The 144,179-nt window shown below is 42.6% G+C and overlaps 1 protein-coding gene across 1 annotated transcript; it reads left to right on the top strand.

Annotated features, from left to right (window-relative positions):
• Nucleotides 1-30,307: 30,307 nt before the first annotated feature.
• cdh2 (cadherin 2, type 1, N-cadherin (neuronal)) lies at nt 30,308-124,564 on the top strand (the record flags this gene model as incomplete). The annotated part of the gene is made up of 16 exons (XM_079569146.1): nt 30,308-30,623; nt 32,321-32,423; nt 85,221-85,426; nt 93,689-93,850; nt 96,424-96,579; nt 99,067-99,211; nt 100,287-100,459; nt 101,402-101,539; nt 102,007-102,192; nt 102,448-102,701; nt 104,069-104,211; nt 106,089-106,322; nt 108,131-108,364; nt 110,110-110,249; nt 118,390-118,554; nt 124,358-124,564. Exons 1-16 carry the CDS (start codon nt 30,561-30,563, stop codon nt 124,562-124,564), a joined length of 2,709 nt encoding a protein of 902 aa, XP_079425272.1. The 5' UTR covers nt 30,308-30,560.
• Between the last annotated feature and the right edge of the window lie 19,615 nt (nt 124,565-144,179).

Here is a 144,179-nt window from a genome sequence, read left to right as displayed (position 1 = left end):
TTCTCCTCTCAGACCACAGCCGTGCCAACAGAAAGGCTTTGTCAGCAGCTTGATTGCATTTACATGGTAGAATGAAGCCAGAGCTGGGGCAAATTATTGAGGTAAACCACAGATGGCAAACTTCAACAGGCAGCCTGCACCAAGAAGCACCTGAATTAGGTGCATCTTATTTGTCATCATTCTGGCTTTCGGAGACTATACAAAGGAAAAGAAATAACACAAATGATTATATTCAGTATTTGGTCTCGCTACAATGCTGGCAGCCACTCTTTTACTGGGGTGCTTTTGAAAGGGATATTTTTGGAAAGTTGAATTGGGTATTCTATCCCCGCTGTTTTGCAAACACCCGTGGTCAAATTTTTGTATCCACGTTGCACACTGTGTTGAATTGCAATGTGTTGCAAACGTATTTAAACATGAGGATGTTTTTGTTTTGTGTGTCCCTTCATTGAAACAATAAAAAACAGGAAATAGAGATCAGAGTGTGCCGAAAATGGATGGAAAAATATCCAAAGCCTAAATACTATCCATGTTTGCTTTTGATGAACGAAGGCTGTGACATGGTTGAAAACTCAAAAGTCGATTGATATACTGTATACTTACTTTACCTACTTACTTATTTTGATGTAACTCTTGAAATAAGTAAGTCCTGACCCCCAATGTTCTTAGGCAAAACCGTTTACCCTCTTAAACGGTGTTTAACAGGGACAAACCCTCCTGAGTTTGTCCCTGTTTCAGAGCGTGGTGTCAGCTGGTCAGCTCCACCTCCTCCTGCGCAGCTCCCTCCGCACCACAACAGTCCTTCACCATCTTCTCCTTGTTTGTTCATACCTACTTACGTGAAAACGTATTTGCCCCCTTCCTGATTGCTCACATTTGTTTACAATTACCACCCTTAAATGTTTCCATTTGCAGTTTCAAAAATGATTATCACATTTATTAAGGGAAAGAACAATCCAAACCTCTCAATAACTGAAGTCAAGTGTTTGCGATAACTGGTGATGAGTTTGTCATATCGCTCAGGGTGGATTTTAGCCCACTGTTCTTTGCAGAATTAGTTTAGCGCAGCCATATTGGAGGGTTTTTGTGCGTGAACTGCCCTTTTGAGGTCACACAACAGCATCTCAAACGGATTTAAGTCTGGACGTTGACCTGGCTACTCCAAAACGTTTTTGTTTTTTTTTGAATCATTTGGAAGGGGATTTGTTGGTATGTTTGGGATCTTTGTCCTGCTGCATGGCCAAAGAGCACTTGAGCTGGAGGGCCAGGAGTTCCTGGTGACATTCATTATTCCATCATGAATTCTGACAGCAGGTTATCCAGGTCCTGAAACAGAGAAGCAGCCCCAGACCGTCACACTGCCACATCCATGTTTTACTTTTGTCAAAGTCTTTGTTGTTTTTATGCCAGATGTAATGAGTTGCAGAGATGACAAAAAGTTCAACTTTGGTCTCATCAGCCCACAGATCATTTATTTTATTTTATTGACCTTTATTTAACCAGGATAGTCCCACCGAGATGAAGAATTTCTCTAAAAGTCTTGGGAATCATCCACATGTTTTTTTGGCAAATGAGAGACGAGCTGTTGCGTTCTTATTTGTCAGCAGTAGTTTTCGCCTCAGAACTCTTCGTGGATGCCATTTTTGCTCTTATAGTTGTGCCATGAACCCTGACTTTGACTGAGCCCAGTGAAGCTACAGATTGAAGCTACAGACTGGTCTAATTGTGATATTTTCTAGATTCAACAAACCTGGTTGTTATTCCGGGCTAGTCACAGAGGGGGCATTTACTTTTCCACACAGGACCAGAGAGGTGGTTAATATATACAAATGTAAGAAATATATAAGAAATATGGCAATTACTTTTTCACAGCACTGTATATGTCACAAAAGGAAGCTACAGAAGCATACTGCGTTTTTTTCTCCCCTTATATGCTTATGCAACAGGCTCTCAGAGTGATTTGGCAGGTGATGAAAGAGAAGTGATCTTGTCCAAGGACATAGCGACAGTACAGTATATAGACAACATAGCATCTTTGTATTTGTGGTTAATAGAAACAAAGCAGAATCACACTTCTGCTGCGTTTCCGGAAACAAAGTCCTGGAAAACAACAACTGTTCACGGTAGCGTTGGGCAAGTTTTATTCCAGCGTAGTTCCATAATCTGATAAACAACCACTGACATGTCGAGGTGAAATGAGCCGCATTTTCACATTACTGGAGCTAATTTGTGTTGTTCTTATTGAAAATGCCGCCGCCCCCGAGAAGCCCCCCAGGACCCTGCCTCTCTACAGTCTGCTCCTCTCATGTCTGTCAGAAGGTATTATTAGAAATGGAAATGAAACATCTTTCTGAGGTGAAAAAGTAACTCACAGACGGGATATAAGAGGCCACCGCTGTATCAAATCTATACAGATAATGTATAGGCAGCATACAATCGCAGCTAAAGAAAGGTTGCAAAGGTCGATGCATCTGTGATATAGCTGTTGCACTGAGAAATAAACTATATATGATGGAAGAATAATGCCTGACTACTGTACATTTGAATTGAGATGCTTGAACAGTGAGTTTTGAACTTTAGAAAGAGAAAGGATGGTTAAATAATTACTGTACATGCAACAGCTATTTCCCGGTAACTTGAGTAGGATTTGAGAATAAAGGGGTTCATTCATTCTGTCCATCCATCCATCCATCCATCCATCCATCCATCCATCCATCCATTTTCTTCCACTTGTCCGTTGCCGGGTCTTGGGGGCAGCCGGTGGAGCTGCCCAAATCACATTGCACCAGCCCCTTATGGCTCCTCCTGCAGGTGGTGGGTCCACGGGAGGACGGCCTCACGATTAAATGGGCCTGTTGGTCTCTCATAAGGGGCCTCTGAACCGCTCTTTGTCTGACCCGTTTGCCATGGGAGACCCTACCAGGGGCATGAAGCCCCCGACAACAGAGCTCCAGGATCATTCAGGTGCTCAAACCCCTCCACCACGTTATGGTTCCAGGAGGGGTCATTCATTCTACCACTGCTCTAATTGGGAACAGACTTCAAGGGTTTTTAGATCATAAAACAACATTAAAAGGATTCAATCTATTACATTTTGAATCTCCTCTGCATCTATATTTCTGTCGACAAAGTGGCGAACAGAACAGGTGACAAAGGGCATCCCTGTCGGTGTTCAACTGCATGATGGACCAGTAGACTGGACAGCGGCTACAGTTGAAAGTTTCTTAAAATTAAACAATATAAAAAATATGTCCATAGCTGGAACAAATTCAAGTTTTTTTTTCCTAAATCAAAGTTGCACACAATCCTATTTACATAAAAAACAAATAATAATAATACATATGAGGGAAGAATAATGCCTGACTACTTTACATTTGAATTGAGATGCTTGAACTTTGACTTTTGACTTCTGAAAGAGATAAGATGGTTTAATAATTACTGTACATGCAACAGCTATTTCCCGATAAAGATTTGAGAATAAAGGGGTTCATTCATTCTACCACCGCTCCAAATGGGAACAGATTTCAAGGGTTTTTATATAGACAACATAAAACATTAAAAGGACTCAATCTATTACATTCTGAACTCCTCTGCATCTATATTTCTTCAAATGAAACAATACAAAAAATATGTCCATGGCTGAATCAAATTCGAGGGCATTTTGTTGGCCCACTGTGAAACAAAACATTTTTCATAAATCAAAGTTGCGCACAATCCTATTTACATAAAATAAATACCAGCAAGTGTCAAAACTGCCTTTGTGCACTTCGGATCGTCTTTGTGTCTTTGTTTGCGTATTTCTCCTTTCATACCTTTTTGCCAAGCTGCAAAATCCCACCTGTACATTGCTTTTTAAACAAACATCCCTCGTCACCCTGGCTCCCTTTCAACCTCACCGCTTCCAGATCCTGTACGCTCCCCTCCTGTGGCGCGGCAACTTGGTTCAGAATGATAACACGATGCAAAACCATCCCCTTCATTTCTGCTATCTCTATCACCTTCTTACAGTGTGACAACCGTGGCCCATGAGAAGAAAAGAAACAGAAGCAAAATGAAACAAAAAAAGAGACAAACTAATTAACGTTCTGAGTTTGCATCCGAGCACCGTGAACATAACAGTTGCGGTTGTGATTCATGTGTTTCTGGCGCTAGAGTCCCGCTGACACAGCAGCTGTGGCAGCGCATGAGTGAGGGTTGAGGTGGGGGTGTGCAGGTGGTACCAGGGAGGGCCATCGCCGCTTGTGAACTGAATAACAAATGCAGCACAGAGCACACCTGAGAAGCTGCCAGTGCCGTAATCAACTGTTTATAAAGCGCGGCAAAAGAGGGGACAGGAGTCAAAAGCGGGAAACCTCAGACAGGCAAAAACTGTCTGGATTATTATCTAGTTGTTGCTGTTTGTGCGACCATGTTTTGCTGAATTTATTTCATTTCATAACCTTAGAAAAAGAGCTTGTAGGTTTGCAGTCCACCAGATTTGAGGTGATTAAAACCTCCTCCTGACACAGAGACATGTCGGGATGAGATACCTTTTTATGACTACTTAATGGTACTTTGGATTTTGGATTATATTGTAGCCAGTCATACAAAATATGTTGTATGACACAGAAAATGCTATTTTTGCAGTGGGTAATCAAAGAATGCATTTGGATGACTTATTTAAATCTCATTTGGCTGCCTCTTCTCCATGGAGAAAAGCTGGAGACGTCTCCCAGTACAAGTCAGGTCTTACGAGAGGTGAGCTGCTCACACCAATTCGATGTTTGTTTGTTGATTAAATAAAATTAACAATAAAAATGTCCGGCATGCGATAATTGCTTGTATTTTATTCTATTTTTGGGTGAATTGTTGCGGAGCGTGGCTTTAATTTCAGTTTTACTTTGGGAAATAACATCATCAAGTATAACATATCACTGTGTTTTTGTATTTAATAATGTGTCCCTCTTCTGGTTGTACTACACTGCCATTTAGGTCTTTGTCTCCCCTCCCCACATATTTAAAAAAATGTGCCACTTTTTCAATGTTGCCAATTGAATTGGATAAAAACAGTTGAAACTGCAAAGGTAATGGTTCAGTGATGATGTTTATAGAATAACAGGTTTTCATTTCTCAAGCCAGACACATGTTGTGAGATGTAGGACATGGAGAGTCCTATATCTCACAACATGTCCAACTTTTACACATTTTTGAGGTGGTCGCCCTCTTTCATGTGTCAAACATTTACCCACATACCACAGGACCGCCGGTGCCATCCTCTCCCAGGAAAATATGTATTGTTGTGTCTCTGAGAAAGTCGCTTTATCCAGTGCAGAGTTGATTGTTCTAAATTTCTGTCAATTCACAAAAAAACAGTTTTACAATTGAAGCAAGAAGGAAAGACCAAGAACAGAACACTTTTAGTATGTTGCAGACTGATAGCATACATTCTTCAAAGCAAAAGACCAGCTGAAATTTACCTGGGGGAGGCCCAAACTGGCACAAAAGCTGCACTGGTGTGCCTGTACGGCTCGACTCCCTTCCTTCTCTACCAGCTTTCACGCCTTGGCTGGCCCAGCAGGTTCACCTCCGGACATCTCCCTCGCTCAAGGTGACACACACACAGCGCCTCGAGCAAAGGCGGGGAGAGCAGGGAAACGGCCTCACAAAAATGTCAGACCAGTGCCCGGATTGAATGTATCATAGTAAAGCGAGGCTTCAGCCATGCGTGGAATATTGTTCTTTCAGACCGGGGGGAAATATAAATAACTTTTCTCCCTCCTTTTCCCACAATGGTCACAAGATAAAATGGTCCTTTTTGTAGTAACCTGACAAAAGCCGCAATGACATAGGACTCTGCTTTTTGAAAGTTTGAAAAGCCAAAAAGGCAGTGTGATCAACTCAAACATTTTTCCCTTCTCAATATGACTTATAAAACACAATATACACGGATGGTGAAGTGATGTTATAGACGGAATGTACCTGTATATGAATGCCTTGGACGGTAACTGGTTATGTAAATGAAACAGAGACAGACACAGTGGGTTATAACACGCGGTCTTGTCTACTTTCTTTGCCTGTGGTTTATATTTCCAAGCACCACTGCCAGATGAGAATACTATTGATAAAGCATAATTCTGATAATGTTAGAATCCAGAAAGTGGGCAAACCAACCGTTTATGGTTTTATTGTGAGGTCCAGAGAAGCTGCGGGTTGAGCCCAGTCCAGCTCACCGACACAATCCTTCACAGCCGGGGCAGGTAAGATCACTGCATGTGTGTGTGTGTTTTCTTGTACTTACAACATTGTGAGGACCAGTTTGAGTTTTTGACATTTTTGAAAAGTGAGGACATTTTGGGTGGTTTAAGGGTTAGGGTTAGAATTGGGTTAAGATAAGGGTTAGGGTTAGGATAAAGGTTAGGGTTAGGGGGTTAGGGTCTGGGTAATACATTATGTCTATGAGCGTCCTCACTATGATAGAAGAACAAGATTGTCTTTGTGTGTGTGTGCATGTGTGTGTGTGTGTGTGTGTGTGTGTGTGCGAGGGGCTAAGAGTAACAGAGCAGTGTCTGAGACGGCATGGCCTGAGTATTGCAGGGTCAGCAGAAACCTGGCCAAGCTGGTGCATCGCGGTGGAGTAAATCAATGGAACCCAATTAGACAGTGAGAGGTGAGAGGAGACGAAAGCAGCGGACAAGAAGGGATACTTAAGGAGAGGGTGTTTTTGGTCAACAATGACAGAAAATACAAACAAAACAATATACTATACAAGCTTAGGGCCAAACCAAGGTAATATCATTCCAAATGAATCCATTGGAATTTTCATGGACAGCGACAACGAACATGGGGAGAAAACGTATTCCCATGGATGCAGCCATGAATTGTGCCCGCCCCTTTACTCCTATTAGTTTACAAAAGACTGCAGTTGTCAAGAGAAAATCAGCTCTACACGGACACAAATCCATTTCCAGGCCGCCCAGAGAAACAGTGATGTGTTGACTACTCGACTTTTATGCCCTATTTTGCTTAAATTCTCAGTCACGCCGAGTCTTCTGGAGTCGTGTCTAGTCGAAGACAGTTTCACAGAGTTGTGTCACGTAGTGTGGGGGGTTCACGACAGGACTCGCGTTCAAATCGTGTAGTGTGGGCAGCAATCAGACGCAACTAAACCTCAGTCCCAGGAAATCAAACATATTTGATTTTTAAGCCCAATTTTGGACGTGGGTGATTTTACCGTCCCCAAAGCGAACACACACAGAATGCAGTGGCCAATGACAGAGTGACACCTTTTCCAGCTACATTTCAACCGCAAACAGAGTTTAATGGCGGCACTTACTGAGTTTGGATACGAACTTTCCAGCTACTTTTCTCCGCTAGCTTCTCAATGCTTTCTTCGCTCTCTGCGGTCTCTGCGGTCTCCTCCATCTCGTGGCTGATGGTCTGTCTCCTTTTCCTATTAAATCCACTGATATACGTCCCGCATCTTCGTGTCACCGACGTTTATCTCCATTTTGACAGAATTACCAAGCTGATGGCTTGTAGTAGCAGCAGCAGCAGCAGCAGCATTGAACTGCGTTGTTGTGACAGCGATCACATGACACTGTTGACACTGTTGACCAATCGGGAGACGCACATGTTCCCCACGTTCACAAACAGAGGCCTATATTTTCTGACCTGGTATCAGACAGACACGCTGTGTTATAACACATCAGCTCTTTGACAGAATCGTGTAGTGTGTTGGCTCTTATGACTCTCAGTCGTCATGGGCGAACCCCCAGACGTTCTTTTAATCGCACTAAATTCAGTCGTGTAGTGTGGACCCCCCCCCATTCTTTATAAAATCATTTAAGACTGGAAAAATCATGTAGTGTGTGCTGACCTTTATTGGCGCAAATGAACACAAATCAATCTACTGTACATCATAATTTAGACATAACATTTCCCCTCGATATTTCGCGTTCTACCAGAAGTGTCAAGAAAAATTAAGCGCCAATCTGTGAAGGGTCAAAAGTGGGCAGGGCGGAATAAGGTAAATAATAAAATAAAATTAGAAACACAAAGAAACTGTCCTTTTATCTGGATGTAGGCTACTTGTGTTTTTTTGTATTTCTAAAGCCCTATGAAATCCTGCCTTGTCCAAAGAGAGACCTTCCAAATAGGACCTTGTTGATCTTCCACCAAGGCCTGGTGGTCATGAAGAAAAGGAGCTGGAGAGGCTAAGGCAGCTGGTTCCTCTGCTACAGTGGAAATTGATGGTTTGAGAAGTGAGCAATTATCGCATGCTGTGACCTTCAGGAGGTAGAAGCAAGTGGGGAAATCACAAGTTAACTTATACATATGGGCCCTAATTATATGTTTTAGAGAGACAATCAATGTTAATACTGTATTCTAAGTATGGCTCAAGTAAAACTGCTACTACACTCAAGTTATAATGCATTTTCATTCTCTTATATAGGAAGATGCTTATGCAATGAAAAAAACGACAACAACGAATGGCATAATGTTAATGCAATCAGAACTTTTGATGCCTTTGAGCTTATCGAAATGAGCCGTTCTCCTTGCCCTGTGATAATAGCCTCGTCAGTCCCCTCTCTGGTGGATACAGCGGGCGGTGTTTGTGTGGAGGGCGAGAGGAAAGGCAATATGTCTCCGGATCACCTCCTGAGCCAGCCAAATGAGGCACCCTCCGCTCCGAGCAACCTGCCACTAACATCTGCTGCCCCGGCCGCCCGTGTCCTTCCAAGTCCCACGCATCCTGGCGCACTTAAAACGAGCCGCCGATGAGAGGAGGGAAGACTTTGGCCTTGCATGACACTCGGATATTTCTTGTCATGTTTGGACCCCTGACAGATATGAACCAGGTTGTTTTATATGTTTCCGCAGCTAGAAATCCAATAAACAAAAAAATAAAATAAAACATGGATTGTAAACACAAATATCAGCAGGTCTCAGAATTTCCATGGAAACAAATATATGTTTCCGACATGTGTTTTAGTCTAAAGGGTTATCCGTGTCTTGTTAACAGTCAGAAAACAAACAGCTGTTTGCGGAAGCGTCCTGGTCTCACTTGCGTATGTGTCATTTTCTCACTGGTTTCACATTGTTTTAAGATAATTTCATGTTCATACAATAGACGTATCACGTAATTTCATGATATGAAATTATCGCGTTATTTCATGATACCAATTTATCATGATCATGAGGTGACTGTGGTTTGTTGGTTCTGGACGTCAGTGTGTGCCTGCCGAGCGGGCGGGATCATTAAATACCTGGCCACACCGCCTTTGCTCTGCCCAATCCCGTCAGACCTTCGGAGCTAAGCAGGGAATGGCCTGGTCGGTACTTGGATGGGAGACCGTTTGGTAACACCAGGAAGCCTGGCGAATGTAGTGAGTGAGTGAGTGGTTGGTGATGGTCAGAGAGGCCGATGGCGCAGACTAGTTGCCTTGCTTCCGTCAGTCTACCCAGGGCAGCTGTGGCTACAGCTGTAGCTTGCCACCACCAAGTATGGAGTGAACGAATAGTGCAATGTGAAGCATCTTTGAGTGTCCAGAAAAGCCTATATAAAACCGATGCATTATTATTAAATACAGAGTAATTCTCGTTTCGTTGTAGATTTCTTCATCACTTTTTACGTTCAATCAACAATGACAAACTGCAGATTGACCAAGTATAAAACCAAGTATCTATTCCAAAACTTAAGGCTAACTGGCTGTTTGTTTGTTACCATTTCTTCTACTGAAACACTGAAGCGGCACCAAGAGCACAGCACAGTGGAGGCAGCACAAGAGGCGCTACAGGAAACAAGGAAGAGACAAAGGAGGAGGTATCCGGGCAAGACTCAAAGCTAAGTCAAACATGTCATCTATCCTACTATTGTTCTGGCTAATTGTCCTCACTGGATAATAAAACAGATTAACTGATAAGATCTTCCCAGAAGATGGTGAAAGACTATTGTGGATCAGAGGGAGCGGAGGGAGCTGCGCAGGATCAAGACGACCAGTGCAGGACACCCCGCTCTGAAACAGGGACAAACCCAGGAGGCGGTGCACCGTTTCAGAGGAGACTGAAGGCAGCCAGCCAGCCAGGTTTCCTCTACCTGACTAAACCTGCAAGCTAAAACAATAGGAAATACTGCTACCATTGCTTTTCTACATCGGGGTAAGTGGATGGAATGAAGTCAATCTGCATGCCAACTGCCAAGAGGATAAGCAAACCTCTCTGATACACCCCTGTTGTAGAACTGCACTAAGAAAATCAGTAAAAAAACAACACAAAGTTACCCATCACCACAGCCATCAATAGTCCGCTTCTACCTCTAATGGATTTTAGTGGGAGGTGTGAGTGGAAAGTACCAGACAGTCTGGATATATCTTTGGCTCTAACTCTTTTATTGTTTCTGGTGATAAATGTTGCTTGGAGTCGTTGCCGTAACTTTTTGCTAAATGGCCCTGGTTTCACATTCTCAGCCATGCAATGCTAATAGTTCAGCTGCCATAGCCTTATACAAAGTAGTGAAGTTGCGCTCATCATCTTGGCCTTTGTTTTGCTATGTTGTTGTTGTTTGTTTGCTTTTGCATAGTCCGGTGATATGGAGGATATGAGCCAGGTGTTATAGAATTGCCTTATTCATTTGCTCTCCACAGTTGAGGGCGGTAAAAGCTACTTAACACTGCCACATGGTCTCCAACCACCTTACCAGTTATTTATATTCGCGCTGTCATTCATTTCAGATTTCGAGCCAGCTGGAACCATATAATGTGTCGTGTGTACTGTGTGTAATCATTGCACCGCAGATTTAAATAAGAAACGGTAAATTCAAAGTCGATTTTCTCAAAATGCATCATTGTCACATTTTGGCGACAACATCTGCTATGAAAGTCGGTCCAACAGACACCCAATTTATATGTTTTTTTGTCAGATTTTTTCAATGTGCTGTTTCCTCAAATTTATAACCGCAATGTGTCTCTAAATCAGATTTTTGTTCCCTCACCTGCAGCGTCTTAAAGCTGAATACATACATCTTAAAAACACATTCATTTTCAGTCATAGCAAACAAAGTTCCACTCGACATTTTTGCTATACAAGAGTTAGTGCTCGGCTATTGTGGCCACTTCTTAAAGTCTAAAGTTGACCTTCAGTTCAAGATGAATTGAACTGAAGTGCACAATATCAAAAATGTACTTTTCATCAGTTTTCCGTATGCTACAAGAATGGGCTGAGGTTATACAGGGTGAAAATGAAAAAATCAATGTCATGAAGTACCTACACATTTCTACTGGTCTGAGAGGTGCATGTAATATTTCATTTCACACTTTTTAGTTTTATGCATTCACATTCTACACTTGGTCATGGCGGTATAGTGGTACAGCGGTTAATGGTTCCCCTCTGGGACCAGGACTCCCCTGTGATAGAGATGCTGAGGCGTTTACAATTTCTGATAAGGTTCTGTGGGTTATGGATCCAAAGAAATGTCACCAGCTCTGAGCCAAGATACTGGACGATCCTCGACCCAAATGAAGGCCGTTACTGGTTGGGACAGGATCCCAGCATGTGGACAGTACACATGAACTCGCAGTTGGAATTATTGTCTTACATTTCCATATATTCTTATCATAACTTGGGGAAACATTTAGCAAACATGAATAACTGTGTAAAATATTTTGATAGACACAATTTGATGTACTGCTTTGCTGATCATCGACATATGTTGTGCTCAGTGGTAGGACACATATTGGGAAAGTCTAAATGATCCATGTATGCAGACAAAATGTGCTATGCTGTGCAGCCAGGCCAAGTTTGATAAAAAAAATAAAAATAAAAAAAAACACAACTGTCAGACATGGCTTCTTATTTTCCTTATATAATTATTAATTCTGCAATGAGGACTTTGGAGCCATTTGCATGAAAGCAATCAAGCCAAAGCGAACAGTAAACTCTCCCAGCCGAAAATATTAAGATAACCACAAAAATAAATAAATAAAACCAAGCTTTTGTTGAAGTATCCACCAGTCTCATTAGGTGATCGTCAGAATAAAAGCGGCGTCTCCTTCCCCTGGCTGGCTCCTGAATGAAGCCTTGGATCCGAATACGCCTGCTGCTGCAGACAGAATGAAGCACGCACCTCCAGCCTTTGCATAAATCCATCTGGCCCCAACGGCACGCAGACAGGCTGTCGGACTGGGCCCTAAATCAGACCGGCCAAGCCTTGTCCTCTCCCAGATCAATAATGATAAGAGAGGGGATAAATTTTAACGGGAAAAAACAGGAAACGATAAAGTAGTTGGGAAAGTGCTTCTCAGAATGGCGCGGGGGAAGTTTAGGTTCACGGACTTTCTGAGTGGGCTCGTTTATGATTTGTTGTCGCGGGGTGAAGTGCGGACAGACAAGCGGGACGTTAAAGCCTTTGTTTTTTAACGGTTAAGGCTGATCAAACCGTCTTTGGAGGGATGACCATTTGAATCCCACACAAGTCTCTCTACCGTTTGTTGCATTGGAGCCACAGCTGCCCTCTTTATAGCCAGCAATCAAACCACTGACCTATAGATCTGTGGACGAAATGAGCCACGGTCACCTTGGCATTTGACCAAATTTACCAACATAGGCCAGTCAGTGTGGAAGCTGCAAGCCAACAAATGAATAAATGCATTTTTTTTTTTTAATTAGGTATAAACTTTGCCGCTTACTGGCAGATACTGATAAACTGCTGATGACAATTCGGGCGTTCTGCTCTCCCAAAAAAAAATTTCATCCACTGAGCGGCGCTGTGATAAAAAATGACACCGTTCGTGTCCTAGCGCACTTCCTGTTGCTACTGCATTCAGACTGAACGCGGTGGAGACTTTTCTGTTCTGTTTTATTGCCTTAATGGTTTGCGCAGCCCTGTGAGGCAACTCCTGTTGTGATATTGGGCTACACAAAACCACTGGTTGATTTAGACGTCGGGGCGAGTGATTTTGAATGCTTTCTGAAGCGTAGGAAGGAGCTCTTGACTGAAAAATAACTGCTGTTTTGGTTCTAACTAGTCCCTCTTTGTTTCTGCCATGTCTTGTGGATCTTCAACTATAGCTATACACACGATCTACGCAAGGATCTCCCCAGTATTTAAGCACATATCTAGCCCATATGTCCGAATAAAGGACTATTATTTATGCCACTGGACAATGGTTATTCCAGGTTAGCCCCATTAGCTTGTTACAATCGCCTACAGCTCATTGTTGAGGAAAAGTCTGCCATAAACCACAAATGCATCAAGCCCGGCTCAGTGTGTGATCATCTCAAAGGCTGCTTTACATAGTTACCGCCTGTATTGACGCTATTATTGCATAATTCTTGTTTTCACCGGATCTATGCGCTGCTAAGGAGCTAGTTAGCTCCGGGCAAACGGTTAGCAGCTCGGCTACGGACTTATTTTTTGACATGGCTGATAACACAGACTCGATAAAGTTGTATTGGGCAGAGAGAGATAATCAGAGGCTGTCAGTGCTTGTGAAATGGCTGCTTTCATCTCCCAGGGACAGCTCACACTTAGCTGTCCAGCCCAGCCTTTGAGGCTCCGAGCCGGGCGGGAGAGCGTACAGTGGGGTAGTACATGGCTAAAGGCAGGAGGGGAGGCGGGAGGTACGAGCCCCAAATGTAGGGAGTCGGAACAGTCGATATCATAAAATATCAGCTACAGAATTGTGTTCCACTCTTAGCAGAAGATGAAGCCAGCAGAGCGAGCGAAAACGCTCCGGCAGAACCGGAACTTGCGAAGACTATTGTTACCCATAATGCACCGCAAAATTCAGTCGCTCCCCCGCCCACCGGATGAAATTTTGGGAGAGCAGAACGCCCAAATTGATTATTAATTTAAAATAAACTTTATGAAATGAGTATTCTTAGTGCTCTTTTGAGATGAGTGCACACATTCTAATTAATATCTTGTTGCTTTCATCTGCTCCATGTCTAAGTGTTTACTTAGATGATTATTCAGCTTGCTCACTTGCCTGCTACTTCAAAATGCACTTGAGGAGCTTCATAATTGACACAATATTATGAAGAACTTCAAGACCGGGAGCTGAGCAACGCTGTGTTACACATTCACATTGCTCTATTCTTCTATTATTCTTTTGACCATACATGATGACTGAGTGATTCAGAGCATAATTGAAATTTGGTTATATGAAGCTTTAGCACAAATTCCGCCTAGAAGACCTATCTGCAGCACTCATTCATTGCCTCATCACCGCCTGCTCTTCACCAATCATCCATTCACAGTCCCATCTCAAGCCGCACCTTTGCGACAGCCAATCACCGCAGCTGCTCATCCCTGCTTCAGCCATTCATCGCCCAGAATCCCCGTTTCCCAGCTGTGCTGCGACCCACCTCTGCCCCTCCTCCGCCTGGCCTTTTCTCAGCTCTGCTCGTTGTTGTTAACTGACCGCCCCGGGTCTCATCCTCTACCACCGCCGGTGTCCAGACTCCTGGGAAGGCTATGTCAATCATTCATCATCGCCATGTGTTTCATATCGTTAATTCAATCTTCCTCTGGAGTCAGAGTCCCAATTATGATTCATGTCCAATAAAACTTTCCGAATGCCTCTCTGTTTCTGTGAGTCTTTTCAGGTTGAAGTATTTTCATGGTTCCAAATCTGAGGGGTCCTCAAAGCTTTGACTGGTCAGAGCTCATTTTTGGACAGCGCCCACTACGCCTTTGGCTGAAGACAACAACACAACAGCAGCAGCAGCATGCAGTCATGTCTAAACTTGCATTGGGGTACCAATACTCATATTTAGAACCATCTCATGCAAGTGAACGGTTGACTCTAAATTATGAACAAATGTGAGAATGAAGGATTGTCTGCCTCTGCTACCACTCCAAGTACCATAAAGATTCGATTTCAAGGTTGAACTAACCAGCACAGGGTGAGCCTTTCAAGAAAGTGTAATGAGTTCTTCTTCAGTACAAGTGGAAATAGCAGATTACATTGAAATATATGATTGGTGCAACACACATGGAGCAAGTCAAGCAGCTCATCAGGCAGAGAAATGATGGCATGTACCATTACCAACACCAGCCATTGACACTCTCTCCTTTCTCTGGGTTCCTTTAGAGTTGAACACAATTTAGCTTAATCAGGAAATCAATCATTATTAGGAGCGAGCACCATGCCAGCATACAGTACAGCGAGCACATGTGGCCCGCAGTGAAAAGCACAATCTCCAGATCGGGACAGACGTGTGCTCGTATGATCCCCATGATGCCGTGGACGGTGCCAGCGCTATAACAAATCAGCCTTTGACATTCATCTGTGAAAGGATTTAAGGGGTGGCACCATGCAAGCCATTTCACTTTTTCTACAGACAGGAAGCAGGCTTTTGTTCAAATCTGCCATTGTCAAAGGCCCACTATATTGTTTTTTAATGTATTTATTATTGCTGTATGTTGTTGTATGTCTGTGGATGTACTGTTTTTATCGGGCCCGTACTGGCACTTCTCCTGCAAATGAAGTTCCTAACGGATAAATAAAGTGAATTTGATTGATTTGATTTGATTGTCATAGTCGACTCTCAACACAACAGACTGTGATTAGACATTCAATTTGCACATTCACTTAATGACATATTTAGAGACAACACATCATTTTTGGTTAAAAATCTCGATTTTTGAAACTTTTGGTTCTAATGAATAGTTTAGTTTATTGTTTATTGTTGTAGATGCCAGGTGCAACCATTCTTTCAATTGAGGGTATGCAGAATCCAGTTACCTCAAACAGACAAATATTGACAGTCACAGTACCTTTGTACCTCACTTTGTATTTGATTCATGTACCAAGAGAAAGGAGTTTAACCCTCCGCCGCAGAGCCCTCGGGTTTGTATCTCTCCAGTAGTTGTTGCTTTAGTTTCTTTTTAAATATAGATAATGAGATTGTTAACTTAATATCCAGCTCAGTCCATAATTGTGGACCACTGTAACATAGACTAAACCTAGCACTTGTTCCTATATTTTTCTTTTAGGATCAGCTTATGTTTAATGTGGTGTTTGTAAGAACGTGAGGTACATTGTACATGTATCGTGATAAAAAGCTACATTCAGGAAGTTTCAGTAGGCCATGTCCATGGAACTGTACATTTGTATGAGTTACGTGTGGACCATGAAATAGCTATCTATAAATCTAGAGCAGAAATGTAATATGCACCCAAAATGCTTGAAACTATATACTATAATATTGATGTGTCCACAAACAATACGTTGTGTTGAAATTGGGATTTTACTTGATTTGCAACAAAACTTTGGGATACTAATACAGCAACACTCAAAAATGGGCGACAAACAAAGCTCTCTTTAAAAGCATTTTAGAAGCACTTTTCAATGTGTTGCTCATAAATGGTAGGTTTATAATAACTACAACGTTTGTGTCCTCGAGCAAGACACATGAAGCTAATTTCAGCGTAATGATTGCGTCTGTTTGGGTCACACCTCAGTCTATCAGCGCAGAGCCACACTTTCGTCACAGCCAATCATCGCCCTCAGTCCTGCATTTAAGCCTCCAGTGTTCATGGCTCGTCCACTTCCCAGCTGTGCTGCAACCCACCTTCACCCCTCTTCTACCCATGGCTTCACCCTGCTACATCCTTCACCGGTCTCCCATACCACCACCAGTGTCCAGGCTCTGGGGAAGACGTCCCTAACGATAACCTATCCATCCATACTAACTTTAATCCATGTATCAATACTCTAATAATACAATAATCTACTGCCGGTATCTGATCGCCCAAAATATATATATATATCAATAAATCTTTATAATCACTTATTTTGTCTCTGTTTGTGTCTATCCTGCTTTGTGAACATGTGCCAGCGCAATTATGATAACGTCAGTGGTCGAAAGGTGGCTGGCAAAGAATGGCAGCCAAATCTCACCAGTCTGCCACAAGACACTAAGGTACAAAGCAACACTTGGGGTTCGAAATAACTCACTCGTAAACTGCATTGGGGATTTTCAAAGGGACACTGGGCATCCATTCATTCGTTCATAATATAGTTATGAACCTTAAAATACTATATATTTTCCATGGTCCCGCATTATACTATATTCATTCAGTACTATATTCATTCAGTCATGGTTCCGTGGGGATCTTATTATGTTTAAAAACTGTAGTCCAGACCTCTGAACAGTATGTGCTTATTGTACTGGTATTAGTTTCGGTATCTGTCTTCTCTGAACGGTTGCTCCTGGACATATTTGCCATATGCACAGTGAACTGAGTTTTCGTCTAAAAAACATAAAACGTAAATCGTAAATGGCAATTTCAGTCGTCGGGGGGAAAAAAAATCACAATTAGCTTTTTGCTTCTCTCAAAATTGTGCAGCAGTACCTCGACTTTACGGTCTTCACTGTCGTCACAATGCTCCAGTCCAAACCATGGGAAACAAACAAATACTCTCGCTATACCACCAGCCCGGTGCATGCTAAATTCATTGGGCTCTGATGGCCTGATGGTACGGGGCGGGGAAAAGGCTGAATGAGCTGATTTGGCACAAGAGGAGAATAATCAGACAGCATTACAGCGGCCCTCGGAGATGCTTTATTGAATGCATAACAATGAAGCTTGATTGGAATTGATAATGGCTTTGAGGACTCGCTTGGCCTTTTCAACTTACTAATTTGTTCCAAAGCAACCTCTGGCATGCATGAGATTGCCAATGACAAGGTAATTAGCCAACAAGAAGAGGTCAAAATATGCTTGTTTATGAACGACCACAGTATATTTCACTTTACAATAGAGCGCGCGGTGGCACCGAGCGTCACTCATGATGAATAGCCGCTAATGGCATTGAACGAAGCTCGCATTCTCGACATAATGTTCCTCCGGAGATGAAAGCAAGAGAGTGTGGTCAGCTATGCACTAATGACAGTAATAGCCCTCAAAATACCACCCAATAACATGGAAGTACGTTAAAATCTAACCAGGCTCTGTCTAGTCTTTATGGAAATTTTATATGGACAATTGTTCACAAAATGTCCGAAAGGAGGTAGGTGACCTGCTAGAACATCAATATCACCTTTTCCACTCATTTTGATTTGATCATAATTCATATGCACTTCATATGCCTTTAAAGCTAAAGTAATCTGTATTAAAGCAGTACTAAGTAACGTGTTTACCTTAATAAATCCTTTTCGTTGTCCCTGTGGGGGTCAAACAAGTGTTTATGGGATGATTGGAGGGTCTTTCATCTCCCCCTGGTGTCTCTGGCCAGAAAACCATGCTTGCAACTTGACTGCCACCGGACCGGAGCCACCAATACACACTAATAGAATCACGAAGAAGAAGCTAACAGGCTAATGGGCAAAGCTAACTGCGGGCTAGCGTCCCTTTAAACAGTATTTACAGCCAAGTTTGAGTGAAAAAAAATATTTCCATTGTATAATTGGATGTACAATATCCCTCTCTCCTTTCGCCTATTCTGTCAGCGTAGTATTTACTCTCCAAGACAATTAACATGTTAAAAAAAATCGCAACTTGCTACGACACCTGCAGTTGCGCTTATGGCCTCTAGGAAAGGGCAAGAGTTACTTAGTACTGCTTTAAGTGTTTATACAGAAGGCAGGCTCGTTCAAAATCTTGTTGCTATTTGAATTTCTATTTAGTGTTAGCCGTTAGCATCAAGACAAAAACACCGTGAAGAGCACGGAAATTTCCTCTGGTAAATTCTTTGCTCCTGACGCAATGTTTTTAACATGATGCAAGTGACTGTCCACCAGGAACTCACTGCCTCCGTGTAATCTTGAGCTATTTATTTATTTAGACAAGACGCTGCTGCAAACTCATAGGGAATCCAAGGACACATTTCTGTCCATTGTCTCGCACTCCTATTTGTACATGTGTGTTTTCAGTGGTAGGGGAAACCTATACAGACATGGTGAGAGCATGCAGAAAGGCCCTGTATGGCCCGGGGATCTAACCACCGGGCCGCTACTGTACATCTATTGACATTTGCTCACAACAAACATGAAGCTACTCCACACACAACATTCAATTACTAAAATTACTTAAAATCTCAGACTCTACTATCCATGGTAAATTCGGGCAAAAATAAGAAAAAAATAATCCGCTTTTTGCTTTTATTACAGGTTGAGCAATCATCTTTTAACCAGAGGAATGAATGCATGTGTCCACCCTCTTTGCCAAAGTGAATGAATGTGGCGTGTGTGAGATTCTAGGCAGCTAGTCTAACGTAAGTGTGTCTTCAGAAGAAGCGGAAGTAGCTTGAAGGAATGGGCCACCATTTTTACATACTGAGATACGTTCTTACCTTAGTTTAGACGAGCTCATTTGTACCCGTCTGGTCTTCACGCGTGCCCTCAGTCATGTAAACACAGCACAGACGGCGTTAGCATTTAGCCTCTCCTCCTCTCCATTATAGCTCCAAACGAGGTGAAGATAGAAGCTACCAAGCTCTTCCACGTTTTCCCTATTTAAATATGGTTACGTGAAGTGTTACACGATAAAGTATAGTTACACAAAATGAAACAATGTGGATTTCCTAAGCGGATAAAAAGGGGAACTATATTGTAAGGCGTAATAATACCAGGAGAAGGCGTACACACAGTAAAGTGAAGATGTTATTGAAAGACAAAGGGAGAGAGGGATATTGTACATCCAATTACACAATGGAGATCTTTTTTTTTTTCGCTCAAAGTTGGCTGTAAATACTGTTTAAGTGGCGATAGCACACAGTTAGCTTTGCCCGTTAGCCTGTTAGCTTCTTCTTTGTGATTCTTTTAGTGTGTATTGGGGCCTCCAACCCGTAGGCAGCGAAGTTGCAATTGTGTTTTTTTGGCCACCAGACACCAGGGGGACTACGGAAAGGATCTATTAAGGTAAACAAGTTACTTAGTAATGCTTTAATAATGCATAAAGTTATTAAGTGACTTTGAGCAACTAGAAAAGTGCTAAATACTGGAATACAAGGATACATCACCATTTTCCGTATTCACCGTATTCCTATCTTTAGGTCGGAAAGTCACCACAGAGTTATATATATGTACAGTATATACCTATACTGCTACTTTGCAGTCCGTCTATATCAGCTATAACATGACCCACATAGAAAGCCTCTAAAATGGCACCTTGCTAAAGTGAACTTTCCATTAGCCCTGGTGAGGACAAGGCTTTAGCGGACTGTGTGGTTGCCTCTTATAAGAGCAGGTGTCTGAACAGGGGGCGACACAGTGAAACTACACCTTTTAGTGCACACAATCAGGTACTGCGGAGTACACAGAGCGCTCTGCAGTACTGGTGGCAATGGCCTTGATGGCCATGGAAGAAAAATGGACGAGGTCAGCAACTGCTTTCACTCGGCGCGGCACTTCTTCATGCTGACTGCGTGGATACCAGGCACAGTTTACTCTGGGCTATACAACACTGTAAATGTAGAGCTAACACAGAAGGATCGGGTGTCACACGGTGCTTTGCTGTTCAGGAGATTGTTTTAAATGACACCGTCTGGGGTCGGACAGAGAGGAGGCCGAGTGGGAGCTGATAAGGATGCTAAAAAGTGAAGGGCGGCTCCAAGAAGACTGGCTCCTGTGTCCTATCGAGTCAGTGACAAAGGGGTAGATTGAGACAACAGTGTTGAGATTACTATAAAAGGGAATGTATGAAGCAGTATTTCATCAAACCAAGTAATGATTCACTCTCAGTTACTGCCTTTGCAACAAAAAAATAACGTTTAAAGCCACACTGCGTAACATTTCTGTTTATCATACAGGTAGCTCTTCTCTATCTAAATCTAATCCAAACCATGCATAGAGCCAAGTTTAAACATTTATTTTGATGACATGCTATTTTAAATTGACATATTAGTTACAAAGATTTTTTTCGGCGGGGATTTGGGATCTTGTTTAGTTTTTACAGTAAAAAGTGAAAATATCACAACACTGGAAAGTTTGGAGCCTGGTTAGTTGTTGCAATAGTGTAAAGAAAGAGAAAAGGGGCCCTAAAGTTTTGCAACGTCTGCACCCATTTATTTTGCTGCTGCTGTCTCCCAGACAGGAAATGACCATATTTGGATTGCATCGTCATCTCGGTTGCCTTTTGTGCTACACATGGATATCAAACAGGTCAATATTTGTGGATGAATGCAAAGGACCACTGAGTATCACATGCAATGCTTATGCAGTGTGCCTTTAAAGGGACTAGATGCAAGTTGGTCTTTTTTATACTCAATACTGCCACCTCAGGTCTTACGCGTAACTGCACCTTCTATATTGAGCTCATGCATGACGACACTTGGGACCCGAATTAACACTTTTTTGAGTGACAGTGCCGGATTTTAGAGGCAGTTGTGGTGAACAGGTCTGGGATCATTCTACACATTAGGACATTGCTGGAACATTTAGGGGGAGGAGGATACTTAATTTTAACATGTAGGACCTATACAGAGTTTAAAAATGTTAAAATTATGTATTTTCCTCCCCCTACATGTTCCAGCAATAATAATAAAATTATTATAATAATACATTTTATTTGTATAGCGCTTTTCAAGACACTCAAAGACGCTTTACAGAAAACAACAATAAAATCACACATAAAATTAGCACATTAAAATAGAGGGCAGTTACTTACTAAGGTGTAGAATGAGCCCAGACCTGTTCACCACAACTGCCTCGAAAATCCTGCACTGTCACTCAAAAAACTGTTACTTCGGGTCCAAAGTGCCGTCATGCAAGAGCTTAAAATAGAAGGTGCAGTTACACTTATGACCTGAGGTGGCAGTAGTGAGCTTAAATGGCCAACTTGCATCTAGCCCCTTTAACAGAAAAAAATCAATGTTTTTGTTCAAAAGACTTAAGTGTGTTTGACCTCTTAAACCCCCACCTGAACCAAGCACATTTTGATCCAGTTTGGCGTTACCCAAATCTAAAAGCTTCTTGAAAAAAAGGGTCAAAATGGCGATGAAAACGCAAAAAAAGAGCCACAAAGGAGCATCAAAAATGAGACGAAAAGGCAACAAAAAAAAGCATCAGAAAAGAAATGAAAAAAGTTACAGTCCACAGTCCATACAGCATTTAGCTGAAGCCGGCCCTGTCTTTGCGTATTAGCACGGCCTGCATACAAAGTGCCCGGGTCATGGTCATGGATGACTTTCCCCCTGCAACATGATATCGTCTGATTGAATGCGCCGCGTCCAAATTGGATTCCACCTCCCACAGCCTCGACAATCGCTGATGACAGATAACCACATTAATCAAAGGGATCGGCCGCTTTTTTTGATCCCACTTTCAGTTTGATTAGATTACATAAATTTAACTATTCGAACAAAATGGGATCGCAATTATCGGCGGGTCGCGCGGGGTCGATGTTCGGGGGCGACGATAACAACAGCTTCGTGGTGTTTTGTAAACGAGCAGACGCGGAAAATGCAGAGCCATCATTTGCCTTTATTAGGATGAGCCTTTCTTCTGATCGCGTTTATTGCGGGTGAAGCATTGTTTAGACGACTGCGTGGCAATTTTTCTCAATTATTAGGACACCGCATTCATTTACCTAAACACTGCACAGTCTTTTCGTTATTAGGATCAAGTTCACACTGTGCTGAGGTCAGAAGCACGCTAATACACCAGCTCATCTGAAGGTTGAATGGCTGTAGTGTCCGTAAAAAAGACAAAACTTGCTCTAAAAAGTTGATTTTGAATAACGTTTCACTTCCGCCAGTACATGGTAATGGATGGCGAGCGCTCGAGTCACTTACTGGAGCCTGGGAGAAGCAGCTTGTCTCTTTGTGCTCATGTGTGTGTTTACAGTAAGAGGAATGCAATAACGCTGCATTGTTTGTCTGGGGCTTGTGCCGCGGCCCCCGGAGAGGATGCTTTGATTTGTCAGAGGCGGGGATTGGCGTTTCTTCAGCGAGCACCAGAGCACGCCCCTCCAAACACCAATAACTTGCAAAACAAGCGCCTGCCCTGAAGGAGCTGAACCAACAGCCGGTTCGCTTTCCAATATTTGGAAATGGCGGTTTTTTACACTTTATATCAAAATCTGGGGAAGTGAAGTAAAGTCAGCTGCTCGCTGGTGTCAGCCTCGGCAAACACGCCGACAGATAGGGTTGAAAATGCACTTCTGGGTTTGACATTTTGAGGGCAGGTTTGTTTTATACATGTTTTTTACACTATCCTCCTGACTACCAGCAATGCAAATTTGTCCCACCCAATACATACTACTGAATGAACTCATCTACAGAGGACAGTTAGAGCTTTTCAATGATACCAAATGTGAAGGGGTGGAGCTGTGGTAACTTTTATTTTTTTCATCAGTGAAAATGGTGGCCATCAATGCGAGCACATGTTATGGGAAAAGAAAAGTAAATTAGTAAAACCTTTTATGGAGCAAATTTTGGACTGAAATGTTGCATATTTTAGATAAGTGTCCTAACAAAACGTTAATACATAGTATGACTTATTTTAACTGTAGTTATTTGTAGTTATTTCGTCCATTTTGAGGACATCAAAAGTGGAAACTCCAGTCAAATGCAGCTCTGAGACACTTTGGTGCCATCCATCTTAGATGGTGGACAAACATGCATCAAGGTGTCACAGATTAAGATGCAAGGCAGAGGAACTGCTTTTTGAAGTGTCATTCCAACAAAAACATAAGTGATGATGCACAGTTGTTTGGATGTTCAACTCGTTCTTATGTTGACTTTCAGGCACTTTGGGACCAACTTTGCCACTATGGTTCAGTTTCACAAATTTGGCCTTCTGATGTCCACTGCAGTGGACACATGATATCTCAAAAATAAAACCTTTTTTTCCCCAAAAAATGCTGTTCAGTCTTCTTTTAGCTGGTAGTCAGGACGCTGTTCTGATGTCTATTAGGGTTGAGCACTTTCATTTTTTTTTTCAGAAAGAAAAGAAGCTTAGAAGGACTGTATTTGTTGAACCCCTTTCACAGACAGAAAGTGCTTTACATGGAACATCTACATCTGCATTCGCTCCACACATGATGGTGATAGGCTACATCTGTCACTCACACATTATACATCCTGACATATTGTACATGTTTTAGTGGTAGGAGAAACTGGAGCCCGAGGAGAACATGAAAACTCCACACAGAAAGTCCCTGTGTCGCCTGGGGATTGAACCGCTAACCACTAAGCTTTCACTTATTTGAAAGACAACCACCACCACCATAAATATATGGTATTTCATTACAGAACTGCAACAAAGATTTTCCTCAATCATCCAGGTAGAAGTATAAAAGACTGAAAGTTCAAAACATTTCAACTGGACATTTTTACTTCATAGTTGCCCGACGTTTCAAGAGTCATCCAACTCTCTTCTTCAGGGGCCAAAGCATGTTTGGTGTCCAAGATGTTAGATTGGGCAACTTTGAAGTAAAAATGTCCAGTTGAAATATTCTGAACTTTCAATCTTTTATAACTGCAATTGTATGTACTTTCCAAATGACTTCTTGTTCTGTTGGCCTATATGTATCCATGTCTGCTCTGAGACAATCTGAAGGAAGCAAGCCAATATATATGCCAACAGCCTGTTCCTCCCAAACACCACCAATCACTAAATCACACACCACATTTAAAGAAGGAGGGGGAAGTGTCTAGCCCAAGGACACAACAACAGCATGCCCGGAAAAAAAAGCAAGAAAGATGATGCTGGAGAAGTTGGGACTCGAGGTCACGCTCTCCAAAAGTTCCGCACATCACTGCAAACTTCAGCGACGCTGCCAATATGAGAGGAAGGCTTTGTATTTCTCTGTCGCACACACAGGCTTATTCCATAGAGCCATCTCTCCATAGTTAATTAGGTGTCAGCCGCACCAGCGAGGTAATTTAACCTTCATCAGGCCGTATCACATGAGGAGATAATTTAAGGGAATTATTCATGGCATATCTTAGTGGGACATGAAAAAAGCTTTACTTACACATTCTGGGCTTAAGTGATGATGAATGAAGGGAATGCACAATTCAAAAGCCCGCCGCGTGGCAGGCGTTTTGGAAACAGCCAGCTTATTAGGCTGCAATGGGAATCCGTCCAAGTGTAAAAGATTTGAACATCACTGAGAAACTTTGTGCGCTATTAAAATGATGAGATGTGGATGTCCTCTTTGGAATAATATATATTTTAGGTAAGCTAAGGGGCAATTTGCTCTCTGCTTTAGACGGGGAATTACTCAGGAGCAGCTAGCTGAAGGATTAGCCTCGCTTGTTTTTTGGGGTGATGACAACCGGGAAACCCCAAATAAACTCCACACAGTCAACTCACAATCCTCGCGCCGTGAGATGAGAGCGCTAATACTTTTTTTTTTTTTTCTTTTTTTTGCCACCGAAACTCTGTGGGCTTTTTCCGAAGGCTTTCGCTTTCAAGGTTAATTTTTAACACTGGAACTGGCAGCATTCCAGTGACTCCCTGGCCTAGAACAGGGTCAACCCCACCACCTGCCCCAACAAAGTCAACAGTTTGAGTCACTACAGCAAATCACCGAGCCCCGTCAAAACGCATCCCCCTCGTTCATATTAGTCACACAGTCTTCTCTCTCTCCACACACACTCAGCTCCGTTCTGGTCTCATTCTTTAGCCGTCTGCCTCAGAGTGCTTGGCTCACTTCTGTATTCTGCCCAAAGTTAAGATGTAACATTAACCCCTTATCCCCCCCCCCACCGCCTTAACCGACTAGATTTCCTCCAGTTTTACCCAAATGTAAAAGCTTTTCGACGGGAGCTTTACAGGCTGTAGGGCAGAGCAACGCCTCATGTGAAAGATAAGACCCACAGAACTCATCTAAGCTTCTTCAGAGTTTTTGTGGTCACGTTTTAGTCATTTTTGTGGTGTATATTTATGTTTTCAATGCTTTTTGCCACGTTTTTGTCAAGTTTTCTTTTTTTTAAGTTTATTGCTTTGTTGTCATATTCTTTTGCCACATTTTTGTCACATTCTTTGCCATGTTTTCATCACGTTTTTGTCACGTCTTGGTCACGTCTTTATTGCTTTTTTTGTCACTTTTTTTTTGGACACATTTTTGTCAAGTTTTCATTATGTTTTTGTCGTGTCTTTCCCGCGTGGCATGTTTTCGTCAAGTTGTTGCTAAACCAAAACTTTACATGTTACATTTTGGTCAAGTTTTTTTTTTTTTTGGTCACGTTTTTGCTTTTTGTCGCGTTTTTTTTGCCTCATTTTCGTCAAATTGTTGCTAAACCAAAACTTTACATGTTACATTTTGGTCAGGTTTTTTTTTTTTTGGTCAGGTTTTTGCTTTTTGTCGCGTTTTTTTGCCTCATTTTCGTCACGTTTCCAAGGCTTTTTGTAGCTTTTCGGTGATGAAAAAACACAACCAAAAAGGGACGAAAACACGACAATGATAACGAGCAAGAAGCTTAGATCAGTCCTGAAGCTTTTACATTTGGGTAAAGCAATATTGAAGAAAATGCATTCGGTTAAAGCAGGGGTTAAAAGGTCAACCTAGTTATTATATATTTTTAAACAACTAATGAAAGAGGAGATGAATTTATATCATCATTTCACAACTTCGCAGGGTCACTTTTTAGGGTCACAGAAAGGCAAAGAAAACTAGCCTGCAACTTAATGAAATTGACACAAATGTATTAGATTTAGAAGCACAGTATTATTTCCACACAAGGTTATAATATACTAAAGAAGGCTAGAGCAAAACTCGTTCCACAACTAGAATTAATAAAATCAGGTATAAGTCCGTTGGATATTATTTGAGAAATTGTATCACATTTTCAATACAGTGACCCTTTTCACAATAGTGCTGCAATGCGCTACGTACACAAGCAAACAATATGTGACATCTGGATACAAGTGCATCACGAACAAAAGATGTTTTGGTCAAAGATATAAGAGAGATCTGAGTTCTGTTAATTCGGTGGTGGAAAGCTTGCCTCATTGTCAGGCTGCACAATATATCGCAAAAAAAAACAAAACATTGTATCGCGATATTTGGCGATGCAATATCTGTATTGTGAAAGGCCACAATGTATCGCAACATCACTAAGTCTTCATCGGACTGAAACCTTTCTTAATTGAGTTAAATTTGACCCTTGTTTTGATCCTGTTTTCGTGTCCTTTTGATTGTTGATGACTTCTGCTGAGCGAAAAAAAACTAGTGAGAAAAAACACGACAAAAAAAGCAACAAAGAAACAACAAAAGAGCGACAAGAATGTGCCGGGAAAGCAACAATAACACATTAAATTAAAAAAGAAACAGAAAAGTGAAATAAAAGAGATGAAAAAGCAACAGAAAAATGACCAAAATGGGACAAAAAAGTTGTACGGAAACGCGACAAAATGCTTTTAAGGTCCTATATCATGCAAAATCGACTTTTTAGAGCTTTTGTTATGCTATTTCCTTATCAAAAACACCCCCAGAGTGGTTTGTGGCTTCATTCACGCAGCTCTCAGTAATCCTCCTGAATCCTGCTCTCTGAGCAGCTGCTCCTCCCTCTCCTGGTGAACGACTGAGTGTTCAGTTGTGTCGTCACAGCGGAACGGAAGTGCTCGACGTCTGTAATGTAATGTCTTACAGCCTGATTTTAATTTGTAAAATAGCTTTTTCATTATTTCTGTCGTAAGAGAGAAACAAAGAGAAAAAAAAAAAAAAAAAAGGATGTGCCCGAGGTGCTTCCAGGTCAGCTGTGGCCAAAACAAACACATCCCTGAGCGTCTGAACAGATCAGTCATGTTTGCGCTGCAGCTGTGAAGATGGAGCTCGTTATAACTGGACACACCTGTTCTTCATTCTTACCTAACGATAATGTCACGGAGAAAAAGAAGCGCGTTTGGCTACGGAGTTTATTCAACCTTTTTCAGGAAGAGGCCACTTGAAGTTGTTTTTTTCTCCGTGATTCAGCGACTATCACCAAAATGGTGTTTTTCTGTGAGTCACTGATGGATGTTTGGTGAACCTTCGCCAGAATCAAAGTGGATTAACTTTCATAACCAACGCAAGTCCCATAATGTAAACAGCAGAGGGTGAGTCAATCCAAACGCGTGTTAGCTTGTGTGTTAGCCATTTATGAAGCTGTGTTGCAGATGTCAACTCCGTATAACTGCATCGTGAAGTAATTTCACTTATTGCTGTTTATTCATATTACGGTAAAGTTGTATGTGCGGAGAGAGGGGGCGGGGCTAACTGAATCGAAGCGTTGTGTCTTCCGGGTTCGAAAAATACCTCCAGAAAACACTTATATTTATCACAAAAATGAGTGCTCCATAGTGGTAGAGGTACAATATATCATGTAAATGCCTATACTTAACTTTGGAATGGCTAAAATAGCATGATATAGATCCTTTTAAAATGCAGTTTTGTAGGTCATCGCTTTCAAATGAGGTGTTACATTGGCCTACAGGCTGTAAGCTTTTAGACTTGGGTAAAGCCGAACCGGAGAAAATGTGCTCGGTTAAGATGTAAGATGAAGAATAGCAAAAGTGAAATTACAAAATGAAATGGTGCAAATGTCCCTGAATGAGGATGATGATTCTAAGTGGCATTTCATTTGTGTTGCTTTTTCCACGTCAGCCATCTAACACTTACTGCATATTCAGGACTCAAAACTCCAGCGAAACATGTTTGCCTGACCCACTGATAACATGGACTCGCCCACACAGGTTCGACGCCAAGCCCATTGATGCAAGGATCATTCCGATCGCAGCGGAGTAAAGAGCAATTATAAAGGGCTGATGTGATGACAATCGCCCCGCTAATGATCAATACACAGTGGGCTACTGTTTATCAATCTGCCACACGACCAACCGGGCAGATCACTAAAGTCGATGACACTTAAATGCATCCTCAGCCTACACGCTTTCCCTTCACCGCGCTCTCATGTATCCCCTTTTTTAATAAAACACTGTTAATTATACAGTAAACACGGGCGTCAGTATAAAATGTGGAATGTTTTTCTTTGTTGTTGACGTAAGGGGCCGCCTTATCGAGCGTGAGTTTCTGTCGACGTGATTATGAGAAAAACATGCACTAGGCAAATAAAAGGTGACCTAACACTGGCTGGTGCACATGATTAAAAAAAAAAGTAGTGAGTCAGTCTAGAAATTTGTTTTCATTCAAAGGAAATTTCAATGTGTCTGGCGCTTAACAGATAATGTTTGTTTACTGTTTATTTGTTTTCATGAGCCCCATTAACGGTACCTAGCTGCTATTCCAGGGGACTAATGAACAAAGCAAACACACTATTTATATTTTTACTTCTCTATATTCTCTCCAGTGTTAATTTTGACAACATATTTTAATTTAGTTTTAGTTTTTTGACTAAAATGTAATGTAATTTTAGTCGAGATTTAGTTGAAAAAATATCTTCAATTTTAGTCTAGTTTTAGTCGACTAAAATTGCGTGTCAATTTAGTCGACTAAATTTAAGACTAATTTAGTCGACTTTGCATTTATAATATTCATTATAATCATGTTTAATCTTGTTCCTCTGCTTCATGGAGCTGCTCCACATGAACAAAGCTCAGAGCTGATCCTTTTAGCAGAGAATTTACATGATCTGAGGCTCTTTCAGACGGTCAATAGAAGTTTGGATGATTTTAGTCTCTCCTTTTCATTTTTATTTAGTCTTATTTTAGTCGACTAAAATATCTGGACATTTTAGTCATAGTTTTAGTCTCATGAGAAATTTTTAGTTTAGTTTTAGTCCAATTTTAGTCGTCAAAAATATCACTTTGACTAAAATTAAGACTAAATAGTCGAAGAAATTAACACTGATTCTCTCTATATTCACAAATGTCAAATGTGTCCTCACTCTCCATGCAGTTTCTTATATTTATTATCATCATAATCTACATTTTGCCATATCATTCATTTAGGCAGGGCTTAACTCAATCATCTGTTGTACAAACCAAATAACAAAAAAAAATGAAAATGAAACGGAATTTGGTCGATCAGATGCTTCTCTGCCACTGAAAACGCGAGGAATCCCTTTAGCTGTGGTTTCTGAGCTGCATTGGAAATAGTAAGGAAGTCATTAATTGAATTCCTAATTCGATGTTCCCTTACACCACACCATAGCAATCGCTGAGCCCACCAGAACGAGCCAGAGCGCAACAATTACGCACGAAGAATTCACCCCCCCATCCATCCGGGACGTTTTATCATTTGCTGTGCGCCTGTCCCACGCTCAGCCGCATGGGTGAAATTGGCACTGTGGCCGGCAGGGAGAGACAGTGAGATGGGCGGTTTGTAGCGGCGCGGTGGCCGGGGCTCGTTTGTGTGTGTGTGAGTTTTTTTTTTTTTTTTTTCGTACGACGGGACTAGATGGGAGGGGAGGGAGCGAGAGCCGAGGCAGCCTCCTCAGTACCAGCCAGGCAGTGCTCCGCTTCTCCACTATACGCGCTGGATAGACTGAGGAGCTACATGCTGCTGCCACCGCTGCCTTTGTCGTAGGGGGGGAATATCTTTCCAAGTCGCGGGCTACCAGACGCAGCGCCGAACGGATATTCTCTCTTTTCTTTTTCTTTTTTTTATTTCTTTTTTTTTTATTTCTTTGTTGTCTTTTTGTGTGTGGCACCGCTTGCGTGTTGGGACTACGGGAACACGAGAGACAATGTACTCGCAGCACGAGGGCAGCGGACCGTTCCTCCTGCTCGCTATGCTGGCAGGACTGCAGGTAACGCACGGGTTCGTCAGCAGCAAAACGGGAGTTGATACCGGGACAGTTGTGCGCAATTCTCACCGCTCTCCCACCGCCCCCTTTTCTTCTTCTGCTGTGTTCCGGTGCCTTTCGAGCCGGTTTGCGTCCTCACCGAACCCTTCTTTAACATGTGCGTGTAGTTAAACATACGTCTTCCACGAATTTCCTCGGGAGACTGTGTAGCGGTGGCCAATACCTCGCGTGGTTTATAATCCAAGGGGAGCTAACGGTTCCTTTGCGTGCGCACGACACGCTTTTTAAACTGCCTCGTTTTTTGAAATTGCCATCATGTAATTGTTCCGCGGTGGTGGTGGTGGGACTCGCTGCGAGTTCGTGTTGTTGCTCCACGACTCCGGATCGTTATTGTCTGGGAAGTTAAAGGGGCGCGCATTAACCCAGTTTTGGAGACGGTTATATTTAGTTTGGGTTTTAATATTTATGTGACTGCAGCCTGTCTCCGCGTCCCATGGCGAGTTAATTGCTTTCTCCCTATGAAAAAAAAAAAACACAGGCTATTACGAGCATGCATGAGCGTTGCCTTAAGAAAATCTTTTTAGGTTAATGTAGTTGAAATGAATTAATTATATGCATCAAGTGGATGTAATCTTAAAGGCAGTCGCGTGCTGTCTGTTATCAAGCCTTATGCACTTGACATCGTTGCATTTCTACTCTGGGAACATCTCATTTGGAATCTATAGACTTTACATGCTTTTGTTATGTTGTCAAACCCCCCCCTCTTTCCCCCCTCCCCAAGAATTTTCCATTTAAAATTCTTCTGATTAGACATGGCAAGTGGCACAGTCATCCACAATGCTCTTTGTGAGTCACCTAACTCTTACTCAAATTTTGCTCTGCAGGCAAAAAAAAAACAAGCAATAAAAAAAAAGAGGGAGATGTGGGGAGATAGAATAATCCAGTTAGTGTTCCAGCGGCTAAACTCAATGAGTCCGGCTGTTTTGAGAGATGTTTATAGTCACGCATGGACACCAGAGCATTGCGTTCAGTCACGCTTGGTGACTTTTTTCCCTTTCTGTTAATTTATGCTTGCTGAAAAGACACAAGCTCAACTGTTGGCTGGCAAGTTTCATATCCCCCGCTCCACAGAGTCAAGCCTTGTCCCTGGGCATTATAATCTGGACGGTGTGCCGGATCTCACCCCCAAAAAACAGCATGTTCAATCAAACTGCCTGTAGCGATGACGTCCCCTCACGTTAACACACGCGCTTGCATGCGTTATCCCCCTCATCTCGAAGTTAGCGCCCTGTCACCGTTACACTTTTGAATCGGGCCCGGGCGTTTGCTTTAATGTGGAGTGTTTGTCCAATGCAGTGGGGTTGATCTGAGGGTTAGAACAAGAGAGCGGCTATCACCCCTAACCCCTTTTCGCCTGGGCCCCTTTGGCTGATGGAGGGGGGGTTTACAAATGGTTCTTGTTCCTGCCTAGCCATGCTTTTTGGCTAATGCTTAACCCTTTTGGCCTCATTACTCTAATTGCAGTGTGCGCTATAAAAACAACAGATGCTTTTGTGCAAACGTGGTGAGGACTGCAGGAACATGACCGAGGCGTTTTTTTTTTTTTTTTAGGCAGCCTTTTTTACTTTACGGAAGGTGATTTATGATTGACTTGTTATGAGCCCTTTCCCTCCATCTCTCTTTCTCTCTCTCTTTCACAGATTGCGGCAGAGGGCACCCCCACATGTAAGCCAGGTTTCTCGCAAGAAGTATACAACGTAGTGGTGCCTGATGTCACGGAGAAGGGACAGCCCCTTTTTAACGGTGAGTGGTGAGATTTGACTTCGGCGGTTGGGGTTGCTTATTGCGCTCTTGCCTTGGCGTGTGTGTCTGCGTGAGGGGGTTAGCGAGAGTTGTTTGTTTTTGCATCCCAGGGAGGATCTTGAACAAGCCTGACATATTTTCCCCCCCGTCTCGTCGTCTGCTAGACTTAAAAGGACTTTCCTGTGCTCCGTTACCGGCTCTTTCTTCGGAATATTACACACAAACTGTAAAACTATGTGACCGACTAGCATTTAGCAGCTTTTTACTTCTCTGGGCATACTTTAGCGCTGAGGACGAATTGATTATGCATGTATTTTTCTTCCATTAAACATTCAAAGTGCTTGTGCTGGCATTGCGTAGTTATCACAGGCAATTATTGTGCATTCGTCTCCTGCTAATTAAGCTCCACTTTCATCCAGAAAATGCTTTTACCCATTGTGACTTTATTAAGGGGTGTTTAATTTGCGTTGGCGTGTCAGGTTTCGCACCACACCGCCTGATAAAACCTTAAAATAAAACTGTAGCAACATTTTGGGGTGTCTCGAATGTTGTGATCGCTCTTACGGATCTGTGACAATGTGCTAAGGAGGGGGGGGGGAAGAAAAAAGTTGGCATGACGATTCCAGGAGGATGCAACTAGCACACAAAGCCTCCAGACGGTAATAAAGTCGGTAATACATCACTGGCCGGTTGTTGAAAAAGGCGAGAGAGACAGTGGAGGCTGTTTGGGACCTGAAACTCTTCACACTCGAGTTCGATTTCGCAGCGAGCGCCTAAAAGTCGCACGCTGCCATCGGTGTGTGTCAGGAGACGTGGGGGGGGGAGGAGGCGGGGGAGCGGTGACGGGAAGCAAAAGAGGTCAAAGTATAGGAGGAGATGGATGGGTGTAGCTTTCCTTATAGGTTTTACCTTGTTTGGTGCTTTCGGAGAGTGCTTCTGTACTGTAGACTGGGCACAGTGGTTCTCAAACTTTCCTCTCCCAAGTACCACATCACAAAATATTTCCCCTTCTAAACCTTCTATGGGATTTAAAATAACCTGAACCGGATAAAATGTACCAAGGTGTAAGTCTGGGTGAATGATGTCCCTAGCAGCCAACATACCACAGTGTGATAACTATTGGACTAGGCATTGTTGGATTATCTTCTTTTTTTTGAATAGCTTTATAGATCTACCCGGCTTTACCTTTTTGTGTTGTTTTTCTTTAAAGCACAATGCCGGAGAAGCCACTTTGTGATACAAAAACATGCCGCCAAAGTCACATTATGATGTTGAAATTTAAAACAATGTGTAAGTGCGTTGTCGGTGTCTTTTGATGTTCTTTTGAGTTGTCCCATTTAAGCTTTTTTTTTTTTTTTTTTTTAACTACAGTGCCACTTTTTTCACTCTTTATTCAGTGTTGACAAGTTGCAGGCAGACCAAACAATGGCGACTTGCCGTATAGCTTTCACTTGGCGTTACCTGGTGCACGAGCTCCCCGTTTGATCCCGCAGGTGATGGATTTCCCTTTAGTTGCCTTGTGGATGAGCCGTGACTGGGGAAAGGGTATAAGGGGGGGGTTTCCTCTTTTGTTACACCCCCTCCCCTTTCTTCTCCTTTTATTTTATCTTCTTATCCGCCCCTCCCCCCCGATGGTCTCTATAGAGATTTCCTTGACAGTGGGGCACTACTCCTGTGTCATTGTAATGCGCGGGATGTTAATGAAACTGCATTCTTCGTGGAAAGGCTCCTCCTGTGGCATGTTTTTTAAAAGACAAAGGCCCCCATACTGTGGATTGGAGCTTATACTTTTCCCCCCTCCGCTATTCTGATGTGAAATACGTGCCTTTGACTGGAAATTGGAATTTGTTTGACCTCTTTAGCCACATGCGGGTTAATTCCTAATGTTTCCCAATGTAAGTTTGTCCCCTCCATTGGTTGGAAATAATTGATGATGTTTTGTTATTTAAACTGGCTGACTTACAGAGCAGGTCTTTGTCGCCATTTAAGCGGCGACAAAGACACGGCGGCGGCGGAGCAGCCACTTGGTATTGTTATGTCATTTGTCCATTTCTTTTTAAAAATGTTTATTATGAATGTCTGGCAACAATATTGAACTTCCAAACTGGCCCAGTACCCTCTTGGCTCATCCTACACTGGTAAAGTCGGGCTATGCTACCTGTCACATTCTGTCGATATCTTACAAGCTTACAAAGTATGAGAATTCGCGTCTAATTTTGCGCAATTTAAAATGCCCTGTACAACAACAATGAAAGGGAGATGACAAGCCATATTAACTATCACATTTCTGACTAGGGTTGCACAATATATCTCAAAAAATATCTTATCGCGATATTAGGTGATGCAATATTCGTATCATCGCAACATCACTAAAGTCTTCATCGGATTGATACTGATACATTTTTTTGCGAACTCAGCCAAAAACAAACAATGCATTGAACCTATAAATGTGTGGAAGTTCAGTTTTAGCAAAAACATTTCCTAATTTTGTTCTATTTTAGTCTTGTTTTGGTCCTGATTAGGGCTGAAAGATGTCTCGTTTTCGCATCAACATCGCAATATGAACATTCAAGATATTAATATTGAAAAAGCAAGATATAAACTAAATAGATTTTCTTCAATAACACTGCACTCTTTTGTATTATGATGTTTTTATTTTTCTGAAAAAGGCTTGGTTTTCACCGAACCCGTAGGTATATCGTATCGATCAATATCGAGATATCTGGCATAAATATCGAGATATGAAATGTTATCCTATTGTTCAGCCCTAGTCCTGATGTAGTCTTTTTAGTCTCCTTTTGACACCGTTTGCTGAACAACTAGTTACTTACAATTTGTGATTTATTAGAATAGAACATATCGTGTTGAAATGGTTTAGAGAAATATCGCAATAATATTGGTATCGCGATAACGATATTATCGCATATCGCAAGTTTGCTTCAGTATCATTCAGCCCTATTTCTAACTTCCCAATTCTTCGTGGAGATTAGTTTAACGCATGTTTCACAATGCTCAGATAGCTTTACTGTTACTATAGTGCAAACAACGCCTTGCCTGTTTGTTCACAACTGATAAAGAAGAGGAAAGAGATAATTAGATAGACTGCCCACAAAAGGCTTTATTTCCCCCAAATATTTGCTTTTACAAGAGAACCACAAAACATGTACAAGGCCTTTTCGGTACGTTTTTCTGAGTGAAACTGCTTTAGGAGTACAACTCAAGTTTGAAAGAAAACAGGCGTAATACAATATGCACATTGTGAAAGTATCCGTTGCCGTGACCCCCTCTCCGCATGGGCTGCTGCGGCAGAGATGAGCCGCTTCAATATTGTCCCCCACCCAACAATACACATCCTGAACGGGACAGTAAAACCTGGAAATGGAGGCAGTTCGCATGCAAACGGCCCGACATTGTATGCGGCGAATTGAAGACGTCCTGTGTGTTTGATGACGGTAATTGGGGGGACTTTGCCTGGTTAACAGGGCTGATTGTTTGTGAGATTTAATCACGTTCCTCGGGGCATGACTAGGCTGTAGCTCGGAGCTAGCCAAGGGATGCCTCAGTAAGTTTCAAAAGAACAGCTACAACCGTTGACAGTTAACTGCAAAATTCCCCTTTTACTTTTTCTTTGTGTTGTTTAGCGGAGAACAAAGAGGGAAATATGTTACAGGGAAGGCGGGTGCAGTTCCGAGAATCATTAAGTGCCATGATTAGTTGAACATTTTTCCATTGCCAATGATTCGCTTCCAGGAGATTTTCAAAGGGCATGAACTATTGAGGGATTTGGTCTTTTCAGCCTGTACATAAACTGAGCATTATCATTATTTCATCTAGAATACAGTTTCACCAAGTATTGTGCACTGCCAACAAATCTTCAATCAAGATTTTTCATTTTCAATGGCCATGTCCTTTTGAAAACACGTAATGCTTTTATGGTGTCTTACCAATTGTACATTAAAAATATGCAACCTTGTACATTTTGAACAGAACACTACGCCTGCCTAGAGACACTCTAACCTTGCAGTCCCTATCTACCTTACTAGCGTGATCGAGTGACTTATTTTTCCAAATTGCATTTAATTTCAGGTAGGCTGCAGGTGGTTTGTCCCTGGGTTCCCTAATAGAATTGCGGCGGCTTCAGAGAGCTGACACACATTGCACTGTATTCTTCTTGTTTCCCACATGAGGTCTTTAAAGCATGGGTTGCTCTGTGTGAACCAGTCGGAACATTATTCAGCAGAGGTTTCCCTTCCCAAAAGTGGGTTAATGAGAAGCCCAAAAGCCTAATTGAGCTTAATACACACTCTTATGCCATCCCCACCCCCGCCCCAAACCATTCATTTCATTTCTGGTTGTTGTGTTTTTTTTCCCCCCTCCCTTCGCCTCCGACACCCCACAGCTTGGTGGTTTTACTTTGTTTTCTTCATTTATGCAAGCACAAGGGGAGCGTGTTTACAGTCTGCTTCAGCATCCATTAGATCAAGAAAAGCCCTGTCAAGAAAGTCCGGCAAGCTAGCAGTGCACGTGGGGGTGGGGGGGGGGTGGATTTCCAGCCGACTAGCTCCGTAATATGATTGGAACAATTAGTGTCAGCGAAGAGAACACGAATTGGACGAAAATCTCCCAGGCTAAATGTATCTAGTTGATCTAACATTAGGGGTAAGTGCATCTCTTTGCTGTGTTGGTGCAGGCCGGACCTCTTTTTCAACTTCAATTGGCGATTTCGACAACAACCTTGACATTCCGCCTTAAGAGGAGCCATGTTTTTTTTTGTCATTTGTTTTTGGTTCTCCACACATCACTGAGACTCTGATGGCCCCTGGTACAGCCGGGGCCGCGCTAGTGTTTTTAAGGGGGCCCCCTCTGTTTGGCGAGACGTGACCCCGCTCGACCCTCTCCTGTAAACTTAAGCCAAGTGCTGGTACTCCAGGCCCTTTCCTGCCCTAAAATTGGAGGAGAAACGGGGAGTTGGAGAGCAGTTTGAATTGAGGACCAGCCCAGAAGGGGTCCTGACCTATCACCAGGGGGGGCTGCAGATGCACATCGTATGGCGGGCGTGTCGTCGTGGATGGCAGATTTGATTTATAAGTGAAAAGACAAAGTGATCTCTTGACAAAAACAAATTCCAATATGTCCAGGGTGAAATGCACAGTCCCGGATATTCGTTTATTTATGATGTAGAGAATTTATAATCTCACGAAAGTAGCAATCAGAGCCTGTATCTAACTTTATTGACTGACAATCATACATTAAGAAGCAGCAGCTGTCCAATCCTTGTGAAAAATACATCATTAGGGATTACGAATACCTTTTGAAAATGGGTCTGAGAAGCGTAGTTGGATCAGCAATAGAAAAAAAACGTCCACGCCTCCATGTTTAACACATTTGCACATAGGCTTTAACTCAAAGTAGTCACTGAAGCGAGCTAGCTGTCAGTTAAAAAAAAAAAGAAAGATGTCCTTTGTCGAATTCTTTTGCGGTGTTGAGGTCTGCAGCGGCGATTGCGACAGCTGAATTATTGAACAGTTAAACACGACTTCCTTAATTCAAATCCCTCTCGGAGATTAAATCCAGTGCAGTCATCAGGCCGCTCGTGTGCCACTGTGAAGCCCATTCTTTTGAATCCCACTGGGACTGCTGCATGTCTCACATATTCCTTTTTATCATGGCGGGACATCAAGGCAAGCCCCGCGATCAGTCTCCTTTTTTGGTGAGCCCATCTAAAGCCCAGCCATATATTTTTCAAGCTAAGGCGGCAGTTTTCCTTCGAGTTTATTTGCAAGCGCTCCACTGCCCCCAACCCCCTTTTCCCCACCTTTTTTCAGTGTCCGATCAATAAATCCAGGGTCTTTGTTTGGGGTGATCAATATGTTGTAATGAAGGCCACACTCCAGTTCCCAGCTAAAGCATCACTGGCGGCTGGGAGTGGGCTCTGCTTTATTTTTTTATTGTTATGAGGCTGCATAAATTTGAGTTCTATCGCTGTGCCTGTCTTCTGTGTTTTCCTAGGAGCACTATGGCCTAGATAACTACCACATATTGAGATGGCAGATTGAATCTTGGTTGGCGGTATGTGGTTCTGGATGGTAACCTTTGAAGCGGTGTTGCCTTCAACATGAAATACAAGTGCTCTTGGGAAGGCCAACATGGCTATATATTAGAATATTAAGTAGGGTTGCAAAAAATATTACAAGGTTATGCTTTTGGAAGACTTGGTTTATTCCTTTCTCTGCAAGATGATCCATACTAAAGGAATCGTGGATTTCAGACAAAATGACATTTTTCATATCTGGGCACAGTAGTTTTACTGTGTTAAATGCCTTGGTTTGAGGTCTGTTTTCTCATTTGGTAATTAGCTCATATAGCTAGCGTTGTCATTTCTCTAGCTAGGAACGAATGTTAAACAAATCACTGAAATACAAGTCACTGAAATATTACAGGCTACTTTGTTGTTGACATTGAATATATTACCAGAGTCCCTAATTTAGTAAAGCCTTATTAAAAGATTAGCCCGTATGCAGTCCAAAACACAAATGCATTAATAATGCTAGCATATTTGAGCACCCATCTGTGGCTAATAGGCACTGCATTCCAGCCACCTTGATAACACTACGCGACGGGGCATATTTTATTTACGCCTGACCTTTTAAAAAGTTTGTTAACTAAACCGCAAGGTAGCTTAGCAAATAATTTGTCCTTATTAGGCGGCGAGGACGGAGAACGATGATTATTTTTTCCCCTTTCTACAGCCTGGGTCTGACATTGCCCTCACGCCTCCTCATCCCCTCGCTTCATACTCTGCTCTTATCGGCTGCCGGCCCCTGCCCTCAGCTGTTGGCAGTCGCTGGTGTGCGCGACGTCTACCATTGGCCAGTTGTTAATGTGTCATAGCTGTGCTGAATGTGTGCGGAGGTTTGTCCTTGGCGTATAATTAGCTTGTCTAACCCAGACGCCTCTCAGCGCTGGTGGTGACGTGGTGGCGCACCAATAATTGTGCATCTCTTGTATTAAAGACTTGCGAGGAGCAAACTGTTTGGACAAAACTTCAACAAACTGTCAAACCGGCTGTATAATCCTAACTGCCACTTTAAGACTCTTGCCAGTAACTACAAATCTGATTGTTTACTGCCAGCCTCCGAGACTCTGGACTCTGGATTTGATAAGCAGCCTTTCAAGTGTATGGCACTCTTCACACTGCCATGTAAAGGTCAAGGGAAGGTTGCAGAGTACGCATGTACAGGCATCAGTCGCCTAATGCACAAGGAATGTCAAGGCTTGCTAATCTTGATATTCTGATATGCAGTATTTTAGCATTAGCAACAAAATTATCTGAGGTTTATTTTGCTTTTATGGAAGACAAAGGCAATACTAGTAGGGCAGGGCGATATGGACCAAAGGTCCGCAAAGTGAGAGCTGTGAAATTAAATGTTAAGTCAAAGTCAAAGCCAAATACGAGTAGTTTTATGGAAAACTCAATAAAACTATTGAGTTATCAATAAAACTTAAACTACTTGAAAACTCTATAAAACTACTACTACTTACACATGTAAACATAAAAACTGTATGACAAAGCTCCATAAGGTGCATATTTAATACAAAAAAAATATATTTGGGACAAAATAGCCTATAAAATAAAATGGGTCAATCTTTTCTGAGGGCAGCATTTATATATGAAGAGATAACAAAACAAAGTGCTCAGCTTAAGATCAACTTTTTGAAATATCAACTTGAGATGACCTGTTTCTTTTTGTTAACTTAATAGCTTATCTGAATTTGAAATATCCCGATATATGCGATATGGTCTAATTCCATATCTCATTTAAAAATATATCGATATAACTTAAGTATCGATATATCGCCCAGCCCTAAATACTAGCTAGCATTATCTCCAAGCTTGAGGAATGTTTAGATTTTTGGTGTTAGCCTTTATAGCTACGCGCAAGATAACGACAAACGCATTTCAAGTTAATATCTCGATGCTAAAAAACATCTCAAATAGCTCACTGGTTGAAATGAAAACTCGTACGTCAGGTAACACGTTTCCAAAGAGTTTCAAATCTCCGTTATAATTGCAATATCGAGCAATATCGCTGTCCCTCGCTCGCCGCTAACTGCGTTGTCCAAACCATGTTGCTTATATGAGCCACCCAGCCGCTCTCCAAATTTGATAAACACACCCTTTCAAGCGTATTGCCCTTTTCACACCGCCATGTAAAGGTTAGCCAGGGGTTTTACAGCGTCCTACAGCGCACCTGGGTCACTTCAGGCGTGTCTCTCTCTCTCTCTCTCTTCCCGTATGGCAACACTTAAAACTTTATTGTTCGCTCTTTTTTTTCATTCAAACGACTGCCAGCTGAGGTGTAAGAGATTTATTTGTTTTCCGATTTCTGGGAGAGCGCCTATGCCGTTTTGAGAGCAGAAGCCATAGCTGGAAGAAGAAGAAGAAGAAGAAAAAAAATGACACCTTTGCAAATTGCGGCGTGACTGGCACCACGGTTTCCACTGTGTTTAATTTCACTTTGGAAGAACACCCAGGCAGCGCAACACAAGATGACCCTTCCATGTAATGAGGCCGTGTATAAATAGCCATATTGACCTGACTTTTTTTTTTTTTTTTTTTTCTGCATATATGCCTCTTTTTATAACTAGGCTAGGAGTGTTGTTTTTCCCCACCGGCGCCACGTTAGACGCCAAGGCGAGGAGTGAAAATGCCAGCTTGCACAACAGAGACGATACATCAAGCGCTATGAAGTGAATTGTTTACTTTTCGGGCAGGAACTGATTTGTAGATTTCACTGCCATTTCTCTTCTTGCAGTCACTTTTTTTGTTTTTCGGAGTCGGTCCAGCAGACAACACCATATCTCTTCTCCGGAATGCGCGTTCTCTACAAAGGGAAAACTCTTGTCGGCGGCGTTGCCCCCCAGCTGTTTAAAGTACGATCCACGTGTTTGATATTTGACCCCTCCGTTTTGCTTTTGGCCGCGCTTCTTTTTTTTCATAGAGAAAATCAATCTGATTTTCTATCCGAAAATACCCCCAAAATCCCTCTGCGCTTTTATCTTTTTTTTTTCCGTCCCGGATGAGTCCTTTTTGTTTGTGCGGCAAAAGCGTCGCTACAAGGAGGCAAATACGGTAAATATTGTTCAAAGCAAATCGTTCTTTCGCTGTAGCTTGGTGAGTGGAGGGTCACACACACTAATGAAAATATTGTAATAACTGGAGCGTTCCATTTTGAAAACTCCCACTGCGCTCGGGAGTACAACGGCAATTGCCACTCCATTCTTCTTTTGACAACAAAGAGAAATCTGAAGCAGGGTTGCATTAATTGACCCAGATACTGTAGCCACTTTCACAAAAGGCCGACATCCTGCTTTGGGGAGTTGGGACAGAGACGACTACCTCCTGCGGGCCACGCCAACTATTGTGTTCCGGCGAGGGCTTCAATTACAACGCACCAGCGATTCTCCGGACACTAGCCCCCCTGATGACTGGCTAGGTCATATCTCGTGACACTGTCCATGCATCCTTTTTTTTTTTTTTTTTTTCCCTCCCCCCCTCCTCGTCTTCTCGTCGTTTGTCACCCGTTCTCCAACAAGCGAAGATAGAAGGCCTCCCTGGGCTTTGTACAGTGATTGATGTGGCTTAATTGAGTAATGCAAGGACAATACAGAAAGCATTTAGCCTGCCCTCCTTTCTGTTCTTTTCTTTTTCTCGCTTCCTCCGACTTGACTTCTCGGGCGTGACCTTGGGAGAGAGAAAAAAAATGCGACACCGGTCAGGGGTGTGATGTGTGATTCGGAGCGGTGTTGGTAATATTTTTGATGGATGGCTGTCTGAGTAGTAGTGAAGATGGTGCTTATAGATACTTCCGTGCGGTGCCTTTTCTGAAAGCGCTCGATGCGGCGCTGTAAGCTATGGCCTGTAGAGGAACAGGATATGAATGAAACACTGTCGCTCAGCCGTGATTGATCGTATCTGCGCCGAGGACCGGTCGGTGGCCAGGGATTTTGATTTGCACTTTCACAAAGCTGTGCCATTCGGTACTATATAGGGAGACATGTTATTGAAATGTCAAATGTACTTTGCAGTGTTGCTGGCCCAAACCGAATGTTGAAAGGCACACTGCGTAGCAACTTGGATTCTTCTGTTTCCAGCTGAAAGATAGATCCTTATGTTCATATCTCGATATCTCAATGTCGGATGAGGACCGAACCTATTTAAAACTCTCATTTTGCTCCCTTAAACGGCTATTTAAGGATTTTTGACATAGGGCCTCATTTCCTTATTATCCACCGTGTTGTTGATTCCTGGAGAGATATGTATATTTTTTTATTCCTTATATTTGAAGAGTTTAGTGGTGCTCGGCTAGTGCTAGGCTAGCGCATGTCTATGGTAACTAGTAGCCTGCATTAAAAGCAGTCTGACCCAAATACAGTGCACCTGAGGCAAATCACATAAAACGCCAGAACACTGATATACATGTCTGTGTTGACTGAATAGTTTTTGAAATATAACCATTTTGCATTTACAAGTACTGGAGCAGCATCAGCTTCCTGGTTGTGAGCTACGCAGCGGCGGAGTGATCTGCTCGGTTTCCGGATCTACAGTAGTTTGTTTACCTGCGACTGGCATTACTACACGTGGAATTCACAAAGGAGCTTTCTACAAATCAGATAAAGCAACGTTTGGAGGACTACCAGATGATTTTAAAGAGGTTTTTAACACAGGCTACTAGTTACCATAGACATGCGCTAGCCTAGCACTAGCCTAGCACCACTAAACTCCTCAAATATAAGGACTGCATGAATAAAAAATAAACAAAATTCTCACTCTGGATAACTAGGAAATGAAGCCCTATTTCAAAAATCCTGAAATATCCCTTTAAGTCAAGTCTCCATGGAGATGAAGACGTCAGAAGACCAGAAGACGTCATGCTCTCAGTGAAGCTAGCATCATTTCCATGGACATGGGGTTAATCGTTTTCAAAAGATTGTATTCCTTTGTGAAACTTCAGATACACTACACACTACACACACAAGCTAAATTTCCCTATGTTACATGGCGCAGTATGACTATAAAGTTGTTTTATACCCTTGTGCTGCTACAAGAAGCCGTGATGTGCTATTGATTTCCTGTAATCCTCAGCAGCAATTAGCAAAACGTATGATCCCGAGGGGAATTTTCAAAGATTGCTCTCCGTCTCATTATTCAACAGCGCTGCAGATACATTTTCCGTATATGACGCCGTATACGCCTTTCGCGCGCCAGCCTCCCTAATCACGCTTACCTTTTACACACGCCAAGCTGATGTTAAAGTCCAGCCTTGCTTTGTAATTGGGGACATTGCCCTTGTCGCCTATTCAAACAGTGGGTTCATTAAGACGAGCAGATGTAGCCGACTGCATTAGCCGTCCCCGGTGATGTAGTGCGCCCGGGCCTGCTGACACCGGAGCTCGCCATCGCACCGAAGATATTATGATTGACCCGCAGCAATTTCCAGTCTCCATTTGAGCGCACACAGTGGCATTGAGCAACATATCGCTCTGCGGCCTGCCTTGTCTGGGCTTATATTATCTCTGCCTCTGTCGATATTTACTGAGGCATTAAAGAGCGTGCAGCATGTCGCCACTTTATTTCCTGTAGCACCGGCTGCGCAGTGGGAGCCGAGCCGGAGGAGGTGGATTCTCACTGAAGGGTATAACCGGCGCCCCGAGCTGCGGGGATGGAGCTCCAATAATTTCATGTGGAAGCGCACTTCGCACGGGTAACCTTGTGTCTCCAAACTGTTTTTGGCAATGGGAGAATTCGCTCGAGCGCCGGAAAACCAAGGAAATGTCAAGTGGTATCAGTTTTGGAATTAAGATTTGGGGTTGTTGTTAATTAAATCTTGCAGAAACGGCACTGGAGCTCGGAAAATTAGACTAGAATTGAGCTGTTTAAACAAATTCTTCTCATTCGTTGCTATGCGTAGGGAATTTACCGCTGAACTCAACCGCTGCAACTTAATCGTCGCTATATTTTAGAAATACGTTTCAGTTCTTCCTTTTTTTCACGCACCGTTCTAGGCGGACACTGCAGTTTTGCCCAGTGCAACGAGCGCAAGAGCCAAGCAATTAATTTAAATCTATAAATTTGCCTCTAATGCTATGCAATCTCATTTGTACATGACAAAGATTGCGCTGCATGCCGGCCAGCAGGGGATGAAGAGCATTAATCCTAACACTCCTAATTCCTCCTTAATTTGCAAATGGAGAAAATCAGGGACAAAGAAACCCCAGTGGGCAAACTTCAGCGATTCCACTCCACAACATGAACGTTCAAAGCACATCTACAGTAGAGTAAAATGATATAGACATTAGACAACTGAGATCCTTCCTTAATCTCATGGTCGTGGGAGGAAACTTTCAAGGTATGACACACGGATTGGACCATTGCACGTCAGGACATTGTGCAGAGGAGCTGTTTGAGTCACTTATTGGTTTTCCCTGTTTGCTCAAGACATATCTTTCATATTGCAGCCTCGCTCACTTGATCTTTTGAAGCTTTTACTCCACCGCAGAGACAAATTTCAAAGCGTCTTACATTGATCTGGCGGAGCTGATCTCATAACGGCGCACGCATTTGCTCGGTTTTTTAACGTCAGCAGCGCCGCGCTCCGAGACGCTCCTATTTACGGCCCATCGACGAAGAGTCCGGCGGCGTGAGGGAAAGCACTCCATCTTGTCCAGGCCCCTCGCGCGTCAGCCCCGCGCTCTTTCCGCTAAAGTGTTCTAAGCACCGTGACCTTTTGCAGAAGATAAGCTCCCTTTGACTGACTTGGAAGACTTTCGGAATCACGGCGGCAGAGCGTTAATTTACAGCATTGCTAACCATACGAGGGCTCCGAGCCAAGGTTATTGACCTTTCGCAGCTGTCACTAGTGATCGAGGGGGGCGCCGGACCCGCGGGTGAAAATGAATTGGGCTTATTAAGAGGCATGGCGTTTCAATCCAAAACCTGCGGGCCAACTTTTTCATATTCATCGCTTCTCATTTGAATCATTACGTTTCCCTTCTTCTTTTTTTACATCATTGGACCAGTTGGCGAAATGGGGGGGCGGTTTCTCTTTTTCTTTTTTTTTTACATGCTTCCTGAATCCCAATGCCCAGGGATCAGGGGAGAAATGCATGAACTGCCTGAGGATTAACACTCCAGAGTACAGAAACGCATTACGGCAGCACTTCCTCCTTGCACTCGGGTCATCATTATCAGCCGAGGGATTGCGCCGCGGATTTTGGAAACGCTAATCAAAGGTGTCCTTTTTTTTTCTTCCTTCTTTTCCCCCTTGCAAGTTTTTGTGTCCACAATACCCATCATCGTGGCATTAGCGTGTGGACAGGAATCGGCGGAAACAAATCTCCACAGGAAATCAAAATGAGGAGTGTTGTGTGTGTGTTGTGTGTGTGTGTGGTCCACTGAGAGGGTTTGGGAGAGACTAGATCAAATGCATGTTATTTCAGCTCTGTCCTGCCAGTCGGTAAAACCAAGTGGGAGGCAAGGGAGAACTGCATTTTATATTGGATCAACAAGCTATGATGTTATTATTTTCTTTACTCCTAGCCTTAGCGGTAGTGTTTATAATCATTCCGGGTCCCTTATGGATTGGATATAAAACCATTTTTATTGACTCTGGAGGGGTTTGATGCATTGTTTCTTCCTAGGACCTCACTCGCTTCCCAGTGGAGCTGAATAAAGGGGCGAGGGGAGGGAAAAGAAACTCTCTTCATGTGTCATTCGGCAGCCCCAGTGAAAGTCCACCTTGCATTACATTTGTAAAGATTCGCTCCAATTATACATCTATCTTATATGGCACGGGCGGGCTTAGGCCTAACCTCGTTTAAAAGCCCCCCCCGGAGGTCCCTCCTCATGCCATCCTCGGCAGTATTAATTTAGAGGAGCTTGTTGACAAAATTTCAAGTGTTTGTGTGTTCCCTGAGAGGAAGCCAGGCTAATGCATTAGGATCTGGCCTGCTCCCTAGCGTTGTGACAGACTTGCGGGCCAGGTGGAGTGCTTTCACCGGATGTACCGTGTCTGGAAGTAGCAGGGCGGGGAAAAAAAATGTTATTGCCGTGCTTCGGGTAGTGGGTACATTTGAGCGAGAGGGTTATTTTGGAACCTGAAAAGCTCTATATCGAGGGGAGGAAAAAAGAAGAAAAAAAAAAAAGCTTAGGCCTTCGAGGAGAGACTGCACGGACAAGTGGGTGCCAGCTGATGTGGCGAAACAGGCGCTTAGGGTATGTTCGGTCTGTGGCTAAATATGGTGGCCGCTCTGAATCGGAAGGTTACAGGGAGTTCACGGTCAAAATGGACTGACCACATATCGAGGGAATACAAAATCCCACTGGTATTTGAAGTATTTCTTATGTTGTTGTTGTTGCACAAAGTTGGCAAAGCTGTATTTTTGCTATGCTTGATCTTGCTTCCTGGCGTGTTATATTAGCTATTAGCATATTCACGCCTTAGTAATGCATTCAAGTTAGTAGAGCTTTTTAAAACCATTTCTAGACTCTGTTTTGTTATAGCTTGATCTTGATAAATCAAGATCAAGATCATTGAAAAAAAAAAAAAACACGATTATTTTGGTCATAATTGAAATCCCGATTATTCAAATGACCATTTTTGCCTTTAAAAAAAAAAGTCTATCTTTATTTATTTATTTATTAATCAAAAAACTGCTGAATATTTTATGTTTTCTGAGCAGTCATAAAAGTACAAATGATTTCAAGTATGCCTCGATTAAGGAGAGGTCTCTGTTTCACACCTGCCCCCTGCTGGTCAGCCCGCACACCTGCGCAAGCAAACTGAGTAGCGCGGCCTGATCTGACATCATCACACAGCGCAGTTCGTTTTTGAGCCATGGCACGTGAAATGCAAAGGGAAAACAATCCCAGCAGCATGAAATAATGTAAGCCTGCTTCGATTATGCCGATTTAGTAATCGTTTAGAGTAATAATCGTAATCGAATTTAGATTAATTGCACAGCCCTAGCCTGACGGTAGGCTACATGGAGGGTTGAATATTCCACAACTTGGTGCTTTGTGTGAAAACTTTGAGAACCACTTTGACAGAGCAGTGGGGCCATATGTAGCCCCTGACAGCCCCCCCCCCCCCCCCCCCCCCCCTTTCACAAACAACAGGAAGCAAAAACACACTCTTGTCACCGTTTTATCACTACCTGATGGATTTAATCGCACCTCTCCTACCGGTCGGCGCTGCGGTTGCCACGGTTACGGGTGTTAAAACCAATAAGAGCATTAATTCCATTTAGTTGTTTATACTCTGCGGGGCCTGTAGCAGTCGGTGAGGATGTCCACTTTACACAAACGTATACTCTCACCAGCTCCGGCGGAAATCATGCTGCTCAGGTCTGTTATTTTCTGAAAATGGGTCGAAAATGCTTCAGCCTGGAAGATGTAGTTATTGTCAAAGTTTTCTCCACTGCAAAAAAAAAAAAAAAACTTTCAACATCAGTGGTAAAGCTACACAACTGACCATGTATTTTTTTTCATATAAGGGTTTTTTCACATAATGACAGCAACCATTTTTGTCTGACGGACCCCCCTCTGAGTACTCCACTAAAGTACTCCACTAAACACTTAACTGAAAAGGATAGCGTTTCTAATGTTCTAATAGCATTTGCTCCTTATCTCCTTATTTCCACTGAAGTTTTCTGTGTGGTGTTTGTGAGACTCTGACCACAATTCAAAATCCCCCAACATAAAGCATGCTGACCACTTTATTACCGCGCTCTAGTCGTAACGTTTGTTTGGAGTCTACCCCACTCCTTCCACTCAGGGGGTCTGACTGGCTAAATACCAGAGACACAACTGTGCTTACCCCCCCCCCCCACTCTCTGAGCTTCCCCTCTGCCCCACCAGGAATGTGTTGTCCAATTGCGCTGAGGGTCAGAAGACACAAGCCCGCCTTTGTTTTGCCTATGCCAGTCCGTGCGCTGCGGCGGTATAGTAGGCAACACCAGCGCGCATTGTTCCATCTCCACATCTGTTTCCAAAGATTGAGGAGCTGCCTAAAACGGGCACATTTATTCCCGAGCTTTTAACGCTGTATATTAATTCAATTCATTGCCCTGAGACAGCCATGCATTCTTCACTGTGCGGTATTTGTAACTTGTTAAGCTATTTTAAGCCTCTCCGACACATTTAAACAATCTGGATTCGTGAGGCAAACGGCGATGTGTGGCTCTCCGGTAATAGATATTTGATGAAACAAGAACAATAAAAGCCACTTTGAGATATCCCAAAGTTTAGACACGCATGCGTGCTCGACACTTTTAACAACTTCATGCATTCGGATTTATTCATGCCGTGGACTCTGCGTGCCGCGAAACCACGAGAGGTAGGACGGGGGAGATTCGGCATCGTGGCTGTTCTTTCGCGTCGTTGTGCGCCACTGACGGTAATCGGGGAAAGCTCATGAGCAAACACAAGGGCCTTTTGTTACTTTTTAAACGGCAGGCAAACTAGCGAGCCAAGCACTCTCTCTCACGCTAAGCACCTTATGAGCACACGGCTGTTGCGTTCATTAAAAGTGCGCGTGTAATTGGTGCATGTCGAAGTGGTGTGCTGGGAAAGGCGTTCTGTGAAACCCCACATCCAGCCAAAGCAACGTCCAGCCTTTACCTCAGCTCCTGCAGCGATCCCCCCAGTCTCCATTTATCGGTCGATCTGCAATGCAGTTGGAAAATGCAATTGCACCTCATTGATTGGTGTCTGCGTCTGAATGGGCCGGTTCAGACTGCAGGAAACGTGCATAAGCGGGAATGGCGAGTTCTTGCGCATTCACCTTACACGTCCCACATCTGGTACCTTCTTGAGATCCATTGTGCCGCGTGGGCGCAGGCGACGCCGGCTTCTGCCTGCGCTTATCATGCCTTCCGCCAGGCCAGCAAACCGGGCTTGCATGAGTACAGCTGCAATCTTTCCTGTGTGGGGATAAGTGGGGATTGGCATGTCGCTGGCCGTTACGAGTGGGCTCCTTGTTGTGTTCAGCAATGCAACAGCTGTGCGGAGCTTTTTTCCACCCCTCCCGTATGTGTGGACAGTGGACCCAATCGAACGAACGAACGAGCAAAGACTTTCTTACTCTGGCTCTTGGCTCGGAGCTAAACAAACGTTTGGGCCATGTGTTGTGGATTACCGTCGGGGCTACTCGGATCAATTTTTCTTGTCGCAGAATCAGATGCGTACAGTTGCGGTTGTAGAAGGGCTTTTAAAAAAAAAAAAAAATCAAGATATGTCAACAGGTTTATGATTCAATGGAAAACACGTGTCCCCCCCCCCCCCCCCAAAGTCTAACCAAGACCGCTGATTTTGGGAATGATTGAAAGTTCCACTGGCCAGAAATTCCACTTAACGTTCAGAGATTTAGCTTGGTCTATTCATCTTGAAAATCGGAATTCAAGGGGGTAGTGTCAACTCAAAGAATTAGAGCACTTTCCACATATACAAAGCTAGCTTGCTCTGATTATTTAAGGTTAAGGTAGACCTCTGCAGCCGACCCCAATTAATCCATCCTGGGTAAACTTGTCAGGCGCAGTGAATATCCCCTTTGGACACCAACGTCTACATATCTAGAAATAGTCCTTTGCTTACGAGTACCTAGCTTGAGGATTGGCATTTTGGGAATTGGCAAGTAGGGAATGTCTTTATGATGAGCAACATGGCGAACATCATTGGATGGTTTGACTTTCTAATTAATTCTTTTACTGTCTTCTTGTCTAGCCGTCACTCCACGTGCTGGTCTCGGTCACAACTTGGTTAATGCGGTCTCGATCGGAACACGATGCGTCGACACAGGCGTTTTTAGAAGGCTGACTAACACATTAAGGGCGCGTGGTTGCCCGCTCTGCTTACTTCGCCGGCTCTTCGGGCTGTAAACACCTCGTAGTAATGGGGAGGAAGGGCATACGGAGAGTAATTTATGTGCGCAGGAGCGGCCCGAGATGCGCCCTCCCTTTGGGGATTAATGGAAGTCTCTGTCTCTTGTTTCACGCGAAATATGAAAGGGTCTTTGTTGGTAAAGGGTACACCACTGCCAGCAAATGGCGAGCCCCTGTCATATCCAAACAACCCCCCTCCATAACCTCAGAATTCTTTCCCTTCGTCGCTGCTCATCCTTCGCTACAGTATGTTTCTTTTTCAAGTTGCTCATTTGTGATGGTGCAGAACGGAGACACAGGAGGAGACGCCCTCTCTCGCATTGTTTGTATTCACTGTCCCTCCCACGGTTATTGGCTGAGTGGCAGGATAGTGCTTCACAGGTGGTGATTCATACATTCACCAGTGTGAGCCATGTTCCCGCTCATGACTGTTTGGTCCCCCGTGTCGGCAATTGCACTAACATTTGAGCCGGGAAATGAACTTCACGTGTTGCTTAAAAAGGGCCCTCGAGAATGAACTGTCAATTACAAAACATATTGGTTTACTTTAGTTCTACTTGTGAAAGAACCAGGAGCATTTAGTTATTATGATTAATTACATTTGGAGAAAACCACACATTGGCTTTATGAATTAGGTCATATTTAATCTTTTTAGTTGTATTTTCTTTTGTTTAATTTTGCGTCGATATCTGTTAGTGGAATAAACCAAAGTTATCAGGGCTGTGCAATTTATCGAAATTCAATCATGATTTCGATTATTATGCTATTCTTGTGACTGTGTGATAATCGAGAAAAAAGGATTATTAAGGATGCCCTCCCGCTTGTCCATCCAAAGCGCAAAAAGTCTGTCCTGCTCGGTTTGTGTGACGCGTCTGATCAGCTGAAATACCAGTGCAGCGTGATAGAACTGGTAATAATTTCATACTAATACTAGCTGAGACCCGGCCTTTGGCCGGGCCTCGCTAGTTTGCACATTTGATAGTCTGAGATTATGAGTTATTACAAAGAAATGTCCAACCGGTCACACAGTTCAGCTGTAGACCAGTGGTTCCCAACCCATTCCAAAAACTATGGCCACTACAAATGTTTAAAATAATTAATGCTAAAAATAATTTCAAACAAACTGCAATTTGAGTGTTTGATGCACCCGTACTCCTTTCTTATAAACTACAACGACAATATGTTCGCTAAAAGGGAATAGAATTCAAGAGACAGTGGAATAAGTATGGATAAATATTAGGGGTTCAGCTCTAACGGGTCGGTTCACGGTGCAGGACCCGTGGTTTGGTGCATCACGGTAGTGTACAATGTAAAAAAAAAAGAAGTTGGTTTTGAAATGAAATAGCCTAATGATCGTTGTTAGACAGTATTTATAACCTTACAATAAAATTGGCAATGCTTTCAAAGCTGCTTTAGAATAAAATGTACATCTGGGCTCACAATACGTGAAAGCAAATGACACACATCGCCCGGTTTCGATGCGCGCGCGCACACATACGCGCGCGCACACACACGCACGCGCGCACACATACACGCACCGGCGCACACACACATCGCCCTGTTTGGATGCGCGCACACGCACGGCAGTCAGATCTCGCGCACTCGCGTTGTTGTGACGGCGGGTTGTCCTCGGACAGCAGCACCGCGGTCCATATGGACCCGTGGTCAATGGCCGCGGGCGGCGGGACCGCAACGTGGGGGCCGGCACCACGCACAAACTCACTACTGTCGCCAGGCTTCCTGATGTTCCCAAACGGTCTCCCATCCCAGTCCTAACCAGGCCCTTCCCTGCTTAGCTTCGGAGGAACGGTCTCCCATCCCAGTTCTAACCAGGCCCGTCCCTGCTTAGCTTCAAAGTCGGTATGGGAAATAAACATGGCGGCGCCCAGCCGGCGGCCATTGAGATAGCGTTTTCTATTATAGATTTTTATACCTAGCTCTTGAGATAACTCCTCTGTTAAGTGCTCACCTTGTGCTGACTGGAGAACAGTTGTTTAGAAGCCTCAACATCCTTTGCCCAGGCACTGGTTTTGTTTTGTAGAAGAGTCTAAAACTCTTGTTCAGGAGCAGATCTCAACACAGCTCAAAGCTCTTGTTATTTCATGCAGCCATGATGATCATTTCTGTTCAATTGGTATTTCACGTGCTAAAGGCTCATGCTTTGGTCCGACATAAAAACATTAATGCTGTGTGATGATGTCATCAGGCCGCATGACTCTGTTTGCTTGGAGAGGTGTGAGCGCTGGCCAGCAGGGGGCAGGTAGCTCTCAATAGAGGATATTTAATATTTATTGTCCAAAGAAAATGTTTTGCATAGTTGTTTTTTATGAAGGCAACATATAAATTGTTTGAATAATCGTGATTTAAATTATTACAAAAATGATAATGATTATTATTCTTTCTATAATTGAGCAGCCCTAATGAGTTACATTTTTCACCAAGATCTTGTATTGATGATCGGAGAGTGTGACCGCTGCGCAAAGCCTTCTCCAGCACATCCCAAAGATTCTCATAGGCGTTAAGATATGAAGGCGTTAAGATATACAGCCAATCCATGTATGAAACGATGTCTCGTGCTCCCGGAACAGCTCTTACATTGATAGAATATCATATCCTGGTCATTCAGGATGTTCAGGTTGTCAACCGATTCTTTGGACACATGTGTTGCTGTACCTAGACTTGACCAACTGCCGCAACCCCAGATCATAACATCTTTTTTGGCGTCAGGCAGTGTATTATGAGGGAACACAGTTTTCCTCATATTGTGCAGTGCCAGACCATAATATAATAATCAAAGAATAAACCCATTAAAGTCTGTGAAAAGAATATTATCAAAGATTGTTGTACTAGATACAGGAAATCCTGCATTCACCTATGATGCTACGCTCTTGCTGTCTTCAAACAGTTCTCACCCCACGTGTTAACTCCATTATCATCTGATATAGGGGGGAAAATCCTTGTTGTTGTGACCGTTGACCAAATATGCCTCTGGTTAGTTTTATTTTTAGCGCCGGTGCCGGTGAGTGTTGGCGGGTACGGCGGCTAAAGCACACCTCCTCAGGCTCCTCTAAATAAAGAATGGCCTATCACCGCGGAGGAAATAACTGCTTTGGCACCGCAGCTTGGCTTTTCGTCAGGTCACACGTCGACTCTCCTCACACCTGCGGCTCTAGACGCGAGGTGAGGGCCCATTGGCAGGTGTTAATTGCTAAAAAAACGACCCCCAAATACAATGTCTCATGCCCTCGCTGTAACTGATATTTCACAGTCGTAAATTTCACACTTGAAATGGAATTTGTACTTGGCCGAATGAAGGAAGATTAACAAGATGATTCGGTCTGGCCTGTATTTAATTTGAAAAATCCCCTCAATATTAGAACCAGCTTTTCATTGAAATGCAAGCGACCTCAAATACCCCCTTTTTTTCTATTAAAGAGATGGTGCCCTAATTTTGAACCACTTTTAACTTTTTATGGCTGGTGAGTAAAATTGGTTCCAGAATGGAGCAACAACAAAGAACTGCTTGCGTCAGTGGCTTGGGGCTAGGTGTTGGTAACTATTCTTTCTTTTTTTTTCCATTTCTCAAACTTCAAAAGTCTAAAAGGTTGAAATTTTAAGACTGAATGAGATAACGATGAGCTAACAGTACTGATGCGATCATGAAATACTGTCAAGTTTGGACATCTGCTTTTTCATCACGTGGGGATTGAGGAGGTCGGGGTTTTTTTTGTGCGCAGAGAATGGAGAAAATAATGATGCTGACTCGCCGTGGCTCTCCAACCGGGGCTTTGATGGTTTGCAAGTTGAGCCAACCACAACAACCTGGCTGTAACACAATGCACATGCCTCGATTGCATCATGCCTGAAAAAGTGGCTACACCAACATTACCTTTCAGGATCTTGGATGGAAGTGTGCATTTCATCCACTGGTAGTGAGCGGGATATGAAGGCGAAAGAAAAGCTTGCAGTTGTTTTCAAGCTGTCCATGATAGTTTGAGCTGTGTTGCCGTTCTTGCCTCAGGAGTTCCACGGTGCAGGCAGAGAATCTATTGGCTCCATATTGACTTCCTCGGGCTGTCTCCAATGGATTTGACATGGATAAGGTGCTTGTGTTTGTAAGGAATGGGGGAGGGGACCGTATTAAAGCAGGAGACCCCGAACTGACATAAAGGAGGGAGGTAGTGAAACCAAGAGGAGGGGAACTTCAATGAAGAGGGCTCAAGTTGGCAAAAGCAGCGGTTGTTAGGGGCAACTCAAATGGCGGCATGTAACCCAGCTCACACCCTCCCCTCAGGAGAGCAGGCTACAGTACCAGTGAATATGAGCCTGGCAATAATCTGCTGAAACAGAATACAGAGTGAGCACAGACTCTGCCTTGGACATTAGGCAGACATGGATGCTTATTCATTTCCCCAGTTCATGACTGTAGATGGAGTGTGGACTTAATGAGCTTCATGTTATTCTATGCTTTAATTGTAATACAGAGGGCGCCATTCATTTGTTTAATTTACTAGACTGGGAACTGATGGCTGGGCTGGCATAGTGGGAGGGAGTTTAATGGCCATCCTCAGGAAAGGATAAGGCTTATTAGGTCTGATGGGCCTCCTGTCTAATATAACCTAATGCGGCCATGATGGACTGAAGATTCTGGGTTCGGATACACTGGATCCATAAATCCAAGCGTATTCCCAGGCCCTGGTCTTTGTAATTGCCCATTAAGAACATTGTTTGTAGATGGAGGGGCCAGATGTCCCTGAGGTGGCTGAGGGCCCAAAGTGGGAAAGCGGAACAGTTAAACTGAGGAGGAGCGTGGGCTGGTCACTGGCCCTCATTAAAGTGACCCACTCTGCTAGAAGCCTCATAAAAGGCCCGCTTTAATGTTCTTACCAGAGAAGCTCCACAATTTGCCCACAAATGTGGCGGTGTAAAATAGGGAATTGAATACCATACAAATTCAGTGCTGTCATAGCTCACAGCACCAGCTGTCGGTCCATGTTATATGTAACCCTTGGGTACCACTCCCTCTCACTTTGCTGTGTTCCACATGTTACATTGATCTTAAAAGCGTGCCTCCCACTGGTCTCCTTGAACAATAGACCTAAGCCTGATTGAGGAGGACATATGCAAGGACAACATCAAACATTCCTCTGTTTGGTGCGAGATCACATGACCCGCTGATGTTATCCTGATTGATTTATGATTCAAATGGGGAGTCTCATGTTACAAGTCGCCTCATATCCTTCTGACTTAATGAATATACATAAAAACTCACTCTGCTCCATGAATCTGTCCATCATGACTGCATAATGCCCAAGTCCTCAGTCCCATCTTCAAAGATGGGTCCTTGGAATAAATTACCAAAGTATACAACATTGGCTCAGGCATATTACATATCATGAGTGATTAATGGCTTTCGCAACCACAATGAAACGCTTCCATTTGCAGAACATAAACACCGTCTACATAAAAGACGGCACAACCGCTGGAATCTTTCCATATTATCTCTCTGTTGCGCAGTTGTGTACATGCACATTGCACTTAGATCTCATAAGTGTCCCCAATCCCTCATGTGTGTAAGTGCACACGCATGGCAGCACCTCATGTTTGTGTTTCCACTGTAAACCCGGGCCACAGCTGTTGCTGGGACACATTTGGGGGTCTCTGCCATGCCACTAAACCTCTTAATGTGGATTCCATTGAGGCAGAAAAGCAAATGTTAGTCCTTTCAGGTCGCCCCAGTGTCCTCGGCTGCCACAGCTGACATACTGACAAAATCCACACTTCTAAAACCACCATCTCAGGTGTCTAAACTTGCCTGTTTGAAACTTAAGAAGGCTTTGCTGGAGTAATATATAATTTATTTATTTAACACAGTTATGCAAACATCCCCCCTTAGCGATTTGTGAACTTTATTTGAACTACATATTCCGAGATAGCGTCTTCTCCACTGAAATCGTGAGTAGGCAGTCTACACCGTGTCTGCATAGCTGCGTCTTGTTAGTGAGCAAAAATTCCCGTCTCCCCATCGTGGCCCTGCCTTTTAATTTCATTGTGCTCCTCTCTGCGGAATGTTATAGCCTTGTTTGTGTGTCGGGTCATTATGAGGCGCCAATGAAAGCCTTATTTACACTAGCCGGGGTCTAGTAGCATTTGGCTAGCACAATGGAAAGCGTCCACTCTTTGCCAGTCTGCGGGGAATAAAACGAGCGAGGTTAGTGACGGATGGTGTACTTAACTTGACAACTCAAAGGATCCCTGCAGCTTCCGCCTTGGATCCTAGTTGCCTTTTCGAATTCAAAAGGAGCTACAAGAGAAAAGAGCTTTTTTACCCCCTGCGCTGTCTTTTGTTTTTCTTGTCTCCGCTCGTCGCTCCCTGGAATCAGCTTTCTCTCTCGGTTCGGAAACTGATATGCAATAAACCGCTTCGGGTTACAAGATTTTTTTCCTCCCTTTCCAAATGATAAAACTCTCTGTGTGTTGTAGTAAGAAGGTGTGTGCATATTGATGGATGAACATGGCACCAAGGGAGGAGCCGCTCTTTTCTTTTCGCCGCCGGGGCTAAAAGCATTCGAGCTCCTCCTGCCCATTGTGAGCTTTCACTCAAAGGGGATTGTGAAGGAGATGATCTTTGACCCTTTCTCTACGCCCCCACAACATGCAAATCAGTACACAGAAGACTAGGGCTATTTCCCTCGCACTACCCGGATGCTTGATATTTGACAGTCCGACGCAGTTAGCCTGCATCACATTAGCTTTCAAATCATTGTCTTTTTTTTTGGTACATTTTGTAAAAAACTTCAAGGTAAACTCACAAGGAAACCCACACTTACTGATTCTTCGCTGGCATAAAATAGAATAGAAAAGTTTGTTTTTGCAAATGCCAGGAATACAGATATTATATTCCAGAATTGCAAGGTCTTTTGTATCCGAACCTGTTGCCTTGTAACCGAGCCGTCTCCATATGTTGTGTTGGTAAGGTAACAAGATCCCGCTCCTCGTAGCAGGTCCTCCCCACCAGCGCACATGCTGTTATTGTCCTGCCGCTCAAAAGATGAGATCGGGAAGGAGACGCGAGGTGGGGGTGTAACTTTAGATGGACGGCCAGCGAAGTCCAGGGACTACGCCCTTTCCCAGACTGTATCCAAGTGTATCAACTGACCCTTCCCGGATGGGCGAGTTTGACAACTCCGAATAATGACAAAACAATTAGCCACTGCCATGGACGGCATGCAGGCTGTGTAAAGCTATTTATATTCTGGCTTGGGCTACAGATGAAGTACCTTCTTACATTCAAATGTTACCCCATAAAAAGTGGATTAACATTTTTAACTACACACCTCTATTTGCAAGTTGATACCCGATGCGGGGTTAATGAATATAACTGAATTACGCTTGACATTTCGGTAATGGGGGCCCTCGCTGTTGGATATAATGATTGCGAGTCTCGGCTCACCCTTGATCCACATTCGAAGTAAAGCTTTGCGCTAGATCATTAGCACCCGCACAATGCAAGTCCCCTATAAATGGCGCCATTCCTCCAGCCTGTCTAAATCGACCGCGAGATCTGCATTTAGTTAAACCGCCGTAATCTTTTCAATGCCCCCCACCTGAATTGAATTTTCGAAAACGCCGTAAAACGCACCTAGACATTTCGGCAGCGCCTGAATGCTACCATTTACATCCTCCAGAATGGGCCTGGCTGTTGAACGCCAGTTTTAAAACTTAACGCAAAACATTCGCCTTCACCTCTCGATTCCACTCAAAACAAGATGTCAGCGTCGGGCATGTCAGCCTCCCACTTTCCTGTGTTTTAAATTAATCCGGCGTTTGCAAATACACAAGACCTTAGCTTGTTTTCAAAAGCCAGCACAAGCTAGATGTACTTGATTTGAACCATATGTAAAAGACAGAAAACAAAAAAAAAGTCTTGGAAACAGTTGGACAGCAGACGCAGCTGGTCGCCACGCTGTGATCTCAGGGCATGCCGGGCAGAGGCGGTTTTGTTCCACCTTTCTTAGTCTACGCCAAAAGACCTACTTCTGGTAACTAATTATTTGCCCACCTCAAGCCAAATAACACGGCGATGAATAAGCGGCGTTGTCATCGGGTTTCTTTAGAGAATCCAAACAAAAGGGCAGCTGATTCACAGGCCGCGCATAAAGTTTTACTGCTGACCTCATACAACTGGTCTGAACTCGCGCAAAGCTGCTCCCGATCCCCCAGACTTCACTGTAACAATATTAAACAGGGCAGTGCATTCTCCGGTGCTGACGTGGAACTGGTCTCGACTGGTGGGTTAAAGGGACCGAAAAGCGAGTCACGGGTTGAATGGTTCTTATTTGATGATTGCAGAAGGTTTTAAAGTCACTTGTGGTAGCACCGTCCTTAGTAAAAAGTAAAGGAATCCGTATAATTGACAGTATTTTCAGCGTTTTATAGTACTTTAAGAGGTATTTGATCTCTATGTGTGATTCTTATTAGATGTCACCTTGAATCCAGGCTCTACAGTTCAAGATTGTGCCGTTAATAAGAGTATGCTGTATTTATTGCTGCAGTCGGAAGGGCTTCGATAACATAAGGGTCGACTAAACCAGTAAACCAATAAAATCTAATGTATATAGTGCTGCAGTGTCTTCCCCAAGCCTCATCTCGTTGACGTTAGCCGTTAGAATTGCAATGTGCACTCCGGCAGGTCAGGCATCTCTGCACCAAATGAGTTACCACCAAGTAACTAAAGCCTTATCATTACCACCTCGAACGAAGTGGGGATATTAAAGTTTGTTTTACCGCTTCTATCAAGTCTCATGCACCGCTATAGACACCTTTTATTGAATTCATATAATGTCAGTTATTAGACTGTTCATCTCGAGTGTCCGTGTGTATTGCCATTTGTGTCTGGGGAGGAAATGGAGCAGTGGTGGAAGAGATTGCAGAGGATATGAACACAAAAAAAAATAAAAAAAATAAAGGATTTATTATTGTTATCATTACCAAGCCAGGCAGTGTGTAGCTTTGTGCCATCTATCCAAGCATACGTACACGGTTCAGAGAGTTTTCAGTGTATTATGTTTAGAGGTCGACTCATATAGGATTTTCTAAGGCGGATGCCAATGCTTTTTTTTGTGTGTGGAATTTTTTTGCTATTTTTGACGGATATTTTTGGCCAGTTTTCCCAAATATCTGGTCTATAATCCTGTAAAAACATAAATACTTGTCCACTCCAGCAGTGGCCGATTTATTTTATTACTTGAGCTGTTTCAATCATAGCATCTGTCCTGTCCCAGCTTTGATTAGTTGGAGTTAGCATTAGCATGCAGCCACTAGCATTAGCATACTGTTGCTAGTTGCAGCATTTTGCGTGGCGATCAAAATTCCATTATAATACACAATATTCACTGTGGTTTAGTAAAACTTTTATTTAAAGGGACTAGATGCGAGTGGGTCATTCTATGCTCACTACTGCCACCTCAGGTCTTACGTGTAACTGCAGCCTCTATATTAAGCTTGTGCATGACAGCAATTCGGACCCGAATAAACAACTTTTTGAGTGACAATGCAGGATTTTTGAGGCAGTTGTGGTGAATAGGTCAGGGCTCATTCTACACTTTAGGACATTGCTGGAACATGCAGGGGGAGGAAAATGCATGATTTTAGCAAACTTGTAGCTAACCAATTTTCATTGCGATGTTTCTCTGTTCCCCTGAGGAGTAGGGAATTGTGGGAGGACTCGTTTTAAAGCCCTGACTTCACTTTTTTTAGTGCAAAGAAAATCACTTTAGGTCCTGGAGATATCGGCTTTATCGGAGCTAGATTGGTCGATAGCCGATATTGTAAAATCCCCAAATATCGGCCCAATAACCAGGAAATCTACACGGATTCCAGTGTAATAATGAATTAAAGGTTAGAATAGTGATAGAAAGAAAAGTGTGAACCAAAACAGAAAATATAAGCAGAAAAAATGGCGATATTTGATGCTGCTATAATAAAAAGCGGGTATGGATACTTCCTGACTGCAGTGTACACACGATCCCGACATAGCATGCCGAACAACATCCAATAATCCTGCCTTTTTACCACAGGGTTTAGGCAGCCATTGAAACTAATTTAATTTAAGTTGTATAAACATATTCCCGTGCCCACTCCACTGAATCAAAGGAATGCGGATAAGCGCTGAGAGCCGGTTAGTATTAGCGCAATATGAGGCTAGCGGTGCAGGCAATAAAACTTAGCCGGCGCAGCCCCCGTCATTTCTACTATAAAGGCAAAAAAAAAAAAAAGGATCAATTTCAGTTTGCGGGATTGCTATTCTTATACCTGGAGGGCTAGCAGAGGAGTTTTTATACAGTATAGGGAAGACTTTAATACTGTGCCAACAAATAATAAGCGGCGCTCTGCTTTTATGATGCGTGCTCGTAGCTCGGCGCCAGATCTGGGTCTCTAAACATGATGGGAACGGCAGACCACGGTTTTTCCTGCACAAAGTTCTTTTTGAGTGCAACAAAGGGGAATCTCGTGTTGGACAGGCTTCCAAACATGAGGTTTTTATTCGTGGATTATTTTAGCTCCACGCATATGCGAAGAAGAAAGGAGGAACAGACAGGCGTTGTGTGATGGATTAAGGGGCAACACGGCAGAGGTTTGATGTCTGATCGCTCCTCATGTTTGCACCGAGGGGATTTCAGAGTATATAGTAAGCGCTCATAGCAGTGGGGTGTCTTCTTGGAGAATCTAGCCTCTGTTGGCATAACATGTTTGGGGTAAAAATCATGTGATGGTGATGTCCAGAGCACTTTCACATGTGCTCCCCTGTCTGTCTCTCTCTCTCTAAGCTCGTGGGATGCTCACATTTCACAAATCTCTGTAGAAATTGTCAGTGCAGGCTAAATGTGTTCATGATCGCCATATTGTTTTCACGATATTTACACAGCTTAAAATAGCGTAACTTAAATGCATTGTCACTTGATGATTTGGTTTGTAACGTAATGTGTTTTGTGGTTGTTATTACAGCTAGAGGTCGACCGATATGGGTTTTTCTAAGGCTGATGCCGATATGTTCGGCCGATATATTTAACCGATATTCTTGGTGGGTTTTTTTTTCAAATGGCTGGTCTATAATCCTGTGAAAACATAAATACTTGGCCGCTCCAACAGAAGCCGACGTTTATTTGATCACTCAATCATAGTTTCTGTCCCAGCTTTGATTAGTTGCCGCTAGCATTATCATGCTGTTGCTAGCCGCAGCATTTTGTTCAGCAATCAAAAATACAATTGCGAATTAGCATGTGCAAGTCCACTGAAGTTATGTAAAACTAACTGTAGTCAAACTAGTAGCTAACCCGGTTTTCATTGCAATGTTTCTCTGTTCCCCTGAGGCCTAGGAAGTTTCCAATGCATAAAACGGGTTTAATAAAAAAGTCTATCACTTTCGGTCTCTGAGATATCGGCTTTTATCTGCGCTTGATCGACCGATAGCCTATGTTGTAAAATCCCCAAATATCGGGCCAATATATCGGTCGACCTCTAAAGCTGATTTATTGTTTGATATAGTACAGAGCAGTTAGTGTTACATCTTATGCTTTATGCTGTGCTGTGTCTCATTCTGCATTTTTCAAATTTCTCACAACAAAGTATATTGGGCAACTCTGTAATCCATGTTACTAAAATGTGGTATGCGGAATGGAGATTTTTTGTAAATTTTTCTGTGTTAGATATTTTTACAAATAATGTACAAACTACAATCAATTTTACATGATGTAAAAGTTGTTGGTTCTAAATACATTATTATCCAATGAGCCCCACACTTTTGGTTGCCAGATCCTATGGCTCAAACCAGTTTGGAAACGAGCACAAAGGGGACTCTCTTCCACTTCCACAAAAGGCTAAACACAACCTTTTAGATTAGAAAATGCAATTTCTCTTCTTGCGTGCATCCACATTGACACCGTAAACAAAGTGCATTTGATCTCCTCTCCCAGGACGTAGCAGCGGCGGCAGCAGTGTGTTTACGCCACCTGCTTGTTCCCGCCACCGCTGTCCAAGTCGCTGTGACCCTGACTAACACAGCCACCACGGCGAGGCGACACGCTATTCCCACGAGCCCTCGCCTTAAGAACCCGAGCTCTGGAAACATTTCCCTTTCCAAGCGCAGACACATTTGTACGCGGCCTGGCTCGCTCGCGGTTCCTGGTGTTATCTCCGCAGACAAACCCGGGACAGATGTGCTTTTGCAGTTTCTCTTTCACCCTTCCGCCATCTGATTCGTCATTGCCCCTGCCATATTTTTTCCCCCCTCCCTTTTTTTTTCTGTTTTTTCTTTTTTTTTTAACTAATCTGGGACTCATTGTGTCTGTAATGAAACACAGCTGCACCAGATCCTGTCTCTTCAGCTGATTACATGGGAGCACACAGTCCAGTCACAAAGCCACGCTCCCGACAAACGCTAATGCACCGCTAGTCCCCTAACGCAGATAGAGCGCGGGGCGGCGGGGGAGAGACGAGACCCCTTCCTGTCGCTGGACCGAAGCCAAGGCTAATTGTTCACACCTGATGTTGCTTTTGGAGAGGCTTCCCATGGCAGGCGGGGGGGTGGGGTGGGGAGCTGCCATATCCATCTCCATTTGTGATGCGCAACAGCAGAGTAAATCATTTCCAACCATCCCGCCTGTATGATTCTCATGACGTCCACATGTGCAGAAATGCATGTGTGCGGAGATAGCGGCCGCTTTACAAAGACTTCCAGTCAACGAGGAATTTTAATGTGTTTTCCTGATTGATTGTAGGTTCTAAATTCGTCAGTGGCATGCAAGAGTGTAAACAAAACCAAAATGGGTCCATCACGCCATAAATTCTAACAATCTATGTGCAATATTCTCTCAGCGCTCAGTTTTTCCGGTTCTGACTAATTCACGCTGTAATACAACAGCAATCATTTGTTTTGCATATAGTCCGCTGCCGTCCAGGATTAGCTGAGCGTCCTCCTAATTGCACAGTGAGGCAATTTATTCCGGCTCAAGTCTGCGCATGGAACTTAAAAAAAAAAAAAAGTCTTCAAAATGAATTTCCCCCTAAATCCGTTGGCTCAAAGTTACGCGTCTGATTGGTTCAACGTTTACCAATCGTACGCGCCTTTTCAATCCATTATCGAACGGGCGAAAGATGATATGTTTGTGCTCGCGCTTATCAGACCAAATCTAGTGGCATGTCACCCCTGTTTCATGCATAATGCAGGAGGATAATTAAATGCTTGGGCAAGTGTCCTTCTCGGCTGAAAAGCATGACGTCGGCTGCGTCGCGCTCAAACGGATTCCTATTCATGCTCCAGCTCGCTAGCCGTCGGATTTAACGTTTGGCTAATGAAGGAGCGTTTACCCGATGCCAGGTCTCGACGGTGCCAAAAACCACTTCCCCACCCATTTGGCTCCACGCGTTACCGCGTATAGGGTGTAAAGTATACGAAGGAGCTATTTTTTGACTTCACCTCAGTCGTTGCTATCAATTCCGCTCGCTCTGCACAATTTCTCTTCCAGGCAAGGCAAGGCAAGTTTATTTGTAGAGCACAATTCATACACAAGGCAATTCAAAGTGCTTCACAGTTGCATAAATATAAGAAAACAAATACAATCAATAAAAACATCAACATAGAATTAATCAATTACAGTAAGAGGCAAGAGTGTAGATGAAATACTTTCAGTTATATGCATTTTTAAGTCTTGTTTAGATTCGCTCTGTCTTGAGCACTATTTTTAAGTCTTGTTTTGACTCGCTCTGTCTTGAGCACTATTTCGCTCTGTCTTGAGCACTATTTTTAAGTCTTGTTTTGACTTGCTCTGTCTTGAGCACTATTTTTAAGTCTTGTTTGGACTCGCTCTGTCTTGAGCACTATTTCACTCTGTCTTGCACTATTTTTAAGTCTTGTTTTGACTCGCTCTGTCTTGAGCACTATTTCACTCTGTCTTGCACTATTTTTAAGTCTTGTTTTGACTCGCTCTGTCTTGAGCACTATTTCGCTCTGTCTTGAGCACTATTTTTAAGTCTTGTTTTGACTTGCTCTGTCTTGAGCACTATTTTTAAGTCTTGTTTGGACTCGCTCTGTCTTGAGCACTATTTCACTCTGTCTTGCACTATTTTTAAGTCTTGTTTGGACTCGCTCTGTCTTGAGCACTATTTCACTCTGTCTTGCACTATTTTTAAGTCTTGTTTGGACTCGCACTGTCTTGAGCACTATTTCGCTCTGTCTTGAGAACTATTTTAAGTCTTGTTTTGACTCGCTCTGTCTTGAGCACTATTTCGCTCTGTCTTGAGCACTATTTTTCTTGCTCGTTCACACAAAGTTACCTAACCTCTGTTTTGTCGCTCCTTTTCCTCTGGACATCAACATAAAATTAATCAATTGCAGTAACAGGCAAGAGTGTAGATAAAATACATTCAGTCATATGCACGGGCAAAAAGAACTGTTTCCAGCCTGGATTTGAACATTGTCAGAGTTGAGGCCTTCCAAAGTCGTCAGGGTAAGCGAGAAGGAAGTTGCATTGGTGTTTATTCAAAACAGGAAGAAAAAAAAACAGGCTAAAAGACATGAAAGGATTTGCACCTAATCGAAATGTGTCTCTTTTACAAGCTGATGCGATGTTCTAAACCAAATCCCCTTCCAAGACATTTGCGACGTTTGCTTTCAATCCGAGCGACTCCAAATTGCTCGAAACTCATTTGTGGCAGCGACGCTATAGAACCGTCGAGTTGCAGACGCTAATTGCCGTGCACAGTTGGACGTTCTCTGCACACAGCCAGCCACCCAATAAACTCTCCTCCTATAGCCCCTCCCTCAGCTCCGGTTCCACTCAGATTAACCCTCGTCGCCACATCTTCTTTCTGCGGGTCATAAAAGGTCAAAGCGGGTTTGCAGCTCACTCAACGCTCGTCCCCCTTTTTCTCATTTGTGTTCCATGGCGTCTACACGGGTAAGGGGGGGGGGGGGGGGATCAAGGCTGGCTGACACGTTAAGGCGGCAATTTTGAGCTCCGTACAAATGTTTGCTTCCCACTACACGTAACAAGCTGTCATGAAAAATAAAATATGGAAAAGCGTCGTTGAAAGGCTTTTGAAGGGGGAACACTGTAGCTCGGCTTTTATCTTCCTATGGTGTCTCTTTCTTTAAGCGCGGGCTAATTGTGTTGCGGGCACGAATTTGACACGTACGCTAACGGCTAACACTATTGGCAGACATGGCAGGCCTAATGCTTTGAAGATAGGTTTTCCCCCCCTTTATTGTTTCACATGATAGTCTTCACTGTTTTTTTGGCTTAACTTCAGCTTTTTTATGTCCAAGGAAGTGGGTAGGGAGCAGTCCGTCAACATGTGTGGCGCAGGGCAAGTGTCTAAAATTGCATATAATGGTGGGTAGCTGTTACTTAAACGGGCTGCCCACAGTGGTGACTCACTGACGTTGTTTAGCACGAGAAAAAAATGTCTTGTCTACTCATTTTTGAGCTAAGCCTCAAAGGATTGTGTTAAAAAAGACACTGAAATTTGCATAGATTAAGCGGGTAAACAACAGTCCAAGTCACTGTTACATTGAAACGCACACTGGCAGCCCTATCTCAGAACATAATAGTCTTCTCCAGAGGCTGTCACTGCTTTCTGCCTTTGTCTGAAGCTTTGTTTTGGCAGCCAAGCACATGCCTTTCTCCTCGTTTTCCCCCATGCGCGGATCCTTCTAAAAGACAAGGGAGAGCGAAGATGGAAACAGTATGAAATGTATTTAAACTTTAAAATCGGGCAAAACATTATGACCAGCAGTGGTGGTGGGCAAAGTACTTGTTTTGGGGAATCACCCATATATGGTCATGTTTGAAAACAGTTAAGGGGGAAAACAATTTGGAGAAAATTCTAAACTTTCTCTAATTATTCAAAAAGTACTTTGATATATTATATTATGAACATAGTTTTCTACTAACTAAAGATACAAAGACATGGAGAGGAGCAAAGTGGTTCAACAGCCCATAAATACATAAATAACATGCTAATGCTAACGCTAGCGCTAGCCACGACTGACGTTTTTTTCGCTACTGCTGAACAACCTGCTGTGAATAAACATCCATCCATCCATCCATCTTCAAAAACATGATTGCGCCTGAATTCACCATCCGTATGGCAACACGTCAGGGACAAACCTTCCTTGTGGCATTGGTTGCACATCTGCACAGCGCCCCCTACTGTTCTGGAGTTTCCATCACAAGGCTTTTAAAGCTGGGGTGCCTGATGATTTGTTAAAGTCAATTTGTTTTCACCACCACAATGTATGTTGTAAACACAGCAAGAATCCAAATTAGTGACATCACTATTTTTCCGTGTAAAAGTTCTCAACATGAATATTACGTAAAGGGGGGTATTATGCAAAATCCATCTTTTTTATTTTATTTCATTTCATTTTTTTAACCATGTTGCAATGTTCTTTTCTCACCAAAACATCAGGATCTGATTTTATTTTTCTTGATTGAAAGAGCTGTACAGCAAAGGGGAGTGGGAGGAAGGGGGTGGGAGGAGCATATGGTAGCTCCAGTGGAGGATCAGGAAGTGAAACATTTGGATATTTTGTTCTAGCTGTTTTAGATCAATTGCATTTTCTAACCAAGAGTGTACGATTGTCATGAATATGTGTTTTAACATTGATACATCCATCCATCCATTTTCTTCCGCTTTATCCGGGGCCGGGTCGCGGGGGCAGCAGTCTCAGCAGTCTCAGCAGACATTGATATTATATATATTATTAACATTGATACCAAATACAAACAGCACAATACCCCTCTCTCCTAGAGTGGAAGGACAGATCTTCAAAAAATGTACTGAACCAAATGCACTTTGTTACTGACCACCTCTACCTCTACCAGTGACCGTTGTAGCCACAAAAACGTTTTACTTCTTGCAAAAAGGTTTAAGAATTCTAGAGTTTGACAAAGGAAGGAACAATAGTGAGTACGTACACAATGTTTTTTAAGCTAATATTATGAAATCCGATAATAAGTTGGTGGTCAAGTTATGTATGTATGTTATGCAAAGCGCCCATTTCTCCTAGCTGGCGTTTGACTTTGTTGTGTAATCCTTTGAATGCGCTGAAAAATGCCCGTCTTTGTGATGTAAAGCAATTTAAAGTCAAAAAGCTGATCAGAACCGGTGTGTTTGTGCGAGCGGTTAAGTTAGTAATTGGACGCAGTGGACCGTGTCAGTCTACCTCCGCTCATTTGCATGGGTTTGATTGACAACACTGCCATAAGCCTCTGCTGCAATAATTCCTTATGAAGCAATAAGGTATGCAGCAAACATCCCTTCATTAGCCGCAATTCTTTTGCCGTTAATTAGTCGAGAGTCATTATTTCTGAGAAAATGGGTTTTATTTGAATGGAGTTGAGTCGTTGGGTGTGGGGTTTTTTAATGTTCACGTTTTTTTTTTGCTAAACACAAGTTTCTTTATGGTCTTTGCCAACTGTAATCATCTGGGTATCAATGTTTGCGAGAATCATTTGGATTATATTTTACAGCGATGTGGGAATATGGAAAAAGATCTTATTAAGATTTTACTTCCGAGAACACTGCCTGACCCCCCCCCCCCAAAAAGTCGCCATCTGGATGGAAGAAGGCTTTGCACAGTGGTCACACTCTCCCATCACTAATGCAAGATCTTGGTGAAAAGTGAACGCAACACTGGATCTTTGGGCATGGCAGAAGGCAAGGCAAGTTTATTTGTAGAGCACAATTCATACACAAGGCAATTCAAAGTGCTTCACAGTTGCATAAATACAAGAAAGCAAATAGAATCAATAAAAACATCAACATAAAATTAATCAATCACAGTAAAAGGCAAGAGTGCAGATAAAATACTTTCAGTCATATGCATGGGCAAAAAGAACTGTTTTCAGCCTGGATTTGAATATTGTCAGAGTTGAGGCCTGTCTCACATCCTCATGAAGACTGTTCCAGATTTTAGCTGCATGAAACTGAAACGCAGCCTCACCGTGTTTATTATTGACTCAGGGAACCACCAGGAGACCCCTCCCTGAAGTTCTCAGGGCCCGAGATGGTTCATACGGCTGTAACATGTCAGAGATGTACTTTGGTGCTAAACCATGAAAAGACTTGTAACAAGCAGAGCTGATTTAAAGTCTATTCTCTGAGTGACAGGAAGCCAGTGCAGAGACCGGAGCACAGGACTAATATGGTCGTATTTCCTGGTTCTTGTCAGGACTCGAGCAGCAGCGTTCTGGATGTACTGTAGCTGTCTGATGGCTCGTTTAGAAGCTTATTGAAACAATGCCACAGTGAAAGGCACACTGTAGTCAAAGCTTAAAGGGGCTCGATGCAAGTTGGCCATTTTATACTCGCTACTGCCACCTCAGGTCATACGTGTAACTGCACCTTCTATATTAAGCTCGGGCATGACGGCAATTCGGCGAAGTCACCACTTTTTGAGCGACAGTGCAGGATTTTAGAGGCAGTTGTGGTGAACAGGTCTGGGCTCATTCTACACATTAGGACATGGCTGGAACATGTAGGGGGAGGAAAATACATACTTTTTACATTTTGAAACTCCGTATAGTCCCTACAGGTACAGGGTTTAATGCTTTTGAAAATATGACTTATTTACTGTCGATGGATAAATGTCTGTTGTAAGTAATATTTATTATTCTATTTCAGTAAAGCATCTAGATACATTGGGCAGAAAAGTAATTTTTATGTGAAATTGCTACTGGCAGGAGGTGACATAGATAGAGGTAAAGTTTCATAGCAGTTTTAGCAATTTCTACTTTGATATTATCTGGTTGGCACAGCAACAGTTTGAAATTGTTTGCCTGTATCTATGTCACTTCCTGTCAGTGTCCAATAAGGAAGTGAAACTATAAACATTACAAAAATGGTCAAACTAAAGAAAGCTTAAATATAATTGTGTTGTCAGCAAAAAAATATCTATGCAAGTGTCATAGCACCAAATATTAGAGCTTTTTTTTTGTCATGCAGTGTACATTCATTAAGATTGAATTTATGTTTTGAAAAATAAGACACAATGAAGGCAGGATCTGTTGTGGTTTTCAAACATTGTACTTCCTGACTACTTGTTGCCATTGCGATGTGTTAAATGCGACTGTTTAAAGTATTTCATGCATTTAACCAGAGATTCATAACACCATCAATTACAGTTACCTATAGTAAGAAACCTGTTTGCTGAACTCCTTGGCCTCTTTGTAAATGAATTGAACCCGCTCGTCGGTAGGTAATGACCCATTGAATCCAAAAGTCATTTTCTGGCGCGATCATTTAGCCAAAATCGACGGAGCTCCTTGCCGTCCAGTCCCCGGGGGAAATGGAACATTAATTGGCACATGTGTACAGTGAAAATTTTTATCAATGTACTTTGATTGCTTTGGAACAGGCCCGCTGTCGACTTCCCATTTACCGTGTCGTTTATTTATTTATTTTTGTTAAAATGGAATCATTATTTCTCACTCCATGGTCAGGTCCTCCCAGCGGACCGGCTTTGGAGGCTACTGTACTGGTGTGTGCACACTGTGATTAATAGTCACCTATTTTGTTTCCCTTACACAAAGCCCTAGATAATAATTGCCCAAGCGGAACAATGGGCTGTAAGCTTTGGTGCCCCAAAACATTATTTGCTTTTCTCCCAGCAACTGTTTACCAAAGAAAGACTTAATACAAAACGGCCTCACAAGACCTGGTGCCAGTAAAGGTTAACACGGCTCTGCTCATTCTCTCCCTTGTCTCTTTGATTTTTACAAACACATTTGACAGAGATGATCAAGGGCAGGGACTAAGCAGCTCGGAGTCGGTGCTTTTGAGATCAAACGAGCCCAATAATGTCATATTACAGGTTGAACCGAAAGCGGCTTTAGCACCCAGCCCTCGTGATCGGTCTTCTGCACAACATAATGTTTCACTTGGACGTCGTGTCTGCGCCGCGGCTGTGATGAATAGAAGGGACTCGAGAAGAGGCGGCTGCTCACATGTGGACTAACAATGAGGGACTATAGGTGGGGAATCACAGACTACAATTCTCAATGCCTAACAATCCCGTTTCCCGACAGGCCATCACGCAGTTGGTGTTTCATGCTACAAAAGGCAGCGGTCGGACATCGGTTCAAAAGCGATTCTCAAAGCTGTGACAGATAAACTACAGGCAGCAAAATATGTGCGTTAGGGCTGCAGTATTACTCACAAATTGTGTCTTATTGCCAGTGCCAATGTGATTAGATAGTGTTAGGATGAAAAGATAGATGGGAGTTGTTGAGGGGATTTACATTGGTTGTAAGTTAAAGCAGAACTAAGTAAATAGTTGACCATAATAAATCCTTTTTTGTAGTCTCTTTGGGGGTAATACAAGTAAGGCTGCAACTAACGATTATTTTTCTATCGATTAATCTATCGATTATTTTTTCGATTAATCGATTAATCTATCGATTATTTTTTCGATTAATCTATCGATTATTTTTCATGTTACCGATTATTTTTTCATTTAAAATGAAGAAAAAAACATTGATGTGTCCAAATGGCATGGCTTTTATATATTCATTTACTACTAGTCTATTTTCCCCACTTTTTAAAATAGTAAATGGCAAATGGGCCCATTCTCTCACTTCTGACCCTGACCCACAGTTTGGGAATCGCTGATTTAAAACTAACTGAAACCTGAACCTGACGGTTATTTCTGTCTGACCACTGAGAATTAGCCTGTGAGTCGCCCAATTCGTTATAGACTGTGCACATTCAGAGAACCAGAGTTACTGTCAGTTACTGTGCTCGTGAGAACCATGTGGATTCAACTCCTCTTTGAGACAAAAAGGCCACGGACACGGCTTTACTCTCGTCTATCCATCAAACTACTGTCCTGATTCTCCGCTAGACACAACAACAAGAGAGTTTAAATGAGTGTGTGGCCGATGCCCCGAGTCCGCGCAGACAAAACAAGAGAACAGCGCCCGGGACACGGGTGACATGATGCAGCCGCGCATGAGGGCAGCATGAGGGCAGCATGAGGCGAAGCGAGCACCGGGAGACAGACGGCCGAGCGGGGCACGAGCGGAGAAGTAGCCTACTCGCGTGTTGGGAGAGACGGGGAAGGCGGTCGGTCTCTCCTGCTCATTCACTTCAGCAGACTGCTCCGTTTTGGTTTTATATGCGGCAAAGTAGGCGGAGAGTGAGTGCGCGCTGGAAGAGCCTGTCCCCGTAACAACGCGTTGATTAATCAGTGAAACAACACCGTAGTTTGACTGAGATAGGGGCCCTTGCAGCCGCGGGTGTTTTCGTTTCACATGTTTGTTCATAGCCGTTGAGCTGTAGCCTGGCTAACGCCAGACTGAAACCACAAGTGATATTGCAGTTCGAAATGATTGGAGCGCACACAGCAGTCTGGCGTTAGCCAGGTTAGTTGTGCTGCTGTGATATGACATTTCCGCTCGACACAGTGTGCAAACAACAACATTATTAGGCCGTTTCTGGAAATACTCCCACACTTTTGACGACTTTTGCCGTGCTTTTCCCCCCTCGGTCGCAGCGTTTGCATTACGCGCAGCCACGCTGGAAGTAAAATGTAAACAAGCGACGCGTCGACGCACAAAAACGGCGTCGACGTATTTAAGTAATCGACGACGTCGACGACGTCGACGCGTCGTTGCAGCCTTAAATACAAGTGTTGATTGGGGGGGTCTTTCATCTCCCCCTGGTGCCTCTGTCCAGAAAATCACACTTGCAACTTTGCCTTCACCGGGTCGGAGTCAGCAATACTCCACACTAATGGAATCACGAAGAAGCTAGCAGGCTAACGGGCAAAGCTCACTGAGGGCTAGCTCCACTTTAACAGTATTTAAAGCCAATTTTAAATGAAAAAAAATATCTCCATTGGGTAATTGGATGTACAATATCCCTCTCTCCCTTTGTCTTTTCTGTCAGTGTAGTATTTACTCTCACGAACAATTAATGAGTAAAAAACTGTAACATGCTACGACACCTGCAGTGGCGCTTATGGCCTCTGGGGGCACGAGTTGCTTAATTCTGCTTTAAATCATTACAGAGGCATCGAAAAGCAGGCACCAAAATAACTCCTCCATCTTTAGATCCAAGTTTTGCTCCATTTTTTTTGATAGCCATGATGATTTGACATGATTGTTCTGCTTACTGGTTTTAGATGACAAATACTTTAGCATCGGTGTCGAAACCCAAGTGTCATTAAAGCAATGGTATCGGAAAAAATGCAATTATCAGTCCAGTACATTCAAATATTTGTCAAAACTACTTTTTTTATCGCAACCTATACATACAGTACAATCACCGTAGAAGTGCTCCCAATCTGATTGCTATAGCTTTCGTCTTTTTTTTTTCTTTTTTTTTTCCATAGCTATATTGGGCATTACAGCAGTGGGGTTATGAAGCTGGGGCAATTATAGCGGCATGACCTATATGAAATGACACAATAAGGTCAAAGGAAAGCTGTTGTGGACACAGTGTGCTCCATCTCGTTACCTGTAATTGCTTTGTGAACATCTGCCATTAGGGCCACGGAGGGGAGAGGGGCTTTAAGGCGCCATTCCCGCCTCGTAAAAGTGCTGTGGGCGGACTTCGCCGAAAAGATTTCTGCAGTCATAAACTATAAGGCGAGCCGGTGAATGTTGCATACAGTAGCACTTTTCCCGGAGTGAGAATTCGAGTCGGGCGAGCTCCCATGGCGGCGCTAGGATGGCAGGAGAGTGAAAAGGTCAAAAGGTCACGCAACTTCAATTTTTGATTGTATAGACGCCGAGTAAGGCGTTGGTGGCAATATGTATGCAGCAAGATATTTAATACGATTTTCACACAAGTGGCATGGTTTTGATAACATTTGAATGGTGAATGGATATACTTTTTGCTGTACTCATTTTACTGCACATGCATTGTCTACTAATCAAACCTCCACAAAGGCGCAAAATATCGACTCGCAATGGTATAATTAATACATGAAGAATCATCTATTGAAAGCAGGTGAAAACAGATTTTTCATGCAGGGTTAATATGATTTTTAGCAAGTTTTTCCCCCATAACATCTTTTTGTTTGTTAGTAAAAAAAAAAAAAAAAAAGGCAAAACTTCCTTGTATGATGCTTATTTTATGAAATTTTGTCCGGAGATTTCCTGAAAATAACAGAAACGCTGCGGCCCACGCTTATTCATTCACAAATATTGACCTGTTTGGTATCCACGTGTTGCAAGAAAAGCGACCGAGATGGCACTCTAACCCAAATATGGTCATTTTCCCCTTCTGGGAGACAGCCGTGGCCATAGCCTTGGTAAAGACAGGCTTTAGGGCCCCGTTTTCTCAAAATTAGGTTTTGTGTTTTTATTTTCTTGCAACAATTCGTCCACTTAAGTACAGTAAGTAACTACAGGCACCAAACGATTTTTTCAGAGGGATTTTTTAATATCTTATTCCTAGTCTGATTTATCGAGCTTTGAATCATAAAAAACAAAGCAATTTCTTTTCATACCATAGGTGATTTTGACAAAAACATAAAAGACAGAAAACCTGCAGTACATTTTATGTTATTTTTGTTAGTAATCTACAGCAAAAGTTTCAAATTGATTCCTATATGTATTTTTGACTTGCAGTGTCTCGCCTTAAGTTGCCTGCTCTTTCCACATCCATGTGACTGATTTAAGATAATCTGCAAAAAAAATTGTAGCTACTATCTATACTGACTCATTTTGACTTGCCCCTCTTTTGAAATGGTACAAAATAGACTCCCCACAAATAATCTTATTCGGCGGATTTGCTTTAGAACGATTCCCTTTTTTGCTCCCATCTTAAAATAAATGGATTATGACCCCCCCGTTACTCCGCCATTGACCTTTTACAGTGCCATTCTTCATTCTGTTTACTTTCTCCCCTGGCTCGCGCTGGAAGGCATCATAAAGACTTACAAATGTTTGACATCCCTGGTAATGTGGTCAGTTTAATACCCCACTAAAGCCTGCTGTATCAAGCCGCTCGTCTCAATAACTCCCCCCAACCAAATCCCGGTAGCTATGCACGCTGATAACTGCGCAAGGATGTAGCTTAGCCTTATCAGCCCTTGGCTCCAGTGACACAGTAATCCTCACAATACTCGTCTGCCATTGTAGTGGAAAACACTGAATCATTTCATTTAGCCGACAAAAGGCCTGCCAGAACCATTTTCGCATCCCCTCTGTGTTTTCCATTGCCTGTTTGCAAACTATGAAGATGAAATTTGGCCAACGTCAAACGTAAATCTAAAATTAAAACCTTCTTTTGAGGGGAGCCTTGGCATGAATGAGGAACACCAAATAAAACCTCTTTACAGTCGAGTACGTTGGTTGGTTGAGCCATTTTACACAATTTACAAGCACGGATGAAGAGTGAAAATGAAATGTTACTTACATAATTCCTGTAAAGCCTATCCAAACACAGGCTTACAGGCACAATACAAGGTCTAAACACAATGCTACTTACAAATGAGTACAGTTTTGGTTTGTTTTTAGCCAAGACTTTAGCCTTGAGGTAATGGTTAGAGATTGACCGATTTCTCTGAGGCCAATGCAGATTTTTGGGGATTTTTATTGGCCGTTGCCGGTATGCCCGACCGATATTTTCAACCGATATTTTTGGCCATATTTTCCAAATGTCTGGTCAATAATCCTGTAAAAACTGAAATGCTTTAGATTCAATAGTTTCTGTTCCAGCTTTGACTAGTTGCCAGTTAGTTAGCATTAGCATACTCTTGCTAGCCGCAGCCTTTTACACGACAATCCCAAATACAATTGCAGAGATTATAGCTAACTCATCGATTGAATTCTCCAGGTTCTGTGCTTCAAATGACACGCAGCATGTTCATGTTCACTGAGGTTTAGTGAAACTTGTATTGAACAAACTTAGCTTACCCATTTTCTTGTGTTTCTCTTCCCCTGAGGTCTCGGAAGTTGTGAGGGGACTTCCTAGACCTCAGGACTTCGCTGTTTCCAATGGAAAAGGAAAGTCTTTGTCACTTTCGGTCCTGGAGATTTTGGCTTTTATCTGCGTTAGATTAGCCGATAGCCGATATTGTAAAACCTCCAAACATCAGTCGACCTCCAGAAACGGCTTAAAACTCAGATATGGTGTTAAGTTAAGTTGGTTATGAATTCCACAACTTGCCTCTTTTTTTCAAGGAAAGGAAGATTCTGCATCGATCTTTCAGTTATGATTTATGGAGCCTCTGGTGACTCTTTTGCCGTTTTGTCTCTGAATATATGAACTGAGTGGTTCAGGTGATGAATTGATACATTTGATTATTAAGTTGAGAAAGCCTAAATTGCTAACGCTTACAAAGCCCAGTAGTCAGAGCAGGCCAACCACGCTGTCGACAGTGGTGTAGTGGTTCCGCCGTGCCGTTAGCGGCTGTAAAGTGGCATATACAGTAAACACTGCTTGTATTCTGGCTTGGAGCTCGCGGTGGTACTTGTGTTTACATCGTGTGGTGTCTTGTGCTCGTCCAAAGTGTCTTTCTTTGTGTCAGTAGCGAGTGAAGCACCGTCTACTGTATGGGAGGACGGGGTCTGACAATCTACTGGTAGAAAGACCTAAAGCATAGATTATTATTATTTCTATGATGGAACAACTCTACCACACACAGCTCTTGAATTTTTCAGAAAAGATGCAGTTCTGAGGTAAGCGCTTCATCTCTTCAGTCACTAAAAATAGCTTCATTTTGTGGCTAGTACATTTTGCTGGTCCAACCTTTATCCCTAACAACCCAACCAACCAAAACGAGGAAGATATGGTGGTTGATTGTATTGGTGGTGGTAATGAAATCTTTGTGATTCGAGGGTGCGTCCCTTTGCCACTGGCTTGCTTTCTTGCTTGCACGTTGTGTTCCCAGCAGGTAGCATCGCCTCGAAATGGAGTTGATTGGTAGACTCTGTCCCCCGTCAGCTAATCACTGACGGGACAAAAACCGAGAAGCTTCATGTCTGTGAAGAAAATTGAGGTGACTGCTGCCTTGGTGGGGAGCCTGCTTATCTTGTAATTGTGCTTTCGATACCGAAGTTGACAAAAGACAGGCCAGCGACAACCTTTCGCTAATGTGAAAAAAAATCACTTGGAACGGCCTCTAAATCCACGTTTTTCTTTTGTCTCCTCCACTCCAGCGGGGATGGGAGTACGGTAGGCGGGATCCATCGACGTTTTTCCGAGGACCACTTCATAGTATCCTAATTGAGGCAGCAGTTTTTATGATGAGGCGAAAGAAAATCAACAATGTGAGACAAATGCGCAGACCAAACACCGAGGGAACGGTCATTGCAATCGAGCTCGGCGGATGAGCCAGCTGCTTGTTAAAAGTCTGTGTGCTCTGATGCCATTCCCTCTTTAGTTTTCTTAATTGCCAGAGCCCAGTTAGGAGGACAGACGCAAGATGTGTTGTTTTTTTTTTCTTTTTACTCCTCTATGCAAATCCTTTACATATTTTAGACCCGGGCGCAAAATGCACGGGGCGCTTAGTGCGTTTGAAGTGCGCTGCATTAGTGAAACGCCTTTAAGGGCTTAGTCTGGCAAAAGGCGGTATCGTCGTTCCCAGATCCAAGCCCCGGCAACAAACGGTTTATTTCTCTGAAGAATGGGCTGTTTTTAGCTAAACAGAAGAAAAAAAACACCTAATGCTCATCTCTCTGTTGTTGTGTCGTCTTTAAATAAATTGGAAGTGGTTTACTTTAGAATATGATATAATGGGGTAGGTTGCCCGTTGGGGTTAAGTAGTGGCTAAATGGTGGAAGGACTCAAACTTGAGCTCAGCAACTTCACACAATTAGCTGAAAGTTGACAGCGAAAAGTTGTTTCAAGGACAACCAACTTAATAATATAATAACTCAATAAAACAAAATCGACTTCACCTTTTTACTATGACTTCGAGTACCGCAACAACGGTTTCCTGCTAATGCTAATAGCCAATTATGACTACTACTTCCTCTCTGTCAATGTGGAACTATAAAAGCAAGATGGAATAAACTCACTCTATTCAAAAGCCATGCGTTTTTTTTTTTTTTTTTGTCAAGGTTGAAAATGGATTGAGCTGTTCTGTATTCCTGTTCAAAAGCACTTGAGTCTCAAATTAGGACCCGGTTTGAAGAATATCAATAAAAACATGTCTAATGGCGCAGAATACTGGGTTGTAATATGTTGCACGCAGACGTTTTACTCACCAGCCTTGAAGCGGTGAAAATTAGCATTCATAATAGCAGTAATAGGAGGGATAACATATGCACGCGCAATTATAGTGCACAGCCATCTTATTAAAGAAACATTAGAGGCGGCATTGTGCTTTTAGCCATTCGGGCAATAATTGCACAATTACAGAATATGCTGTGAAGAGGGTTTCTGTGGTTAGCCTCCGAATGTGTGCACTGTTGTAGAATGCTGACCCTAATTCAGCATGTCCCGTCCAATCTGGGCTGGGATTAGAACTCCATAGCCAGCACAACACAATCTACCCAATGCACTACATGCTGTTTGCAATGTGGCTGAGTGAAATATCAACATTTCTGAGAGGACCACTTGCTTGGAATGTTTTTTTTTTCCCTCCCACGTTTGATTATGGAGATCGGTGAAAAAATCTCTCTGTCCTTTGTGGTTTTGACAACGCTGCAATCATACAGCTCTATATCTATATTGTACAGGCCTGTGGATCGCACCATTAGTTGCAAACATGTACTGATGATATGCTATACGTACAGTGCATGTTAATGTGCACACACAGGACTTGTGCACGTCAACACGCTGAATTGCAGCCATGTGCTGAAATAAAAAGAGAAGCCTGCACAGCTAAGTGGGCGACAGGTGTGTAAGAGACGAGGAGGATACTTCAGTTGGAAAGAAAAGCTCCCGCACACCGTCTCACTCTTTAGACATTTATACAAAGCTATGCGCTGTTGGGCATGTTTTTAGTGATGGCGGAAACTGGGAAGAAATGTAGAAAGGTACTGCTAGCCCCTGAGCAACAGGCTTGAGACCCCTGACGTAAAGATCCTGCATTGTTCATCGTATAATTGTGAAATTCTATGGTGTGGTTTCGTTTTGTGTTGTTGCTCTTCTCTTTTACAATTCGCCACGTGGTTGTTTATGTGCTATCTACGAAACAAATGAGGACCTTGTTATAGAAACATCATGCACCTGCTTGGGAATATAGACGCTGGAAATAGCCTAAACTTTGAGACGAGGAGCGGTCTGGGTAGTGGCTCGCCCATTGGACAGCTAATGAGATGAAGCTTTTATACATTCAGCACCGGCCTCTGATTTACAACTCGGCGCGGTCGCCAACAGGGGCTAATGCATTAAAACCTGGCCACTTTCACATGCGATCACCACCCGCCATTGTGTCCAAGGTGCCATTAGCGTGGGTGCGGCCGCGCGGATCCGCCACTGGGGTCCTCTTTCGCCGAGCGATGAGACGGCCATGATGAGTGTTCCTCGGACGTGACTTCACTTTCCAGAAATCATGACGCCACGGTGTTATCTCACAGAGGTTTTTCACATTTACGGCACATTAGAGGGGGCTTTCCGCCTTGCTGGCTCACAGTTTTATTTTTTGGCAGAGGAGTAAAAAAAAAGAGAGAAAATCGTGGAACATTTACTTTTCAGCTTCATTCCCCATCCCCAATGAAATGTATCTCTTTTCCCTGCCTGGAACTATTCGTGCCTGTCTGAGTCGGCCGTCACGTGATGCGAGTGCACAATGGAGAGGCTCTCTGGTTAGAGGTTAGCCGGGTTTTGTGTTGCTTGTCAGGAGAAAAACGGGGGGTGGCATCCCGGCTGTGAATAGGATCATTGAGTCGGAGGTAATTTTGGGCCCCGGTGCAGGGCATTAGTTGGACAGGCCATTCTGCTGACAACCCAGTTTTTTTTTCCTCCTCTTCCCTGGCTTTTTTTTTTTTTTTCACTCTCCTAACCCCAACCCCCAACCTCCCTGCTGCATCGGCATTTCTGTCCAAAGCATAGACCTTTATCATTGTAGCCATGACGACACGTCTGATAGGGCGTGGCACGTCTCTTTGCAGCCATGAGTAGATTATCAAGGACTCAATTCAGAAATATGATAGGTAGATATGATGATATGAGATATTTTACTATGTTATGAAATGAATGTGGGTGTGAAAGTCTGCGACAGACAAAACAAACCAAACATGTTACAGTTGCGATTAGGTTTGCAATTTATGCTTTGAAATCCAGGTTGTGTTCTGTTCACTTTGCACATTTTAACATATCCAAGAATACAAGCATACAAGAATCACATGCATTTCTATTTCTGCCGATTGACAATTTCAATCTTTGCCAGTTTTAAGCAACCATTAAAGTTTTCATTCAATTGGATTATGCAGCTGCATCTACAAATCCTGAGTGTGAACTTTGTATCCAGATTACAAACCAGTACTATGCATCAGACACTAGATGAAAAACTTGTCATAAGGAGGATTCGTTTTGGAGCCTACATTTTGCAGTATTGCATCGTGCAGTTACAGCCGCCAGGTTTACCGGACGTGTTTTGCTAAGACCCAGGAGTGCTGCCTGATAAGTGAATAGACACACGCTGGACATGCCCATTCATTATCATTGAGAACGGCCGTGCCTGCTGGGAGTTTGTGTAGCCGTTGCCGTGGGGTCCGGGGAGCTGAAGAGGCTCTCGGAAGGCTGGTCCCGATGGCCGCATTTCAGACAATGTTAAAGAGTTGGAGCTTAGCTTGACAAGAGGGCCAGAGCTAGAATAAGTCACAGTGGGATAGGGGCTGTCAAAAGCATTGTTGCACAATCGCACACACACAAAATGGATGGACGATGGCGCAAATGGGGAATAAAATAGCAGGTTGGCAGTTTTGGGCAGACATTCACACAGGCAAAGTAGGATTATGGTCAGGTAATAGAGGGTACATCATTTTCATCATAGGAATCACTGAAATGCCGTCAGCTATCTGTGCCCGTTCTCCAAACACGTACATCTGGACCTGTTTGGTTAGAACGTTCTATCCCCATATAAATGAATGGAGAAGCAAGTCTCTATATTAAAGCAATAATATTTTTTACATAGGGCCTCATTTCCTAGTTATCCAGAGTGTTGTTTATTTCTGGAGATATGTTTTTTTTAATTCATGCAGTCCTTATTTGAAGAGTGGCACTAGGCTAGTGCTTGGCTAGTACATGTCTATGGTAACTAGTAGCCTGCATTAAAAACAGTCTGATCCAAGCACAGTGCACCTGAGGCAAATCACTTTACAATTACAACCATTTTGCATTTAAAATTATTTATATTTGAGCAGCATCAACTTCATGGTTGTAAGCGAGGCAGCAGCGGAGTGATCTGCTAGAAAATAGTCTCTCAAAATCCGGTAATTCGTATGACACAAGTTCATTTATATTTCAAAAATGATTCAGTCAACACAGACATTTATATCGGTAGTCTGGTGTTAAAAGTGATTTGCCTCAGGTGCACTGTGGAGTGGGTCAGACTGTTTTTAATGCAGGCTACCTCTTACCATAGACATGCGCTAGCCTAGCACAAGCCTAGCGCCACTAAACTCTTCAAATATAAGGACTGCATGAATTAAAAAATAATTCATGAGGCCCGATGTCAAAAATCCTGAATTATCCGTTCAAAGTATGGTTTGATGGCATTTATAAAATTTTTGTGGTTTCTCTAACAGTAACATATTACAATATGATGTTTGGGGTCATTGGATGTGTATCTGGACCCGCAAAACACAGAAACTTGAATATGATTTAGCATTTATCTCAGAGGACACGTGCTAATGTACCCTTGCATGCTAATTTTTATATAAAAAAATATATGCACATTCATTAATGATTTCTGACTAGGCTTTGACATCACCTGAATGTGGGCTATGGGATGGCAACAGCTCAAAACATCTGGATCATGGCTAAATGCTAATGGCTATAGGAAAATTACATTGAGCAGCAGGCTAACGGACACTCTAAAGCAGTGGTTCTCAACCTTTTGGAGCCGCGGCCCTCATTATAACAGGTAAAGGGGTTCGTGACCCCCCGCCTGGGTCACACCGTGAGAAATAGGAACATTAGCCAACATAATTCTTAAAGCAGTACTAAGTAACGTGTTTACCTTAATAAATCCTTTTTGTAGTCCCTGTGGGGGTAATACAAGTGTTTATGGGATGATTGGAGGGTCTTTCATCTCCCCCTGGTGTCTCTGGACAGAAAACCATGTTTGCAACTTGACTGCCACCGGTCCGGAGAAAGCAATACACACTAATGGAATCACGAAGAAGAAGCTAACATGCTAACGGGCAAAGCTAACTGCGGGCTAACGTCACTTTAAACAGTATTTACAGCCAAGTTTGAGTGAAAAAAAATATTTCCATTGTATAATTGGATGCACAATAACCCTCTCTCCCTTCGCCTTTCCTGTCAGCGTAGTATTTACTCCCCAGACAATTAATAAGTTAAAAAAATCGTAACTTGCTACTACACCTGCAGTTGCGCTTATGGCCTCTAGGGGGAAGAGTTACTTAGTACTGCTTTAAAAAAACAAATGGCTCATCAAACTACGAACAAACAATGGCACTCTGGTAAAATAGCACATAACACCTGCTACAACAAAACATTAGATTATATGCTAGTGAAAATATATTATATATTTTATTCAAATGATCTGACGACCCCCCAAATTTGTCTCCTTGGGGGTCCCGACCCAAAGGTTGAGAACCACTGCTCTAAAGGTTTCCTGGAGTAGCAGACTTGCTAGCTGTCCGCATCGAGCGCCGACTCTGTTTTATTTGTATGATTTTGTATGATTTTATCCTGAATGAAATACTTGACATTCTGCACAGCGTGTAAGATTAAATGGGAACAATGCAGACTTGCTCCGCATCACTCGCATTCCTTTCATATGGTAAAATATATCCCATTTGCAGCCGTCGTACCTTGACTTTGAATGTAGTTTTTGCTAACATGGTTCATTAGACGGTGCAAAGTAAACCCTAAACACAATATTGGTTTCTCCTCCACTACCATTTAACATGAAATAGTTAAATGTTAATTTTATTCCTCAAAATCCAAACTCCACTCCTAACAAAGAGCTGTAGCGGCCACAGGATTGCGCCAGGTAGATAACTTAGATTCACTTTGTACTAGATCTCGATTAGATTACACTTTGATTTTCGGCACATCCCCAGGCAAAAATCCCAACCCAGCAATGGAACTTTCATCCCAACTAACATTTTCATCTTTGCAGATAACGCTGCAACATGAAATACTGTAAGCTAAATCAGATAGCGGCTTCTTTGTTTCCAGAGAACACAGTCTTTCCAGGGTACTATGCATTCTTTTAAATGTAAAGCAAAATGGCTTCTGTATACAATAGATAAGGACAAGGTCATCTGTCTCTACAGGAGGTTCAAAGATAAACTAATTGGGTAAGGGTAATTGAACAAGGAAGGTGATGGTCAATAAAGAGTGCATTCCAGCGCTGAGGAACTATCTTGTCATCTTCTATCTTCATTATTGGAGCTGCTGGCTGCCTTACAAGGTTACCCCACCGCATGTGCTGTTTAGCAATATTTAGATAAATGACTCTTCTTGAGATAAAAATCCAGTTTGCGGCGCTGCTTTCTGGTTTTTGTCAGCATTTAAGTCTTCTATGGAAGGAAGTGGACAAATGCATTTTTATGATAGCACTTAGTGTTATGGTTGGGCAGATGAAGTTACTTTGCAATTTTAACCGCAATTGAATGGAAACTGCACCGGTTGCTGTTACCAAATCGCAAAGGGTGCAGTATTTAGGTTAATACAAAGTGTCCCTATGTGGTCCTTTATAAAACCACCTGCTAATGTTGTGGTTTAGCCAGTATAAACACACTTTGACTTGTGCTGTGTGTGGTTATCTTATTAGTTTAGCAGTTTATAATGTTCTAAGTGTTAATACTCCTAGATGTTTAAAGGAACAGGCCACCATTTTTCCATACTGAGATATGTTCTTGCCTGAGCTTAGACGAGTTGATGCGTACCAGTCTGGTCTTTGTGCGTGCCCGGGGAAGAGCTTGGTCGCTTCCAACTTCACCCCCGTTTGGAGCCATAGGAATACACTGGGAGAGGCCAAATGCTAACAGCATCTTTGGTCTTTTTGCATCACTGAGGGCACACAGTTCTTCCATACTGAGATATGTTCTTACCTGAGCTTAGACGAGTTGATGCCTTTGATGTCTTTGTGCCCGAGGAAGAGCGTAGTAGCTTCCAACATCACCCCCGTTTGGAGCTATAGGAATACATTGAGAGAGGCCAAATACTAACAACATCTTTGGTCGTTGTGCGCGACTGAGAGCGCGCACAACGACCAGACAGGTACGCATCAACTCGTTTAAGCTTGGGTAAGAACATATCTCAGTAAGTAAAAACGGTGGCCTGTTCCTTTAAAGGGTGGGCTGAATCTTGTCAGATATAATGGCATAACTACTTATTAAAAACAATGATCTTACAACCACACTTATTTCAGAAAAAAAACATTCAGCCCTACATTTCTTATTAATGTTTTATAAAGTTGAGATCACGCTGCGTTTTGGCACGTTCAACTGCCAGTGTTTGTGCGAAAGGGCTGTACTATTAATTTACGCCCGAGGCAAAAACTTCAGACTTCCTGTACACTCTTGTTGTGAATCCCCTTCTCCAAAACCCCAAGGACCCGAGAGCTCCCCAAGGTGCAGGCACAAAAGAAGATTAGGTACCCCCTCCAAGGCTTTTGTTAAGCAATCCCACTTCGGTCGTGAATAATTCAAGGCCTCCACACAAACTGGTAACATAGTGATGTTCTTGGCCGTAAGGATTTCTTTCTTTTTTTTTTTCTTTTTTTTTTTATCCCTTTAAACCTTTTGTGCTCTGGCAAAATAAGAAGAGGGTCTAAAGCGTGGGGGGATTCGGGGGTCTTTCATTAGTGGTGGCATTTCGAGGTATCTGGAGTAATGTATGAGAAACTGTACCATAATAATTGAATCAAAATCACATCGCAAGGACTGCAGTTATTTCTGATATGCTTATAATAATGTCGGCTTATCCATTGAGCGAGGAGCCTTTCGAATGCATACTACAGTTCGCTAGTTGCTCGGTTGTTGTAGTACAGTCAGCCACTGGGAGCGACACCAATGGGACTACAGCCCCCATGAGCCCCCCCCCCTAGTGTCTGCTTGCCGGTTGCCTCGTGCGCATCCTGAACTTTCTTTTCCTTTTTTTTCCTTCTTCTTTTCCTGGCTATAGCTCGCGTGCTGATGAAATAAACATCACACGCAGAAAGTCGGCGCGTCTCCGGAGAGAGCGCGGATCAGTAGTCATCCGCATGCATGTCATCTGGGACAAAGCTAGCATGAGATAGCCTCCCCTCGGCTGGCGATGGGGGGAAAAAAAAGAAGAAAAAAAAGCCTCGCCGAAAATAAATGGGAAAGAAGTCAAACAAAACGGCGCATTTAAACAAGTTTACACATCATGATTTTGATTTATCGGTCGGCTTTTGAGGTGTTTTCCCTTAATAGCCCTGAAGCAGCCGCACTTTCCTGTTTTGATTTACTTTTTTTTTTTTTTTTTTTACTCCCCTCCTCCGACTCGCTTCCACTGCACCTGTTTGGAGCAATACCTTAGGGGCGCAGCTTGAAGTGAATAATGTATGAGCGTGAGGGAGAATCACTAAACCTTTGTGGACCCTCTGTCTCTGAGTCTGTCTACTTTCTGTCCATCCGCCTCCAATCCTTTGTCTCCACTGTTTATTTCGTTGTTATTGTTGTTGTTGTTTCTAACCAAAGTATTTCTCTTTCTTCTTCTGTCTCGCAGTGGATTTTGCCAACTGTGGAAGAGGCCAGCTGAAGTTCGAAAGCGGTAGCGCGTCGGATTTCCGGATAGACCCGAGCGGAGTGGTCTACGCCGCGAGGAATCTTGAGTTGACCGGACCGGCGTCATTCACAGTGAGGGTCAACGACATCGCCACCAAACAGCAATGGACCGCGCAAGTCGGAGTGTCTCTGCAGTCACGCCAGCAGGTAAACCCAGCGCCCACGAGGTTCAAATTGTGATCTGGCTAAATGATATATTAGCTAGATATAGTTTTAAAGTGTTACCAATGCAAGAGGCTGATCTACAAGGTAGGCATGGAATGTGCCCAACCAAGAACCAAAACAAAAGTGGCCACCTGCATTTTACTAACTGTTATGGTATGTGCCCAACAAGTGAGATCAGCAGACTACCTTAAGATCCTGAATGAGCAGGTTATTCCATTCAGGGAGCATTTTCACTCATGGATTGGCCACCACAGGTTTTGACCTCATTGAGAATCGTGGGATGTGCTGGAGAAGACTTTGCGCAGTGTCACTAGAGTTGGGCAATTTTTCCGTCCCAAAAAATGTTCTTATAAAAACTCTATTTACGATTTTATTGGATTATTATTATTTTTTTTATAAAATAACTGCTGACTGTGAATATATTTTAAATATATATATTATTTGTTTTTTAGGTCAAGTGCATCAACAAACCCAAAATAGCAAAGGCAATCACTGTATGAAACTGAAAAGTCACTGTGCAGTGTGCAGTCTTAAACAGTCTACACTTTTAATACTAAAGAAAACATTTCATTTCATTTAAACTTAAACATGTCACACTGGCAAACAAGGTAGTATACAAAACAACTATTTCACTGATGCAGTGGGAGGAACCCCCTTTAAGAAGGGCACCAAAGTTACAGATGCTCTTTGAGCTCTTGGACTGAAACAGGAGCACCTATTTTGCTCTGCCTGATCCCGTCAGACCTCGGAAACTAAGTAGTGAAGGGCCTGGTCGGTACTTGGATGGGAGAGTATTTAGGAACACCAGGATGGGTGAATGTATTGTGTGAGTGTGTTTGTAGTGGTTGGAGGGGCCGATAGCACAGACTGGTTGCCTCACTTCTGTCAGTCTACCCCAGGGCAGCTATGGCTTCCCACCACCGAGTATGGTGTGAATGAATAATGACGACAGTGTAGCGCTTTGAGAAACTTGAGTGTAAGGCATTATCATTCTTAATTTAAACATAGATGGGTGATTACAATAATGAAATTATCCCTCTATGAAAATATGAATCGATTTTTTGTAAAGCGCTGTTTTTTGCCTTAGTGGTCACACTTTCCCATTATTGATACTAGATCTGGGTGAAAACCTGATGCAACACTGGATCTTTTATGATGTTCACACTGAAATGGTATTTCAGATCACAACGTCACTGCATTCATTGACATTTAAAATGACATTTAAAAAAATATATACCTTTTTTTAGTTACTTACTGGTGAGGAGAGTTGAGACACTACCACCGCATGGAGAGTCTTTTTTTTTTTTTTTCTCACAAATTGCTACCTTTGCAATGTACTTTTGGTACAGGATCTTTAAGTGATAGATTGGACTTTTGTTGGTGAGATTCGCCGCTATATAAGGAGTTAACTCATTTTTTTATTCATTTATTTGTTTTATTTTATAGGGACAGAAACAAAAAACATAGACAAACTGTAACATAAGTCTGTTGTACTATGCATCATAGTGCTTATAGCAGAAGCTAGTTTGCAGCACTTGTTCCTAGATGGGCTTTTATAAAAACAGTTAAAAGCACAAAACCTTTCCTTTCATAGTTTCATGCCATGTGTTGGAGTGGAAGCTAGCTTGCTAACATGCCAGGTGCTTGAATGGAGGCTAACCAACATGCCAGGTGGTAGACTGGAAGGAAGCTGACATCGCAGGTGCTTTAAAGGCAGACCCGGTAGTAATTTAGATGTTTCAAAGAAATGACGAACTGCCAGCGTACTCATTTCTGGTTGTGATCGTGAAGTCAAAGACCCCACACGCACACACGGCACTGGTTTAGCGTGGTTAGTGTTTCTTCATTGTTTACCAAACTTAGCGGGGAGAAGAAAAAAAAAATCATCATCGTCACTTCCAATAACTTCCGCTTATTAGGCCCGCCGCACATTCACAGATGACTGGTCTCCTAAATTGAAGCAGGTGTTCAGTGAGACTCTCTAATTAAAACTTAATGTGTCAATTTACCAGGAGTGCAAACGTATACTCAACGCGGTCAGCGGATAGCGAGAGCAGATGCAGAATAGCAGCTCGTAAAAGTTGATTTGACTAAGCTCGCCTTTTCGATTGGGGGCGGAGGGGGAGGGGGGTTGCTGGGTGGGTTATTGCCTCGTCATCCGAAAAGGGGGGACGAGCGGCGATTGCTACGGGGAGGCGGAGAGGTAGGGGAGGCATCTGTCGGGCCGATCCAGTGGATATGTTAGTCATCTGCAATTAGCTCCGATGACCGCGCGTCCGTGTGTCGACATGAGGCCCGGCGGAGGATCACAGGAGGAGGGGCGGGGGAAATAGCTCCGCACAATTGCTCCGCTGCCTTGTTACCAGGAAATGAAAAGAATCACTCCACGGACTGATTTATTCCCGGGGTTTTAACTTCAGAGGACACTAGATTATGGGAGCTTTTCTCAATTAGATCATATCTGAAGCTTTTAACTCGGGAATAAAACATGCTTGTCTGCCGAGGAGATCTGCTCTGTGTTCTTTCTCACGCTGCAGGGTCAGACGAGGTCCAACATGTGCTCGGGACTAATGCGCAGACTTGAAATGGGGATTCTCGAGTGGGCTGCTTCTAGGACTCAATTTGTTCCTCGTCATTATTGTTAATGGTTTTGGTATGGAGCTAAACAGCCCCGCCCACTTCGAGACCCATTACGGGTAAAATTCATAACAATTTCCCCCATAGACTTGAAACAAGAAGTCTAAAATAATGATGAGAGCAATTTATTTGAGGTTTAAACTATTTCCCACACTTTTATTTAGGTTTGGAACTAGAGGTCAACTGATATGGGTTTCTCTAAGGCCGATGCCAATTTATTTATTTATTTTTGACAGACATCTATAATCCTGTAAAAACATAACTACTTGGCCACTCCAGCAGTGGCCGATTTTACATGATTACTTTAGGTGATTCAATCATAGTATCTGTCCCAGATTTGATCAGTTGCCGTTAGCATTAGCGTGCTGCCATTAGTATTAGCATGATGCCGTTAGCATTAGCTTGCTGCTGTTAACATTAGTATGATGCTGTTGGCCTTAGCATTCTATTGCTAGCCACGGCATTTTGCGCAGCGATCAAAAATACAATTGTGTGCTTTAAAATGACATTCAAGCATGTCCATATTGAGTTAGCCTAAGTGAAACTTGTATTTAACAAACATGTAGTTTAACAGTTTTCATCGTGATGTTTCTCTGTTCCCTTGAGGTCTATGGAATTGTGAGAGGACTCGTTTTAAAGCCCTGATGTCGCTCTTTCCAATGCAAAAAAAGGCTATCAGTCTCTATCACTTTCGGTCCCAGAGATATTGGCTTTTTCGGCGCTAGATCGGCCCAAATATCGGCGCCATATATCAGTCGGCCGGTATATTGGTCGACCTCTTGGAACCTAATGCCGGGTCGGTCTCACAATACAATGTTTTTTTAAGTTTCCATTGTGTGGAATTATTCAACTTGGAGGAAAGTACAATCTCTAGCGATGTGTGCCAATTCAGCAAGAAACCTGAGGGCCACCGAGTTTTTATCTGAGAGTCGTGAGAGGAGTTTTAGGTCCTGAACCACCAGCTCTGACAGATTAGTATGTTTCTTCCTTTTGCAGCACTCCCATTCACGGATCGAACACATTCTCATTTGTCCTTGTCCGCTGTGGGCATTCATTTATGATGTATTTCACAGCCTTGGCATTAGATGGCAAACAACTCTGCTTTCTCCAAACTGACCATGAGCTTGTCATTGGCAACGATCAACATTTCTGGACTTTTCAAACTTATTCCCGGCTCAATTTCCTTTCTTGGCACGCGGTTCGTCCCCGCCACGCTACTTTTCTCATTAGCCCTAATCAGCACTTTCCGATGCAATAATCCTGCTTAATTTACAAAGACCAGTCGACTCCTCGTTTTTAATCCCTACATTGTACAAGCGTCCTTGAGTGTCTGTCAGGCCGCGCCGACAATCTCCCGGGCGCTGTGTTCTTCTACGCGAGCGCAGATTAGAAGTTTATACCGACAGTTATGCGCCGTTAATGGCACTACGGCCGCGCCGGTCTGCTGGGCCAAAATTAAACTTGTACCTGGTTATTATTGCGCGGCGTTTGGATACACACTCGTTAGCCCTTGACAGTCATTAAAGCCGTCCTGCAGGTATGCGATTTTAATGACGCTATTTGTCACTGTTATCGCTCGGTCATTGAGCGAGGAAAAAACATACCGGACCGAATCTTTGTCTTTTTTTTTAAAGGAGATTTTCCCATCTTTTCATCTTCAGGTGTTTTTAAATGAGCGGAATTCAAAAAACCCACATCTTTGTTTTGGTGATGAAATCGCCGATCACGTTTGCCCCCCAAAAAAATATCCGCCAGCTATGAGGTCATAAGCAAGTAATTTCCCCTCCAGGGCTATTACTGTCACAAATCGTCCCACATCTTTTAATCACATCAAGCATTGAGGATTTTATTAGTGCCTGAATGCGATAGCCTGAGGGGAAACATTTTAATCAATGACATCCACACAATATTGTCACAAGCATTAGCACGTCCCTGCCCGCTAGCATTGTTGTAGCCTCAATACCGGCCGGATTGTGAGGAGAATACCATCTTCCGGGAAAAAAAAAAGACAAATCAAAACAAAAAAGACAAAAGAGAGCGACACAAATGTAATTCCCGCACCTCCGAACAATCAGCCCATCCGTCACGGGCGGCACTTTTTCCCCCCCCCCCGGTTTCCTCCTCCCCCGTCACAAGATGGAAGACGTTCTCCGGGAAGCGCGGACCTCCGAGCTCCTCTTCTTCGCGCGCTCCGCCTCGCGCGCCCCATTCATCATTGCGGGACGCGCGTCGCGAATAATTACCCGCTTTCGCCGACGTCCATTTTAATGGGGTAATAGATATTTCGAAGGCTGCCGCTATCTGTCTGCGCGCCGCTCTCCGCATCTCCAAGTAGCATAATCGGATTTCAAACATGATTAGTGCAAAAGCTCCCTGACAGCTCCCCAGATGTTAGGGGAAGGGGGGGGCGAGATATGGGTCACGTTCGAAGGTGGCAAAGCGGTAATTAATTTCTATGTTTTGTAATTCGTTTTTGTTTGGAATCCATCAAACCGCTCCGGCGTTTGAGCGATTACAAAGGCGTTCTGGGAGGTGTCATTTATTGTCATTGAACGATTTCTTTTTTTTTTTCTTCTTCTTCTTCTTTGCACATTGTTTACGTTTTCCTTGCTCCGCGCCTTGTTTTTGTTTCAAGGTTATTGTAACTTTCTTTGGCACCACTTCAGTCTTCACCTCAGTCTCTAGAGCGGGCATAGGCAATTGGAGCCATCTGTGTGTTTAGTATCTGGCTCGCAGGTAGCATCCTCCTTTGTTTCAGATCTCATTCATTACAGCCGAGGGAAGGATGGCAGATCTATTATGGACGAGGCCCCTGTCTGCCGGTGTGTGGCCGCATTTTATCGGGATGTAAGGCGAAGGGGGTGCAATTTATAAGGGAAAGCGATGCCAGTAGCATGTGGTTGCTGTGCATCACAGTGCACCAAGGTGTAGTTGGAGATTCAAGTGAGAGATAAGATAATACAAAGCGAGTATGGAAGCCTTGCAGGGACAGACACTGTACTAGGGTGCACGGGATTCGCTCAATTGCAATTTTTGGGGACAAGCATTGCGAAACACAACTGTTAAGCCTTATAGGGCACGCATTGAAATACTTTGAAATGAATAAGAGCGTTATTGGGGGTCATAACACAAGTTTATTTCCGTTGTAGCATTTGTTGTCATAATCAAGAGTTTTTTGTAATGTGATTGTGTTTTATGTGCAGTTGGAGGGGTCAGTCACCTCCAATATTAAAGATTTTACTAAAAATAACCTTTGGCAACATAAAAACATAGTCCTAGGGTTTATAGGTTCTTTTGTCAAGAAAATACTTTAAGTAAATACTGTACTTTAGCGAACAGGCCGTATGATCAAATATGGTGCCTGCCTTTTTTATGCTGTAATTTCACTTATTTCACTAAATCCCCGAAAACCAACACATGTATCATCACTTAGCACAACTATACACCAATAAAATATGTGAGTTTCATCAACTTACCAAGGATCGTTTTCAATTTATGTAAAGAAATATACCATGAATTTAGCCTCACTTGGGCCTTCTTCAGACTTCAGAGAAAACAGGAAGTTCAGATTTGTTGATGATCTGGGGTTCTGGGAGTTGGTCAAGTCTAGGTTCAGAAACACTATGTGCCCAAAGAAGATGATCCGCTGATGACCTGAACATCCTGAATGACCAGGTCATTCCATCAATGGATTTCGTCACTGTGAGGGCATATTCCAAGATGACAATGCCAGGATTCACCAAGCTCACCAGAGTGGTTCAGGGAGCATTGAGAAATCCTTTGTTACACATGGAACGGCCACAAAAGAGTCCAAATCTAAACCCCATTGAGAATCTTTGCGATGTGCTGAAGAAGGTTTTGTGCAGAGGTCACAGTCTACCATCATTGATACAAGAATCTGGTGAAAAATGAAGCATTTCCCAGCAAATTCAGTAGTGTTTGAACCGCGAAACTAACACAAAAATTACATGCGTTTCAGAACATGTTTGTAGAGATCTAGGCAGACCACAAGCAGCCAGGGTATTTTGTTATTTGCAAAGAATATTATACTACTTAAATAACCTTTATGATATAGTAATTGAAAGTTCGGTTTGATTGTGATTGACTGTGCATCCCTGACCAGTGAAATGGTCTGTTCACTTGATTAAAGGTGCATTATGCAGCTTTTTAGTGAGGAAAAAAAGGTGGTAACACTTTACATTAAGGGCCGGTAAGTCTTTGGTGCTTACAGTGGTAATTCTAGATACTTATGGTGGTACTTACATTGGTAAATACTAGTAATTATTGTGGTACTTACAGTGGTGCTTATGGTGGTACTTAAATACTAGTAATATTAGTGGTACTTATAGGTACTTATTATGGTACTTACAGTCGTGCTAATGGTGGTACTTACAGTGGAAATTCTAGGTACTTATGGTGGTACTTTCAGTGGTAAATACTAGTAATAATAGTGGTATTTCTAGGTACTTATTGTGGTACTTATTGTGGTACTTACTGTGGCGCTTATAGTGGTACTTGCAGTGGTAGTTCTAGGTACTTATTGTGCTTAAACGATACTATAGTGAGAATTACAAGGTATGTACTTCTAGAAACAGTGGTAGCTCTTAGTGATGAAGGCTATACTTCTTGTTTTCCCTGTCACACAGTCCTAGAAATTACTTATGTTTGTAGAAGTACCTCATTTACTACCTATGAATTGCTGCTGTAGCATCCTTGAATTGCCAGTACGTACCATAGTAAATAGAAGTACAACCTTCATTACTAAGAGTTACCCCTGTTTCTCTTAGTAATGAGAGATACAGTGGTAACTCTGTGACTCCCTAATCCTACCTCCAACTAGTAATTACCACTTTCAGTGCTACAATAAGTACCACTGTCATTACTAGTAATTACCACTGTAAGTACCATGGACTTACCGGCCCGTAATGTAAAGTGTTACCAAAAAAGTTTATGTTTGTGCGTATTTGACCTTGTAGGGCCCAGCGGCTGTAGGAGTGGTCCGCATGGCGCTTTTACTTTCCATCACAGTGGTCTCTAAGACGCTCCAGGATCAATTGCCTTTTAGGTTTTCAGGTGAGAGGGTCCGTCAGAGGTGAAAATCTTCCAAACAATTGATCCTGGAGCGTCCTAGAGACCACTGTGATGGAAACTAAAGGCGCCATGCTGACCACTCAAACGGCCTCTTGGTCACTACAAGGTCAAATACGCACAAACATCAACTTTTTTTTTTTGCATTAAAAAGTTGCATAATGCACCTTTAACATTTGGGTTATCTATGTATATATAAATGATGTGAGATTAATTGAATTCATACAGGGCAAACTCAGAGTTTGACTCTATAGACAAGACAAATCCCTGTTCATGTTCTTTCATACTCATAAACAATACTCTTAGAATTGCCCTAGTAGTATATTTTATGTCAGTTCACTTATTTATTCATGTACTTTTCCCTTTTTTATTATGGGATTGTAACCCTAGATCTTGAACTTTTTGTGGACACCATCTAGCCTCATAGGAACCCATCTACAGTAAATACAGTATCCTCTGCCCGCTCTCTCCAGACACCATTGTCACTAACTCTTTTGCCATCCACTTTTCTGATTCCAGACACAGGAAGACCCTCCAGCCAAGTCGCAGGATCTGACGGAAATCGTGTTCCCGTCGAGAAACGCCGACAGCCCGCTCAAGCGCATGAAACGAGACTGGGTCATCCCCCCAATCAATGTGGCCGAGAACTCCCGAGGCCCGTTCCCCCAGGAGCTTGTCAGGGTAACGCCGTTCACCTCATACGCTCGCCTTATTCATTCACTGTATACGCCATGCTGGTGTGAAAGTGCTGACAGCTTTTTAGATTTCTTCCAATTTTGCATATTTGCACTTGGTAATTGCAGCCTCGCACTCTACCATATATGACAATTAGTAGTACAAGTCAATAAAAACTATTGTGCGATACTGCCTTGTTCCATTTTTACAGAGATTTTCACACATGAATCCTTAACAACGCAATCATTTTCAAACATTTAATAGTTTTAGAGCATCAGGGGAAAATAAAATCATCAGTGCATTTCACATAATTGAGGCTTTGTTGTTGTCTTTTTTCATTATGGTTCTCGCTGTGCTGTGGCTTTGCTGGTTTCCCAGTTGTTTGGACAATTTTTCCCCCCGTCCCTTTTCATAACTTGTGTTTACCGGGTTTCAAGTCTAATTTGAATTTCCACCCCCCTATGATAGGCAAGGGAAGTTTATTCATACCGCGCTTTTTTGTACACAAGGCAACCCAATGCGCCTCGATGGACAACATGCTCAGCTCTCATTATGCAAAACTTAAAGAAATCCAACACATTGTTTCTGAACACCCGGCCTCGACCCAAGCCTCACTCGTTTTGCATCAAACTCCTCCGCCTGATGTGACAGCCGCGCAGGTCCCCAGCTCCCATTGCGAGGGTCAGCGGCGTCGCGGCTCCTGCCTTCCCGCAAAACGCTTCATATTTACACTGCTTCTCTCAAAGGTCAGGGCTGTATTATTTATCTAGCGTTTGAAGGGGAGGGGTGGGGGGGGGGGGGGGGGCAGCTGTTACCGGAGCTACCTGGCATTATTTAGAAGCACAGAGAAATCTTAAGTGCCCGCTAGTGCAATTGTTCTGGCCTCGGCTGCGATATTCCTCACTCCTTTTTTATCACAACTCAAGGACAAGCACACGCGGATTTGTTCCTATCCGACATTTTACCCGACAGGGCCGGTGTGGGCGGTTGTTAAACGGTGGGATCTTTCGCCCGCATTTTTTTTTTTTCCTCCCCTCTTTGGTATTGGGTTACCGACAATATACGAGTAGTGTAATCCAGTTTTATTAGGAGGCATGTTTCAGGGGATGAGAGCAAGAATGACACTCTGTTTGCTCAGCATGAATCAGGGTCGGAGGCACAAAGGGGGCTCGGATTACACAGAAAAACAGGAAAGACAGCGCAGCCACGGCCACGGCTTGTGCGCTGAATGGAGGGCACTGTTTTAACTATGCACTGAGCGATTGTTAGCGTAAGCGTCAGCCATTGAAAGGCTTTTGTGTGCATTGGGATTTCAAAGTCTTTGCGTGATGGAAGTATTTGGATTATGTCCAATTTTAGATTCGCTATTTCGTGCAGTGAAGTGGCAGCAATTTTCTGCCAATTTGGGTTGGTTTTGTGTGCTGTATTAAGAGTCGATTCCATGTCAATTCCAGATACGTTTCTAAAGGAGAGGAGCGAGTTAATAGAGTCAGGGAAACGATAGATGTTTTTTTAATTATTATTATGTATGTAAAATGCTACCTGTCCACAACGCAACAATGCATTTCAAGTTAAGATTAGTTGTGTGAGCTTTTGATCTGCAATCCATCAGAAAACTGTAGATTTTTCTGATCTTAAATTGTATGATTGAGGATATCGAAAGAATTAGTGACTGGTTACTGACTGACTTTTTGACCAGCAAATCAGCCAGCGAACAAATATGTATTTTATGAATGTTTATGAAACATTTAGAAACATCTTAAATCCCCAATCTGTGTCCTCAGATACGAGGTCAACATGTTCAATTGAAATGTCAGTTTTACCGATACCAAATGTTATTCACGTTATGTGTTTTGGTTTCTCAAGATAAAAGTAAACTGAGCCCACACTTACGGTTGCCAGATCCAATTTCATAAAACCAGTTTGAAAATTAACAGAAAGGGACTCTCTTCTACTTTAACAATCCCTGCACCATTCTAGTTCTTATGTAGCTCCGTGACTGGACTCTGGAGGTTCTGAGCTTTCAAAACCCCCCCCAAAAAAGGCTGGTTAAACTTGTGTATGTGTCTTATTGCAGCTTAAGACAACCAGAGTCCAGTTATTATTGTAGTGCCTCTTTTAACCACTAGGAGCATGTCCTACAAACCTATGAGTCGAGCTTTATAATTTCGATATTATAACTTAAAGGTAACGTTAGTAAAAATATTGGTATCCTATATAAGGTTAAACACACGTTGGATGAGGCTTCATTACAGCTTTTATACTCAGCCTTAATTGTTCCTTATATAACATACTGTATTGAAGTGTGGGGAAATGCATGCACCAGTCATAAAGAGAGGCTGTTCTTACTCCAGAAGAAAGCTATAAGAATTGTGACTCTCAAAGGTCCACGATTCAGATTTTGGAAAAAAATAAAAATGAAATTTATAAGACAATGTCTTCCTCATGCTCCTATTCAGCATTGAATACTTTGCTGTTGCTGTTGTTGTTATTATTATGTCTGTAATAGCGTCATGGCTGAATAAAAAATTTGAACTGAACTGAACTGAACTTCCCATCCGTTCGTTTCCCCTCCGCAGATCCGCTCAGACCACGACAAGAACCGCTCCCTCCGCTACAGCGTGACCGGGCCGGGCGCCGACCAGCCCCCCACCGGCATCTTCATCATTGACCCCATCTCCGGAGAGCTGTCCGTCAACAAGCCCCTGGACCGAGAGCACATCCCCAACTTTCATGTGAGTCCCGACGCCACCATCTCCATAAAAAAGGCACTCATTACAAGCAATAAAAGTGACACATAAATGCGAAGAACTGTAAATTTTCCTTCTACAAGCTGCAAATGATTTTAGCAGATCGGCTCTTAAAAACTCCGGACTATCCGTCTGGGAATTTGAAAAGATTTGAAGTGACGCGACATAAAGCGATAACCCTTAGTTCGGTCTCGTTCTGTTTTATACATTACTGCCCTTTGGATTACATTCCAATGTTCTTTAGTGCCATGAAATTTATTCACTTGACATTTTATGAGGAAAGGCATTAAATATAGATGGGCCTGATTTGCTTGTGGTTTGAAACGTGTGTGCAGTCGCTAATGTTTACTTCAGTACAGTTCCAGGCCGATAAGTCATAAGCGTTGTCCTTATTTTCCAATTCTTAAACAGGTGATCCCTTAGTTTTTGTTGGTTTTTTTACTCCTTTTACGCCGATTCTTTGCATTATCTTTGTTTCAGATTTTAATCCAAATACAAACAAAAGGAACAATTAGCAGTGGTAATGAACAGTTTTGTGATGACTACCCACTGTTTCCAATTTCAAAATGCACTCGCCAAATAGCAGCTGCATTATGTGCACTTGTTTATTCAGATAATCACAGAGGAGCTGACATGTGCTTTTGCAATGGGGGAATGACTCAGTATGCGCCTGAAAATAAGGCTTTCTTATCTAAATAACATTTGCAAAAGAACTCATTGAATCCCTGTTTAAAAATGCCGGCAGTGCCGACTTTGTGACTCGGGTCTGAGTTAGTCTAAACATGCTCTTTTTTGTTTGTTTTTTTGTTTTGTCTTTCCTCATCCTTGGCTCAATCATGAGAACAAGGTGTCCTTCGCAGAAGCAGTGCACTTCCTTCATTCCCACCGTCATGCGGAGGGTTATCTCTCCGAAAGCACAATTAGAAGGTTGTTCATTAAATGGGCCATAGTTTGCGTCCAAATTGTTTTCGGATTTTGGAAGGTTGAGGCCTGTGCAACTCTTTGGGCGATTCACTGCTTTTGAAAGCTGTTTGGGTACGCCCTCAGTTGTCCAGGAGTTTTCCCATGAAAGAGTTGATATCTATACCACAGGGAAAAAAGAGAAGCAGCGTTTGTCATAATACATGCGGACAGTTAGCAAGCCAGTTAGCAGCTAGCTTTTTTAAAAATAGCCGTTAGCATTTAGCCATCAAACATCGCAAATTATGAATGAATGTTTTAAGCTCGTGTCAGGCCCATCTACTACTTTTAGTTGAGGTTAAAGCCAAATTAGAAATCATAAATTCATGAACAGACCTTTTTAGAGTGACCTCTGAGCTAAATGCTAAGCTAACTCCTTTTCAGTCAAGTTTCGTCTCTTTGTGTTGGTCGGATGCACATCCAGTGGCCACTAAACATTAGCTTATAATACGTTAATAACAAAGAAACCACATAAATTATATAATGCCATGAAACGGACATGTCGTACTTCACCATTCGTTTGTACAGGTCGGCTAACAGATGTAGGCTATGCGTTTGCACGAACAGGCTAGCTAGCGGGATTCCTGTGATTAGGGCTGCAACTAACGATTATTTTGGTAATCGATTAATCTACCGATTATTTTTACGATGAATCGATTAATCGCTTGGCTGTGAATGGAGTATGGAAATTGTATTTTTTCCATTTATTTTTAATCACATAAAGCTAAAGTGGCATCTCTTGAGGACATGTTGATGGAGTAAACTTAAACTGTGTTGTAAAGTGTTTTTGTAGTGCCAGTTCTGCTTTATTAATTGGACGAGACACAGACCGATATCTATGAAATTTTCAATGTACAAAACTCTACAGACCCTAACTTGAAAAACAAAGTAGGTTTCCATCAAAAATAAAAAATGTTCATGTAATTTTTGCTCTTTTTAAGTCTGTGTTTACTAGAAAACGATGAATCGATTACTAAAATAGTTGACAACTATTTCAATAATCGATTAGTTGTCGATTAATCGATTAGTTGTTTCAGCCCTACCTGTGATTTCTGTGACGTAGCCAGTTTAGGGTTTAGGATGCTTTGTCTGTCACTCACTGCTACATTAGCTAAACTTTTGTTGAATATAGAATACAGTAAATCCATATGAACATAATCATTTTGTGTAGGATTAGGCCGACAAATACCACAGCTTTTTAGTACCACAGTCTCTTCTTCTCATATTTTAATCAAGTCAAGTCACCTGAATGTTATTGTTGAGTGTTTGTACCATACAATTACTGCGTGTCCTTTAAGTCAATATCCAGCTATAGGGTCTCTATAATAAAAACACTTCTCTCTCCGCATACTAGGCTGTTCATTAAACATGCCCATTTAGTCGTCCTTATATGATTCGCATTCACAAACAACCTTGCGCGTGTGCCTCATTTGCTTCATCGAGCTTTGTGTCCAACTGTGATAATGTTTTTTCCTCATTATCATTTTTTTCCCCCCTCTCTCCCTCCGACAGCTGAGAGCTCACGCAGTGGACCTGAACGGCAACCAAGTCGAAAACCCTATCGACATCATAATCAATGTGATCGACATGAACGACAACAGGCCCGAGTTCACTCATCAGATCTGGAATGGCAGCGTTCCAGAGGGGTCCAAGCCAGGTAATGGAGCCGACATCACAGCCAATGAGCAGCCGGTCAGGTGTGGGGGGCTGCGGGCCCGTGGGTGCAGCGCGTTATAGAGGTGACTTGTAAAGTGCTCTCAATTAAAAGTGGCATCGTTGGAAAACATGCAGTTGGGTTTTTGAGTTTTACTTTTACATTTACTTTTTCCTCTTCCAATTCCTTGCATTGTCTTAGTTTTCTGTGACTTTTTTTACATTTGAAAAGTGTTCAAATCGTATTAGACACTATGCAGAATTGGAAAAACCTTTTATGACAGACAAAATATTGTTTTGCCATATATCGCGATGGACATTTTTATACGAAAAAAACCAACAACTTGATTTTTATGCTTAATTGATCTTTTTGTGATCCAGTGGCTGTATGGTGGTTAGCATGGCACCTTTACTTACGATCATGGCGGCCTCTGCATTGCTCCAGGATCAATTGTTTTGTAGGTTTTCTGGTGATGGGGTCCGTCAGCAGTGAAAACCTACCAGAAACTCTTAAAAACAATCGATCCTGGAGTCACCATGATGAAACATAAAGGCACCAATCTTACCACTCATAGAGACGCTGGTTAAGTCAAGAATGTATTTTTTTTTTAACATAAAAAGTTAAAAGGGCTAATTTCAGTTAAAAGGAAGAACTATTCAAAATATTCCTAGTTAATGGATTAAACTGTAATATTTTTTTACTTTGATTTGAAAAATCAATGTGTTGCACTCATTTTTAGGAACAATTATACAGCACTTTGTTGCATTTTATTGTGGACACTTTTGGACACATGACTGATTTCTACTTACAGATTACTTACTGTATTGTCATATATATCAGATCGTAATATACTGTAAGTGTATCGTCCCAGTCGTAGTAAATAAGATGCAAATCATTTATGACTCAAATGCCACTGGAATCTACCTGAAAAGTGTAATTTACCTAAACATTTCTCAATGGTTGAAGCTATTCTCTGACCATAACAATATCCCTGTAAGCCCGTTCAATGCTAAAAAAAATACCAGCACTAAGTCCTGAAAAGTCCCCTAATGCGATCCTGTTACTGTTTGTGCCGCAGGAACATTTGTAATGACCGTCACATCTGTCGACAAAGACGATCCCAAGACGTTCAACGGCATGCTCCGCTACAAGATCCTCTCCCAAAACCCCGAGAGCCCCAGCTCCAATATGTTCACCATCAACAACAAGACCGGAGGCATCATCACAGTGGCTGCCGGCCTGGACAGAGAGGTGCGTCTGACTCCGACTGCATATTATTACTGCTTCATGTATGCTTAGTTAATACCATTTTGTTGCAGAATGAGCTCATAGCACAGTGATATAATTCCCTGGACGCTGCATGTGTAGTTTTGTGCATCCAACCCACAGAGAACTTATCGTGCAAGATGATTTTTTTTTTTGTTCTTATTAGTTTGTAAATGAATATCTAAGTGGGCATTTCACAGTTCTTTACTCTTACAAGGCGGCCGCGTGCATCGTCAAGCAGCTAAATATTTCCTCTCCCTCGTTCTCTCCAATTCTGCACAATCTACCCCTCTATTTTACTGGGACTGCGCGACTTAGGAGTAAAAATAAATTGTGTTAGAAACGGCATTAAGCTCGAGCCAGTTGGTGCAATCCTAGCGAGGGCAATTCAGGTTGGTGGCTGCTCAATCACTCCTGCCCCGAGGCTGCCATTTTGTGTCCGCTAGTTGCCACCATGAAAGTAATTTGCCCAGTTCTCATTATGCCGCGACTGGCCCGCTACCTGAGTGGCTTTTAATGTGAAAAGAGTCATTTGTTCGTGTCCTGATGGCGCGTGGAGCAGGGGTGTAACTTTCACATATGCATACAAGCCAAAGGGAATATATGAGATTCATATAAAAAGCCTCCATTAGTCATCATAATTAAGAAGCCAGGCCAGGTTTGTTTCAGTTCAGACTTTAATATTTATGTACGCTGCATTCCACGGCTTATTAGGGTCACCTGTTAAATCTAGCGCAATGCAAAACCACATTTTGCTGACAGAAAGGAGCCGATTTACTTTATTTATTTTGGAAGTCGTTGTGATAAATGATATTGTCTGATGCTTATGGGTGTATAATGATGCGCAAATATTTATAGTGTCACTACAAACCAGGTCATGTGCTGTACGGCGTAAGTAATGTGAGTTTTGTGTCTGCCTCCCCACAGAAAGTGTCTCAGTACACGCTGATCATCCAGGCCACTGACATGGAGGGTAATCCCATGTACGGTCTATCCAACACGGCCACGGCTGTCATCAGGGTCACAGACATCAATGACAATCCGCCCGAGTTCACCGCCGAGACGGTAAGGAACGCATACAAATAATAGGAAATGAGGCAGTCCAGGTGAATAGGAGGGTACGGGACCTGTGTTTCACCCCAATATACAGTCAGCTGCTCCTGTGTTTATTCACTGGTTCTGCTTGGCCAGCATCTCTGAAGGCATCCCCCATGCACAAGCGGCCAGCCGTGCGTAAAGTGCTGTGCCCCGTTTCCAAATGTTGACACATGCGACAGTGGAGCTGTCTGCCCTGCTGAAAGAACCACTTACCGTACGGTGAATCACTGAAATTTGTAATGCCACAGTAGAGCTATCAGGGGAGGACAGGGAGCGAGATGGCCATGACGACATGATAAGTTACCTTGGATGTCTATTTACCCTAGATTGGTCCTGCTGCGCTGCATGGGGCTGGGATTGCTAGTATTTTGTGCTGTCATGGCAGTATCACTAACAGCTTGCCCGCTCTGTGCCGTCATGGTTTATTCATGCAGTTCTTCGGCAACGTGCCTGAAAACCGTGTGAATGTCATCGTGGCCAATCTGACGGTGACTGACAAGGACCAGCCCAACACGCCGGCCTGGAACGCAGTCTACAAAATCACCGGGGGCGACCCCACCGGCAGCTTCTCTGTGCCCACTGATCCAACCACTAACGAGGGCCTGGTAACCGTCGTCAAGGTAAGAAACTCCGCCTTTTTATTCCCCCGGGGTATGTTGAAAAACACATGACATCATGCAAGCCTAGCATTCAGGACTCCAGCTAAACATATTTTAGATTCATACCATAAATAGATCATTATAATATTTTTTACTTGTAAAACTCCAAACTCCAGTAATGTGTATTTCTCGAATGCATAAACAAACACTCAATCCAGTATCATGAATGTTTCAGCATGGGATTTCAGCTTGTTTTGTGCTTCCTCTTGTTTGCAGCCCATTGACTATGAAACCAGTAGAACGTATGTGCTGACAGTTGAGGCCAGAAATGAGGTGCCTCTGGCCAGGGGCATCCACTCCCCTCGGCAGTCCACCGCCACCGTATCCATCCAGGTCATCGATGTCAACGAGAGCCCCTACTTCCAGCCCGACCCCAAGCTCATTAAACTGGAGGAGGGAATGCTGCCCGAGTCCACGCTCACCACCTTCACTGCCCAGGACCCCGATCGCTTCATGCAGCAGAGCATCAGGTGAGATTTACAAGTCCGTGAACTGTTTGACATTAGATCGTGCGCCGCATTACAATATAACCACTGCCAGGTTCAACAAACACCATTTTTTCATAACAGCCATGTCACCTTTAGTCGAGTGGTCCACTAGACTAGAACCAGGAGACTGAAAGTCTTAAAGTTAGACACAATTTTTGCAAACACAATTATATTCAGGATTGTGCTAAAGATTATACCCAGCATTCTTTAGTTTGGCCTTTTTTGGAGTTTCACTTCCTTATTGGACACAGACAGGAAGTGACATAGATGAAGGCATGCAATTTCAAACTGTCGCCGTGCCAACCATGTTAAGTCAGTGGGAAATGAGTGAGTCAAACTGCTATGGAACTTTACCTTTATCTATGCCACTTCCTGTCAGCAGCTTAAACATTCTAATGAAAATAACTTTTCTGCCCAACATTTCTTCATTAAACTTGACTCTGTGCATAACTTTGAATCATAACAACGCTGCCCAAGAAGAGACTTCCTGTTTCGATCAAGCACGCCAAAATAAAAGCACACAGCTCGTCTCATTGATTAGTTCAGCAGGTGCTTGCAACTTTACAAGAACATAATTAAGTACACACATTTTAAGTGTTTTTTCTCTGTTAACAGTTAGGCAGAAAGAAAGTTGAACAAATGAACTGCTGAACTAATCAATAAGATAGTGCTTTTATTTTGGTGTCTTGGATCGAAACAGGAAGTCACTTCTTGGGCGTTGTGATTTGACGTTATGCACAATGAGTCAATTGCTGCTTCACTGAAATAATCTGATTATTATTTTAATTCCTAAAGTATTAAAAGAGTAATGGCCACTGTTGTATGATTAGATCTCTTTATGGTGGAGGTTTTATACGAGTGTAAACTAATAGCTGAGGATATTGTTCGTCCACTCATTGAAAACCCCTTGATATGTAGCGACTTTTTTGCAAAGAGGACCACTCACTTTTTCACTCACAACAAGCCAGTCTCATGGTATCGGTTAGTATCTATCGATAAATCAAACCCCAAGTATCTGCATCGGGAAGTAAAAAAGCTGTATCGGTGCAGTGTATCATTATTGTTTTTGCTGACTTACATCATCCTGCAGAATAAAGAGTGCGCGTGAAATAAGCTCGCTTTGTAATTCTGCGGTTTTGTCCTACAATTAGTCTTACTCAGAACAACAAGTCTGCTCAGTCTCCCCTGTGAGGCTGTTTTTCCAAAGTAGGAATAATTATGTAAAATGCATTAAATATTTATCTGTGTAAACAAAACTCTTCCAGGAGCGCAATGTGGGCAGAACGACAGAAATCAGTGAAACAAGTGCACAGGGTTGTCATTTTTATAGCATTATCTTGTCGGCGCAGGTACTCCAAGCTCTTTGATCCTGCCAACTGGCTGCGGATTGACCCCAACACTGGGCGCATTACAACGGTGGCCGTACTGGACCGCGAGTCTCCTTTTGTGAAGAACAGCTTGTACAACGCGACATTCCTGGCATCGGACAATGGTATGTGCCCATTTTAGGGGATTTTTGAAGTCCCCCGAGTTGACCAGTTTCAAGCTCCTTTTTTTTTCTATCTAGTGCTATTAGGGAAGAGTTGGTGCTTCCTTTTCAAGCATGTCTAATGTAGCTTCTCTCAGAAAGGTCACCACTCAACCTAGCATCACTTTTGAGTACTTTTGTCCCGCGCTACCTGCAAAGCCAAGTGCTCAAAGTGTCTTTTTTTCCCCCCCCTTCTTTTTTAAACACTTCTCGGTTACAAAAAGCCACAAAGAGACAGCACTCGCACCTTGAAGGTCAAACTTCTAGCAGACACTTAGCTCGTCTTGAGCACTGACCACCTCTTCTTGAAGGTTAATGGAGCAGCGATCTCGCCTTATAACAAGACAACGGATGCACGGATGTATTCACCTTTCTGTGCGCCGGACTGGATTTGCTTCTGTGCAGGTTTACCCTGTTCCACGGAGCACAGCTTAGGCCAATAGGCTTAAAAAAAAAAAAAAAAAACTGCCCCCAATAAGAGTTTTCTCCGCATTAATGGGTCAGGATTGGATGACTAGGTTCTTTGAGCGTGGCTTGAATGGTAAAAAAGCCTCTTAGCTGTGAATACATAGAGGAAGGCTGAGAAGGGGCCACAGTGGGCTCCGTTTTAGTATTCCGTCCCGCGTCCTCGGTCAGGAAGACACTCCTCAGACACTCACACACGCGGCCAAATGCTCTGATATCACTCTTCTGTCTCTTTTCTCGCTGGAGATTAGATTTTCAGATTAGTATGCCGTTTGGATGTGGCTTCTCTCGCTGGAGTAAATAGCCGTTTGGCGAAGTCTTAATATTACGAGTTATGAATTAAACTCAACAAAATGCTTAAACTTTTGAATAGTCGGAGACAGAATTAGGACGCTATTACATTACCGCTGTGTATCATTGGGTAAATGGCTAAAGTTGGTTATCATTTTTGATATGAAATGGGAAAAGCGTGGCCAGTGAAATCTAGTTTTGCAGGCAGCTTCATGTCAGTCATGGAACGGTTTGTATTGGCCACAACACAGTGCATTATATAGACATGTAGTGTGTAATTGTGATCAGGGCTGGGTACTGCTAAATGATACCACAATGAGTATATAGAAAAAAAAAGGTTTAGGTACTACTGGTATTGAAAACAATAAAAGCAGTTACCGAAAATAAATACAAAATCTTTATTTTCATTCATATTATTGATGCTGTTGGTCATCACAATTAAAAAATTAAAAAAGTGAAACACAAGATGGAAAAAAAAAATGGGGGGGGAAAATGGGGCAAACTGGTGGAAAAAATCTTGGGTGGAAAAAATCTTGGGGGGAAAAATAACTTGGAAAAATTTAGGGGAAAAAAGTTGATTTCGGGGGAAATTGGGAAAAATACATCGAAAATTGGGGGAAAAGTGGGAAAGAAATAAAAAAAAATTCATACAAATGCAAAGAAATTAAATGGAAGGACAAGGATTAAATGAACTTTATCCGTTTTGTGGTTCAATATGACAAATTATTTAGTAGAAGTATCGAAAAAAGCATTGTTTAGGTATCAGTATTGAAAACCAAGTATCGTAAGTGCTGGTATTGAAAAATTTAGTGGCACTAAATTATAATATGTTTAATAGAGTGATGGAGTCTGAATGGATGAATACAGCTGCATAGTGCACCTTGTCTCTCTATAAAATAATCACATATGCAAATTTTACTTACATTTGCATGTGATTATGAATTGTGAATTGTGGCTGAAAATACAGGAGTGCAAGTGCAGCATCCTCACATTCTCCCTTTGGAAAACGACGCCCACACCACCACAGCCCTCCCCCACTTTCATTGTCTGTCCTGACCGTGTGCTGTGTGCTCTGCTCTTCGCAGGCGTGCCCCCGGCCACTGGGACCGGCACTCTGCAGATCTACCTGCTGGATATAAACGACAATGCCCCCAAGGTGTTCCCCCAGGAGGCGGAGATCTGTGAAAAACCCGAGCCCAACGCCATCAACATCACGGCCATGGACGGGGACCTTAACCCCAACGCGGGGCCCTTCGCGTTCGAGCTGGCGCACAGGCCGACGGACGTGCGCAGGAACTGGACCATCACGAGGATAAGCGGTAAGCAAAGGATAGGGCCAGTCTCGCCATGTGCACGTTATGGTCAAGCTTTGTTTTGGCATCTTTTCGAGAAGCTTCTTGACTGGAGCTTACAACCAATACATGCTTTTCAGTCATGTGACTTTTGTTGTTTTGGGGGCCATTTTGAATACCGAAGTAGAATTATGCAGTACTAAAACATGTAACAATATCTCTACTCAGGATGAAAAAAAATCTATCTATTGATTGACAGTGGCATTTTTATGTACTCGTAACCATTGCTCAAGAAGATGGCAGGAAAAACAGAGCGCATGTTTATGTGAAGAAACCAGCGAGTCAATGTTTAAGACGTTAGCATCCTACTGGTTAGCATTTCGCTTCAACAGCTCAGCTCCGACCTCTCCAAGAGAAAGCCCTGAAAAACTCCAAACTTCTAGCCTTGGCTACAAAATGTGACAGAGGTTAGAGCTGAACTGTTACTGCGGTATTTCCATTGACCGTTGGTTGACAGTTGCTAACCGGTAGCATGCTAACGTCTTGAGCAGCTTTAACACTGACTCAAACTGAGACTCTGTCGACATGACAAACTGTAAAAGTCACAGAGAAAGGTTTTCTGTTTCCTCTTTGATGAGTTCAAACGTGCGTCTCTGGGGCCGTGTTTTTACTGTTATCTTCTCGAGCAATGATCATTTTCATCCTGAGTGGAGATATTGTCATATGTTGTAGTACTGCATAATTCTGCTTCGGTGTTCAAAATGGGCGCCGGAGCGATGCGTGATGTGATGTCATTGGAAACGCATGTATAGGCCTAGATAACGCCTTATTTGAAAGCTAAGGCCTACAAAACTGATATAAATGGATCTTTTTCCTTGCGCTGTCGCCGCCTTGTCACTCTGACATTTTATTTTTCACTGTCACTTTCTTTGTCACATCTTCGTCAGACTTTTTTTTTTTTTTTTTTACTCTTTTTTGTTTAATTTCTATTATCCTTTTTGCCGCCATTTTGACGCTTCTTTTGCTTTTACAATCGGGTAAAGCCAAACTGGAGAAAATGTGCTCGGCTCCGGCAGCGGTTAAGAGGTTTCGAGCATTTCAATTTTGCTCAGATGAATCAAAAACTGAAAACGGATGCTCAAAATCTCAAGGAAACTTTTTAAGGCAAAACAAATCGTCGAAACAACTACGCATCAGTCGCAGAGAAAGCTCTACTTAAAACACGGTTTGATCCACATGAGCACAGTGAAGAAAGAAATACTTAGGCTTTAATCACATGCAGCACTTTTTCCCGAGATTTCTTTTGAACGGCTCGAATACATTCCAGGAATACAAATAAATGAAAATGTTGTGGAGGTATGTCAATTTCCAAATAAGCTGCTGCAAATTGTTTTATGCTAATTAGCTCCTGAAATATTGCTCCTTAACAGAGCGATTGCTTGTTAGCAGTTGGATACTTACTCACACTGATCGAAATATAACTTAATAGGATAATGGCGTTCGGATTATCGCAAACCGGGTATTCCGCCTAAGCAGCATTATCAGAAGGTATTCAGTCGCTTTATAAGCCCTGAATCTAAATCCCGAGCATGTTTTGTGGATTAGATATGCAGATGTGTGTTTCCCAGGTAGCTGCCTATTTCTCGTAACAAGTGTGTAATCTCGCCGCGAACAAGGTCTATTTAAACATCCATTCTACTTCCCCCCCGCATAATCCCCTTTCTAAAAGACCGTCTGATATGTCAATTTCATTTCGAATACACGCGTTCCCTTAATCCCCCTTCCACCTGCTGCTCGTATTGACTTCGCCGCCCGTCGTTTTCCGCTTTCCGCAGGTGACTACGCGCAGCTGAGCCTCAAAATCGGCTTCCTCGAGAGCGGGATCTACGACCTGCCCATTATCATCACGGACTCGGGCAACCTCCCCATGTCCAACACCTCGTACCTGCGGATCAAGGTCTGCCAGTGCGACCCCCACGGCGACTGCACGGACCAGCAGCACATCATGGCGGCGGGACTGGGCACGGGGGCGATCATCTCCATCCTGCTCTGCATCATCATCCTCCTGAGTAAGTATCTCCATAGCGCGCGCTCTCTGCGTGGGGATTATGAGGACAGTTATCCGCGATGTCCACTAGATTACCGCGGGATTAGAGACGAGGAAAATATCAGATTGTCGGATTGTGTGAAAATATGGTGGGTATTATGATGTCGGTGCGGCGTGGCGGGGAGGAAGCGATTTCTTTCTTTTTTTTTAAAGTGCAGATAAAGGAGAAATGTGTTTAACAGACAGGATAGTTTTGGGATTTGTTCTGTAGTAAAACAAAAATCTTGGATTAGATACAGAAGCTACTTGAGTAAATTTAATTAAATAACGGTACTTTTTGGGCGAGGTTTTTCACTCGGTACTCTCTTCTTTGTAAGTGATATTCATTTCAAGTAACAACTATCTAGCTTGAGTAAAACATTTTTGCTACTCTTTCCACCCTGGGCAAAGATTTGTTAGACAAACGCTGCATGTTGAAAAATACAAATTTAGTTTAGAGTTTATTGAATGGTTTAATTGATTAAAATTTCTTAGCTTAGTTATGAGAATCATTACTTTTGTCTAAACTTCAAGATGAACTTTTTTGAAGGTATCAGAATTTTCACATTTGGTATTTGTTTGTTCATTTATTCACATAAACACTAGAAGATAAGTCTTATGCTCAAACGTAGTATTTCGAGTACTACTTTTTAGAGGTTGCACGATATACATATATAGACCGGCCGATATTTGAGGATTTTGCAATATCGGCTATTGTCCGATCTAGCGCCGGTAAAAGCCGATGTCTGGACCAAAAGTGAAAGAGACTTTGCATTGGCAAGAGCGAAGTCAGGGCTTTAAACGAGTCCCTAGGCCTCAGGGCAGGAGTCGGCAACCCGTGGTTCTTCAGCCTCCTTGTAGTGGCTCTTTTGTCCCACTGGAGCAGCAACCAGTATATCTACAAGGAGAACCGGTTCTGATGAGTAATCCATCGGAACCATGTGACTCCTTCATTAACGCCTGTTATTGATGCTGCTTTGCGCCGAAGCCTCTTTATACTATAAACCCGCAGGCACGGGGCCGCTGCAGATACATGCCTGCAGATACACGCACCACTTGCACTTCATCCCAAACGCCTTCGCTGTTTTAGGATCCACACTGCACATTGTAATGAGCCCGACTGAATCTGTCCTCTTTATATACGCTTATACGTGCAGCTGCTACTTTATTAAGAACCAAAACAAAGAGCACGTGTGCTGAAACATGTGCTCTTTGTCGGCCCTCGCTCTGATTCAGAAACTACGGCGCTGAAGGGCGGACAAGAATAATATTCCTTTGACCCTGCAGACCCCTGCCTCAGGGGAACAGGGAAGCATCATGATGAAAATTGGTTAGCTACTAGTTTGTTAAATACATGTTTCAGTAACCCTCAGTGAATATGGACACGCTGCATGTCATTTTGAAGCACAGAACCTGGAGAATTCAATGAGTTGGTTCTAACATCCGCAAATGAAGACCTTTTCCAGCAACATTTGTCTTGAGTAAATATTTTTTTGGCCATCTCTGATATGTAGTTATGCAAGTTTGTATTTTGCACTGATTTACTAACTCATAAATTTGATTATTTTTAATCCGGCCCTTTATGTCCACTATGAGGCGCCAGGAAAACGTCTGGAATGTGATGAGAAATGAGAAAGTTGTTACATTTTAGTCGATTGTCAATTTCAAGACGCATCAAGCAAAAAAAAAAAGTCCTTTTGTTAATCATCTGCTTTTGTCTCGCTGCAGTTCTGGTGCTGATGTTCGTGGTGTGGATGAAGCGGCGGGATAAGGAGCGCCAGGCCAAACAGCTGCTCATCGACCCAGAGGACGACGTGAGAGACAACATCCTCAAGTACGACGAGGAGGGCGGCGGAGAGGAGGATCAGGTAAGACAAAATGAAAACATCTCTATTGAAGAACATGCTCTTTATGTCCACTGAAAGTGAGCTGTGATTACAATATTCACAGTGTTGCCATATCTTTACACATGATTTTGATTTTCTTGGATACTACTACATACCGACTACCTAGGAAATGAATATTTTAGAGTCTGTTTTTTTGAGTAGCTCGATTCCAAGAAGATTGTGCTGTGTTTTTTTCCCTTCTTGATTTCATTTTTGAGCAGGTGTTCATCAGATTTTGTTATTGACAGATGGGAGAAGGTGTTAAGCTGTAAAACCAAAACGAAACGCTGAATAACATTTATCCAAATTCTAGCATTTACTTGTTGTTGGAAGATTGCTGGCTTTGTTTGTGTTTGCTGTAGACATCAAAACACTGCAGTCCCTCTCTTCCATTGTGTGTTTTTTTTTGTTTTTTTTACCAAAAATCTAAATCGAAGTACCTCGCTTACAAAACCCCGAATCGATGCCGCGGACATGTTTTGATCCAATTGGCCATAGAGGCAGTGATCCTCTCACAAAGCCGGCCAGCAGACAATGGAGCTTCAGGCGCCATTTCCTATCTCAACCCCCACTGCTGATCAGGCTACAGGCACAAATTCAATTGTCCCGATGACCTCTTGTTAGCGGAATGGAATCATTTCATAAAAAAGGCGGTAATGTCGCAAATGGAGCTATTCCCCGCTGCCGGTCCGAAGTGCTTGTACCGGCGGCGCACCTTACAGAGCAGGCAGGATGAGCCGCGGACCCCGGGCTGACCCCGCCCGGTGCCAAATTAGCCCTGGAGACTTGTAATTGGTGAGCTGATGTCATTTAGACACAGACATCTGCTGTGCGGCCATAATGGAGGTCTGTCTAAGGTAACAATAAGAGTGGGGAAGCCATTACACATCTGCCAGCGATTAGGAGGAAGGGGCTGCTTTCACTCGCGCTGACCACTTTCGTATGGAACGCAGCAGTCGGTCAGTGTGAAATACAAGAGCAAACTAATGGAAACCCTGCCTGGACCTCGACCAAGGCATTGCAGTGTGGTTCCGCAATGTCGCTCCAAGTACAAAACTTCAAATGCCACTAAACTTGCTGGGCTGGCTAGTGAGGCTGTGATTGGTCATCTCCTGTAATTCTAGAATGTACTTTATTGTGACCGTGCTAGTGGAAATAGACTCGTAATGAAAGCTAATGCTAACTTCCTAGTAACGACCGTTTCCTGTCTGTGTTTTATTTCTATGAAGAGTTGGCCATGTCGTGTTGAAATTAGGGATTAGGTCAGGGCAAAAAATCTATTAGAAATAAAAATCGATTCATATTTTCAGGAAAAAAAATGTTATAGTAGAAGAAATGTATTGTCCCCGTGGGGAAATTGATTTGCAGTGAGTGGAAATACACAAATACAACATTGACCACAGCAGACAAATCCAAACATTGGCAACATACAAAAAACAAACCAGGGCCCGTCAACCTCAGTTTAAGTTATGTTAAAATCGTTATCTACATTCCTCCTATTAATAATTCAGATTTTGTTGTTGTTTGCCTTTACTATTTTTGGGTTTGTTGCTGCAATTTAACTAAAAACACTGAATAAATATATATATTATATATTGCCCAATCAATATAATATTCAAACAACAAAAACACATATTAAAGGAATAGGCCACCGTTTTTACATACTAAGATATGTTCTTACCTCACTTTAGACGTGTTAATATATCCCCGTCTGGTCTTTGTCCGCGCGCTCTGTCACGCAAACGGAGCACATACGCAGCCTCTCCCACATGTCACATAGCTCCAAAAAAGCTCACGATAGAAGCTACCAAGCTCTTCCACGTGTTCCCTATTTAAATAAAGTTACGTGAAGTGTTTTCATGCGAAATATATTTACACAGAAATGTAGCATGTCGATTTTATAAGCAAATAAAAAGGGGGACTATATTGTGAGGCGTAATGATACGAGGAGCAAAACGTCCGCGCAGTAACTCCTAAAGACTTCCCCCCGCTCACTTCCGTCAATAACCTTTAGGAGTTACTGCGCGGACGTTTTACTCCTCGTATCATTACGCCTTACAATATAGTCCCCCTTTTCATCTGCTTATAAAATCGATACGTTACATTTCTGTGTAAATATTCTTCGCATGAAAACACTTCACGTAACTTTATTTAAATAGGGAACACGTGGAAGAGCTTGGTAGCTTCTATCGTGAGCTTTTTCGGAGCTATGTGACATGTGGGAGAGGCTGCGTATGTGCTCCGTTTGCCTGGCAGAGCGCACGGACAAAGACCAGACGGGGATATATTAACTCGACTAAAGTGAGGTAAGAACATATTTTAGTATGTAAAAACGGTGGCCTATTCCTTTAAACTTAAGTATTTTAGCCTTGAAGCTAAAGGCTAACGTTAAGTTAATGCTAGCAAATGGTAAAATAGCAACACAATCTGAAAATGTTTTTGATGAAACAGACTCGGCTAAATGTTATTTTAAGATTTCTTCTGTTTTTCATCCTTTTTATATTTTTAATTTACATTTATATGTTGACAGGAAGTAGTCTTTACCCTACACTGGCCAACAGGAAGTTAGCCAGAAGAGCCTACTGCTGTAGAAGAAGAAGCAACGAGCAGCAAACATACGTTGTTGTCATAGCAGCAGTGCAGAAGTAGCCATAGGAAGTATTTCAAGTACCCACTAAACTTATAATTTGTTCCTCGACCCATTCCTGACCTTTGCTGAACATTTCATCATCCCCATACGTTTTTAGGATACCTCGCAGACAAACAAGTTCTGAAAGCATAACCTTTCTTGGCAGCAATGTAGGGGGATATATTCAGGAAACAAAACAAGCTTTCATTTCCAGTGGCGTGGAGGAGGACCAGAATATAGCGTAGATTTGTTGAACGTGTCGGCGCTATGCGGGGGGAAAAAGTGGACCCGAGTTCACGGCAGTCGTTGTAATAGGCACCTCTGTTCTCCATGTCTCCCGCTGAGGAGGAAATTGAAGTGTCAGGCTGTTGGATCCTCTGTGCTCCTTTTAGCGCTGCTTGTATTGGGTCTTTGCAACGAACGTATTCCATCAAAAACACACACACAAAAAGCTTCGACGCAAATGTGGGACTGTGCTGTTTAGCATGTGAAAAGGACATCAACGTGTAAGACAAAAGAGAGGTGTCAGTCTTGGCAAATTACCTGTTTGGTGGCGAGGAATACTTTTGATTCGGTTTGGTTGCGTTCAGATGCGATACACATTGCGTATATTTCAATAACAAAACAAAAAAAAGTGTGTGAAGAACGAAGAATTCATTCTCAAAGGACAGCTTTTCAACAAAGGCTACAATCTGTCATATAGTGGAGGGGGAAATGCAGGATCAGACAAGTTTGTGAAGAAGTTGTGAAGTTTTTTCTTTTGTTTTTTTTCCCTTCTGTAAGGCACTACAACAGCCTTACATGATCATGAATAAGAATGTATTGTACAATCTAACATGACACTAAATGACATAACCGCTTTAAATTGACATATTATTATTTCACACTTTTAGGTCCCAGTCTGCTAGTTGAGAAATTAAGCACAAAAAAGTGATTTGGAGTGTAGTTCTATGGCAATACCAAGCAATTTTTCCACAAACCACTAGGAAAAAGGATTTATCTACATTTGGTGGAACTTGCTGCAAAGTCAAAGCATCCACTTTTCACGATAAATGGGTCTGACGACTGAAAGGAAAACACTACATTCTTCCCTCCGCCCTGCTTGGTTTCGCTGAGGTTTTGCTAGCGTCCATGTATTCAAATGTGGGTCACGGTGCCAGGGGCGGCCACTGCACCGCGTGTGGTGTTGGAAGAGTCAATCCCCTCAAGGCAACGCCAGCGCACTCCCGTATCATTAGCGCTTCCTGCTTACTTCAGCCCTCGCGGCGCTCCAACCCTGCGCTATAACACTCTGCCCCTGCAGTACCTGACCCCCGCCAAGGTCAAAATCCAAGTCAGACCCGGGAAGATGGATCGCTATTCCGAGCGACACTAGACGACCACTCTAGCATCGCACGCAATGCCCTTGAGTGGAGAGGTCTCATTCATCTCGAGTGAGGTGTTTGTTTTAGATCAGTGGGTGGGAAGATTATTTGTTTTTGTTCCTTTTGCAGTATTTGTAAATGTCATGAAATGTAATCATGAAAATAGCTCATGAAAACCATATCTCGTTTACACTTTTTACTTTAACCAGTTCTTGAACCTCTTAATCCCCGCCTTAACCAAGTGCATTTTCTCCAGTTACGTGTTACGCAAATCTAAAGGTTTACAGCCTATAAGCCAGTGTAACGCCTCATTTGAAAGCTAAGACCTACAAAACTCATCTAAATAGAGGGCCTTTTGTCACTTTTGTCACGTATTGGTCACACATTTTTGTCACTTTTTCATCACAATTTTGTCACATTTTCGTCACACATTTTTGTCACTTTTTTGTCACATTTTTGTCACACTTTTTTGTCACATTTTGGTCACACATTTTTGTCACTTTTTTGTCACATTTTGGTCACATTTTTTTTTACTTTTTCATCACATTTTTGTCAACTTTTTTGTCACATTTTTGTCACTTTTTTGTCACATTCTGGTCACACATTTTTTCATTTTTTCATCACACATTTTTGCCACTTTTTCATCACATTTTTGTCACGTATTGGTCACACTTTTTTGTCACCTTTTCATCACGCATTTTTGTCATTTTTTATCACACTTTTGTCACGTTTTTGTCGCTCTCCTGTTGCAGTTTCATCCTCGTTTTCATCAAATTTTTGTTGCTATTTTGACACTCTTTTCAAGAAGCTTTTGGATTTTGGTAAAGCCAAACTGGAGAAAATGTGCTCGGTTCAGGTGGAGGTTAAGAGGTTAAGAAGCAGTTTTTAGGGAACTACTGGCATCAGACATGTTTTCATGGTAGGGAGAAACCGGAGTAAATGTGTTTAATCAAACATTATAATAGTATATTTTATTTTTACTTTCTTCGTGAAGCATTTAGTCATCACTCCAAATAAATACTTTCTAATTAGATCATCTTTTTAAAACAACTAAGAACTTTATTTCATCAAACCATATGACAGTTGTTATTACAGTAATCATAAACAAATCCTTCTGACACTTGGACATCCCTAGTTGACGCCTCAATGCGGCGTATTCTGCCTTTTTATGTTTTACAAGGACTGAAGTCTCGAGAGCCCCACTACACATGCAACTGAGCAGAGACCATTTTTCTAACAGAGATGGATGGATTAGCGAAAATCTTTTAAAAGAGGGACAATCCATCATGCACGCTTATTAGGCACACAGCCCGCTTTTCAAATGGCATTTTCTTATCATATCTCGCTGTCACCACTTTCTCCACCAGCCCGCCCCCCCCCCTCCGTCCCCTCTCCCACACACGCACATGACTTTGCACAAAACTGCCATCCACTCAGGTTGTCTCGGTAATGTTAATAGGATTAGGAATGGCTTATGCATACCCGTCGTCCCGTGTCTGGGCATTGATGAGAGGCAAACGGCAGGCGGAGTGCCACCCGAGTAACAGGCCCTCGACGCGGCGTGTGATGTGGTCGGCGCGGGCCCGGCCCCCCCTCAGCGCTCGCCGCCTTTAATGTGTCAAATTGTCCCCGGGCTGCTGCTTCACAGACGCGAAGATTAAAGTTTGTCTCGTGTTTCCTTCAACTGTCCTCGCCCGCATTCTTCCGAGCCGCCGCTTTTGGAGATGTGTTCCCCCGCTCGCACTGAGATGAACTTGCTTTACAGCGGGCGAAAGTGGCCTATTTACCATCACTGAGGCGCTGATGGTGCCTTATAATACTTTTATATGCTATCGCTGTTACTGTTTCAATCTCTTAATGATCCTGAATGTATTTTTAAAAAGCAATGTGAACTCTGAATCTTGAATTTGAAGTATTGATTGCAAATCTAATCGTATATGTAATCCTTGTCAGAAAATGTTGTATTATTTCCCAATTGTTGCAGCCATTTTATAACTAATGCACATGCTCTGATTTTGAAACGAATAATCAATCATAATATAACAATAATAATCATGGTCAAATAAAATAAAACTACACTTTTCCATATCCAAAAAGTGTCCAAAAAACAACATAACAACAACTACTATAGCATGCTAACACGCAGTAATATAAATAATGTTCTTCTTGCCTAGGGCGCCAAATTGGCTAGGGCCAGCCAAGGTTATAAAGTGTGTGTATTTAATTAAAGGCCAAAATAAGGCCAAAGTCTTACAAAGTATAATTGTTGATTTCGTAGGTTATCCCATACAATAGCATGTAATAAACATTAGCATGTCAAATCTCAAATGTCAACTGGTTTAATTCTCTCTAGATTATGAGATTATTCCAGAAACCTTAAAGCAAGCATGGTGTAATATTGAGAACATGCATTTTAGAAGCCTATTTTTTATTTTGGAGCCTTAAAAAGTGTTTCCAGGCATAACTTGATAAATGGTAAATGGAATATAGCGCCTTTCTACCTGCTTTAGGCTCTTTACATCAACAAACCACTCACCATCATTCAAACACCAATGTCCTCAGACACTGGAGACAAGGAGGGTGATGTGTCTTGCTTAAGGACACAACAACGGTGTGCACCTGCGGGAATCGAACCACAAGACGACCCGCTCTACTCTCTGCGCCACTCTCGCCCCCAAACTTGATGTAGCGCTAAGTCTTACAAATATGTTTTAAAGTCTGTTTAAAAGTCTGACTTGAGGATTCCTGCTCATACCCAGTGTTATGATTTCATTCAATGCAACAAGACAACAGACATCGACTCATTATAAAAACATCAAGGGGTAGAGCTGACGGCTACCATTTGAATTTGGAGACGTAGACGGGAGCTGCGTCACAGATGCAAAGTCAAGAGATGCTGCCGAGTGTTTCAATCAACATGCCGTATTAGCATCAGCAGGATAAAAGTCAATGTTGTTTCTTTTTTTTTTTCTGCTCCGAACTCGGGCTCTGCGAGCAAACGCTGGAATAAAAAGAAGCTTGGAGAGCGTCTTTTAGACCGCTTTATACGATATGGGACTCTGTCTTTAGTGTGCGAGCGGAGAGAACCCAGAGGTGTGCGGCGTGAAGCACTTAACCACTTAAATGCATAAAGATTGCCGTTTGGATCAATAGTAAAAAGGTCATGTGGTCTGGTCAGGTTAGGATTTAAGTGATTGCCCTTCACGCCTCGTAACCACTTACTCGAACAGCATCAAAACAAGATCTGGGAAGAAAATGTGTGCACGGCATGCAGAAAAAAATAATAAAAATCTGCCTTCAGTATAAAGCGCTAACGGCTGTGAAAATCCTACGAGCCGGTTTGATCACTGCTGCTGTCGTTTCCTTTGGCAAGACACTTTGTCAACCTTGAAAACTGTGACATGTGACCGGAGGTTGAAGTGGTCGTTGGGGATGCTTGAAGGCCAAACCTGTGTCCGTCTGCCCCAGGGCATCCAGTCCATCTCTTTATCAAGGACATGTTCTCACTCGCTGTTTTCAGAGCGTGGTGTCCTGCACTGGCCAGCTCCACCTCCTCCTGCGCAGCTCCCTCCGCTCCACACCGGTCTCTCACCATGTTCTCATCGTTTGTCCCTTTTTTTGTTTCCTGTAGCCCCTTTTGTGACGCCTCCACTGTGCTGGAGGTGTGGGTCCTCTTCAGTCTGTAGCTCATAAGCTAGCTGTTTGTTTACTTTTTAGAAAGCTTCTTTATTCAGGATTATGGACTCTTTGCAGTAAAAAGAAGAAAAAAAATCCACCGAACCTCACGAAAACTCGGCAGACATGCAAAAGCATCCAGTTAAATAATGTGGAACACAGAAACCACAAATGCAGTTCATGGAAAAAGGCAACTGTACCAAGAGAGAGGGAGGCTGCTGCTTGTTTACACGTCACCATGACATACTGTTACCGCTTCCCTTCACTATACAGTTTTGTTTTTATTCTGCCAGCTCAGAAACTGGGGTTAAATTACTTTTTCTTTTTATTTTGTTAAAACATGAATTACCAACACGTTTGTTTCCAAATGTACCCCAGCAGCTCTGAATAAAGCATAACGTAGCGTATTGGGGCTCACAAAAGCGCTAATTTGTGTGAATTTGTCTCTTTTTAGGATTACGACTTGAGCCAGTTGCAACAGCCCGACACGCTAGAGCACGACACCATCAAACCAGTGGGGATCCGGCGTATGGATGAGCGGCCCCTGCACCCAGAGCCCCAGTACCCCATGAGGTCGGCAGCGCCCCATCCCGGAGACATCGGAGACTTCATCAACGAGGTAAAAAAAAAAATAATGATTGAATAGAATCCGCCATAAAAGCTGCTCATTCTGCTGTAAGATGAAACCAAATCCCAGGAAAACACGGCAATATGAGAGGAAGGCTGCCGTCACGAGAGCTTGGGTTTCATTTTCGAGTTGGATGGCTTTCTTATAATAAACCAAATAAACAATTTAGCTCGTATGACCGTGTGTGTGTGAGCGGGGGGGGAGATTGCAAATCGGATCAAATTAATTATTGCTAGAATGGTTTTCATCTTCCTCTGGGAAAGGCTTGCATATGTTGCAGAGGGATAAAATGACTGGAGATTTTGCCAATCTTTCTGCTAGTTTGTCCGTTTTCCGCGATGTTAGGGTTTCGCAATTGGGGAGAGAATAGGCTGTTGATAGATCACAGTCATTATATTGCCTATTCCACCGCATATACTGAGAATTGAAATGGCATTACGCTCAAATCCCTGTCTGGTCGAAACTTTCCTTTCGACTAAATAACTCCTTAACTTGTTTTTTATTATTTTATTATTTATTTATTTTTACCCCTCCTGCCCACCCTCCTCCCAAAGCTAGACCTCTCGGCGTGTCATTGCCCAAATTGGAGATGAGAGCGGCGTTGCATTGGCTTTCTATGTCTGTGCCCAGCTTTGCCTAGGGCCATCATTGACTCCGGCATGAAGGCAGAATGTAAAATGAAAAGAGCAGTCATGTATTTTTCACAAGCTCCAACAGACAAGAGTTTCAGCCGCATTACAAATGGACTTCTCTGCCAGTTTTTTTGGAAGGCGCCCATGTTTTTAGATGAGACACGTACTTTTTTTTTTTTTCTTCCTCTCCCTTGCACTTCTTTCAAAACCATCTATCTGCGAGATGCCTATTCGGAGCTCTCCCGGGCTCAATACACATGTTAGGAGCGGCCGATTGTGCGGGAAATGTATTACTTTCGAACCAGAAGCCCGTCTCTCCATTTAACATGCTGTATTAATATTCTCTGAGATGTTCCTTTTTAAGTGTCGTGACCGGGAAAAGCAGACTTGCCGGGTCTGCCGCCGCCGTGCCCTCTATTAAAATCGGCACCTTTTGATAACATTTGTGATGATGTTGGCAACTTTATTAGTCACGGGAAACTTTCTGCCCTCAAGACTAGCGTTTATTAAATTGATACCTGGGCGACGATACAATATTTCTCATATCTTTACTGCATCAATCAGCACCTAAATCCTAAAAACAGAATATATTCAAAAATGGTACGACATTCAAGTTTTTAATGGAGGTGTTACTGTTGCTACTTTTTTTGTTTTCGCAAACCCAATGAACTCTGAAATCCATTCACAAAGGTAAAAACATTCTTCCTGGCTAATAATCTCATCCAGTTCAGCTGCAACTCTTTGTCATTACCAGTGTGCATGGAGGGCAGTGTGGATTTTTGTGGATGTAGCTAAAGCGCAGTCACTTCTACGGTCCTCCCCGAGAATCTGACCTCACAGATAAGGGCGAGTTGCCAGAGGAGAGTGGGGCAGAGACAGGCGGGGGGACAGAGGGGGTCTCATTTACATACAGAAATGGTGCAAAAAAACCCTGGAGCAAGCGACTGTTAATTAAATTACAGATAGACACATACTTCAGTGGAAGAGCGTTTAACCTCGCAATCAGACAAACAAGGGGTTCCGGGGTTCCGGGTCGAGCTCTAGCCCCGTTCCCAGACAGGATGGGCGGACAGAGAGGCATTAGCAAAACGCTGGCGTGACCTGGTGGCCAAAGGTGCACACAGGGGAACAGACAGAGCCAATTTGATTGCACGCTTTGTTGTGACTTGGTTCATTTGAATGCAAATGCGAATGATTTCCGTTGTCATGGATGAGTGGTAAACAGTTACAGCCCATTTCCTTGAGCAACAGGAGGGAAAGGCGAGAGACGAACCTGAAATGAAATTACTCGATTTTATTACAACAAAAGACACTGAGGAATGTCGCAACACTTTTCAACAAATTATTAGGCTGTTTTTGTTCAATGTTTTACGAAGTGCGTGATTATAATCTTGCCAAAATGTATGACGGTATGGGCAAGTTGAATTAACTATCCAACAAATTAATTTGTGTTTTCAATTATGGAGGTTATGATTGGGGTTGGAAAGCTTTTAGCAAAACATTGTTCTGAATTGCCAATTCTGTAAACAAACTTATATATAATATGAAAGCAGTACTAAGTAACTTGTTTACCTTAATAAATCCTTTTCGTTGTCCCTCAGGGGGAGTGTTAATGGGATGATTGTGGGGGGTCTTTCATCTCTCCCTGGTGTCTCTGGCCAGAAAACCACAATAGAGTTCGGGAATGTGACATCATATCGCTAAGCATTGTGGGATTAGCAGCAATTGTAAACTAATGGAGATTTTAAAAGATGAAATTCTGGAGTTATTGTTTACATAAAACACTTGGACACCACAGTGTGTTGGATGTATTTACCAGCAGTAACTCAGCAGCTAGTAGAGTTGTTAACAGCTAATTTTTCCACTTTTTATATAGTTTTTAGCTATTGTTAGTCAATGGAAATGTATGCTAACAGCTGCAAAGATGGCGGATCTCCATGGTAACTGTGGAATTTCCTGAAGTTTATTGCAACTTCCCTGCCACCGGGTCGGAGCCCCCAATACACACTAATGGAATCAGGAAGAAGAAGCTAACGGGCAAAGTAGTTTTACAGCCAAGCTTGAGTGAAAAAAAAAAATCTCCATTGTGTAATTGGATGTACAATATCGCTCACTCCCTTTGTCTTTTCTGTCAGCGTAGTATTTACTCTCACGGACAATTAATGAGTTACTTAGTACTGCTTTAAATTCATTGCTAATTTGTAAGAAGCACAAAATGTCGATTAGAAACTTCCAGGTGTCAGTGGAGGGTAAAAACTGTTTCCTGTCTGTGTTTTACTCCTATGGCGAGTTCGCAGTGTCCCGCTGAAATATATATTGAAACAGTACATATCACTTCCATCATGTTAAAAACTTAGCTAAAATTGATCTAGCTAAAGGCTAACATTAATTTAACATCTGAGCACATTTTTATGAAACACATTTGGAGTGATGTTCATTTAAGTTTTCTATTAAGCCTTATTGTATTTTTTATTTGAGTTTAAATGTGGACAGGAAGTGGTCGTTACTCTACACACTGGTCAACAGGAAGCTAGCCAAAAAATATATCGTGAGCAGCGCCTGTTGAGTGCAGCTAATCAATATAACAAGGACACTTTCTTCTTCAGCACTTTGGATAAAACCTCTGCATCTATATTTAACTCGCCTCATGAGAGCTGCGACTGTGGAAGAAAAAAGGGAGGCGCTATAACCTACACGGCAGATTATTGCCCTAACTGTAATAAACGATCCATCTGTCATATTTCCGATGAAAGCAATCAGCCCAGAGCCATCTCTAAACGAAAGCTAACAACTGGAAAATAATCGCTAAGTGGCGCAGCATTTTTTAATTCAATCCATTATTTTATTTGTGCGTGTTTCAGCGGCGCGGGGGGAAGCGATAAATCTTTGACAAAGTTCCCCGGCGAGCAGAGGTCTAGTCAACACTGTTCTGCTCTTTTTAAGCCCATCTATTATTTGTGAGGTGTCCTCAGTTGTCGAAAAAAAAAAAAAAGAAAAAAAAGAAAATTCCAGGCTGGGTTCCAAAGTGGTTCCTTGGCCAAAACACATCTCAACTCCTAGATTAGCAATCCATCATCTCTCCAGGGTCTAGTTATGGAATGAGGCGGGGAATCGATAGCAATCCATAAGTAGCAACTAGCGACATGCCAAGGCTTTCTGGGAATGTCGAGGCTGATTGTGAGAGTAGGAGTAGCGACCTGGAGCTGAGGATGTGTGTTCTCTTTTTAGAAGGATGACCCAAGTGTTGAATTCATGGCACGATTATATGTGTAATAATAAAGTCATGCACTGTGCCACCTCCGCTTCACAGCTCTCAAAGTTCCTTTTCTCGATGGCATAATCATCTTTATTCAAACATAGCTTGGTCTGTCCCAATTATTTCCCCGTTTGGAAATTGACGCTATTACCTTAATGTGTGCATTCTTATCGCTGAGCTATCATTATGGCAAAGAATCACCTCCCCTGTTCAACAGCTTAAGCGTAGCTAAAGGCATTATGAAGCACTCCTGAGCACGAAGAATGACGTGACAGAAGGCCTTTACAACACTTAAGAAGTTGTTTTTTGGCATTTAGAGAAGATGGACAAGAGATAAGACTGATGATTCACTGTGTGGCAATACTAAATGGGCACAAAAATGAGTCAAGATGTTCCAGCCTGACACGTAAACAAATGACAATCTTCCATTTAAAGTGACAGTCGGTAAGATTGCACAATCAGCAGAGAAAAGAGATGCAGGATTTAAAAAAGTAAACACTTACGTTTCACCCCTTCTTCCCCTCCTGGACTTGAAGGCCAAATCTAATTTGCAAAATGAGGAGCTGCCTCCCCCTCCCTTTCTGATTGGACCTGACTGGTTGGAAAAGCTTGTGTCATTGGTCAAAGTTACAGCACCAGGGATTCTGATTTAGTTAAATTGAGAGAACATGGTTAATATGACTTGCGTTAAAGGGACTAGATGCAAGTTTAGTCATTTTTTTACACTCACTACTGCCACCTCAGGTCTTACGCGTAACTGCAGTTTCTATATTAAAGGGACTATTTTTTTTTTCCTCCCCGTACATGTTCCAGCAATGTCCTAATGTGTAGACCTGTTCACCACAACTGCCTCTAAAATCCTGCACTGTCATTCAGAAAGGTGTTAATTCGGGTCCGAAGTGCCGTCATGCACGAGTTTAATATAGAACCTGCAGTTACGCATACGACCTGAGGTGGCAGTAGTGAGTACAAAAATGAACAACGTGCATCTAGCCCCTTTAAGCATGAAGGCAATTTAGACCCGAATTAACAGCTTTTTGAGTGCAGCAGTTGTGGTGATCATTCTACACATTAGGACATTGCTGGAACATGTAGGGGGAGGAAAATACATAATTTTTAAATTTGTATACTCCGTATAGTCCCTTTAAATCAATTTGCAGGCCCATGCAGTCAATTACACACAATCTATTAAAGTGGTAAACCTTCAGCAAAGCCTTTTTCAAAATTACAAAATTAACCTCAAATATCTAACTCAAACTGATTCACAAACACAAGTTAATATTAAACTAATATTGGGAAAAATAATGAACCTATGCTTAACAAACAAGCCTGTCCGTACAGATTCAGACATGACCTACAATTTAAAATATACCATTAACTTGTATACAAAGATTTATTCATAATTCGTTCATTGTTTGTCCATTAATACCATTATTTATTAACTGCTGCTTTACATACAGAAGTGTTACCACAAAGTCTAACAAGGTGATCGGCTGCTTCTTCATCTGAATTCATCTCAGTAAAGACAGGACATGCGATTAGGTCTCATCAGCTGACCCCTCGGAAAGTCCACTACTCATTCCTGGAGGGGCACCGGGGAGGGGGGGGGGGGGAGTTTGAAGGATTTCTGTTGCGCGACTTCCACCGCCGGCCAACGCTCAATCTCTGCTTTTAATCAAGGAGCGGATAATCCCACATCCCAGAAATATCGGGAGCAATCTCGGGACAAATTGACGTAAACACTCCATCCAAGCTTAATCCAGAGCGAGAAGCTGGAGATTAGCCCCCAGTGTTTTTTTCTTTTCTTTCTTTTTTTCACCCCTTTTTCTCGAGCTCCTTTCATCACCGGACACTTGTAATCCCGCATGTAACCGCGTCCTTGTCTTTCTCTCTCTCTGCTTCCCAGGGTCTCAAGGCGGCGGACAACGACCCCACGGCGCCCCCTTACGACTCGCTGCTCGTCTTCGACTACGAGGGCAGCGGCTCGACGGCCGGCTCGCTAAGCTCACTCAACTCTTCGAGCAGCGGCGGGGACCAGGATTACGATTACCTCAACGACTGGGGCCCGCGATTCCGGAAACTGGCGGACATGTACGGGGGGAGTGACGACTAGAAGGGTGTGGGGGGGTGGGGGGGGGAGGGAGGGGGGAGTGGGGGGGGCGGGACTCCTTTTGAACACGGGAAAACAAAAAAAGACGAAGAATTTCAACAACGGTGAACAACAACGGTGGATTGATTTTTTTTTATTTATTTTTTTTTACCGTCTGTTCGTTCGTGAATGGACAGCTTCTGGTTTTGAAGGCGAGTAACGGGAAACTGTTGTGGGGAGAAAAAAAAAAAAAAAGAAAAAAAAAAGAAAAATTCTGAACTTTTTTCGAAAAACTAGGCTTATTGTTGTAGTCTGCGCATACATATGCTTGTCGAGAGCTTAGGCAAATAGATCGAGCCCCTACGCTCCTACGGTCTCGAGGAGTTTTTATTCTTTTTTTTTTTTGCCTTTTCCCGGGGGGGTTTAACGAAGAACGATGGTGGACTGTCGCCGTGACGATTGTTGAATGAATGGTACTGAATGCGCTCAGTTACACTTGAATTTCACAGTACAGAAGCACTGGGATATAATGTGCCTTTTTGTACATTTTTTTGGATCGAAAAATGGTTAGTTTTATGTTCAAGGCTTTAACGGTACTGACTTTTTTGGAGTGATTTCGACTGTATGTTACACTTTACTGCTTAGAACTGCTTTGTTTTGTTTTTTATTTTGTTTTTTTTTCTAATTTCGGTGATACGATGCTCCGGTTTGGTGAGGATTATTTAAACCACATGAAGGATCTTTAGCACTGTACAGTACGCTAGACTTGTAGGTTTTGTTTTTCGTTTTTGTTTTTCACTAAAAAGATTCGAAATCATGCAGCTGGTTGCAAATAAAGGGAGTTTTGATTATACTTTTGTAGCATTTCTTTTTCTTTTTGAGGTGAAAATGTAGTATTTTACAAAACCTACAACAACAACAAAATACAATTTCGGGTCGACTGTACGTACACTTCATTTGCCTTAGTCATCCTCTGATTAATTCACTGTAAAAAGTTGTGTGTACATAATGTTTTTTTGTTTTTTTTTCCTCTCTCTCTTTTTTGATGTAGTATATGAAGAAGTGCGAAAAGTTCCAAAAAACTTGTACATGTCAAATTTGGACTGAAAAGACTTCAAAGTTTTTTGCATGTTTTTATCTTTTCATGACAACGAAGAAGAACTGTTGTTTCCCGAAAAGTTTATTTACGAAGCGGAAAGAAGAAGAAAAAAAAGAAGAAAAAAAAAAAAATCTGGGTGACATTCATGTGTAGAAGTTAAAGAGTCTTTTGTATAAAACTATGGAAAAAAGTACGACTATAAAAAGTGAAAAGTAGTGATCTTGTCAGCACAATTGTTGAGTTTGTACCAAAAAAGGTGAAGGACGTCAGCTTTAAGACTGGATTCAAAGCCTTGTGGATGTGTACTGAAAAACTAATGCTACATCTCTGACCCAACCACCCCAATAAATGCTAATTTTGGAGCTAAAAAAAAAATTCTGTCTGGGTTATTAATTTCTGCTACAAGTTGGTGTTGTCGCGTGGGCTTAATTTAATTACCTTCTCCGCCATCTATCTCCAAGAACAATAGTTGTAGCAAAGAAAACGCTTTTGCCGAGGGGAGAATAAATCATCAGGTGCCGTGCTTGTTTATAGTTTGTGCCCAAAGTGTGACCAGCATTTGTTGATAAGTGATGTGTCCAAGAGGTTAAAAATTTAAATAATAAACTTAGTTCTTTCCCTTTGCAAAGTCAAGAGTAACTGTATTAGTTGTAGAGATCAGCAAAAGGATGGACTTTGGAAAAGAAAAATCCATGTTGCTTTGTTTCATGTTTATATCATATGTTAAAGCCATTCTATTAAGTTTGTAATTCATTTGGAACAGGTTGCGTTCACGTGACATCACAACAATCTAAAGAGCCCATAGTTTTAAATTGAGGCGGAGGGCAACTGAAAATTCTATTGAAATGCAGATTACTAGTCTTATTTTATTGTTAATTCTTGCACCAAATCGCATGAAACAAAAACTGCCACAAAGTTCGAAGTCGTCTCTTCCAGCACATATGAACTATGGTCTAATTGTTTCCTCATAAAGGTCATCCAAAAGTGGTGACAAAATTCAAAAACATGGGAAAACATTTGGATATTACAGTTTTGGAAATTTCTTTCAAAAACTGTGTCTCTCTCATAGAGTTGTGTTAGCACCTGCCCACCAACTGAAATAGAATATTGAATCGTGAACGCCACTCTACCCGTGGTAAACATCTTTGTGTGTAATTAAGCTGAAGTCATGAATTGTGAACATCGTAACTCATGACTCTGACAGCCAGTGTGCTGCGGTGGTTAAGCTGCAGAGCCTGAGATAGTAGGTTGAAGTCATGTATGCGTCATTGTGGTGTTGGCTCGTTTTTGGACTGTGCCATTGTTCTGTGAGTCGCACTGTGTTTGTGAAATTGGAATTTAAAAGTGTATTATGCAATTTTTTTTATGTTTTTATGGCCATACCGCCTATGCTCTGCCCAATCCCGTCAGACCTTGGAAGCTAAGCAGGGAAGGGCCTGGTCGGTACTTGGATGGGAGACCGTTTGGTAACACCAGGAAGCCTAGCGAATGTAGTGAGTGAGTGAGTGTGTGGTGGTGGTCGGAGGGGCCGATGGCGCAGACTGGTTGCCTCGCTTCCATCAGTCTACCCCAGGGCAGCTGTGGCTACAATAGTAGCTCACCACCACCGAGTATGGAGTGAATGAATAGTGCAATGTAAAGCGTCTTTGAGTGTCCAGAAAAGCACTATATAAAACCAATGCATTATTATTATTATTATTATTATTATGTGTGTATTTGACCTTGTTAGTGACACTTTGGCTGAGTGGTCAGTATGGCGCCTTTACTTTCCATCACAGTGGTTTCTATAGGACAACCCAGGATCAATTGTTTAGAAGGTTTTCACTGCGGACAGACCCTCTTACCAGAAAACCTACAAAACAATTGATGTTGGATCATTGTAGAGAGCACCATGATCAAAGGTAAAGGCCTCATGCTGAGCACTCATACAGCCGCTGGGTCACTGCAAGGTCAAATACTCACAAATATCATGAGCTATTGCCGTCTCCTGCTCGGGCTCAAATGTTATTAATCTGAGAGAAAAAAACATTGTGCAGATCCAAAAAGATAACAGTTGAAGGTCAACACTGCTCGTTCAACCAGGTGTTCAATTCAGTGAGGTAAAGCCACCACAATCCTCTCTTTAAATGTAATTCATGTGGGAAACATGAATTGTGATCATCCATGAAGTCATAATAACTGACGACAGTGACGGCGTGCTTCTGTGGTCGAACGGTTCAGTTGCAGAAAATGGAGAGGTCTCTCTTCTCTCCCTCAGTGGGTTCATGTGCTGCCTGTGTCATTGTCCTGCTGTTTCGACTTCTGCCTGTGTGATTGTTCTGCAGCCTGCACGAACGTTGACCATGACCAACAAATCTGACCCTTAAAGGCACCTCAAACACTGACACTGTTCAGCCGCACTTGCCTTGTAGGTCGCTGTATCTGAATAGTTGCTCATGTAAGCAACACACTTCTGCAGTATGAAGCAGGTTGTGTTCAATAGCTTCACATACTTACAGTAGATGAAACTGTGTCTTTGATCACTGTGAGAGAACAGGAATCAAACCCATAACTTTTGTTTTACGAATGGCACACTTAACAAAACGCTCTACTGCAAAAAATGAACTGTGCACACAAAGTTACAGCAGCTCTGTGAATTGGTTCCATTTCAGTGCGACTCCGGAGGCATGGCTCATATGACTCCGTTGGACTTCTTCTCACAGCCAGGGGTCTCCAGCCAGATCCCACGGCGCACCAACTGCTGCACAACTGTGCTCTCAATTGTTAAAATAAAATGTTCTAAACCACATTTTCCTTCTGGTGCTACAGTGTTCTTCTTTTTTCTAAGTTGCAGAGTAAACACAACTACAGCATATTGCTCCCTCCTGCTGTGTGTTTGGTGGCACGGGTAGTAAGAGCAGTAAGAGCTCAATGTGGTCTTTCTGTGTGGAGTTTGTGTGTGCCTGCGTGCCACTAAAAACATGTACAATAGGCAAGATGAATCAATTAAGTTTTGTCAATCCATGTCTTCTTACACCACAGTGTGTGGCGTGAGTGTAAAGTGTCCCATGTCTGTGAAAGTAAATTAATTCTTTTTTCAGATATTTCTTATTTCATATTCTAAGTCCAATCCTTCGTAGATATTTTTAAACTTTGTTTCTATTTTCCAACAACTGTGAGGATTGATAAGATAAAAGATAAAAACAGTCCAACAGGTTTGTGCAGAGCTGCTTCCTCTGCAGGTGCAGGTAAATAATAGAATAAGATATACACAGTCTGCTCCCAATCACTCTGTTATTGTTGCTCGTACCACTAAAGTGTGGCTCATGTTTGATGAAGGGCCGATCTGACGCCCAAAACGTCACTTCAGTGGTGCGAACAACAATAAAACATTGATTTGGAGCATACAAGCTGTGTGGACCTTTTTGTCCGACTGTTTTTCACGCCCTGCACACTTTTCAGATTTCTATGATGCTTAACTTTTACATAGAATAAGACATGCCTTCAGGTAAACTTCATGCGAAGGGTCTGTAAGCCCCAGGTCCAAATCAGCATAATTTGCCTTTTGTTCCCCCTCCTATTGAACATATTTCTCAACACTGTAGCTGATAGTCCTAAATGGGGCATGAGTCAGGAAAGTCAAGTGGGCCATTGCACTTCATAATGAGTGGGATCTTCTCATCAAAGTCATTAAGTGCCAGTCAGCCTTCACCTGCCCTGACCTTTTTTTCTTCTTTCTTTTTGACTGTGGGACTTGTCATTCAAAAAGCCACTGCTTGCAGCCCATTCAAACAGATATGGACATGCCTTGTCAATTCAAGCAAATGAGACGAGAGCGATGTCGCTTTTCCGGCCTTTGCACAAAATGAATAGAAGCCCATTAGAGACGGCGAAGCGTATACCTGCCTTGTTTCGCCTATGTAGTGATTGTTGTAGCCGTGTTTTGCTAATCAGTTCCACATGCCAGTGCCGGACATGAGAGGAATCTAATCGCCCGCATCTGTACGCACAGCACAGCAGGTCTTAACAAAAAGTCGTTTTATCGGTTTAACTTTGAACTGAGCGGGGGGGGGGGGGGGGGGGGGGGGACAGTAGTTGAAGCTTGTTGACAGAATCCTCCGCTCCACTTAGTCCACCCAAATGTTACGCAGCACGCCGCCTGACCTTAAGATGCCGTTTCTGTAGCAACTGCTTCACATTTGTTTTGCAAAAGTCGCTTTTTTTCTGTTTGCTTCGCAGGCACTTGTGAGGTTGTGGACGCGCAGCTTGCCTTTATTGTATTTCCCTTTGTTCCGGAGCCCCAAAATAAAAGGTTAGACCTCAGTTAAACCCATGGCGGAATTCTTTCTCAGCCTTGATCTGCGGCGGGCACACATGCGCTCAGTGAGTCATTGTTTCTGAAAAAAAAAAAAAAAAAACGGTTTCATCGAATTCTTTTGAGTGGCCAGGATGTTGCGAGAGGCACCGTTTTTGCGCGCCCGAGACCGGTAGGATTGAAAGCTTTACAATGGTGTCTTAAAGGGCCGGTGCAGACTCTTGAAAGTTTGTATTGATAGCTGTATTATTTTGTGCTTGTTGCCAGCGCTCTATTGTCGGGAGAAGGATCTACAAAAGGACGCGTAGCAGAACTAATCAATAGTCGATTGTGTGTGTGATTGTTGCATTTTCCTCTGGCCAGACGAGAACAGCAAATCTGTCTAAGCTCCGATAGGAATATGCTTACTGAGCTTTCAAAAGGCTGTTGTTTTCCGGCAAAAAGAGCGCCCATTTGCCCGAATAACTTTCAAAAAGGAATGCAAGCAGGAGAACTACTGTAATACTGTCACATCTCAAAGTGGGGCGGGTTCAGGCCTGGTTGAAGACAGTCTGAATGTGCAGCACAACGAAACTCCAAGTACGGTTAGTCACTTTATAACATCCCCTAAATGCTTTGATCAGAATGAGCAGAAAACGTCTGTTGCAAATCAAGGTTTCCAATTAGTCGGACGGTGCGCAAACACTCTCCTCTCCAGCTCTATCCATTTTTTTTTTTCCCGTTCTGAAGTTGACGGCGTTTAGGTCCAGAACAAGTTCATCCACATCTGAATTAGAAGGCACTTCCACCGAGTTTCCCAGTTGCCGGTTTTAAAGCAGAACTAAGTAACTTTTCTACCTTTATAAATCCTTTTCGTTGTGTCTCTGAGGGTAATACAAGTATTAATGGGATGATTGGGGGGTCTCTCTTCTGCAACTAGTGTCTCTGGCCAGAAAACCACATTTGCAACTCTCTCTGCCTCCGACCCGGCAGCCCCAATACACACTAATGGAAAACATCTCCCCCGCTGCTCTCAGTTGTTTACAAAATCACTTTTGGCTCGCCTTTCTGAGGTTTATGACATGGTGGACAGGTCAGTCCTGACTGGATTCTGTCTCCAGCTTTTCGTTTGTTGATGAACATTTTGCAAAACGTTGTTATTTGGTTCATCACAATCTGAAGAAGCTAACGAGTGAGCGGTATAGGCAAGTTTGAGTGGAAAAAATATATTCCTCTCTCCCTTTGTCTTTTCTCAGTGTAGTATTTACTCTCACAAACAATTAATGAGTAAAAAAAAAGCTGCAGTGTTGCTTGTAGCCTCTAGGGGCAAAAACGTCTTAGTTCTGCTTTAACAAATCAATGTCTAGAGTGTCAGCGGTCCCCAAATGGTGGACCTGGGTCCAGATCCGGACCTCCAGAGGCTTTAGTCCAGACCCCAAATCCTTTTCATCCTCTCAATATACTTAATTTCTGAGGCTGGATCAAAAAAAATATCAGAAATTTGAATAGCATTGAAATAAAATGGCAAAATGATTGATTTATTGATCAGCACTGCTATGTAAATAGACAATCTGTGCTCATGTTTTAATATTTCAGGAGGAATACAGCAGACAGCTTGTCTGGACCCTGACACGTTGTCGAAAGTTACGAAAGAAAAGTTTGCGGACCTCGAGCTGATTTAGTTGGGGAACAATATCTATGTGATATAATATAAAATCAACACTAAAATGTGGCTATTTCTGAGACAGAAAAATTCATTTGCAACATGTCAAGCCTTGATAACATTAAACAAGTAGATTTAATACAATATTGGACGTTTGTTTTACTTCATAACTCGCACATGATTGAATTTCTTCATAAAAAACATAAAAATGCCCAACTTTCCTTAGCATTCCGCACGTCCTCTCTCTCGCCTTTCCTCCTACGCTGTCGTCTTGATGCTTAGATTGCTTCTATGGCCGCCTTCAAATCCTTCAAGGAGTCAAGTTCAGTTTCATTTTTTAACCCTCGGCGGGTGAAGGGCGAGAAGAGAGGGGGGGGGGGGGGGGGGGGCGGAGGGGATTGGGAGAAATTGATATTCCAGGACCGCACTTCAATTTCACAACACGGATTATCCCAGAGGAACGCTGGCAATCTGAGAGAGCAGAGGACAGAAATAAAGTCTCCACAAAGCTTCTCCACTATCTACAGCTAAAGCGCAGCATTGACTTGTACTTTCGGTTGGCACTGGAGAATGCAAAATAATGTAAAAAAAATAATCATAGAAATGCCCGTTTTGTGCATTTGAAGGTATTGAAATCATCCACAGCGCCTGCCTGAACAGTAATTGGGCCGTCTTATTGTGTCAGGGGCGCGCAGTATTTTCGTCATTTATTTGTGCCATATGGTTACCGGTTTTAAATAACTGCTGAAAATGGCATCTAATTTACACATTTTAGCACACACATGAATAAAAAAACTAAAAAAAACTCAGTGCAAGCCTGGATTAAATATGCAGAAAATGATTTGCGGCGCTAATTAGCTTGGACGGGAAAGGCATGGCTTGGACGTGCCAGTTGACATACAAAATGCACATGAAAACGCGAGCAGGAATACAATGCGTTAAATAAATAATGGGGCTCTGGCGAACTGTGTGGGAAGCACGGCGGAATCGAGTGCATGTTCCAGTAAGTTTGTCCCATTAGGATAGAGCCGCAATGTGGTGCACATTTTAGGGTTAGTCAATTGTTTCTTGACTAAATGTGTATCCAATTTTGAAAAGATGGAAGCCTATACTGAATACTCAAGGTCCTACATTTCGCTAAACTCACTCAACCAAGTAGCATTGTCTTTTCCTCCTTTAAAAACACAACTGGTGTGGTTTGTTTAGAAGTATCTGTTCAGTCCTTCATTATAGTCTTCATACAGTGGAAAAGGCTTTATCCCACCTCATGATGTCGTCAGGTGATCTCTACAATGTGTTCCCATGTGTTTTTAAAGTGATAGTCTGTAAGTTTGCAAAGCGAGGAGAGATGGAGAGACGTTTGAAAGTACACATTCAAATTCCTCTCCCCTTTAACCAGAAAGCCCTTCTTAGTTTGCAAGATGGGGAGAGCAGGAACAGAACTTTCAAAAGTAAACCATCAAGCTCCTCCCCCTCCTCCTGATTGGACCTGAGAGGCTGGTTCACAGGAAAGCTCGTCTCATTGGTCAACGCAGGAGGAAAGTATAGACTGAATAGTTGATAGATCTTTTTTTTTACAAATTGTAGCGCATTTAGACTTCCAGACTATCACTTTAAAGTACATATGGCCAACTTTGCTGCAAAGTTGGCCATTTTATTTTAGCCTTATTTAAAGTGCGCCACTCCGCAGTGAACTACAGCAGAAAGTTTTTTTCACTATTTTCATCATAAGTTCATGATCTTCAATCCTACAAGCGGAGGTGGTCAAAGTACTTGACTTCATTACAGGAGAAAAAGTCATGAATTCATTCACTATGAATTAATGTGAGTTGAAATTATCATGAATTAACACGGTTAATTCAGGCAATGAACTCATTAATGATAATGATTAATTAATCATGATCCTGATGAATTCTTGTTCGGAAGAAATAAACGGTGGAAAGGACCAAACTTTGTATAAACTTACAACTAAAAACGATCTCGTGATCAGTTCATCATGACTTCATTATGAATATGACCCTTAAACTGAATCGTTGCAGCTTTGAAAACTTGTATGAACATACTAGCAAATAGGATGGGGGTTGGAATCAAGGCTCCCAAATGTGCACACTGTTGTTGTGTTCCTGGGCAAGACACTTCACCCACCTTGCTAGTGAGAATGTAGTGTTAGAGTGAACGTGTGGTTGTGGTCAGAAGGCTCGCTTCTGTTAGTCTACCCCAGGGCAGCTGTAGCTACAACAGTAGTTGGATTTAAGCTCTCTTCTGTCACTATAATGCTCTCTTGAAACAGGTTCTGTATCAATGAAGTTTTCAAAGCTGCAACGCTTCATTTTAAGGGGCACATTCATAATGAAGTCATGACAACAAAGAATTCATCATGATCATGATAAATGATTCATTATCATTAATGAGTTCATTGCCTGAATTAACCATGTAAATGAATGAGTATTTCATCATCATCATGACATCACATGACTTCATCATGAATTCATTCATGAAGTTATCATAATTTCATCATGAATTATGATGAATTCATGATGAATTCATTTGAATATAAGTTATCATGATTTCATCATGAATTATGATGAATTCATGATGAATTCATTTGAATATATGTACCCTTATTATATAGCGTTACCAAAGTGGATACTTTGGGTCAAATATTACTCTGATAAAAGTACTAGTTGCTCAATAAATTGAAATTAAGGTATGGAAGTATTTGTTGTGGAAATTACATATTCAAAACACAAATAAGTACAGCTGTACGGCAACACGACGGGTACAAACTGTCTTTCTCGTGTGTGAGTCTTTGGCATTGACATGATCTTAAGTATGCATTTTTAAGGCTTTTGCACATGGCCAAATGTACTGCATGCCTCGAAATGTAGTGGAAAGTATTATGTTCATCTCTCTAATGTAGAGGAGTAATATCTTCTTAACAAAAAACTATTACCCAAGTAAAGATCCTGAGAAACTCTTCTTTAGTACAGCACTTACTCTGCGTACATAATTCTGGTAGAGAAGGGTTGTACAAGACCTTACACAAACATGGATTTTTTTTAAAGGTAAAGAGGAGATTTATGAGAATTTTAAATAAATGCCTGTTTCTAGTATCCATTTTCTCCCCAAATCACCCCTTTATTACATTTTAAACCAGATAATGACGTTGCACACATCTGTAAATAATTGCATTCACTTTTATTTGCATTTCAGACATTGCCAAACTTTTTTTTCTCAATTATGTTTTCTAACTAACGTGTCTCCTTCTCTCCTGGGCGAAATGCATTCCAGTACGTCTGCCTGTGCCGTTAGAGACCCAGGCAGCAATATGGAGCAGAATATTGTTTTTGTACGAAATAATAACGCTCCAAATGCGAGGAGGAACATAACTTATAACCCCGGTCGAACTCCCAAGTCGTCGTCGTTGGAAAATGGCTGCAGATTGCTGTTCTTACAAGCACCCTAGGGCTCCGTTTATTGACTGCGAAACAATGCTTTTCACCCACTCCCCCTCACTACTGCGGATTTACAAGACAGCCAAGAGATTTTTTTTTTCTATTTCCATGTGTACGTGTGTAATATTGTGTAGATTTTTAGTGTCACCAAGCTGGCCATTGGCAGGACCACAATCTCATGCAAAACCGGCATCTCGTCAAGTTATGCTGCTTTTGACCTTTGGGTGGACTTTGGAAAGATGGATGCTCCCACAGCCTATCGATAGAAATTTCTCTGGCACCGGAGAGTCATCGAGCATATTTCTTCTGGTTTTCTCAGCCTTTCGAGCCTTTCCTTCGAATGAATAAGCAAGCAGGAGGGATGACAGATACCCCCGCGAACGGAGTGAGCGCAGAGGAGGCTCGGATATCGACACTTCTGCAAAAATCAATCAAACAGTATTCGCCCTAAATCTAATACCATTGATCTGTCTGGGTCTGCACTGGTCACATGTAATGTATTTGAATACCGCAATGCATGCCCTGTAATTAGTTTTAAAGGATAGGGCAAACACCAACCTTTCAAGAACGCATAAATCAGACGTGGGAGCTAATGACAAGGAATGGTTTTCGGCAGTAGGAGTGTAGAGAACTGTGCAATCCAAACCAATATTCTGCATTAGAAAGTACTGTAGGCAATTCCTCAAGCGAAAACACACAAGCAGTCAGAATGTTCTGTTGTCGTTGATATCACGAGGTGGTGGTGTGATTCCTCTCTTACGAAATATGTTGAGTGGAGCCGGAGCATGCAAACACGCGCTAGATTTGGGACATAAACATCAGTGTAAATGTGGCAGAACCGAGTCAAAGCAGCGGAAAAGAGAAACGTTGAACTCGAGCTTGAGGAACACTCCCACAAAGCGGAGAAGGTCATGCTGTACGGCCATACCATCTCTGTAGTACATCCATAACCTTGGTTCCATAAGCTAGTAATTGCAATGCACTCGCTAATGCTAACACGGCTAGTGCCAACGTCCACAGTAGCTTTGACTGTGAATTACCTCTGTAGTGCTTTCATTCAGAGCTCTGGTCAAATCGAGCCCAACAGCTGTAATTGGGGGCGCTGAATACGTCTTTTTGTTTAAGCATATTAAGTAGCCATGTTCTTTGGGTAGAACACTTTCAAAGTAAAACCTTTAGACCCTACTATAAAACTAAAATAGCATGTGTCTGTCCCTGTGAGGGTTATAACCAATGGCCACTGGTTGCACTGCTTTAAGACCGCGACGCTAGGGGCTGACATCGTCCGCCATTGCTGCAGTACCTCCAAATGTGGGTGCGCAAAACAAGCTAGTTTTCCACTAGAAAGCATTGCATTTCAGACACGTTTTTAAAACTTTCTACAGCTAGATATTCCTCCTGTGATAATGCTAGTTACAATTTTAGGGACCAGGCGGGCTTTTGTAAGAAACATTTTAGAAATCTCATATACTAATGAGGGCTAACCTGGCTAACTCCAGGCTGCTGTGTGCGCTCGAATTATTTCGAACTGCACAACAGCCTGGGGACCATGGCCGAAATCTCCGGTGGATTTGGGAACCAATCACAGAGCGAGGAGGGACGGCAAGATGATGACGCGCTATTCGATATACGGAAGCTTGTAGTTTATTTACGGATAATAATAAAAAAGTTTATTTACGGATCCAACGTGACAGCAGCAGACACGATGGTATTTTTTGATCAAGCTTTAGACCTTGTTCTAAATAATTTAGCTCAAAAGTTTACAGCGGGTGCGTCATACGTCATCTCATACGATGATACGATTGGCTATGGCTACGTGCAGACGCATGATACTTTTTTTTTTTTTTTTTCGTATCGCCCAATAAACGAGTATGGACGATCGTAAACCACACCTCTCCTACGAGAAAATGAATTGGTGGTCCCCAGACTAAATATCACTTGTGATTTTAGTCTGGTGTTAGCCAGGCTAAATGAGGGCTGGAATTTGATTGACAGGCTGTTAGCAACAAAGCTAATGGCGCGGGCATGACTACGACCGAACTACGTGCCCCACGAGGGCCAAGTCTACAGTGAAGATCCCACCCATAAGCCCTTTTTAGGAACATGCCCCGTCTGAGCTGGGCAGGAGCAGAAGCTCACATGGAGCAGAAGCTGTCTATTAATTCTACAGTCTACGGTTATAACACTGCATCTGCGGCCACTTGCTGTGGTGTTTAAAGGGTCTTAAAATTATAGCAAGTACATTTCCAGTTTCTTTCTCTTGTTTGCACATGCGCAACTCGACTCAGCATTGATCAAGCACATATTGCCTAAGTGTAAAATTGGTCCATGCACATGTCTTTTGGAGCACAGAAATAAGCATTAAAGCATTGTTTGATGTTAAAAACCAATTATACCAAAGTACCTGCCACAAAGTACTTCAATTTCTGAATAATGCAATTATGATGTAGGACTTTTTCATCACGTGTATTCTGTTTTTGCCACCAGTGTAATGTAATGCCACCAAAGGACATTTCCCCCTCTCCACCAACCTTTTCTAAGTGTACTAGGAGATCAATTTGTTTGGATTGGGAGTGTGGGAGCCACACAGTGTAATGGAAAGGACCTGTTGTGGACCGGTGCCGCTTTGATCTACAGCCTCCCACGTTCCCCCTGACTGTTCCCCCTGACTGCAGGCAGATATCCTTCGGAAGGCGCGCTCCTGTTCCACCAGATATTGTTCTGCCTCTGTTGGCCACACTGATTTATCTGAGCTCATTTATCAGGCCCCGTACCACCATTACTCTCAGTCCATGTACCCGGGCAGGTCGGCCAGCAGGCAGGCAGGAGGCAGCCACACATGAGCCCCCTGCATGGGAGGAGTCGACTGTTTCTTCCACAAGATGACAAATACTTCCAGCTCGTGAACTGATGCTTGGAAAAATAAATATTGTGAGTTCATATTATCTAAGCTCAAAATCATATTAAAAACACACTTTTACGTAAACAATATGTCTGCTGTAACAGTCGGGTAAACAATGCTTGCACCTGAATGTCTGTTTATCGTAGGTCCCCAACTTTGGAAAATTCCAAGTTCCCATTCTGCTTTGGAGCACTGCATAAATCCTCGTGGGCAGTTTTAACTTGTTTATAGATATATTTAGTTCAAGCTTGGACTTATTATCGAAATAAATACCCACCACGGAGTAGATTTAGGCAATTTATGTACTCCGCTGGCAATAGTAGTAGGAAAATTGGAACCAATCTGAAATACAGTGCCTGAACAAAAAAAAAAGGTCAAATCATCAAAAAATTCAGTGATGCATTCATGTTTCACTTTAATCAAGGTCGATCTCGAAAATTGTGTGGTGCGCTTTAATCGACAGGAGAATTGGCCAAACCTGTCGCTTTCTGGGAAAAAATATGGAGCCTTCAGCCATGGATCAGCTTGACGTCTAACAGTAACTTTGATCATTTTTTATATGTATAAATGCACTGTTTACTAGCATGTATTTATGTATGTACACAGTAAGTTGTTCACGCGCTTCACTCCGTAAGTCGTGGCTTTATGGCATTCCACCTTTTTGCATTTCCTTTGCAGATATTTGTGTGTTGCGTGGACTGGTGAAGGGGATGTTGTACTGTGAGGTAGCACAGCATCTGTTTACTTGCTAGACCAGGAAAGACCTTGCCTGGTTTGACCATACCCTCATACTTACTTCGTTTCGTACAAGGGTCTGGAACTTCACAATTGAGCTCCGTTATCAGGTGGCAGGGATGAACTCCTTTGAAACGATTGGATCTGATTTTCGCTAGCGCTTGGTCGTGACATATGTAATGCGCCCGAGTGAGTGAAGCAGCTGTTTTAACTCCTTCCTTGCACATTCCAAGGCTTCAATTTTAATTTCTGGATATTTGGGAGCCGAGCCACAATGGATTGAAGAGCTTCAAATTCATTCGTATCCGCCATTGCCACAGCAAATCGGCGCAAATGCTTGACGTCACCTACAACACCCGCCTCCCCCGCTCGCTGAATGGTAGGTAGAAAGTCAACCGATGTAACCACTGAGATCAAGCCCAGACGCACAAGTAGGGAAATGATAATTGACCGGAGTTTCCGAATGGCTAAGGCCAGGCTAGGAAAGACCACATTTACTGTTTTTTTTTCTCATCGAAACGCCCACCCCTATGTTTCACCAAGATCTTGCATTGATGATGGGAGAGTGTGACCACTGCGCAAAACCTTCTCCAGCACATCCATTCTGGCCTCCATGGTGGCCAATCCAAATGTGAAAATGACATCCTGGCATTGTCGTCTTGGAATATGTCCTCTCCATCAGGGAAGAAGAAATCCATTGATGGAGTAACCTGGTCAGTCAGGATGTTCAAGTCGTCAGATGATGTCAGTCTTTGGGCACATAGTGTTGCTGAACATGGACCTGACCAACAGAACAGTTGCTTAAGGGGAGACACTACAGACAAAACTCAATTTTCTCAGTTTTCAGGTTTTGGGCCCAATTGGTCTCTGAACATATAAGCTCTCACCTGGAAACAGAAAATATGCCTAATCTTCACAATAACATGTTTAAATATTGCGCTGATTCAATGTTCCCCCATAGACTTATATGGGAGAATGCAATTTCAAGGGCCTTTTTCTCAAAACACATTTTTCTGTCATTGTGGCGACACTATGTCCACGTCAGTCGGACCTAAAGACTTCACATTTTCCAGCCTTGGACTGAACAATATTTGGAAGATTTTTTCAGAGGGATTTTTTATTATCTAATCCCTAAGCCCCATTTATTGAGTTTTGAATGTCAAAAAATAAGGCGAAAATTATTTTTTTTTACAAATCTTTCCACTAAAAAACAGCTTATTTTGAAACTAAACAAGAAATCCAAAATCCCCTCTGAGAAAGTCTTGGTAACTCATTTATCAATAAAATGAAACCATAAATTTGAATGTAGCTCTATCCATGATTCAGATTTCGTCGCTGAAAAGATGGGAAATTTGGTGCATTTTTAGGCATAAAACACCTTGTTCTTATATGAAAAGATAAAATGACAGAAAACTTGCCATGTATTTTTTCCCCTCACATTTATGCCAGTGATCGACAGCAACAGTTTCAAATTGATATCTGTAGATATACATTTTTCCCCTATTCACCTGCAGTGTCTCGCCTTAAATAAAGACAAAGAAGCGGGGTACACGTGCAACGAATTCAAAGCACCTGATGAAAATCCAGTACGAGTAAAAAGTGCAGAAGCTGTACTTATAGTTAGCCCTTTCAGTGTGTATTATTTTTCCTGACATATTGTGCTCCTGTAATACAGAAGAGGCTGAGTGTGCCTCTGGTGTTTTCAGACTTTATTATTGTGAAGTTTGTGATCAGGGCGACTCCGCTGCAGCTTCACCGACTGAGGTCACAAAGAGTTCGTGGCAAAAAGCGAAAGCATTTAAACCGCCCTTCAAAATGCGATGGAGTTGACTGTACAGATACAGCAGATTACAAAGTACTCCAATACAAGTGTAAAAGTAAGGCGTCGGAGCGTTAACTTTGTCATTCTCCTTCTTCTTTTTGCTTACAGACGGTAGCGCTCATCTGTGTTCTGTGTCCTCGCTCGCATAAATGAATGGCTGATGCGCTCTACAAAGGACTTTACTGTGCATCTCACCAGACGGCCTCTTTCCACTTCTGTCTGTGTCTTCTGTTGCTTTTCTCAGACACCTGCGCGCTCGCCGGATTTTACTGCTTACGGGAAGTGACTCAAAAGACAATTACGCCAAGTGCAGGAAAGAGTTGGCACGGTTGCGCTATGGAGATGAGCTAGTGGACTAAAATATGCCAGAGGAAAACAAAGCGGAGACCCAGAATCTCTTTGCACACAATTGCTGGATTGTGTCTCTGTAACTGAGCACATTTTTTTGTTAGACTTGTTTAGAGAGTTGTACTAAAAAGCGGCATACTTTTTTTTTTTTAGCTAAAGAACGTTTTTCCACTGCATGAAAAAGGCATTTTTTGGGGGGTGTTTTGAGATACAATGTCACATCAAGAAACATGCCTGTCTTTTTCCTGCTAATTAGTGCTTGTCAACAAATAAATGGAGGTAGTCTTTTTCTTTTTTACCTAAAAGTACTTTTTTTTACCAACCGTCTGCATGTAGGACATAATGGTTGTTGTGATTATAGCAAATTCCTCTTTCCACAGAGTATTATTTCAACAAACTGTATTTGCATTTTTCTTGATGGCACTGTAAACAAAAGCCCCGTGTTTGTTTGCGGCTACTGTCTGTGTGACAAACGCCTTTACCGATGCCCTTTGGTTAAGCGTGTCCTAGATGTCCATATATTCCCTGTTGCAGTAATTATCTTTTCCGGGGAAGGTTGTCTTTTCTCTCATGTTGAGTTAATTGTGTTTTGGTTGATTTGTTTGTGGGCACGAGTAAGGTATATTTTGATGTTGCGCCGAAGTTGTCTGTGAAGAATTAGCTCACTTTGTTTTGGCTGATGCGTGGACGCTTAACCCCTGGATAATAATCACCTTCCTTTCGTAAATCCAAATCAAATCCTCTTTATTTAACATTTTATAAACGTCGACAGCACCCATAGACCCCGGGGCTTTAACAGAATTGTAGGATCCCAACCCTAACCCTATAACCGTAGACCTAAACCCCACAAAAACCCTAACCCTGCAACTCCTACATGTATCCCTCCGGGCCAGGTAGGGCGGGCCTACTCCAGGTACACACACAGGAGCTTAGCACAATCATCGCGTACGGTTAGTCATGCCGCAAAGGGAAGTGATTGACATGAAAATCAACAAATCACCTTTTTTTTCCCTTCCCTTAATTGTGATAGGCCCATTGCCTATGGTAAGCCCCTGGGCTCCCGCCCCTGCTAGCCCATTGGTTAAGGTGGCTATGAGTACACAGGTAGCTGACCCTCCCAATAAAGTGTCCTCCTAGATTTGACTAACTGTTGTGATGTGTGGTTGCCGCAGTCGGTCAGGTCTTGGTTCAACAACACTATGTGACCAAAGAACGAGATCAGCCGACGCCCTGAACATCCTGAATGGCCAGGTTATTCCAATCGATGGATTCATTCGGGGCATATTCCAAGATGACAGCACCAGGATTCATCAGACTCGCATTTTGAAAGAGTGGTTCAGGGAGCATGAGACATTATTTGAACACTCGGATTGGCCGCAATAGAGTTGAGAGTAATAATGATGTTGTTTGTATCCACTTTTTGTCTTGTCCAGTCAATTTAATAAGGTAATAAAAGAGAATAATAATGATAACAATAAAAATAATGCATCGGTTTTATATAGCGCTTCTCTGGACACTCAAAGACGCTTTACATTGCACTATTCATTCACTCCATACTTGGTGGTAGTAAGCTACGATTGTAGCCACAGCTGCCCTGGGGTAGACTGACGGAAGCAAGGCAACCAGTCTGGCTCCAACCACCACCAACCACTCACTCACTCACTACATTCGCTAGGCTTCCTGGCGTTACTAAACGGTCTCCCATCCAAGTACTGACCAGGCCGTTCCCTGCTTAGCTTCCAAGGTCTGACGGGATCGGGCATCGCAAAGACACACCGTCTTTGCGATATCTCAAAATCTCAGGCTTTGCGCAGTGGCCACACTCTCCCATCATCAATACAAGATCTTGCATTGGGGACATTGACATTGCAGAAGCTTTTTGAAACAATGCAACAGTGAAAAGTGAAAACCAAATATTAGAGCGTGTGACCTTTTTTGTGTTTAGTCAGAGAGTGTACAACACATTAAAGCAAGGTTAAGTTTCTCACTCAGACACAACTACTGTATGTCACATCAGTAGCTTTGTAACCACTGCTACGTTATTCTCCAGCACACTAGAGAACAAAGGAAACGGCCTGAGAAGCACTGCAAATTGCAATTTTATGCTGAATATTACTCTCCCTGAATTTGGAACTTTCCGCACTTACCTGGTTTATTACAATCTGAGAAAGACTCCAAAAAAAACAATTTTGTTGCACAGCGGCAATGTTGACAGGGGTTGACAAAAAAACAAAAGGGTTGCTCTTTTTGTAAATTGGAATTTTGGCAAAAGGATGGTAAGAAGTGAATCTAAAACCTCTTTATTTAAACACATCTGTGCACCTCTGCAGAGATGCCCAATCTCGCATGCAATAGTTTCACAGTGAAAGCCATTCCTCCACATTTGACGTGACACAATATCACAATCGTGTTAAGAATGTTGCGCCACTACCTTCTGATCATTAAAACGGTGTTCCCCACTGCCTCCCACAATATTCCTGTGATGTAATGTTATTCTTAAACAGTCTCGATGGGGACTCTGCAGTGGCTGAATAAATGTGACGAGCCAGCCAAGAGATCAATGCCCTGCTCATCGTACAACTGGGCCGCTTTATTATTGTCCGCAGAGAAAGGAGGCCACTGGGGTAGCCTCGTCTTTCCCGTCTACTGACTCCATTGTGGCCTCCCATTCGTATGGATTGCCCCGGGCTATAGTGTAAAGGCAGCGATACAAAGAGGCACTAAGAAGCAGCAGCTTTTATTCACGCATTTGCAATGAATGGGCAACACGTCTTTACAACCACGGGACTAAATAGGTCGATCGCCTTGGACAAAACATTACGTGAGCTTACATGCTGTGTGCCAATATTTAGGTCGCTGCACACAAGGGCTACGGAAACATTCATACGGATCATTTATTTCCCGTCAAATACATCTGTTTCATTCTGTTACAATTACAAAGCCCATGCAAGCCAAGTCTGCTGTTTCTGTTTTTTTTCCCACAAATAATAAATTGGGTGAAATAAAACAACAAAACAACATCACAAATGAAAAACAAACTGGATAATCCTAAACCGAAAGCTTAATAAATAGCAAAGTCTCCGTTCTTCCGGAGACCCTGGCCTGAAAACTGAAGGGTGCGCCCTGAGGAGTAGCGGCAATATACTGAGAGGTCTGACCATGCAATGCCCAGAAAGTCAGCAGTAAAATTGTAAAGTCAATATGAAATTTGACGGGAAGCTAATGAAGAAAGGGGGTGATGTGGGCTGTTCTGGTTGCACCTGTCAAAAGTGCGGCGGCAGCATTCTGTACAATCTGAAGTCTGTTCCGAGTCTTCTTGTTGAAACAGAATTACAATAATCA

The sequence above is a fragment of the Gobius niger genome (genome assembly GCF_951799975.1).
Source record: "Gobius niger genome assembly, chromosome: 13".
In the NCBI taxonomy this organism is placed as follows: Eukaryota; Metazoa; Chordata; class Actinopteri; order Gobiiformes; family Gobiidae; genus Gobius; species Gobius niger.
The sequence above is the reverse complement of the archived record's forward strand: the minus strand, read 5'-3'. Positions and strand labels throughout refer to the sequence as shown.